This window comes from Gorilla gorilla, chromosome 3 (assembly GCF_029281585.2).
Source record: "Gorilla gorilla gorilla isolate KB3781 chromosome 3, NHGRI_mGorGor1-v2.1_pri, whole genome shotgun sequence".
Lineage (NCBI taxonomy): Eukaryota > Metazoa > Chordata > Mammalia > Primates > Hominidae > Gorilla > Gorilla gorilla.
The window spans coordinates 140,645,644-140,789,822 of NC_073227.2; the positions used below are offsets into that span (position 1 = coordinate 140,645,644).

At 36.4% G+C, this 144,179-nt stretch overlaps 1 long non-coding RNA gene across 1 annotated transcript; it reads right to left on the reverse strand.

The window, feature by feature from the left end:
• Positions 1-42,085: 42,085 nt before the first annotated feature.
• On the reverse strand, positions 42,086-116,363 carry LOC115934347 (uncharacterized). The gene is made up of 5 exons (XR_004070175.3): positions 116,064-116,363; positions 96,481-96,725; positions 92,789-92,975; positions 46,700-46,802; positions 42,086-42,364 (listed from the first exon to the last, which is right to left on the reverse strand). It is a non-coding gene; the product is annotated as an uncharacterized lncRNA (long non-coding RNA).
• Between the last annotated feature and the right edge of the window lie 27,816 nt (positions 116,364-144,179).

Here is a 144,179-nt window from a genome sequence, read left to right on the forward strand (position 1 = left end):
AGCAAACATTGCATGTTCTCACTTATTTGTGGGAACCAAAAATGAAAACAATTGAACTAATGTAGACAGAGAGTAGAAGGATGGTTACCAGAGGCTGGGAAGGGTAGTGGTGGCGGTGGGGTTGAGGAGAGTGTGGATGGTTCATGGATACAAAAATAAAAAGAATGAATAAGACCTAGTATTTGCTAGCACAACAGGTTGAGTGTACTAAAAATAATATGAATTAGTACATTTTAAAATAACTAAGAGAGTATAATTAGATTGTTTGAAACACAAAGGACTAATGCTTGAGGTAATAAATGCCCCATTTCTCCTGCTGTGATTATTTCATGTTGTATACCTATATCAAAATATCTCATGTAATGCATAAATACATACACCTACTATGTACACACAATAATTAAAAATTAAATAAAAAAATAAAATATCATTATGGTTTACAAAGCACTGAAAAAGGAAGAAAAGAAAAACTAAAATGGAAGGTAACAAACTTTTACAACATTGTAGGAAGAAGGAGACTGCATTGGAATTAATGAGCAATGGTGCAGAAATCTATTCCATAGAAGATCTATTTTTCAAAAGTAATTTTGAATATTCCAGAATTCCTATTTGTTGTCATTAGAAACTAACCTTCAGATAAAATGTGATTTCAATTCATACCATACATTATTTAACTTTGTGCTGGCTATTTTGATTGCTTCACATTTTCATCACTATAAAAATACTACAATTAACATCTCGGAAAGATATATTACCGATCATTTCCTTGAAGTAATTGGGTCAAATGATAAAAATATTTAAATATCTTAAACATATATGACCAAATATATTTGCAGAATGATTGTGTCAACTCGTGCTTCTATGAAAAATATATAAAATGCTCATCTCATCTTTGCTAGCATTAGGTATTATTATTATTATAGATTTAACTATTTCTGCATCCGATTATTTATTACCTTGATAGGTAAAGATAGCATCACATTGCACACACTGTGTGCTAGGAATGTGTCACACTAATTTTGTCTAATTCTTAATAACCTTGATAATGCAGCATTATAAACCAACCTTTAAATAGCAAACCTATAAATCAAATAATTCAGAATCTCTTCGGTATTTCAAACCTCTTATGAGAGATAAATTTCATACATAGTGACACAATGACAATAGAAAAACTGTATAGGCACAACTTATATAAAAATATTGACATTAAAGTAAACACAAACAACTAAACTTGCACACACATAAAAATCAAACATTAAAATCCCAATTGAATAAAAAAAGAACCCAGGATCCAAGAACCTCATCACTAACGTATTGCATTTTTTGTTTCTGGCCAGTAATTAAATACTGGGGAATTAGCTTGATCATTTCAAGACTTGATTTTAAGCTTTGTTAGGCCATATTTAAATGAGCTCTTAATCTGGGAATAGGGTAGCCCTCTTTCTGAGGCATGGCCTTTCAGATGTCTTGATTGAATGCTTGGGGTGCTCCTCAAGGTCACTTTGCTCTTCACTCTGGCTGTTCAGAACTCCTCAATCTCTCAACATTATGCAACCTCACAAATCAGCTCTCTAGAAGCTGCTCTCTGCAAGGCTTCCTGCGGACTTGCACTGTGTAATGCAAAACTGAGTATTAGCCAAAGACTTAAGGGGACCCCTATGCTAATTTTTAAAATTCCTTTTCTGAGCAGTTTCCTACTTAACAGCTCAGCTCAGGCTCCCACTTCATGAACCATGGTCCAGAAAGTGACTCCATACTGAAAGCTGGGGTGATTATAAGGTGACCATGCATATTTCTCATGAGGCCTGTTGTCCAATACCTGAAAACAGTTGCTTCTTTTATTTTGTCCAGATTTCTATTTGTGAACATCATGAGTTTGCTACCAGCTACTCCGTCATTCCTCCAAACAAGTTTCTAAATTTTGTCTTGCTTGTACTCTGAAGTTCTTGTTAGATGTATGCTAGACATTCTCATTGTATTCTTTGGGTCTTTTAACTTCTTTTCATACATTTCATCTCTTGCTCTCTGTGCTGGATTGTAGATAATGTCTTTTGACTTATAATTCATTAATTTTCTCTTCAACTGAGTTTAACATGCTGATAAACACATTTATTGTATTTTTATAATTTATTGTAATTTTAATATGGAGAAATTAATTTCACAACTACTGAATTACTTTTATGGCTTCCTGCTTCAAACACTTCTCAGTTCATGTTTTTTATTAAACATAGCAAATAAATATAATCTCTGTGATTATTTCAAACTGAAATCTTTGTTCTGCCATCTTTTGTTTCTGCTGTTTCCCACTAATGGTATTTTTGTGGGGTTTTTTTTAATGCTTGAGTATTTTTTCCACTGAGCTGTTTATTATTCTAGGAATATTACTGGTTTTCTTTTACGCACATTTATGCATAGTAAGCACTAAATAAAACAAATATTTTTTAGTGCTAACTATGTGGCAGGTAATTATTGGGATACAGTAAGTGAACCAAATAAACATAAATACCATTGCTCAGAGAGTTTATATTCCAGTGGGAGAAAAGTCAATAAACAAGTAAATTCTCTCTCTCTCTCGCTCTCACACGCACGTGCGCCCACACACACACAGAGAATTAATTTGTTAATTAAATTGTGATGTGTGTTAATGAATAAAATAATTAATTTGGGGAAAAAAGAAAAGTATTGCTTGAATGGGTAACAGGATGTCCAGGGAAGGCCTTGTTGAATGATATGAAGCAAATGGCCTTGTGTCATTTCTAGGGCAATAGCACTCCAGACATGTGAGCAGGGACAACAAATACAACAGCCTTGAGGCTGGAACATACCTGAAGTGTTAAAGAAACTGCAAGGAATAGTATAGTAAGTTGATTGGATGTTTATCTGAGATAAGCATTCAAGTTTATGTTGATCATTTGAGAGTAAAGAGATAAGGTAGGGAGATATGAAGTGAGGCATGGGAGAGAAGGGAGTAAGTAAAATGTGTGTTTTCAAGCCAACTAATACTGTGAGTGAGGGAACTTAATCCCAAGGAGAGAGACCTCTGGAACACAGAGTAAAACAGAGACTGTGAAGCTTACACAGACACACACACACACACACACACACACACATACATATGTACATACATATGTGTAAATATGTATAAATTCATATATATATATATGTATATATATACAAGCACATTCTTGTCAGTCATTGGGCATGGCATTTGAAATTGGCCCTGCATGCACTAAAAACATAAGCAAGAGAGGCAATGGGCAGGGCACTGACAGCATCTGCTATACTGAACACATAGGAGAGGAGCAGGAAATGAGGGCAGAAAAGCCAAAGGAGCAGAAGTCTTGGACTCTGGAGGTCATTACAAAGACTTCGGCTTTCCTCTGAATGAGGTAAGAATTATTTAAACTGTTTGCAGCATAAGAATTATGTAATTTACATTTGAACAGGCTCACTCTGACTGCTGCATTGAAAATGTTTCTAGGGAGACAAAAACTGAAGCAAGGAGACCATTTAGAGGACTACTGCAATATGACAACAGAGAAAAGATAATGAGCATTCTAAAGATGAATAGGTTTTGCTAACAGACTGGATAAGGTTTGAGAAACAGAGAACTGTCAAGGATGACACCAAGATATTTGATTTGAGTAACTGGAAGAATAGAAGTACCATTAACTGAGATGAAGGAGACTTCAGGAGAAGCTGAGATGTTAAATTCCTCCAAGGAGAATTTGTGATTGTTTCTGCCAGGGCCCTAGTTCAAGACCATTTAAACCAAGTTCCTGATTTGACAGTTTGGTACTTGATATGGTCTGGCTTTGTGTCCCCACCCAAATCTCATCTTGAATTATAATCTGAATTGTAATCTCCATGTGTTAGAGGAAGGTCCTCATGGGAGGTGCCTGGATTATGAGGGCAGTCCCCCATGCTGTTCCTGTGATAGTGAGTGAGTTCTCATGAGATCTGATGGTTTTATAAAGAGTTCTTCCCCTTTCACTCTGCACTTCTCTCTCCTGCCACCTTGTAAAGAAGGACGTGTTTGCTTCCCCTGTGCTATCATTGTAAGTTTCCTGAGGTCTCCTCAGTCATGCAGAACTGTGAGTCAATTAAACCTCTTTCCTTTATAAATTACCCAGTCTCAGGGAGTTCTTTATATCGGTGTGGAAATGGATTAATAGAGTACTACAGAGATGAATAAAATACATTTAACAAAGTTGATTTGAGCATCAAATAATTCATGGATCAGGCAGCACTCCAAACCAAAAGAGCTTTAGGGAGCTCTGTGTTAGCAGTGGAGCAAGGGGCTTTTATAGGCTGAACATGGAAGAAAAGTAGTTATTTGATTGGCTACAGATAAATATTTACATTATTTCAGTAATCTGGTAGAAAGTCCCTAGTTAAAGGATAGCTACAAGTTCTTGATTGGGTTAGCTTAAGTTTTGTTTTGCTGTTTACATTGGGCTTCAGTTTGTTTAAATAAAAACTCAAGGTACAAGTCGTCTTAAGTAGCTTAGGAAGTCAATCTTTAAAAGGTATTTCTGTCCGTTGCCATTCTGATAAAACAAAAAGTATTCATTAACTTAACCATATGTGTATTTTTCTTTTTGCTGTAACACTTAACACATGAACAGACATCTCATAATCCTAGATGCATGTTTCTAATTCATGTACCTGCACATGTGACCTTTGTGAACAGAAATTTGCATGTATAATTTGTGTTTGCTTGTAACTTTCTGGTTGTATACTGCTTATATCTGTGGATTCAAGTTACTGAAGTGAATACCAATAAAAAGAAAACCCTAGGCCATGTTCATTGGTTATACATGTTTGGAATGTTAACCAAAAAAAAAAAAAACCCAAGGTACTGCAGCCATCTCAACCTAATAGCATAGCTTTTCCATTAAATTACTTTTTAAAAAAATCTATGCCAGGGTCACCTTGGACTTGTAGTTTCAGCTTCTTAGAGAAGCTTTGTTTTCTACCTCCTACTCTTCCCAATGCCATAGCAACTTTTCCTTGTAATGCCCAGGGAGTTGGGAAGTACAGTGTTACTTCTGCTTCTCCCCAACCTTGAGGATATAGCACTTGGGGTCCCAGCTTTATGTGAGATATTAAATTGGGATAGGCAAGTCTGAGACTTTGAATTCTGTTTTCAGAACCCCACATGCTCTTACAAGGTCATCCAAGCCAAAGCTTAGGTTGTCCATCTTCATAAGAAATGCTCAAAATGAAGCAGGTTTGGTGTCCTAATTAAGTCTATAGATTCCACTTTTATTTATATATATTTAAGAAGATTTTTTAAACATTTTAATTCACTATTTCTAATTGTTTTCTGTGAGAAAACAACCTTCCAAATTTCTAGACCTATCTTTTCTTGCAATGGGTCATTGATCTTTCAGTACCTGACAGTTTTCCATTACTCTTTCACTTAATGAAAAAATAAATGTTTTCAAATCTACTCTGAATGAGGGCAAACCTAGGACAAAACAATATTGTATTTTTTTTTAAATTATTTTCAGAGAGAATTCAATTCAATAGGCATTAAGTCTCCAGGAAACACTCTTATTTACATATAACTCCTTTGCAAAGAGTTGACAGCCTAGGTAGCAGAGTAGTTAACAGTCAGACTCTGAAACAGACATTATGGATATAAATTGTTACTCTACCACTTCTTTCTGTGTAGTCTTGGGCAAGTTACCCAACCTCTCTAAATCTCAATTTCCTCATATGTAAAATAGGGTTGTAAGAAATAAATAAGGCATGTAAATGACTAAGCATTATGTCTGGTACATAGTAAGTACTCAAACAATGCTCGCCACTGTATTAGGTTTCTATTGCTGACATAACAAATTACCACAAATTTAGTGGATTAAAATAACACATATTTACTTTTTATAGTTCTGTAGGTTAGAAGTCTGACACAGGTATCAATGAGCTACAACCAAGGTGTCGGCAGGGATCTATTCCTTTCTGAAAGCTCTAGGGGGAAACCCATTTCCTTTCCTTTTCCAGCTTCCTGTGGCAAGCTGCATCCCTGAGCTCATAACCCCCTTCCCGTGTCCTTAGGGCCACCAATAGCAGTTGAGTCCATCTCACGCTGCCATCTCTGGTTCTCCTCAGATGGGGCGTGTTCTCCAAATTTTAAGGACTCATGTGATTACATTGTACCCACTTGGATAAGGTACAATACAAAGTTCTTAACCTTAATCTCCATACAAGGTCCTTAACCTTAATCTCCCCATCTCAAAGTCATTTTTGCATGTAACATAACTGGTGTCTGGTATTAAGGTACTGGTATTTTCACAGAGCCATTATTCTGCCTACCACAGCCAGGATTGTTACTAAGTTTACTCAGCAAAATGGCTGAAAACCAAGTGTAAGCCATCACTGTATCTAAAGGTCTAGCACACACACACAAAATCTAAAATGAGATCATTGTCTTAAAGAATAAAGAAGAAATGAATTTTAGTGGGGGGACACGGAGGTCTTAATTAAATTTTCTAATTGGCATACTCCATTTATTTTAAGGTAACTAACATTCTCAGAGATGGGGCTCACAGCTCTTTCCCTCTCATTTCCTTACTCTAGCTTGGACCTCAGTGTCCCTTAGTAATTCTTTATTGAGAAAATGTTTTACAATATTTGAATTTGATTTCAGTTATTAAATACATCTCCAACAGACTAATCACAAATAAAATGAAGTTCTCCATCAAAACATGAGTTAATTTGTTTGATCTGCAGTAGATTGATATCATCTACTTCCTTGTTTCTTTTTTATTAACTTGTACTTTTATTAACATATAGGCTTTGATCATTTAATATAATTGAAATGGAGTTTTGTGACATATGAAGAAATAATGAATATTATATAATTCTAGTGAGATTTTGTGCTGAACAGAAGCTGAATAAATCAGAGTGGTCCAGCAGAAATAACACATTCTCCTTGGACTTTTCTTTCCCAAATCACCCGTAATTTTCCAACACACCCATTCAGAAGTAAAATAACCTATGGAACATGGTGAGTCACACAGCATTTGTCATCATGTCTTCCTGCAAGTGAAGTCACTCAGAGACCAAATTCCTTTTCATACCAATAATGATAACTGTGTATGCCTAGGTCAAAGCCGGGGATGCCAGGGTAGTAGCCAGTAGTGCTACCTCTTAAAGGTGAGAAACCACAAAGTCGGTGATGCTAACAATCTCTGAAACTTCACACACTTAAATGTACTATTTTCAGAGTTAGAACATTCCCTTCTCTAGTATCTTCTCTTTGGAAGGAAACACATGTGGGTGTGTGTGCAAATACACAATCCTAAGGTGTAAATAAGTACATAATGAAGCCTTGTCCTCTATGTTTACTCTTTTTTTTTGGTAATGATGTTGAAACAGTTTGTCTTTTAAGTGCCTTATTAAATAATTAATAGATATATAGATGCATTTTTAAAATATGTATTAATCTGTTCCCCTTCTAGTGCCCTTCTCTCCCTGAAATTGACATTGAAACATCTTTTTTAAATATATACTTTAAGTTCTAGGGTACATGTGCACAACATATAGGTTTGTTACATATGTATACATGTGCCATGTTGCTGTGCTGCACTCATTAACTCGTCATTTACATTAGGTATATCTCCTAACGCTATCCCTGCCCCCTCCCCACACCCCACAAAAGGCCCCGGTGTGTGATGTTCCCCTATGTCCAAGCATTCCCATTGTTCAATTCCCACCTATGAGTGAGAACATGCAGTGTTTGGTTTTCAGTCCTCGCAATAGTTTGCTGAGAATGATGGTTTCCAGCTTCATCCATGTCCCTACAAAGGACATGAACTCATCATTTTTTATGGCTGCATAGTATTCCATGGTATATACGGGCCACATTTTCTTAATCCAGTCTATCATTGTTGGACATTTGGGTTGGTTCCAAGTCTTTGCTATTGTGAATAGTGTAGCAATAAACATACGTGTGCATGTGTCTTTATAGCAGCATGATTTATAATCCTTTGGGTATATACCCAGTAATGGGATGGCTGGGTCAAATGGTATTTCTAGTTCTAGATCCTCGAGGAATCGCCACACTGACTTCCACAATGGTTGAACTAGTTTACAGCCCCACCAACAGTGTAAAAGTGTTCCTATTTCTCCACATCCTCTCCAGCACCTGTTGTTTCCTGACTTTTTAATGATTGCCATTCTAACTGGGGTGAGATGATATCTCATTGGGGTTTTCATTTGCATTTCTCTGATGGCCAGTGATGATGAGCATTTTTTCATGTGTCTGTTGGCTGCATAAATGTCTTCTTTGGAGAAGTGTCTGTTCATATCCTTTGCCCATTTTTGATGGGGTTGTTTGATTTTTTCTTGTAAATTTGTTTAAGTTCCTTGTAGATTCTGGATATTAGCCCTTTGTCAGATGGGCAGATTGTAAAAATTTTCTCCTATTCTGTAGGTTGCCTGTTCACTCTGATGGTAGTTTCTTTTGCTGTGCAGAAGCTCTTTAGTTTAATTAGATCCCATTTGTCTATTTTGGCTTCTGTTGCCATTGCTTTTTGTGTTTTAGACATGAAGTCCTTGCCCATGCCTATGTCCTGAATGGTAATGCCTAGGTTTTCTTCTAGGGTTTTTATGGTTTTAGGTCTAACATTTAAGTCTTTAATCCATCTTAAATTAATTTTTGCTTAAGGTGTAAGGAAGGGATCCAGTTTCAGCTTTCTACATATGGCTAGCCAGTTTTCCCAGCACCATTTATTAAATAGGGAATCCTTTCCCCATTGCTTGTTTTTGTCAGGTTTGTCAAAGATCAGATGGTTGTAGATGTGTGATATTATTTCTGAGGGCTCTGTCTGTTCTGTTCCATTGATCTATATCTCTGTTTTGGTACCAGTATCATGCTGTTTTGGTTACTGTAGCCTTGTAGTATAGTTTGAAGTCAGGTAGCATGATGCCTCCAGCTTTGTTCTTTTGGCTTAGGATTGACTTGGCAATGTGGGCTCTTTTTTGGTTCCATATGAACTTTAAAGTAGTTTTTTCCATTTCTGTGAAGAAAGTCATTGGTAGCTTGATGAGGATGGCATTGAATCTAGAAATTACCTGGGGCAGTATGGCCATTTCCACGATATTGATTTTTCCTATGCGTGAGCATGGAATGTTCTTCCATTTTTTTGTGTCTTCTTTTATTTTGTTGAGCAATGGTTTGTAGTTCTCCTTGAAGAGGTCCTTCACATCCCTTGTAAGTTCGATTCCTAGGTATTTTATTCTCTTTGAAGTAATTGTGAATGGGAGTTCCCTCATGATGTGGCTCTCTGTCTGTTATTGGTGTATAGGAATGCTTATGATTTTTGTACATTGATTTTGTATCCTGAGACTTTGCTGAAGTTGCTTATTAGCTTAAGGAGATTTTGGGCTGAGATGATGGAGTTTTCTAAATATACAATCATGTCATCTGCAAACAGGGACAATTTGACTTCCTCTTTTCCTAATAGAATACCCTTTATTTCTTTCTCCTGCCTGATTGCCCTGGCCAGAACTTCCAACACTATGTTGAATAGTAGTGGTGAGAGAAGGCATCTCTGTCTTGTGCCAGTTTTCAAAGGAAATGCTTCCAGTTTTTGCCCATTCAGTATAACATTGGCTGTGGGTTTGTCATAAATAGCTCTTATTATTTTGAGATACGTCCCATCAAAACCTAGTTTGTTGAAAGTTTTTAGCATGAAGGGCTGTTGAATTTTGTTGAAGGCCTTTTCTGCATCTATTGAGATAATCATGTGGTTTTTGTCTTTGGTTCTATTTATATGATGGAATACGTTTATTGATTTGCGTATGTTGAACCAGCCTTGCATCCTGGGGATGAAGCCAACTTGATCGTGGTGGATAAGCTTTTTAATGTGTGCTGGATTCGGTTTGCCAGTATTTTACTGAGGATTTTTGCATCGATGTTCATGAGGGATATTGGTCTGAAATTCTCTTTTTTTGTTGTGCCTCTGCTAGGCTTTGGTATCAGGATGATGCTGGCCTCATAAAATGAGTTAGGTAGGACTCCTTCTTTTTGTATTGATTGGAATAGTTTAAGAAGGAATGGTACCAGCTCCTCTTTGTACCTCTGGTAGAATTCGGCTGTGAATCCGTCTGGTACTGGACTTTTTTTGGTTGGTAAGCTATTAATTATTGCCTCAATTTCAGAATCTGTTATTGGTCTATTCAGGGATTCAGCTTCTTCCTGGTTTAGTCTTGGGAGGGTGTATGTGTCCAGGAATGTATCCATGTCTTCTAGATTTTCTAGTTTATTTGTGTAGAGGTGTTATAGTATTTTCTGATGGTAGTTTGTGTTTCTGTGGGATCGGTGGTGATATCCCCTTTTTCATTTTTTATTGCGTCTATTTGATTCTTCTCTCTTTTCTTCTTTATTAGTCTTGCTAGCGATCTATCAATTTTGTTGATCTTTTCAAAAAACCAGCTCCTGGATTCACTGGTTTTTGAAGGGTTTTTTGTGTCTCTATCTCCTTCAGTTCAGCTCTGATCTTAGTTATTTCTTGCCTTCTGCTAGCTTTTGAATGTGTTTGCTCTTGCTTCTCTAGTTCTTTTAATTGTGATGTTAGGGTGTCAATTTTAGATCTTTCCTGCTTTCTCTTGTGGGCATTTAGTGCTATAAATTTCCCTCTACACACTGCTTTGAATGTGTCCCAGAGATTCTGGTATGTTGTGTCTTTGCTCTCGTTGGTTTCAAAGAACATCTTTATTTCTGCCTTCATTTAGTTATGTACCCAGTAGTCATTCAGGAGCAGGTTGTTCAGTTTCCTTGTAGTTGAGTGGTTTTGAGTGAGTTTCTTATCCTGAGTTCTAGTTTGATGGCACTGTGATCTGTGAGACAGTTTGTTATCATTTCTGTTCTTTTACATTTGCTGAGGAGTGCTTTACTTCCAACTATGTGGTCAATTTTGGAGTAAGTGCGATGTGGTGCTGAGAAGAATGTATGTTCTGTTGATTTGCGGTGGAGAGTTCTGTGGATGTCTATTAGGTCCACTTGGTGCAGAGCTGAGTTCAATTCCTGGATATCCTTGTTAACTTTCTGTCTTGTTGATCTGTCTAATGTTGACAGTGAGGTGTTAAAGTCTCCTTTATTATTGTGTGGAAGTCTGAGTCTCTTTCTAGGTCTGTAAGGAGTTGCTTTATGAATCTGGGTGCTCTGTATTGGGTGCATATATATTTAGGATAGTTAGCTCTTCTTGTTGAATTGATCCCTTTACCATTATGTAATGGCCTTCTTTGTCTCTTTTGATCTTTGTTGGTTTAAAGTCAACATCTTAAAAATATTCTGCAAATAAAAGGAAGAGCATTCTTATGTTTTATCACATGCTAAAACAAATATATGAATCCCTTGTTTGCTGAGCAGATTCATTTGTGCTCCTACCTGGATCAAGTGACCTTAATTATTTTCTGACATCTGATTCAGGTACAGAGATGTAGGCTGATGGTATGGAATCATTTTTAAACAGTAAAAATTTGGAGAGGTAGGCACAATGACATCAGTGTCAGCAGCACAGATTTTTAAAAATAGATGTGATGGTTACTTTTATGTGTCTAGATTAAAGGATACCCTGGGAAAGCATTATTTCCAGGTGTGTCTGTGAGGGTGCTTTAGGAAGACATTAGCATTTGAATCAATAGACTGAATAAAGATGTGAACAATCTGATGTGGACAGGAATCATCTAATCCACTGAGCGCCCGGATAGAACAGAAAGTGGAGGAAGAGTGAATTCACTCTCTCTTCTGAATCTGGGAGATTCATCTTCTTTGCCATTGGACACTGGAGTGCTCCAGATTCTCCAGCCTTCAGCCTTAAACTGAGAGTCACACCATTGGCTCTTCTGGTTCTCAAGGTCTTTGGACTAAGACTGAATTACACTGTGGGCTTTTGTTTTTTCTCCAGTTTGCATATGATACATCATGGGTCTCCATAATCACATAAGCCAATTTCCATAATAAATCCCCTCTTATATGTCTATATATATCCTATTGGTTCTTTTCCTGTGGAAAACCCTAATACAATGGACTTTATTTTTAAAAGTGGTTTTAGATTAACAGAAAAATTGAACAGAAGGTACAGGGATTTCACATCTACTTTCTTCCCTTACACATGCATAGCCTCTCCCATTATGAACATTTCCCACCAGAGTGGTACAGTTGTTACAACTGATGAACCTACGTTATTAATATATCATTATCATCCAGAGTCCATCATTTACATTAAGGTTCAGTCTTGGTGTTGTACATTCTAGGAGTCTGAATAAATGTGTAATGACAACGTATCCACTATTTTAGTGTCGTACAGAGTAATTTTACTGCTCTAAAAATCACCTGTACTTGTGCTATTTACCCCTAGCAACCACTGATATTTTTACTGTTTCTATAGTTTTGCGTTTTCCAGAATGTTATAGAATTGGAAATATAGTTAGTATATCTTTCAGTTTAGCTTCTTTCACTTAGCAATATACATTTAAGTTTCCTCCATGTTTCCTACAGCTTGATAGCTCACTTCTTTTTCAGCACTGAATAACATCCCATTGTCTGGAAGTACTGCAGTTTGTTTATCCATTCACTAACAAAATATATATCTTGATTGCTTTCGAGATTTGGCAATTATGAATTAAGCTGCTATAAACATCCATGTGCAGGTTTTTGTGTAAACTGCTAAATTTTGAACTCTTTTGAATAAATACCGATGAGTATGATTGCTGGATCATAAGGTAAGAGTATGTTTATTTTTGTAAGAAACTGCCGAACTGTCCTCTCAAGTAGGTGTAACATTTTCCATTCCCACCAGTGATGAATGAGATTTTCTGTTCCTCCCCATCCTTGCCGGCATATGTTGTTGGTGGTGTTCTAGGTTTTGGCCATTCTAGTAGGTGTGTGGTGGTATTTCATTGTTGTTTTGATTTGCGTTTCTCTTATGACATGTGATGTGAAGCATTTTTCAGTGGTGATTTGTCATCTTTGGTGAGTTGTCTGTTGAGGCCTCTAGCCCATTTTTTAATTGGGTTCATTATCTTCTTATTGATGAGTTTTAAGTATTCTTTGTATATTTTGGATAATAGTCCTTTAACTGATGTGTCTTTTGCACATATTTTCTCCCTGTCTATGGCTCATCTTCTCATTCTTTTGATAATTTCTTTCAGAAAACAGACACTTTTAATTTTAATGAAGTCCAGCTTATTCATTTTTTCAAAGTAGATTGTGCATTTGGTGTTGCATCTAAAAAGCCATCACCAAACTGAAGGTCATGTAGATTTTCTCCTGTGTTATATTCTAGGAGTTTTGTAATTTGCATCTTATATTTAGGTCTGTAATTCATTTTGATTAGGTTTTATGAAGAGTGTAAGGTCATTTGTCTAGACTTAATCTTTTTGTATGTAGATGTCCAGTTGTCACAGCATCATTTGTTGAAAAGACGACCTTTTCTCCATTGTATTGCTTTAGTATACATTTTTCAATCCCCAAAATAATAAAATAAAACAGAGAAATTAGGTTAACAAAAAAGAAAAATATATGTATATTAAAACATCTTCAGCCAAGTGAAGTGCTGAAGTATCCCACATATCAAAAAGTCTGGCTGGACCAAACCACCAAGCACAACAATAATCATATGGTATAAAATAAAGGAGTAGAATGGGAAATAGACAAAGTGCTTTCCAAAGGCCCTGAGAGCCAGCAATCTCAGAAATTGCTAACACGATTGCAAATTATAAAGAGCAAAAAAACATTCCTACAAACAAAGCTATGTCTTGATATGCCTACAACACAGATAAAGGCTATAATCCAGTATTTTAAATATAGCTAAAAGTAATTAAGACGACTAGGGGAACCAATAGAGCTATTAAAGAATAGTATGTTGCTGAATTACAGAAACACAGGAACAATTTGATAACCAAAAATATATAAAATAGTGCTAACAGATCTCAGGAAAGAATAAGAAGCAAAGGAAAAATCACTTCAGAAAAAAAATTAGAAGGAACAAAAGCCAATAGATATGATAACATCACAAAGAATATAGAAGAAGGAAAGGAAGAAAATGGGGAAGTTCCAGAAATGAAGAGATTAAAAGGATTCACCATAAAGTGATACATACAAAAGGCAGTCAAAGAAGATCCTATCTATGTATAAGAATATGCATTGCACCCCGCCCTTCTGCAAAAAAACAAAAACAAAACAAAACCCGTACTATCAACTGTCGTGCCCCATTTCCCCCATACCGCAGTCCCTGGCAACCACCAATCTACTTTCTCTATGGGTTTGCCTATTTTGAACCTTTTATGTAAATGAAATCATGCAACATTTGTCCTTTCGTGTTTGGCTTCTTTCACTTGGCATAATGTTTTCAAGGTTTATTTATGGTGTAGTGTAGCTTATTTGTAGTGTACTTTATTTGTAGTGTACTTTATTTATTTATCTTGTAGTGTAGCTCCTGTCAGATCAGCACGGCGTCAGATTCTCATAGGAGTGCAAGGCCTACTGTGCATGTGGGGAATATAGGCTGTGCACTCCTTATGAGAATCTAACTAATATCTCAGCACTTTATTCATTTTGAAAACCGAATAATATTCCATCATATGGAGATACCATATTTTGTTGGTCTATTCACCAATCGATGGACATTTAGGTTGTTTAAACTTTCTGACTATAATAATTAAACTTCTAGGAAAATCCATGTACAAATTGTTGTGTGAAAGTATGTTTTTAATTTTCTTGGGTATATAGCTAGGCCTGGAATCGTGTACCATACAGTAACTCTGGGTGTAATATAGAACCTAACGTCTCCTTAGGTTCTTCTTGGCTGTAAAAGTTTCTCAGACCCTCTTTTATTTTGATGGTCTTGACAGTTTCCAGAAATACTTGTCAGGCATTCTGAAGAATGTCCCTTGACTGGGATATGTCTCATGCTTTTTTCATTACGAGCTGAGATTATGTGTTTTTGGGAGGAGGACCACAAATACCAGTTTCACCACATAATTTCAAGTATCTATACTACCAATATGAGTTATCACTGCTGATGTTAAACTTGAATGCCTGGTTGAGATAGTGTTTTTCAGGTTTATCCATGATAAAGCTACATGAACTACATGTTTATTTCTCCTTTTCCATACTGTACACTTTGAAGAAAGTTACCATATGTAGCTCACACTTGAGTGAAGAATTATGTGTCACCTCTTTGAGAGTAGAATATCTAAATTATCTGGAATTCTACATGGAATATTTGTCTATTCTCTTGTTACTTATTGTTTTTATTTAATCATTTATTTATATCAGTATGGACTCATGGATATTTATTTTACACTTTGAGTTATAATCCAGTGCTACTTCATTTTATTCTAGGGATTGTTCACTGGGAGCTCTTTTAGTTGGCTCCTGTCTCTCTGACACATTCACATCATTATTGGAGCTTCTATTTTTTTTTGTTTTTGGAGAATTTACATATTTTCTGACACTATAAGATAATCTAGGAGTCCGGGTGTGGTGGCTCACACTTGTAATCCCAGCACTTTGGGAGGACAAGACGGGTGGATCACCTGAGGTCAGGAGTTTGAGACCAGCCTGACCAACATGGAGAAACCCCATCTCTACTAAAAATACAAAATTAGTTGGGTGTGGTGGTGCATGCCTGTAATCCCAGCTACTCGGAAGGCTGAGGCAGGAGAATCGCTTGAACCCAGGAGGCAGAGATTGCTGTGAGCCAAGATAGCACCATTGCACTCCAGCCTGAGCGAAACTCTGTCAAAAAAAAAAAAAAAATGCTCCAGGCTTATATTGTAGATTTCCTGCCCCAGTCCTAGAATGAAGCGTTTCTCCAAAGAGTTATGATTATTTTTCTTGGAGAATGCCATTAGAAAGCAAGATCCAGGCAGTAGGTGCACTTCTGGCTACTGAGGTGTCTTGTTTCTAGGCCTTCTGAGCTGACAGCGCAAGGAAATATGTGCATATTTACTAACCCCTGTGTGTACATATAGCTACAAATATTTCTGTATATTAATATCTATATCTATATTAAACTCAACATGACTTTATAACTTTACATCCATGTCTCCAAATCTAATTCATTACTATGGGAATCATCCTAATCTTTTTCTAATGTTTACTTAATTGGTCAGTCACAATACATATGCATAGCAGTATCAGTACTGTTAATTTGTGCCCCATGACAAACAATTTTATCAATTAGAACAGACGTTGGCAACCCCCAGGCTGCAGACCAGTACTGGTCTGTGGTCTGTGAGGAACTGGGCCACACAGCAGGAGGTGAGCAGCAAGTAAGCAAGCATTACCACCTGAGCTCTGCCTCCTGTCACATCAGCGCGGCATCAGATTCTCATAGGAGCGCAAACCCTATTGTGAACTGTGCATGTGGGGAATATAGGTTGTGCACTCTTATGAGAATCTAATGCATGATGACCTGAGGTGGAACAGTTTCATCCTGAAACCATCCCCATCTCCCCCCATCCATGGAAAAACTGTCTTCCCCAAAACTGGTTCCTGGTGCCAAAAAGGTTGAGGGCTGCTGAATTAAAATACAAAGCTCATGTGCAGTTTCTTATGCCTTTAGTCTTACAGAATCTGCTCATTTCCAGTTACTTGAGTCAACTTTTTTCCCTCTTCCTTCAGTGAAGTTGTTCTCTATATTCAACTGATCTCCTAAATGATTTTTAAAAATTTGCATATATTCAGTTTCATTTGTTCTGTAAAGTTCAATGTGTTTTGACAAACTCATAGCGTCATGTCATCATTACACTATCATACAAAATAGTTTCACTGAGCTAAAAAATAAAAATCCCTTGTGCTCTATCCATTGGCCTCTTTTCTCCTTCCCCTGAATCCCTAACAATGACGGATCCTTTTATTGTCTGTACAGTTGTGCCTTTTCCAGTATGTCATAGCATTGGAATCATACAATATTTAAATATCTTGCCTTTTGAGACTGGCTTTTTATTTAACAATGTGCATTTAAGATTTATCCCAGTATTTTCATAGGTTATTAGCTCATTTCTTTTTATTGCTCAATAACAGTCTATGGTATAGATGTACTACAGATTGTTTATCCATTCACTTATTGAAGGTCATCTTGCTTGCTTCTATTTTTTCGCTGTTTGAATAAAGATGGGATAAACACTCTTGTGCAGGTTTTTGTGTGGAAATATGTTTTCCAATCAGTTGAGTAAATGTCTAGAGACACGATTGCTAGATACTATGGTAAGATTAGTTTAGCTGTGCAAAAAAACTGCCAAACTGTTTTCCAACGTGACTATAAGCATTTTGGATTCCCTCCAGCAATAAAGGAGAGCTCCTGTTAAACCGCATCTTTAGTGGGTGCAGCACACCAGCATGGCACATGTATACATATGTAACTAAGCTGCACAATGTGCACATGTACCCTAAAACTTAAAGTATAATAAAAAAATAAAATAAAATAAAATAAAAAATTAAAATATTTTCTTTTAAAAAATGAAAAAAAAAAAAACGCATCTTCACCAGCAGTTGGCAAAGTCAGGTTTTTGGAGTGGGGGTTGTTGACTTTTAGTCAATCAATTAGATGAGTAGTGGTATCTCATTGCTGTTTAATTAGTAATTCTTTAAAGACAAATAGTGCTCAGCATCTTTTCATATGTTTATATGCAGTGTCTTCTTTGCTGAGGTATCTGTTCATACCTTTTGCCCATTTTTTTGGAATAAGTTTAACGGTTACTTATTACATACTTAGAATTCTTTGTATATTTTGGATCAAGCCTTTTATCAGATATGTGTTTTGCAATATTTTCTCCCAGTCCATGACTTTCTTTTTTTTTTAAATTGTTTTTAATTTTTGTCGGTACATAGTAGGTGTACATATTTATGGGACAGATGAAATATATTGATACAGTCACACAATGCTTAAGAATAACATCAGAGTAAATGGGGTGTTCACCACCTAGCATTTATCCTTTCTTTGTGTTACAATCTACTTATACTCTTTTAGTTATTTTAAAATGTCCAATAAATTGTTTTTGACTGTAGTCTCCCTGTGTTGTGCTATCAAATACCAGATCGTCATCGTTCTATCTAACTACATTTTTGTGTCCATTAGTCATCCCCATGTCTCCCCTCTTCCACCGCTAAACTTCCCAGGCTCTGATAACCATTAGTCTACTCTCTATCTCCATGAGTTCAATTTAAAAAAAATTTTTAGCTCCTACAACTAAGTGAAAACATGTGATGTTTGTTTTTCTGTGTCTCGCTCATTTCACTTAACATAATAACCTCCAACTCCATCCATGTTGTTGCAAATGACAGAATCTTATTCTTTTAATGGCTGAATAGTACTCTATTATGTATATGTGCCGCATTTTCTTTATCTGTTCATCTGCTGATGGACACTTAGGTTGCTCCCTAATCTTGACTATTGCGAATAGCACTGCAATAAACATGGAAGTGCAGATATCTCTTTAGCATACTAATTTCCTTTCTTTTGGATATACAACTAGCAGTGGGATTGCTGGATCATATGGTAGTTCTATTTCTTAGTTTTTTGAGGAAGCTCGAAACTCTGGTTGTACTAATTTACATTCGCACCAGCAGTGTATGAGGGTTCCATTTTCTCCATATCCTCGCCAGCATTTCTTATTTTCTATCTTTTGGATAAAAGCCGTTTAACTGGAATAAGATGTCTTATTGTAGTTTTGATTTGCATTTCTCTGATGATCAGTGATGTTGAGCATTTTTGTATATACCTATTTGCCATTTTTGGTTGTTGTTTTTAGATAGTTATTATTTATTCTATTAAGAGAGGACCCTTTGATTTGAAGACAATAAGAATATTTTATTGTCCTATCTCTTTTTTCCCAAGAATAAGTGTTGAATCTGACTTTTAGTTCACATTCTACTAATTGTATAATCTTGGAGAAATTTATTAATCATATTATCTCTGCTTCCTCCTCTGTAAAGTGGAGATCATAATAGTATGTATCATATCAGGTCATTTTAATTATTTAATGCAATAATGCTTGTAAAACATTTATGAAACACTCACTAAGTAAAATATTAACTATCATTAGAAGATTGCTTAAACAATAAATGGCATAATGTGGTCTTTAAAATCTTGATTCACTTTTGTGTTATTTCAATAATTTCTTCTTTTGTCCTGTTCCCTTATATTTTTTACTTCATCATCTCCTCGTCTTCTTATAGTTTGTTAATCTTAAGACCAGTTATCTAGTTTTCCTTGATCATTTTGTGGACATCAAGCAGAGATCTTCTATATTGCTTATTTATTTCTTTTAAAAATATCTTTTCAGAAATATATGCATTTTCTGACATTTTAGAATACAGCAAACCTCCTCACATTCACCTGCATGCTTGCTAAGAGTTGAAACCTGTGCTTTGGTGTTGAGCTGAAGACATAAATTGGTAACCACCGGAATTATCTGGCCTCACACTTCCGTCGTTTATTTCACTCATATGCTAATTTTCTCTGTACCAGCAAATGCCAATTTAATTATGCCCTACAGTACACAGTGAATAATGTAAATGTAGTGGAGTTATGAATAAACTAAAATCATATAAACTTCACAAATATATGTCAGAACATGATGGAAAAAGTTTATTTTCCCTGAGGAAACCTGACTTTAAATTACATGATCCTTTCCTTTAGTGTTAACTTCTTTAGTCTAAATTTGTCTCTTAGTTTTATGTATAATCCTGAAATGAAGAGAAAAGTTAAATCACCACATTTCATTTTCCAAAATGTGAGATTGTACACATTCTGGAGTGAGATTGAACATCTAAAACATCACACCACAAACATGCCTTGGTTCTAAGTGACATGTAGAATAAGACTGGCATGAGTCTTAAAATTTTACTTTCTTGTTTAAAATAGCTGCTGACTAAATATAAATCTAGAGATGGAGGCTGTTCTATAACTAGATTTCAGTATGATTTCTATGTCCACTATATATTTTTTAATATACATTTTTTCTTACTTGGCTGACTTTTGTTGGCTTAGGGATTTTTTTTTTTCCTTGTGATGTCAAGGGATTTTTCTCATGTCAAAATAAAAATCTTAACTTTTCACATATAAATACAATAACATGAGATCTGGAACACAGAGAGAGGCATAATGTTTTGTGGGGTTTAGACATAATCTTTCTTCCAGGAAAAATTCCTTTCAGATGTAACCAAAATCAGAAACATATTCCTATTTTGTCAGATAACAGTGGCGTACGTACTGGACCAATGAAAAATAGCCGTCAGGTTAACTCAGGAATAAGAAGCAAAGCAAACACAAGCCCATGGACTGCATGAACTCTGACTAGGGTTACTCCTTCCTGGGTGAATTTCAGAAACTCACTGACTAGTAGAGTTAGAAGTGCCCATAGCGATTAACCCCCATATTTTCCAGATGGGAAAACTGAGACCCAGAAAGGCTGAATGACTTATCCAAAGCTTTGGGGCCAGAATAAGATCTCTGGGATCTTATTCCAGTGTATCTTGCATGAAGCCATTCTACTTCCCATATTTCTAATTTATGCTTTTGTAAAAAAGTCTTTTTAAAAGGAAATAGAATTAAAATTAAGTCAGGAGGCTAGTGATGATAATATTCACATTTATTTATAAATGTAATATTCATATTTATTTCCCCACTTGACAATGCCATTTCAAGGCAATAGTGCTGCTTAAGTAAAACCAAATTATCCTTGGGATATAAAAAATGATACAACTATTTACAATTTGGTGTGGGATAACTGGGATCTTGTGATTAGGTATTAACTGTAAAATGAAAATCTTGCTATGAGTTTGGTCTCACTCACCTAGGCTGAAATGCAGCAATACAAGTGCAATTGCTTAAATATGGCCCATTACAGTTACTGTTGTTCTCATGTTTATAACTATATTATTTAAATATATGAATATTCACTTATGAATATCCTTTAGTATTGAAGTTTATTGAGAAGACCTATCCTATGTCACACTCTAGAGCATTCTGGTCAAAAATACGCATAGATTAAATAAATTCTTATTGTATATAGTACACCAGTAAAACCCAACCCACAAAAATGTTCTCAGGAAATTCTGGCCAAAAATAAATTAATAGCTATCCGTAAAAATTAGAATAATGTTTATGCACTGAAAATACGTGGTTATCACCTGTATTTCACAGAAAAAAAAATGCCCTAATTCAGTGAATTTAGCCTTCCACCCATAGACCCTCAGGAACATTCCTGAATTCCAATATTAGATAATATTTATCAATTTTTTCTTTCACTTGTGAAAGATCTTGAAACTGGAATACTGTCTTGTTTGTTTCCAGAGAGAGTTTGATACACAATCACAGGCTTTAACTCTAAGAACGTGTTCCTACAAAACCTTGAAAGTCAGTATCTGCCACTTGTTCATTAGGCACTTTCTCATTGGAAATACTTAGAAATTACTAATCGGAAATACTTAGAATTAAGCATGTGATTTTCACTAAAAATAATAACAACTAAGATAAGTGGTAGAAATAACAGGTTGTATAAGCAGATATGCTTGCAAAAACAAAATCATTCTTTACAGTACATGGAAAATCCCAGGCATGGAAAAATTTACATTTGTTTAGTATATATTTTTCAGTTTCTGGTCTATAGTATATTCATATGCATATAATAGAATTCATAAAGAACATCAAAATTGTTTTAATGATTTTTATGTATGATTTTATTTTGTCTACTAAAATGCAAACATTTCTGATAGTAAGGTGCTTCTGCCACCTTAATGGAATAATAGTAGTAAAGAACAATATTGCACCTAGTCAATAACTGATCTAGAGATTAAATTTAGATTTAATTTTATAAATCAATATGTCACTGGTAGAGGGTCGTGACTGCAAGTTGCCCAGGTTCTTGGCGTTTTGACCAAAGAATTGGACAAAAAGCCCAACAAAGCAAAGAAAGAATGAAGCAACAAAAGAACAAAAGCAGGGATTTATTGAAAATGAAAGTACACTCCAGTGTGGGAGGGGATCTGAGCAGCTGCTCAAGGGCCCAGATACAGAATCTGCCTGGATCCAAATACCCCCTAACAGTTTCCCATTCGCTATTTCATGATCACCTCATGTAAATAAAGTGGTAGCCCACAATCAGTCTGATTGGTTGCAGAAAGTAGCCAACCAGAGGCTGAAGTTACAAAGGTCACACTCCTGTGCAAACATCTGATTGGTTGCTTTTTGCTAGGGTGAAGTTACAAAGTTACACTTCTATGCAAACGAAGAATTGACCTGCTATCAGTCTGATTGGTTGTGGACAGCAACCATTCAGAGGCTAGAGTGAAGTCACAAAGTTGCAAAGGAAGACTCCACCAGCAGTCGGTCTGATTCATTGCAGACAGCCAATTTGCCATCTGCCAACAGAAAAGCTTAAAGGGAATAGTAGCCTCTGGTCCTTTTGTTACTTAGGCATGGAAATTTAAGGTTTTCCTTTCAATTTAGTCCTAGGAAGTCGGCGTGAAATGGCCTTAGGTTCCCTGCCTCCAGACCCTATTCTGCCTCAATTATTTTAGATAAATTTTGACTTCTTGTTTTTGAAGAAATTGTATTAAAGAATTGATTAATAGAAAAGCAGAACAAAGTGAAAATGATGTTAGTAAGATATATTGGCAGCAAATATTAATTCTCACTTGTTAAGTGCTTTGAGCTTCACAGCCAATAGCACCTATCTAAAATCTAACTAATTTTGAATAAACACCAACGGATTACTTAAGCACTAAAATCGTTTCCCCCCGAATGACTTTTATAATTATCTTTTCAGCATCTCATCAAGGCATCCTAGTTAGATGTCATGATTTGAAGTAGTTGCTATGAGTGAACTCTGCTCACCTCTGACTGATGAGTAAATAATTGCCTGGAAACATGATGCGAACCGTTACAAGATTGAAGTTATGGGCTTCTCCCATGACATCTCACTTTTTTTTTAATCCTCGCAAAACCAAATCCACACCTAATTTTTAATGCCTGCCAGAATTAATACTGGTGGTTGGATATCTCTGATGAGATAGAAGATCTTAGAATGGAAAAGTTGTTACTAATCTGTATCAGAAATAGAGATTACTCTTAATAAATTTAGGTCATGCAGTAGTTGTGAGCAAGATAATCATTTTCTGTACAAGACAGGATGCATGTGTCACTAGTACTGTATCTCTTTTTCACATATAATTATTAAAGATAATTCAGACCAGATGCAGTGGCTCATGCTTGTAATCTCAGCACTTTGGGAGGCTGAGGTATGTGGATCAACTGATGTCAAGAGTTTGAGACCAGTGTGGTCAATATCGTGAAACCCCATCTCTACTAAAAATATAAAAATTAGCCAGGCATGGTGATGCATGCCTGTAATTCCAGCTACTCAGGAGGCTGAGGCAGGAGAATCACTTGAAGCCGGGAGGCAGAGGCTTCAGTGAGCCGAGATCCCGCCACTGTACTCCAGCCTGGACAGCAGAGAGAGACTCCGTCTTAAAAAAAAAAAATATATATATATATATATATATGTATATATATATGTATATATATACACACACACACACACACACACACACACACACACAAAAGAGAATTCAGCCTGATGCACTATTTAATATTAACTTTTAACAAGTTGTTACTTAAGGTAAAATAAGTTCTCAGGAAAAATATTTCCTTAATGTGTACTCTGGAAATTTCAGAATAATCAGAAGAAAGAGTATCCAGCGAATACTGTTTTGATCCTTAATATTGTAAAAGCTACTCAAATCCAGTCATTTTCTTTCAATTTTTTATTCTTTATTTTAGGGGAAAAATATACTTCCATTGTGGTGATTTGAAGAAAGGAAAGAATGTTATAAAATATCACTCAGACCAAAAATGAATGCCAATGACTATTTCTTCCATTGTATATTTTCTCATTTTTGTCTGTTTTTTTTTTGTCTGCCAACTTTCCTATACTGCCAATGAAATTATCATAAGTTTTTTATGATATAGGCAACCATTTGGGACACTTCCAGTTATTCACTCAAAGCACAAACAAGAGCAGCTTTTGTATTTGAAGACAATGCTATTGATGACATAGCCTTTTCATTCTAGAGAAACTAGAGACTTGTTACATAAGAATTTCTTTACTTTAAAACTCAATTTTTACTCAATTGGTATTTATCTTTAATTCTTTTAGATTCATAATTTTTAGATATCACTTCTCTAAATTTCTATACTTCTATCATAACGCTTATGACACTAAAATACTTCTCAGATAAACGAACAAATCCCTCCACCAAACTACCACTTGGTTGAGGACAGTCTTCATCTTATATGACTTTGTCTGCCCATCCCAAGCAAAGACCTTGGAACCTAGTAGGCACTAGAGCAATAATTGTTGGACTAAGTATAACTACTTGAGATAATTTAATAGACGTCTACAAGTTTACATCAAAGAGCCCACCTGCAGTGATATTTCTGGTTACTATAGAATCTGTGAGGACAATGGAAAAGAGATTATATTATCTATGAGTAAGTATGGGGCTTTGAGAAAAAAACTGCCGTGTGCTTTGACTGTTTATCTTTTATACAGACAAAATCTTTTAAAAGTGTACCTTAATGTAACACTGAACAAAAGAAAAACAGAAAATTAAGACCAAGGGATCATTTAAATGTTTTACTAGTATTGATGAAGCCAGTAGCCAGCTTCAGATCAGCATATGTTGTTGAGGGATTTGGGTACTTTAGATCATTTTTCAGTGCTGGCTGGCGACAATAGACTTCTGCCTCTTTTCCTTCCTCATCCAATTCACTAATCCCATTCTAGCCCTAGGTATCTGGTCCTTTTAAGGGAATGGAGAATGGAGGCAAAAATCAAGAACTAGGGCAATCATTCCAATTTCTCTTCTTCTAAGCCCATCTGAGGGGCATTCCCATGGATGGAAAGAGGATGAATAAAAACTTTTTGTTTGTTTTTTTCCATTTGATTCAAATAGAGAGTTCTAAGATGCCTTAATCTCATACCAGCACATTCTATCACGTAACTAGAATTAAGTTAATCTCAACCCATTTTCTTTGGCTAGGATAGATGACAGTTTTCTTTTTTCTTTTTTTTTTTTTTTCTGAGACGGAGTCTCATTCTGTCTCCAGGCTGGAGTGCAGTAGCGCAATCTCGGCTCACTGCAACCTCCGCCTCCTGGGTTCAAGCCATTCTCCTGCCTCAGCCTCCTGAGTAGCTGGGATTACAGCTGCGCACCACCATGCCCAGCCATTTTTGTATTTTAGTAGAGACGAAGTTTCACCATATTGGCCAGCATGGTCTCGATCTTTTGACCTCATGATCCACCCGCCTCGGCCTTCCAAAGTGTTGGAATTACAGGCATGAGCCACTGCGCCCGGCGATCGATGACAGTTTTCTTACATTCCATTACTTAATTTTTCATTCAATGAAGTCTTGATAGTGTCCATAACGGAGAACACACATCTTTTTGCAAATCTTTCCTACAGAATCCCTAGAAACTCCTTTACCCTTTACAGAGAAACCTAGAACCCCTTGAATTTCAGCAACCTTTTTCCATTAAGGCAAGAAGAACCCAGGGAAGAATTCGGCCTGATCTTCCAGAAAACTATCAAAAGAATAAACAAAACATTTGAGGTCACAAACTCCTTGGTTCTATATCTCCTCTAATTAGCAACTGAGTGGCACCCCATATATACTAGGGGTATTTCTTATGATTCCTTTCTAGTTGAGAAAGATCCAGATTCGGTGAGGGGCATGATCCTTGAGCCCCCTTAAACTGTGCTGGTCAGAGAACTCATGAATATTCACAAGAATAATAAATACATTTCTCCATTCAGTCCCAGAAGATAGATCTCTAACACAATGCCTGCTACATGCTGATGTTTCCGTTTGTTCCTCAGTTGTTCAGCATAATAGCTTGTCATGGAACCTGTTAAATGAACTATTTCCATTTGAAATTTGGTTGATTTTCATGATTTTTGAAACATAGTAGAGACGTTGTCTGTTAAACATGTGAAAATCATACTTCACGTTTTGTAACTTTTAAAATGTACTTAAAGTTATGTCAGACAGTAAATCTCTCTCTCTCTCTCTCTCCCCACCATGTATCTTAAATTTCCAATCTTGTATGTGTGTGGGGAATTTAAGCCAGCAAGTTATTGAGTTTTGAGCAACTCCTTGTTGCAAAGCTTGGTCATAATTCTTACACCATTTTTTTTTCTTTTTTTTCCTCAGCATAGAGTCAGCACACACATTTACCCCTTTGTCATAATGCATTAACTATTCAGCCTCTCTCCATTAATGTGCATATGCCCACTTACATCCTAAGAAGAAGCCATGTCCTTTTCATGAATGAAACTCAGTGCCTACCTGTTACAGTAAAGTCTTATGTACTGATTTTTCCAAAAAAAATTGCTTGAGCAGCAAATGCCCTCATTTCTGCTACCAGTCAGGGCAGTACATCTCAGGCCTTGGTTCTTCCCACACAGTTAATCACAAAAGGCATTAGTAGAAGGGAAATGCTAACAGATGGACAAGCTTTTTGTTGATGGTGTATTTCTTTCTTTTTAAGTAGGAGTGCATTGTAATCTGTTGCAGAAAACAGAGGGAAAAAAGCAACTAAGCACCCTTTTCTCCCCCAGATGGGCTGCAAACATCTTCTTGCACGTGCATTTGGTTGCTAGTTCAGCTTTTCTTACAGAGGTCAGCAGCAGGTCATTCACAGAGTGTTGGCAATTTGTGCTAGGTGCTTTACAAAGACAGTCCTCCCTGTCTACTGGACTTCAAACACAAATAAAAATGGAAAATAGTGAAGCCAAAAGTAATGTGTGAAACTAAACAGCCAAACTTTTTTTAAAGCATCTTATGTTAAAAAAATTATTGTACAGATCAATTTTTACAATTCACTCCCTGCTTTTATTTCCCTTTCTTTCTGTACACAAATTCACCATTTATTTTATAAAGCATAATTTGAAATGAGCCGTCTTGTTTTGATGACAGTACATGAAATAGGTGGACCAAGGTTTATCACCTCACCAAAGATATTGGTGTACTGGTACAAGGCCAGACTTTGTTTTATTAAATCTCCACAGATATCGTAACTGAACTGCTGGGGATACCTAAAAGTATACAGTAATGACATATCTCTAGTGCCACTTGTTGCTGATTAAAAATCAATAGTTTCCGTTGTGTGAAATGATCCAGGTGAAAGGTTTCCCAGACATAAAGATTCTATGCACAGATGAAGCAAATAAATACGTGGATGCTGCTGAGGAGTTGTTTCCACAAATAATGAAAATTTTCACACAACTAGGGGCCTTGGTAGCAAATATGACAGTGTGTCCGGAATTGGTGGGTTCTTGGTCTCACTGACTTCAAGAATGAAGCAGCGGACCCTCGCGGTGAGTGTTACGGCTCTTAAGGTGGCGCGTCTGGAGTCTGTCCCTTCTGATGTTCAGATGTCTTAGGAGTTTCTTCCTTCTGGTGGGTTCGTGGTCTCGCTGGCTCAGGAGTGAAGCTGCAGACCTTCGCGGTGAGTGTTACAGCTCTTAAGGCAGCGCGTCTGGAGTTGTTCGTTCCTCCCGGTGGGCTCGTGGTCTCGCTGGGCTCAGGAGTGAAGCTGCAGATCTTCGCGGTGAGTGTTACAGCTCATAAAAGCAGCGTGGACCCAAAGAGTGAGCAGTAGCAACATTTATTGCAAAGAGCAAAAGAACAAAGCTTCCACAGTGTGGAAGGGGACCTGAGCGGGTTGCCAATGCTGGTTCGGGCAGTCTGCTTTTATTCTCTTATCTGGCCCCACCCACATCCTGCTGATTGGTAGAGCCCAGTGGCCTGTTTTGTCAGGGCGCTGATTGGTGCGTTTACAATCCCTGAGCTAGATGCAAAGGTTCTCCATGTCCCCATCAGATTAGTTAAGATACAGAGTTTCGACACACAGGTTCTCCAAGGCCCCACCAGAGCAGCTAGATACAGAGTGTCGACTGGTGCATTCACAAACCTTGAGCTAAACACAGGGTACTGATTGGTGTATTTACAATCCCTGAGCTAGATATAAAGACTCTCCACATCCCCACCAGACTCAGGAGCCCAGCTGGCTTCACCTAGTGGATCCCAAACCTGGGTTGCAGGTGGAGCTGCCTGCCAGTCCTGCGCCCTGTGCTCGCATTTCTCAGCCCTTGGGTGGTCGATGGGACTGGGCGCAGTGGAGCAGGGGATGGCACTCCTCGGGGAGGCTCGGGCCGCACAGGAGCCCATGGAGTCAGTGGGAGGCTCAGGCATGGCGGGCTGCAGGTCCCGAGCCCTGCCCCATGGGAAGGCAGCTAAGGCCCTGCGAGAAATCAAGCACAGCGCCGGAGGGCCAGCACTGCTGGGGGACTCAGTACACCCTCCGCAGCCACTGGCCCGGGTGCTAAGTCCCCCGTTGCCCAGGGCCAGCAGGGCTGGCTGGCTGCTTGGAGTGCGGGGCCCACCAAGCCCACGCCCACCCGAAACTCGAGCTGGCCCGCAAGCGCAGCACGCAGCCCCGGTTCCCGCTCGCGCCTCTCCCTCCACACCTCCCTGCAAGCTGAGGGAGTGGGCTCCAGCCTTGGCCAGCCAAGAAAGGGGCTCCCACAGTGCAGTGGGGGGGCCGAAGGGCTCCTCAAGTGCCGCCAAAGTGGGAGCCCAGGCAGAGGAGGCGCCGAGAGCGAGCGAGCGAGGGCTGTGAGGACTGCCAGCACGCTGTCACCTCTCACTCACATGATTTGGCATTAGTTTCAATACTGGCAAAAAGTAAAAAGACAAACTGTATACTCTAGATTTCAGTTTGTTACCTATTGATTTTAGCTACAATTTTAGATCATTCTTTGAAAAACTGTAACATGAAATGATTAGTGTAGTGAAAGTCCCAGATAGTTACTATACCTACATATTCATAATCTATCTTATTAGAGATTGAAGTTTTAGAGACTTTTATTTTAATCTACCAAGTTTTTTTTCCTTATTCATCAAGGGAAGCCAAGTAGATTATCGATCTTATTTAAATGTGGAAAGTGATCATTTCAGGTAAAATAGCAAAATCATCATATTAGCTAATATTTATTACTCACCATGTGACAGACACTGTGCTAAGTACCTAATTTAAATTTCCTTCCATCTTTCCTTCCTTCCTTCCTTTCTCTCTCTCTCTCTCCTTCCTTCCTTCTTTTTTCTCTTTCTTTCCTTCTCTTTCTTTCTTTCTTTTCTTCTGTTGTTGTTGTTGTTGTTGTTGTTGTTGTTGTTGTTGTTGTTGTTGAGATGGAATCTCACTCTGTCGCCCAGGCTGGAGTGCAGTGGCACGATCTCGGCTCACTGCAAGCTCGGCCTCCCGGGTTCACGCCATTCTTCTGCCTCAGCCTCCCAAGTAGCTGGGACTACAGGCACCTGCCACCATGCCCGGCTAATTTTTTGTATTTCTAGTAGAGACGGGGTTACACCGTGTTAGCCAAGATGGTCTCAATCTCCTGACCTCGTGATCCGCCCACCTCAGCCTCCCAAACTGCTGGGATTACAGGCATGAGCCACTGCATCCGGCCTTAAAGTTTCTTTTTCAAAGAATTACAGGTACTTTATGCTCCCATTATATTATCCCCATTTTACAAATATGAAGATCAGGACACCTATACAAGGTACAAAGCTGAACTCTAGAGGAACTGGGATTCCCTTCACCTTTACCACAAAATAAATAACAAGAGAAATTTTTTTACTCTTCCTTCAGTATGGAAAGAGAAAATGTTGTAACGTGTCCCTAGAACGTCTAAAGACTTAAAGAGGAAAATTAAAAATTGGTAAGAAAGAACTTTGAGCTTCATACAGAGCTGGCTGCCATGTCACTCACAACACCCCTTCTCTGAACCAAAGACTTCCAAACTTTTTATCATGATCCATCACATAAAATACAATTTATATTCTAACACAGTACACTCTCATGCACACATAACTTTCTACATAACTGAAAAGCCTATTTTGTAAAGGAATACTTGGCCTTATTCAGATTATGCTTTTTGATAATATTTTCTTCAGTTGTATTCCATTTAAAAATGTTTGCCAAGACTAACTTAAATCAAGTTTATGATTCTATGTCCATAACATTGAAAAAATGCTGATGTACTTCGAGGGTGTGATATCCATGTCTACTTTGAAAACAACATTAGCTATTTCTCTTTCCTGGTAATCATGCTTTTTCTTCCTGTTAGAAGTAAAACAATAAGGAGTGATGTGTATGGAGCTTTGTAAAATATATCTTTAGGCCGGGCACGGTGGCTCACGCCTGTAATCCCAGCACTTTGGGAAGCTAAGGTGGGCAGATCACAAGGTCAGGAGATCGAGACCATTTTGGCTAACACCGTGAAACCCTGTCTCTACTAAAAATACAAAAAATTAGCTGGGTGCAGTGGTGGGCACCTGTAGTCCCAGCTACTCTGGAGGCTGAGGCAGGAGAATGGCATGAACCCGGGAGGCAGAGCTTGCAGTGAGCCGAGATCGCACCACTGCACTCCAGCCTGGGCGACAGAGTGAGATTCCATCTCAAAAAAAAAAAAAAAAAAAAAAATATATATATATATATATATATATATATATATATAAATACATTATATATATTAAAGACATATATATATATATATAATCTTTTTAGGAAGTAAAATAAGATAATTGGCTGGACCAATTATACTTCATACCAAAGATATTTTGCTAAAGATCATCCAAGCAAAGCAAAGAGATAATCCAAACAAAGCAAATACACCCCAATCTAACACACAGGTATGATTGTATCTCTCCTCAGTTTAAAATTTGAAAAATTTGCTTTTTCATGATCTTTAGAATATATTAAACTCTGTTTGATGGACTACAAGGCCCTTGTGCTCTAATTTCTAACAACATGCTTACCTTTATCCTCCCCTAAAATTTTGCTTACCACCCACACTGAAAGACACTTGCTCCCACAAGGGTTCCTGCCAACCACCTCATGCAGGGGGCTTTGCACATGCGTGTGCCTCTCCCTAGAATGTCACCCTTCCAGCCTCAGCTCAAATGCCATCCACTCTGTGAACATTTCTTTGAATCCTCCTAATCTCACTCCCTATATACGTATCATACAATATGAATATGTTTCTGAATATATCACCTTTTTTACTGTAAATTTCAAAGGAAGAAAAGAATGGCAGATGATCTTTGGCCTACAATATTTTGCTTCTGATCTTTTTAGATTAAACACGATTCCCAAATTTAAATATCAACTAAACCTATATCTTTATAACAATAAAGAATTCATGATTGTATACCACATTTCTTCAGATTTTTACACTTTATTATGAAATTAGTCAATGGGATAAATAATATTCTGATTCAGATTATATTTTTTAAGTGATTAGATACCAGCAACACGTAAATAAATAGGTGTCACCACAATTCACAATTTTCCAGCCAGACTTCTACATTTGGATTTATTCATTTTGAACCTCACTTTGACATACTGATGAGTCATTTGAAACTCAAGAGATCATACTATCAAAACCCAAGATCTATAGCAAATTGTTCCTAAATAATTACAAAGATGTGATTTTAGAAAATGGGAGCTTGTAAAAATAATAGTTTTATAATAATTCTATTTTGTCCATGCTGCTGTAGACTCCCTTTGTGGCCTGACTATCACCTTACCAGCTGGGGCATAGCCTCCATGCCTGTGAGTGTCAGCTGTTCACTGACCATAGCTGCCCCCTTTTTGGTGGAATTTCCCTTGGCTAAACAGTAGCCACCTCACCAGGGACACTTCATTTCCCAAAATGCTGATGCAACCTGCAGCCAGCCAATGACCAATGGACATGGGTTATACAAGTTGGTTCCCACTTTTCTTGAGGTGGAATCAATTCTGGGATATAATTCATCCTCTAGAGGTCTGCAAGGGATTAAGCTGTTGCTAGACTCCAATTGAGACGACACCTTTACTTAGTTTCTTCCCTTGGCCTGCCCTGCATCCCTTGTTCCCTTTTTTTCTAAAACCATTTCCTCAATAAGTGGCATGTACCCAAATCCCTGTGTCAGGCTCTACTTCAAAGACGCCCAACAGAAGAAACATGCTCCCCATGTTTCTATTCCCAACAGTAACGAAATAAATAAGTTGCTATGTTTTTCATCATTCTTGAATGGACAATTGGCTTTCATTTACCATGTTATATATATATTGAAAGGTTTGTTGTGGTGGTTTTCTTGAATAAGATTTTCCTTTATATGTTCAATTTAACTCTTTTCCAGTGAAATTGTCTTTGGTCTACTATAAAGCTTTCCTATGGCATAGGGTGGTGGTCAGATTAAAGGGGGAACAACTGTCCTTCTTACAGGTCGTGTAACATCTTATAATCATCAAATAAATATGGCAGAGAAATAAATATACATCGACCAAATAAGTCTTTTTCTTCACGGTCATAATGGCAATGCTTATAATCTATAATTACCTACATACCTAGGCATAGCCCCATAAAGGAATATGTGATGTTCCTGTATTTTTTCTTGGTTCTCAAAGAACTTATGTAATTTTATCCCAATTTTTGTTTTTAAAGTGCTTGTTTGAAAATGATATTAATATGAATAATTGTCAACAGTTTTCTAAATCTTTTTTTGAGAGTGCCCTCTGTCCTTTGGCTAAAATGCAAAAACAGAGCACGCTTTTTCTATTTTTACCCCTGCTGTGACCCCTCACAAGGTGAAACAGCTGCAAAGAACTCCCAGGAATTATGTCAACACAACCCCTGGGTAGCTCAGGCTGCTTATGTTCTAGTATTAAATTCAACTCTTCAGTTTAAATGACAGTCAGAGGTAGACATATTCATCACACAACCAAATTTCTACGTGTTAATAATTTCTGTTTATTCTCCAAGTGCCTTCCACACTGAAAATGGCACAATACAGCTCAGAAGACAAGAATATAAAAAATAAGCCTATTTTAAATTAACACAAAATAATCAGACAATGCATGGAAATATTTACCCAAACACTAAGTGTAAGTTTTGCCTTCTGGATATTTATTTTATGAACTTGGATTCAAGAATCCCCACAGACACTGTACAATTCAAAAAGTGAGAAGTTGTTTTTAAAATAGTTGTGCTTTTGTACAAGAACACTCATCCGTATCCTGGTAATGACTGGAGGTGCACAGGTCTTTTCATTTGTCAAAATTCAGAAAATCAGACACTTTAGGTCTGTGAATTATCTTGCATTATATGCAATCTTTCCTTTCTAAAAATAGGTGCAAGCAAATACTGAACAAGATAGTTAATGCTAGATAAGTTGAAGTATTTAACCCTATATTAGCTCTGTGTACTTTGACATAGAAAGATGAATTGATTAGTGGATAGAAGGGTAGCTAGAGTGATAGATATGTAATAAAGCAGATATAACAAAATGTCAGTTACAGAATCTCAGAATCTAAGTGGTTGGAATATGGATGTTCATACAAACATTTTTATAATATATTGGGGAACCAATTTGTCTCAAGAAAATGAAGATATATTCTAGTGCAATGAGTTAGAATCTTCTTGTAAAACAAAAGATTTTTACCTGTGAAAATTAAGTTAATCATGTCAGAACACTGTCTAAGAATATTTGGAAAATAAGTATATTATTTTCTGATTAATATATTTATGTCAGCTTTGAACCAGAATTATACTAAGTGACTTTAAAATGCAATAATATGACTGTATGTCCATGATGGAACATAGCTTAAGAACAAAATGAGGTCCAAAAATAATCCTAGATTGCTTTATATTTTTCATAAGACTCTATTTTTATTCTGAGGCCATTGTTTGTCTTTCATCATAGGATAAAGAAAATGAGAACCATGTGTGACATTGAAAACTGGTATTTTTCTAATGAGAGAGAAGATATAGATGTAAGATGTCCGAGGTTAACTAAAATCCTATAATCCAGAATGTAAACTGTAAGATTTATTAAAAAGTTATGAATATTTATCCAAAATCCCACTTATCCTTTAGGTCTACCCACTGAAAAGTTAGAGAAGCATTAAACAAAACAAAACAGGAGGAGGAAGCACCTTGGGAGCATAACTTTGGTTTCTATGTGTCATCACTCACTGAAAAGAACCAGAGCTTTTCGGAGAAATGGCTGCTTTCTGGTTGCAGGCAGGCAACATGTGAAATCAATCTAGAGGATCTTGTCATACTGGAAAGCAAAGATGCCTTTATATCCCCCACAATGGTAATGTTCATAAGATCCAGGAGGCAACTTGAAGAAGCACCCACTATCCAAACATGAAATAATATAAGCATCAATGATAATGATGACTACAATGAATAGATGCACACTTATGTTTAAATCCTTGATTTTATAATGACACTAAAACTTACAGGCAATAGAACAAATACAACATGATCCAGATATTGGAATTGGCATAAAAAGACTATAGCAGGCTCTCTTATCTGTGGGCATACTTTTCAAGATCTCCAGTTGACGCCTGAAACCACAGATAATACCACACCCTATGTTAGCACTTTTCACACTATGGCTGTAACTTTTGCAGTTTGAGGTGCAGCAGCAAAATTAGCAAGAATTTCTTTTTCCTTCTTCACAGTTTCATGGATAAAAAATTCATTCTTACCATAGATCTTAGCAAGCTCAGCATACATTTTTTTTCTTTCCTTATTAAGTGAAGAACTTTCACATTTTCACGTAAAGGAAACACTTTAAGGTTTCTCCATTGCACATCTGAATTTTCACCATCTCTACTCTTATATATTGGAGCCAGTATTGAACAAACACTGTTCTACTGGGACAGTTGGTCTGATAGCTTCTTCACATCTGTTAGGCACTAGAGAGAATGGGGAATGGGATGTGACTACTAAAGGGTACTGAGTTTCCTTTTTGAGATCATGAAAATGTTCTGAAAACAGGTAATGATGATCATGGCACGACTCTGTAGTCAACTCAAGTAGTTCTGTTAGCTACTCAATGACCAACAGGCAGGCGACACAAACAGGGTGGATCTGCTGGACAAGGGAATGATTCACATTCTGGGGAAGACAGGACAGGGCAGCAGGAGATTGCATCACACTGCTCAGAACAGCACACAGCTTAAAACTTATAATTGGTCTATTTCTAGAGTTTTCCATTTAATATTTTTGGACTGAGGTTTAACACAGGTAACTGAAACTGGGGAAAGTGAAACCGCAAATAAGGGGCACTACTGAATTATAAATATGTTCAAGGACTTTTTAAAAATTGTCATAAACAGATGTGAAATCTCAGCAGAAATAAAAACTAAAAAAATTAAAATTAAAAATTCCAGGACATAACAATAAAATATCTGAAATGAAAAATTCACCAGATTGAGAAGAGACAGGAAATGATTTCCCAAAATTCAATAAAAAATAATCAGTCAATTTCTAGTTTCTCCGTGTGCATTCTAGGATCCTAGGAAACCAGCTCACAATTTAGAAAACTGGTAAATAAAAGAGTAACTGATAAATAGGAAATAGTAAGTAAAGGGAAAGAATCAAGTATCCTGCCTTTCTCCACAAATAATATCTCAGGGTAACCAAAGAGATAATGAGGAAAAAATCTTCTTAACAGAAGTTTTCTATTTAACGTATGAAAAGGAATAATAGAAGTAGAATTGCTTCACTTATTAACCTCTAATTAAATAATGAATCTCAGATTTTATCATCAGTGTTTACTCTTAGTTGGGTTCTGCCAAGAAAACAGCCAATTAAGTATCCCAGAAATAAGCAATTTAATATAGGAATTAATGCTTACATTCATGTGAATGTAATGTGAATGTAACCTGCAGCAGACTGCATTCAGAAAGTTAGAAAAACAACCACAGGCTAGCCACAATTGCTCAGGTCTGTAATCCTAGTGCTTTGGGAGGCTGAGACAGGAGAATCACTTGAAGCTAGGAGTTTGAGACCAGCTTGGGCAACATAGCAAGACCTTGTTCTCAAAAAAAAAATAATAATAATTAGCCATGCATAGTGCTGGGTGCCTGTAGTCTCAACTACTTGGGAGGCTGAGGCAGGAGAATTCCTTGAACCCAGGAGTTCAAGGCCACAGTGAGCTATGATCATGTCATTACATTTCGACCTTGGAGGCAGAGTGGGATTTTGTCTTTACAACAAGAAAAAGAAAAACAACCATAAATGGCATTAGCTTAAAACACCAGCTAGAGAAAGCAGCATCTCATGAAAGAGTCCAAGAAACTTCTGCATCCATTATGACTATGAAGTACCAGCTTATCAGAGATCTATGATGGTGCTATATCTGGATGCTAGTGCTGCTAAGAAGATCCTTATAAAGAGCCCTGCAAAGCTTCCATGACTGGCAGCCAAAATTGCTAAGAATGATTTATGTTTTACTTTTATCTTCCAAATTGTGTGTGAATTTTCCTTATTTGCAAATCCTATGAAGATTCATTCAGGGAATAGGATTCTAGAATACAGAGTTCCTAGCTTCAGAAAAGTGTAGTGATACTGCCAGGTTGACAAGAGAATTCAGCACAGCTGACAATATCGCAAAAAGAAAGACTACTGGAAATCATGTTTGTTTAGGTAGAAAAAACACAATGTTGTATATGAAATGTTTCTGAAAAATCTGAATAGTCCCTTAAATTTATATGTTTTGTAATGAAACTTAGGAATAAATATAACAAAATATTCTAAAACTCTTCACTTAAATTTACAAAACATTTTTGAGAGAACTCAAATGAGACACAAGTAAATAATGCCATATACCATGTTCATAGATTGGAAGGTCAATACTATTTGAATTCAATTTTATTCAAACTGATCTACATATTCAATGCAATTCCAATAAAAATTCCAGAAATTCTTATATAAAATGAACAGCTGATACTAAAATTTACATACAAATGCAAAGAAACTAGTATAGACAAAGAATTCTTGATAAAGGAAAACATTGTTGAAGATTCTATACTATCTTATTTTAAGATTTACCATAAAGCTACAGTAATTCAGACAATGGTATTGATACAGGAATAGACAAAATATCAATGGAACAGAAGAGAGAGCCCAGATATAGATCCAGTTCTAAGCAATCCATTCAACAAAGACAAAGGCAATACAATGGAGAAAGAAAAATCTTTGCAGAAAATTGTGCTGGAACAATTGGATAAATATATTTAACAAGTGAACATGGATCTCTACCTTATACCAGAATCAAAAAGCTAATTTGAGGTCATTGCAGATCTAAACATAAAAACTAAAATTATAGCATTTCTAGAAGAAAATATAGGAGAACATTTTTATAAATTTGAGGTAGTCAAAGATTTTTAAGGCAACCCTCAAGCAATAACTATAAAAGCAAAAATTAGATTTTTGGTTCAAAATTTTAAATTGAATTGAATCATCAAAGTCATATTGCGCTCATTAAAGTTACTGCTTTGTAAATGAAAAATAGAGTCATAAACTGGGATATAATCCTTATAGCACACACATTTGTTGAAAGGCTTGTACCTGAAACTAATAAAATGCATCTGTAAATCTAGAATGTAAAGACAATAACCTTTAAAATTATGGGCAAATATTTAAACAGAAACGTTACTATAAAAGATATACAAATGTCCAGCAACCACTTGAAAAGTAGCTGAACCTCATTAGTTATCGAGGATATACAACTAAAACCATAGCAGCTTACCACTTCACCACCCCAAAAATGGTGAAAATTGTAAAGACTGGTAAAACTAAATGTTAATGAGCATGTAAAGTAACTGGAACTCGAATACATTTCTGGTCAAAAGGTAAAATGACATAACCAGTTTAGAAAAACATTTGGCAATTTTTATGAAGATAAATATACACCTACCCTATAAACAATAAATTATCCTCTAGTTATTTGCCCAAGAAAAGTGAAAATGTCAGTCCATAAAAATTAACTTACACAAAAATGGACATAGAGGATATTTTCATGAGGATTCTAATCCAAAAGTCACCCAAATGTCCCCAGAGGAGAATTAATAAACAAATGGTGTTATAGGCATAGAACAGATCTTAGCAATAAAAGCAAATGAAAAATAGAAACAGCAATATATATGAATCTTTATAACCATTATGATATGTGATGGAAGCTAGGTATAAAATTATATACACCGTGTGGTTCCATTTACATGAAGTTAAAAGACAAACAAGATTCTTCCATGGTGATAGAAATCAAAACAGAGGTTAAGAATTGCCTGAAATGGGTCACGAAAGAACTTTCTGGGGTGACGGAAGAATAATCTAGGAAAATTTGCATTAACCACTATCAAAATATGTCAAACCTATAGTAATTAATATAGTGATTTGTTGGCATAGGAATAGACAAGCAAACCAATAGAAAAACTTGAGAGCGTTACATTTTTTTTAAACTACTGTGTGTGTGTATGCATGTGTGCATGTGTGTGCATGCTCATGTTTATGGCTTATAATATCTACAAACATTGGCTACAATCTCAAAAAAGGACCCCCAAACCCCTTTTAACCCAAGAGCATGCTTTTGCACTCTGACAATTAAGTAATTCCCAAAATGTCCAAGTTTCCCCCTAGTGAACGTATTTTTTTCTTAGTTCTAGAGTTTTCTTCAAAAGTAGTTCTTTGATTTTATTTGGCTAGTTTTGATACAACTCTTTCCAAACTTGTATCATATTTGGCACTTTTGGTAAGCATTCTTGTATATCTTGATTTTATTACCTTCTTATATTTTATAAAAGCTGCCTTTTTTCTCATGTTGGCATTTTTGCTCTCTCAATTGAATATATTTGGTTATTTTCCAGGTACCTTGGCCCTTTTGATCATTTTTCTTAGACTTTCTCTGAATCATTTTGGATTGATTTTAGACTTTCTCTCTATACTTTTATTTTTTCAGTTTTACTTCCTTTCCCCAACTATTGCCCACATTTTCTGTTAGTTTTCATTTTCAAAATTACGTAATCACAAACTAAATTCCTTTAGATTCCTTCTTGCATTAGTAGAATGTTAACATTGTTGTACACTAAACAGTATTCCTACTAGTTCACCTACAGTTACCTCTTGCAGCACTTCTGGGTCCCAATTTAGGATAAAAATTGTCAGATGCAAAAGAAGTTCCTCTCCAAAGGTTTAGCTTGTTCAGTATCCTTGTTCTTTGTTCCCCACTTCCAAGGCTAAACTGACTTCCTTATCCTTTGTGCCTCCCTGTCTTGGTTTAAGTAAACAACTTTCCCACCGGTCCTTGTTTACAGAGCCCACATCTGTTACCCACTCTATAAATTACCCCTCCTGTTGCAATGGCTCTTCCTGCAGAAACTGCCCTTCTTACCAGTGTAACCACATTCCTGCACCTTTTAAGTTAGCCAATCAGGTTCAGCTTAGATTGTGCAGTCCAACTCCGGCCAGTGGAAGCAGGACACAGTAGCAGGGGGAAGCTGCATTAAGAATAAAAACCCCTTCCCTCCTTTGTTTGGTGTGCTCTCCTGGCAACCAGGCTTGTGAGTAGTACCCTTCTGCAGAAGTAAATTTGCCTTGTTGAGAAATCCTTTGTTTCAGTGCTCATTTTCTTTGCAATTCTGAGCCTTACTTCCAACAAACACCAGGATTGTTTCCTCTCTTTTATATTAAAAATCCTAGCTCTAAAAAATTACTATTTTACCCAAAACCTTTGCTTCAATAATCACTTTTTTTGGATTATTGAGTTCCATCATAAACATTATACAGCATATCTTTTAATTTTCTCAAAACTCTTTTTCAGCTTAAATTCATTGACCTTAATCACATGCTTCATAGTGATAACTGTCATAGCTTTTTTTATTAGTTAAACTAGGAATATTTACACAATGAGTTTATAATAATTCTTTTACTTGGCATATTATGTTCTCATGGCATTCATATTTTCCTTTACAGGCAATTCTTTTTCTAGCTACTCACATTTACTATAGCATGCATGCATTTCTTAGAAATATCACCAGATTTTTGGTGCAGCAATCATAACACAGAATTATGGAACATTGGAAGTAAAGGTATATTTACAATTTATCAGTGCAATCTTTTGTTTTTAAAATAAAAGAACTAAGTGCAAAGTTCTAATACAGGCAACTTTCCACTGTCATACTTCAAGATCTTCTTCTCCCATTGACGTGTACGTATTGTGCTTTTCAAACATTTAATTCAGTGATACATAGTATATTCACAGAGCTGTGCCGTTATCATCACCTGTTTTCAGAATATTTTCATGGTTTCAAAGAAGAAAGCCAACACCCTTTAGTAGTTGCACCCCTCTCCCCTCTCTCTCTAGTGCCTGGCAACCACTAATCTACTTTCTGTGTCTATGAAATTACTTGGCCTGAGTATTTTATATAAATGGAATCATATAATATATGGCCTTTTGTGGCTAGGTTCTTTCACTTAGCATGTTTTCAAGTCTCATGTTTTAATCGATGCCGTAGCATGTACAAATACTTAATTCATCTTTATGGTTGAATAATACTCCATTGTATGAATATATATATATATATATATATATACATACCACATTTTGTTTTTCCATTCTTTATTTGATAGACATTTGAGATGTTTTTGCTTTTTGGCTATTATGAATAATGTTGCTATGAATATTAATGTACAGGTTTTTGTGGGTACTTATGTTCAATTATCTTGGGGGAATATACCCAAGAGTGAATTGTTGAATCATAACTGCCAAACTGTTCTTCAAAGTGTCTGCCCCATTTACAAGCCCACAAAATTGCTCCATTTTTAAGGGCCTCTGGTTTTCATACAGAAGCACTCAATCATGATATCATACAGCCTTTAGTAAAAGTAAATCAAACAATTGAGGATCATTTACTTATTCACCCCATTGACTATAAGCAAAGCCATTCTAGCACAGCCTTTGTAAATCTGAGCCTACTATGCTTTTATTTCTCTAACTTCCCCTATGTTTTTCAAATCCAAACTTTCACTGCCACTATTTCAATCTTTAGCATCATAACCTTGGTGCCACATTGATCTGCTTGGAGCCCTTCCTGTAGAGGTTTGCTTGTCCCTAAATCCCTGAGTTACATCAAAGTTGAAACATTCCTTCATGAATCACTGTGAGTGTTAAACATTGAAGCTCTGGCCCCCTGCCCTGTCCCACATGGCCTCTGCATTGCCAGCCATAAATATAGACATTAAAGTGATTTATAGATCTTGTTACCTTGTTTCAAATTCAAAGTGGAAAAAAAAGGAAAGTTATGGAATCAATGATGAAAATTATCAATCTCTTTTCTTAAATGTAGTTTGTTCTATGTAGGTAATTACTTAGAGTAGCAATTGAAGAGAAAGAATTACCTAGCACTGCAAAAGATATCTCTACACCTCTATTTTAGGAGACTAGTAATTTGAACACTTTTCAGTCTTTCTGATCTATTTTTTTTAACTGAAGTTCATGGCATCATATGAGATACAGAAGATGGAGCTAATAAACCTTTGGCCTGCTTTCTCACCCACATATACCCTATAATTCTTTTTTGGTTTTGAATGACTTGAAAAATAGGATCCTACTATATCCTGTTGGTAATAATTTTACAGTTTAGTGGTCCTAAAGGTTACACTTATTCATGCCTGATATTCAGTTGGAGTAGATATTAATAATGCTCAATTTCCTTTTGTTTCCTTAATTTTTTGTGCTAAAAATCACATACTTGCATGCTGTTTTATTCCTGCTTTTTAGTTAATATATGGTCACGGTTTTATTTCTTTTTTTCTTCCTTTCTTACATATCTCACAATTTCCTCAGATGTCAGTTTTAAGACTTGAGAAGTGAAAAACAAAGAGGGAAAAGATAAATACTGCTGAATTCCAGCTACATGGAAAGGTGACTGACAGAGTGGTTCCCCAAGGAAGGCATTAACTAGCACAGAAGTAGACACAGCATGTGCATGAAGCCAGAGTGCTCCAGACTTGCCACAAGGTTTAGAAGTGAATTTCAAATTCCAAGAGTTGTTTTCTTTGAGGTGCTTCGAGGGATTTGATGAGAGAGAAAACTTTCGACTACAGGTTTGTAAAAAACCCGAGGAGATTTTTAAAAGTATTCATAATTGCACAAGTTGTACATATTTCATGTTTATTTTGCTCTTTTGGCTTTACTTTATTTGTCCCCATGTGTACACTATGGTGCTGCCCAGGAATTTATAAATTTTGATGGGAACCTGGAATTTTTAAAATTAAAAAAAAGTATGTAAATGTTAACCTTTAGGGCCCTTTTTCTTGCATTTAGGATTTACACGTTGAAATCTCCTGCAGTGAAACTATATTAGATTCCACAAATCTCACAGGTCCGATTTCTGTGTTTCTCAGGTTGTCACTGAGTTGTTTCATTGCCAAAGCTGAAATAATGGAAAACAAAACAAAACAAAAATCAAAATTATCTGGTTAGGAAATATTATTTGGAAATAACAAAGAATATTAAATTAAATTATGAGACTCTCAAGATTATGGTGGGTTATATGAGACTAAAGAGTTTTAGGAAACTGGTTTCTAGACGAGAGGAGCATACTTTAAAAATTGTGCATTCCATATTTCTTTTTATAACATCATTTGAGATTAAATGTTTAATTTTATTCCTAATGCATTATGATTAGTATATTCAACACTTGAAATTTTGAGATTTAGTTATTTAATTCATAAGGATAGATATACAAAAATCTAATTATAAATTACCTATATACTATGTGTGTACATGTCATATTATATATGTATATATATGCTGTGAAAATACATGTGATTAATTTAGCAAAAATCAGAATAAAAGGTGTTTTCTCTTATTTAATTACCATCTCTATTTTCAGAAAAAGTACATTTATTTCTGATGTAATTACATTCTTTATCCATTATAATGTATCTTGTGGCTCTCTTAGCCATCTGCATATTTCACCGCATTTTAAAATGGTTGTTACAGAGTGAAAGAAAGGAAAGCATGCACGGGATAGTATGAATATGCTTATATCCGAAGATGTTCTGAACCTAAGAATGTTTGGATTTTTAGTAAATGTATATGTGTTCTTCATTTTGAAATGAATAAGTATGTCCAACCTGAGTCTGGTAATAAGCTTTAAATCATATTGCTCTACCATCAAATATCATTTACTCCATCATCTTTTTTATGGGAATGAGATATAATTTTGACAATACAGGTGCTCCTGGGAATCAGTCTGCCCAAAGGTGATGAGAATCTTCCAACCAAGTTTGTCAAGAGAAATACTATTTCAATATTACTATGAATCAATTAAAGTTCCTAATTTTTTTTAACAAGGAAACAAATATACTTGCCAGATTCTTTGAAAGGACCAATTATTGTCTTCGGTACCATAACAAAGATTGGCTTCTAAGCATTTCTAGATAACAATCACAATGTTACTACATTCAAAAGGATATTTAAGGCATGTACTTCAGAATAATCACATTGCTAAAGGAAAAAAATCCATAGTTTTGCATTCTGTCTATATATCATAAGTGAGTGTTACTCATAAAGGATTTGAACTCCCTAAGCATATGTGTCCACTTCCACCATTAAAGTGGATTCAGGTGCTTGGCATGACTGTCTCCAGACAGGCTTTCTTCAAATAATTGATGGCTATGGTCTTACTGCCCCATTGAACTATATCTGGATACACTCATGTTGCTTTTACAAGAGTTTCATACAATTCCATGGTCTGCAGAACACGTGGGAAGTATCTCATAGTTTCTTTTATTAACACAAACTATTTTCACTTTCTCCAATGACAAATTACCCAAAATTAGGTTTTTTACACCTATTATGACTGAACATGATTCATGTGTAGACCACAGGTGTGTATTGCAAGCATTATGAACTCTTCGGTGGCAAGGGAGGTGATTGTTAACAATGCAAGGACCAAGCAGAAAGAGGGAGTCATTTATTTTGGTGGCAGACAGAAATCCTAGTTTTCAAAATATTAAAAAATATAAAGTATTTGTTGTTGATATTCAAAATAGCCATTTTAAGTTCTACCCACAAGCATATTTTTTAAATATGTTATGAAAGGGTGTTTGAAAACATCCGTTGTGTCACTATATTCAAAAAGAAAAAAGGCCTACTCTTTTATTATTATTTCAATATCCATTGAATGCCAAAAATGTGGCAAGCATTGCATGCAGCAGAAGCAATACCCAGTGAATGCACCATTTACAGGAAACAGAGAAAATCAATCTTTGTGAGAGGACAGGAATGTAATTCATGCACACGCTGATACCACATGTCCAACATGTATTTGACACATTCATTTGTAATTACTCTCACCTGGCATTGTTAATATTGTTGGTAATTTTCCATAGATGACAACTGCTCTCCTACAAAATCTACCAAAGGAACATAAAATGGTCTGACAGGTGAAAAGATGTTGACAAGGAACAAAAACATATTTAAAAATTAAATTTATACCAACATCAAACAAGAGCTTTGCAGTAAAAATTGTTGGGAAAGCAAAAAAAGATTCATAAAACTGAAAGGGTCTTAAGTTTCTACTTTGGTTGGGTCATGAATGCATTTATTAAAGAGAATTCTGATCTGTTTACTCTTCTCTAGGAAAAAAAAACACATCACTGGTTATTGTTAATAAGTTTTGTTATCCAGTACAGGGTAAAGCCGGTCTCTAAACTGTATGAGTTGTCGGCACTATCTTTCCACATACCAAGAACACTATGAATATTCTAAGTATCTAAAGTATAATAAAATAAAAATAGACTAATACTCCATGAAATAATCATAATAATGCAGCAACATTGCATTTACTGAGTAACCATTTATCAGATCAATATCTTATTCTTTAATTATAGGTGTGGGAATATAACACTGTCCATTGAGATGCATTCCTATGAGAAATACACGATATAGAATAAAATATATTTGTAGAAATTCTAACATATTTTACTTTAATTATAGTCTACCAGTGTTAATCAAGATAGAACAGATTGCAGTAAGTAATTATTTAAATTTGTCAACACCAATATAAAAGGAAAACTAATTCTCATAATTTTCCTGTTTGTTTCATTTTATTTGAACATAAGACAACATTTGATATTAAGTGTGCCTTACATTCAAGTGTGCATTAAAGAAAATAATGATTTTCTCCAACTTTATTGAAAACTTTTAAAACTATTAAGTTATTAAATTGATTCACAGACTTTCTCCAAACAATTGCAATTCATTAAATTCATCTCATGACTCAAAATCCTTCCTTTAGAAATTAGCATAGCAAAAATATTTAAAATCCAGCTCAATACTATGTTTTACAAAATATGCAAACACAAAGTATTGAATAGTTGACCCTGTAATAAACCTAATAATGAATTAGTAAGTTATATGGGTTTTTTCCATCGTCATTTCAAAATGGATAATTTCAATGAAAATTGCAAGCTCTAAAATGAAATAATGTCTGTCAAAATATAATGGGGTCATGGAACTTGAAATTTCTAACTTAAAAAAATTGTCAAGATAAATTTTTTAGACTAAAATAAGAAATTTCTGTTTTAGTTGTAATTTTCTCAAAATCATGAAAAAACAGACCAAAAAATAGAAATCAATGCCCCAAGAATGTCAAATCTGTTTCAAATTATTTTTTAGAATAAAATATATATGAATAAACAAACAAAACACCATATTCTGCAAAGGAGGTTACACAGATTTTCTTCAGAATATACATAACAAGAAAGCAGGAATAATTTCCTATATATGTTCCAAATAATAAGTAATACCAAATGCTCAATAAATATTCCTTTGATAACAAGCCAGCACAAGTACCAGCTGTTAAACATAAGAACTGACCATAAAGTATTTCAATTAATCATCTTGTAATAAGTTTTAAATAACTATCTGTTTTGTTGGGGTGGTTCTTTGTGAGAGACGCATGATTAGGCATAAATGACCAAAGTAAAACATTCAGGACTGGAAAAATTTCTATTAAGGCAGAAAATTTTTCCCTCTTAAAGAGATGTAAATCAAACCCTCAGAATGTTTAAAAATCATACTGATGAAAAACCATAAGGCAAATTATTTAAAGGTTATTATATAATAATTCATGTTCTTCTGCCAATTGAACATTTATTAACATTTATTTACATAATACTTATTAAAATACTTTAAAATGTTGTGCATAGAAATGAAAGCCACCAGAGATGAACAGCCCTTTATTACATACAAAGGAATTTTACTAATAGATTTTAGCCAACATAGTTTTCTATTCAAAATAATCTCAGAAAAATAAAAGATATACCAATGCAAACATTGTGATGTTGTAGTCTAAACTGGCTGGGGGTGTTTCTTCTTGCCTGTTGGTGAGCCTATGAGTAGACTTTCTCATGGATGACACAGCTGTCTGCAAGTGCCTACTGTTTTGTCTCAAAACTTGTAGGGACAGGTGCGTCTTGTCGTTCTCTGGTATACATTACAGGCCTGCCTTGTTTATCATTCCAAGATGAGCTCCGATGTGAGTAGCACTGACAGTGCAGTGTATAATCAAATGCCCTTTGAACTGAGGGACCAGAATTTATTGGTGTTAACACATTTTGCAGTTTATAGGGTCATCAGCCCCTTAGCTTCTGAGACTTTTTTCAAGCTTAGCTTTGAATCTATAAATACAACTGATTTATATCACAAAATTGACCTGAAATATGATGCTTAGTGTTTCATTTCATAAATTCCTTACCTTATAAATGAAATATAATTTTAAAAGTTAATAAGATTATGTTTTTCCTTCCCTCATCCATCTCAGCAAGGAATAGTAGCATAATTCTTCAATAACGACTTTTCTGTATGGGAGAAAAAGATGTTTTAACATAAATATAGTTAATTTTTGGATAACTGCATTATAATTGTAAATGTGTCTTATAAGCTGAATTAACTTAGAGTTATCTCTGAAAAATATATAGTAGATAAATAATAAGAGATGCTATTTTCAAATACTGTAGAAATTTCATGTGTTCTTTTTTATTTTTAGTTATCACATTCTATAACTTTTTATTAATATGAAGAAACAAATTTAAAATACTGTAAGCCATGTTTCTGCTTAACTGAAGTCTGAAGTTAGAGGCCTAAAACAAGAACAAAGCACACATAAATGGGATCCAAATCTTAGAAGACATCAAAAAGGGAATGTTCAAGAGTCCTTTCTTGCATAACCTAGCTATTCGAGTTAGCTTACAATCATTTCAATCTTTCAAAATAAAACTGCTGTTTATAATAAAAATTTTTGAATAAAAGAAAATATTGAGTATTTGCACTTTAATGTGGGATCTTGGATTTAAATTAGTAATTGATGAGAAGACAAATACTTTTAAGCAAAAAAAACTTGAAAGTATTTTTTAAATTATAAGAAGAAAAAACAGTAATTATACCTGAAGTTACCTGATAATGAATTCAGTTGGAGTTGAATTCAATGATATATATAATTTAATCATACCATAGTTCTCATTTGCTCAGACTAAAGTTAGTTACCTTAAACTCAATTAGAAACAAAACCATATTATTTCCAGTAACATGGAATTTGTTCATTGTAATGGCTGTTTAACTTTAAAGGTCTAATTAAAGAATTTCCTGATTTATGCAATTGAATTATTTTCTTACTTTTTAATGTAGGATGAACTGAAAAGATATAAAATATCATGAAGTATGTGTACTTGACAAGTTTATTGCTTATACACAACAGAAACCAACTCTGGCTAACTGGAGCCAAACAGGACTTTCACTGGAAAGTTATTAAACAACTCAAGAATTTGGAGACATGTGGGCAAATAAAGCTAAGAGAATTGGAAGGAACCAAGGGAATCTAGGTCATCAAGAACCCAGACAAAATTCAAATGCAATCCCTGGAGCAGCCACAACTGTATCCTCCTCACTGAGCCCCTCAACTCTCAACCTCACTGCCTTCACTTCTATGGAACATTAGCAAAATAGCATCTGCCGTAGCAACTAACTCTCCTCCTTCACATTAGTAGATTCAGGCTAAAAGTCTCAGAGAGAAGGCACCTCATATTGGTTTTGGGATATCAATTCCATATTGGAAGCAAAGTCTCAAAGTCTTATGTGTTGAATTGTGTCTCCACAACATCTGTTTGTTGCAGTCCTAATCCTGAGTACTTTAGAACGTGACCTTATTTGGAAATAGGGTAATTGCAGACATATTTATATATAATAATAGTTTAGATGAGGTCGTGCTTGAGTAAGGTGGGCTCTTAATTCAGTATGACTCATGTCCTTATAAAAGGGGAAATTTGGAGACAGACAAGCACACAGGGAGAGTTCCATGTGAATATTAAGGCAGACATTGGGTGATTCAAAGTAATTACCTAAAAAACTATGACAGAATCAAAGCCTCACATATCAATATTACCTTTGAATGTATATAGTCTAAATGCTGCACTTAAAATATCTAGATTGGCAAACTGGATAAAAAGAAAAAAAAACAGAGAGACCCAATCATCTACTGCTACAAGAGACCCACCTAATCTGTAATGACACCCTCAAGCTCAATGTAAAGGGGTGAAGAAAGACACATCATGCAAATGGAAAACAACACAGAGCAGGGATTGCTATTCTTTTATCAGATAAAACAGATTTTAAACCAGTAGCAGTCAATAAAAAGACAGTTAAGGGCAGTGTATTGGTCCATTTTCACACTGCTGATAAAGACATACCTAAGACTGAGCAATTTATAAAAGAAAAAGGTTTAACTGGACTTACAGTTCTACGTGACTAGAGAAGCTGCACAATTATGGTGGAAAGCAAGGAGAAGCAAGTCACAGCTTATGTGGATGGCAGCAGGCAAAGACACCTTGTGCAGGGCAATTCCCATTTTTAAACCATCAGAATTGTGAGACCCATTCACTATCTTTTATTATTATTATTATTTATTTTTTTGAGACAGAGTCTCACTCTGTCATCTAGGCTGGAGTGCAGTGGCACAATCTCAGCTCACTGCAACCTCTGCCTCCCAGGTTCAAGGAATTCTCCTGCCTCAGCCTCCTGAGTAGCCAGGATTACAGGACCACACCACCACTCCCAGCTAATTTTTTTTTTTTTGTATTTTTAGTAGAGACATGGTTTCACTATGTTGGTCAGGCTGGTCTCGAACTCCTGACCTTGGGATCCACCCGCATTGGCCTCCCAAAGTGCTGGGATTACAGGCATGAGCCACTGCACCTGGCCTCAACCCATTCACTATCATGAGAATAGCACAGGAAAGACCTGCTCCCATAAATCAGTCATCTCTCATCAGGTCCCTCCCACAACACATGGGAATTATGGGAGCTACAAGATGAGATGTGGGTGAGGACACAGAACCAAACCATATCATTCTGCCCTGGCCCCTCCAGAATCTCATATCTTCCCATTTCAAAACCAATCATGCATTCCTAACAGTCCCCCAGAGTCTCAACTCATTTCAGCATTAACCCAAAAGTCCAAGTCCAAAGTCTCATCTGAGACAAAGCAAGTTCCTTCCGCCTATGAGCTGGTAAAATCAAAAGCAAGTTAGTTACTTCCTACATACAATGGGGGTACAGGTATGGTAAATACAGCCATTCCAAATGGGAGAAATTGGCCAAAACAAACGAGCTACAGGCCCCACGCAAGTCCAAAATCCAGCAGGGCAATCAAATCTTGAAGCTCCAAAATGATCTCCTTTGACTCCATGTCTCACATCCAGGTCATACTAAAGTAAGAGGTGGGTTTGCATGGTCTTGGGCAGCTCCACCCTTGTGGCTTTGCAGGGCATAGCCCCCCTTCTGACTGCTTTCGTGGGCTGGTGTTGAGTGTCTGTGGCTTTTCCAGATGCACAGTGCAAGCTGAATATGGGTCTATCTTCTGGGGTCTGGAGGACAGTGGCCCTCTTCTCACAGCTCCACTAGGTGGTGCCCAGTAGGGACTCTGTGTGGGGGCTCTGACCCCACATTTCCCTTCTGCACTGCCCCAACAGAGGTCCTCCATAAGGGCCCTGCTCCTGCAGCAAACTTGTTTCTGGGCATCCAGGCATTTCCATACATCTACTGAAATCTAGCCAGAGGTGCCCAAACCTCAATCCTTGACTTCTGTGCACCCACAGGCTCAATACCAGGTGGAAGCTGCCAAGGCTTGGGGCTTACACCCTCTGAAGCAACAACCCAACCTGTACCTTGGCCCCTTTTATTCATAGCTGGAGCAACTGGGATGCAGGGCATCAAGTCTCTAGGTTGCAGACAGCAGAGGGACCCTGGGCCTGGCCCACAAAGCTATTTTTTCCTCCGATACCTCCAGGCCTGTGATGGGAGGGGCTGCTGTGAAGGCCTCTGACAGGCCCTGGAGACATTTTCCCCATTGCCTTGGTGATTAACATTTGGTTCCTCTTTACTTATGCAAATTTCTGTAGCTGGCTTGAATTTCTCCTCAGAAAATGGGATTTTCTTTTCTATGAAATGGTCAGACTGCAAATTTTCCAAACTTTTATGCTCTGTTTCCCTTTTAAAACTGAATGCCTTTAATAGCACCAAAGTCACCTCTTGAATTCTTTGTTGCTTAGAAATTTCTTCTGGCAGATACCCTAAATCATCTCTCTCTAGTTCAAAGTTCCACAAATCTCTAGGGCAGGGGCAAAATACCACCAGTCCCTTTGCTAAAACATAACAAGAGTCACCTTTGCTCCAGTTCCCAACAAGTTCCTCATCTCCATCTGAAACCACCTCAGCCTAGATTTCATTGTCCATATCATTATCAGCATTTTGGTCAAAGCCATTCAACAAGTTTCTAGGGAGTTCCAAACCTTCCCACATTTTTCTTTCTTCTTCTGAGACCTCCAAACTGTTCCAACCTCTGCTTATTACCCAGTTCCAAAGTCACTTCCACATTTTCATGTATCTTTTCAGTAGCACTGCACTTCTGGTACCAATTTACTGTATCAGTCTGTATTCATGCTGCTGATAAAGTCATACCTGAGACTGGGCATTTAACACAAGAAAGAAGTTTAATTGGACTTACAGTTCCATGTGGGTGGGGAAGCCTCACATTCTTGGTGGAAGGCAAGGAGAAGTAAGTCACATCTGACATGGATGGTGGCAGGCAAAGAGAGCTTGTGCAGGGCAACTCCTGTTTTTAAAACCATCAGATATTATGAGACCCCTTCACTATCATGAGAACAGCATGGGAAAGACCCACCCCTATAATTCAGTCATCTCCCACCAGGTCCTTCCCACAACACACAGGAATTATGGGGGCTATAAAATGAGATGTGGGTGGGGACACAGAGCCAAACCATATCAGGTAGTATATAAGGATAGACAGTTCAATTCAACAAGAAGATTTATCTATATTAAATATATATGCACCCATCACTGAAACACCTACATTTATAACAAAAAGCATGACTAGACTTAAGAAAAGAGATAGACAGCCACATAATAGTCCCTAGTAATAGTTGGGGACTTCAACTCTCCAATGATAGCACTATACAGACCACTGATGCAGAAATAATGAAACAAAAGCCAAATGACCATATACAACATATACCATGGTCATACTCTTAAGATAAAAAAGAAACTCTGGACTTAAACTGAACTCTTAAACAAATTGACCTAATAGGTATCTACAGAACATGCTAACCAATTGCAGAATATACATTTTTTCTCATCTGTACAAAAAGCACTCTCTAAAACTGACCATATCCTTGGTCATAAAGAAAGTTTCAATAAACTCAAAAAAATCAAAATCATATCAAATGTCTTTTTGAACCAAAGTGTAATAAAATTAGAAATCAAAACAAACAGGAATTCTCAAAACCACACAAGTACATGGAAACTAAACAACTTGCCCCTGAGAAACTTTGGGGTAAACAAAGAAATTTACGCAGAAATAAAAAAAAAAATGAAATCAATGAAAATAGAGACATAACATACCAAAATCTCCAAAGCAGTGTAAAGAGAAAAATTTGTAGTGCTAAATTACTACATCAAAGACATAAAAAGATCTCAAATTAACCAGCTAATACTGCACTTCAAGGAACTACAAAAACAAGAAAAATCCAACTAAAAGCTAGCAGAAGAAAAGAATTTTAAAAGATCAGAACAGAACTAAACAAAATTAAGAGCAAAGAAATTATACAAATGATCAACAAAACAAAAAGTTGGTTCTTAATTAAAAACAACAACAAAAAAGACCAGAAGATTCAACTAAACACAATCAGAAATGATAAGGTGATACAACCGATACCACAAAAATACAAAAGATCATCTTAGTCTCTAGACGACTATAGAGTAGTCATAGACTACTATGAACACCTCTATGTGCATAAACTAGAAAACCTATAGGAAATGGATACATTACTGAAAACATACAACCTCCCAAGATTAAACCAGAAAAAAATTGAAATTGAATGAGTAACAAAAAATAATCTACCAACCATAAAAAGCCCAGGACCAGATGCATTCATACCCATAGTCTACCACACAAAAAGAAAATCTGGTACCAAACTACTAAAATTATTCAGAAAATCCAGGAAGAGTTATTCCTCCTTATCACATTCTATGAAATCAGTATCATCCTCATACCAAAATCTGGCCAGGACACAGCAACAAAAAAGGAAAACTACAGGCAAAATCACCTGATGAACATAGACATAAAAATCCTTAACAAACTACTAGCAAACCAAATTCTGCAGCACATCAAAAAGAATTCATCACAATCAAGTTAGTTTTATTCCAGGGATCTAAGGATGGTTCAATATATACGAATCTATAAATGTGAAGCAGAATTACAAACAAAAACTATATTATCATCTCAACAGTTGCAGGAAAAGCATTCAATAAAATTCAAGATCCCTTCATGATAAAAGCCCTCAACAAATGAGGCATCAAACATACCTCAAAATATAAAGATACATATAATTCTAATTCTGTGAAAAGTCATTTGGTAATTTGATAAGAGTTACATTGAATCTGTAGATTACTGTGGGCAGTATAGTTCCTAAGCCCACAGCCAACACTATGTTTAATGGGGAAAATTAAGAGCATTTTCCCCTAAGAACTCGAACAAGATGAGAATGTTTACTCTCACCACTCTTATTCAACATAGTACTGGAAGTCCTGGCCACAGCAATCAGGCCAAAGAAGGAAAGGTGTCCAAATTGGACAAGAGGTAGTCAAAGTATTTCTGTTCACTGATGACATGATCTTATACCTAGAAAACTCTAAAGATTTCTCCAAAAAAACTCCTAGACCCGATAAATGACCTCAGTAAAGTTTCAGGATACAAAATTAATGCTCAAAAATCAGTTGCATTTCAATACACCAACATTCAAGCTGAGAACCAAATCAGAAGCTCAATCCAATTTACAATAGCCACACACAAAAATAAAATACCTACAAATACATTCAACTAAGGATGTGAAAGATCTCTACAAGAAAAACTAAAAAACACTGATGAAAGAAATTGTAGATGACACAAACAAATGAAAAAATATTCCATGCTCATGGATAGGAAGAATCAATATCATTAAAATGACTACACTGCCCATAGTAATCTACAGACTGAATCCTGCTTCTATCAAATTACCAAAATCACTTTTCACAGAATTAGAATAAATAATTCAGAAATTCATGTGGAGCCAAAAAAGACCCTGAATAACCCAAACAAAGCTAGAGTCATCACATTATCTGACTTCAAACTATACTACAAGGCTACTGTAACCAAAACAGCATAGTACTGATATAAAAATAAACACACAGATCACTGGAACAGAATACGAACCCAGAAGCAAAGCCATTTACCTACAACCAACTGATATTCAACGAAATTGACACAAATAAACAATGTGAAAAGAACACCGTATTCAAAAAATAGTGCTGAGAAAACTGGCTACTCACATGCAGAAGAATGAAACTGGACATCTGTCCCACTCTCTATATAAATATTAACTCAAGATAGATTAAAGACTCAATTGTAAGACCTGAAATTATAAAAATCCTAAAAGAAGACCTAGGAAAAACTCTTCTGAACAGTGGCCTAGGGTAATAATTTATTACCAAGACCTCATAAGCAAATGCAACAAAAACAAAAGTAGACAAAAGGGACTTAAGAAAACAAAATCAACATTCTACACAGACAACTTACAGAATGAGAAAAAATTTTTTGCACACTATGCATCTGAGAAAGGACTGATATCCATAATCTCCAAGGAACTCAACAAACCAACAACAAAAAAATAACCCTATTAAAATGTGGGCAAAGAACATGGACAGACCCTTCTCAAAAGAAGACATACAAGTGGCCAACAAACATATGAAAACAATGCTCAACATTACTAATCATCAGTGAAATGCAAATTAAAATCATAATGGGAGACCAACTTATGCCAGTCAGAATGGCTATTATTAAAAAGTGAAAAGAAAAAAAAACAGATGTTGGGGAAGATGCAGAGAAAAGGAAATGTGTATACACTGTTGGTGGGAATGTAAATTAGTTCAATCCCTATGGAAAACAGTAAAGAGTTCTTACAGAACTAAAATTAGAACTGCCATTTGGTCCAGCAATCCCGCTACTAGGTATCCACCCAAAGGAAATGACATCATGTCATCAAGACACCTTCACTCACATGTTTATCACAATACTATTGTGATACTATTCCATGACTCACAATGGCAAAGTCATGGAATCAACCTAAGTGTCCACCAATGATTGAATAGCTAAAGAATATATGATATATACACCATGGAATACTATGCAGCCATAAAAATAATGAAATAATGTCCTTCACAACAATGTGGATGGAGCTGGAGGCCACTATCCTAAGGGAAATAATTCAGAAACAGAAAATCAAATAACTCATATTCTCATTTACAAGTGGGAGCTAAACAATGGGTACACATGGACATAAATATGGAAATAATAGACACTCGGGACTCAAAAGGGAGGAATATGGGGAGGGAGTGAGCACTGAAAAACTACCTATTGACCACAATGTTCACTATGTGGGTGATGGGTTCCCTAGAAGTCTAAACCTTAGCATTATGCAGTATACCCAAATAACAAACCGGCACATGCACCCAGAATCTAAAATTAAATGAAGTGTCCACAAAAAAGAAAAGAAAAGAAAAAAGTTATAATTATCTGATAAATTCTTTAATATAAATAATAAGCCTGTCAGTTTAAATCTACAAGTAGATTTTTCTTGTCCATATTATTTACCTGTGATACGTACCCTAGTATTTGTTCAACTACTTAGTGTAGAATTAAAACTTTCTATTGTTGCAGACTAGACCTGTTCTTATTATTTCTTTCATTTTCTCGAAGAACTTGGTAATATTTGAGATTTAAAGTCAAGTTATTTGTCACCCCAAAATATAAGACTATGTAAATTATGATAAATATCTGGAAAAAATACATTAAACTCACTCTTCTGCTTCATTTCTCAGCCTTTTCTTAAACAAAAGCAATCTAGCTTTCAACTCACCTTGCCTACTACAATTGCTCTGTTGAATCACAATAGCCTTTCTAGTAACTAAAGGCTAAATACTAAATTTGTATTATTTTTCTATATTTCTAATTCTCTGCAGCTTCTGCCACATTAATCAGTTGAAGCAAGTTTTCTGACACTGAATTTACTTTTTCTTTTGTCTTTTGTGGTGTTTTGCTGTAGTCACAAAACTTCTTCTTTTATAAACCCTTTAATATAAGCCCATGTCTTTTCTCACATTTTCTGAAGTGATTTCATCTACTTTCATAACTTAAACTTTATCTTTCTTTCCTCCAAATCTCTCACTCTACCAACTTCTCTGAATTCCAGATCCTCGTTGCTATTTCCTTTCTATTCAGTTTAGCAGTCACATTCAACATTTTTCATTTTATATTTATCATCTCACTTTATCTTTTTTTTCCCTTTTTTTCCCTCCCATAATGCACCTTGCTTAGAGGTACTTTCAGCCTCTTTGTCACTTAGGAACTAAGCATAAATGATTTTTGGCTTTCCCAACTCTCTGTCACATACAAGTTCAAATGGTAGCTACAACAGATACCAATGATTTCTTCTTTCGTTATTCTGGCAAGAGAATTGACTGTTTCTGAGGAAAGTTCCTCTTTGCCTGTCATCTTTTACTCTTCAGCTTTAATAGATAGGTCAGGCAAGCACTGACTCTCTGTCCAGAGTGATACATTGACGGTGACCAACCTCACATACCAAGACAATGGGATTCCTTCCCACAAGTTTTCAAAACGAAAGTACAGGAAGAAGGTTTTTTTCCTTTTTGATTGTGAAGCTGTGAAAATGTGAGACCAGAACATTCAGCAAACATGTTCCACTGCCCTATTCTCCCGCATCTGACTGTCTACTATAGGAAGACATAGAGCTCTTACATGAAGGGAGGAAGAGAAGGGAGGTGGCAGGAATTGAACACACTAGTGTCCCCAGGTCTAGCCGTCTTTGAGGTCAGATGTGCTTTCACATCCAAGGTTCAGTTATCTGACCTAGCATTTCCCCGTTTTTACTTAGCTGGAATGTCACTACTAGATGGACTTTCCTATACATAATTTGATTACGTTACTCTCTGCTTGAAAGCTTCCCGTGTTTCTCCATTACCTGCGGAGACATCTTAGTGTGACAACTTAGCAAGACACTCTGAGTCCTACACAATCTGGGCCTAAAATTTCCCCTCTCATTTCCTATAATAATTGTGTTAATTAGCCCCATCAGTAGTCATCCAAGAGCTTAAGAAATCGAAGCTTATTCTGTGTTTTCTTGTAAATGACTGTGGAAAGCAGAAGCAGCTGACATCTGGGGCTCTAGCTTAAATTTGGTCTCACTAGTGATATCCTGGAAACTTTGTCCATCCACCTAGAATCATGGAATTCCTTGGACTTGCTGGGTATATCCAAGCCTGGTTGTGTAATGAAGTCTACATTACTATGCACAACTGTCCCAAAATTGACAGGGAAAAAAAATTGATTGCTTCTTTCACAGCTCAGCCTTTTGAGGGTGTCTTCAATAACCTTACAATAACCAGGTGTCCTCTACCCCAGGGGAGAAAATTGACATATTCAAAATTTTTTATTTGAATCAAAATTAAAGCTTTTCATTGTAAATTTTATTGCTCTTATACCACAAATACTCTGCAGTGAAATAACCATCTTGGCCCAGTGGATTGAAGCAACTATTTCATTTCAATACTTTTTGCCTTTTGGAAAACTTTTACATAGTCTTAGGAAGAGTTGCCAAGTACACTGACAACAATTTTACCACCTCTTGTCTGAAGAAAATGTCTTGTCTATTAGAAAGAGCTATGTCAATTTTAACAACTTGTGAAGAGACAGGTTAATTTTTAAAACCAAATCATTTTTTTTAAAAAAGGTGTTCCCTCCTTTTTGGTGGCCTGATCAAAAGAAATAATTATTCAGAGTTAATGATTTAGGCAGAGGATCTCTGAGTCCTCTAGGTTTTTCTTCCATATGGTAGCAATTGTATTTTAATAATTAAACTGATGGGGTGTTTATAGTTCAAGACTAGGAATCAGAAATAACTGGGTCTACCTTGGCTTGGAATTGTCTATAAGACCTCGGGCAAGTCACTTTGCCAGTGTGCCTCAGCTTAATTATCATCAAAAGTGTGATTTGAGAATCATCACAGTGAATTCTTAAGTGTCATATAGTTTGATGCTGTTTGTCTTTCTGCCGCCTTTGCATCTCATGTTCCAGAAATTTAGCCCCAGGCTCACAAAAGCACAAGTACTGCCAGAAGTAAACATTTAGCAAAAGGTTTAGTAGTTTCAGAAGTCAGCTCTGGCAGTTTTTTTTATCAGAAATGCTTAAACCCTGTCTGTCAGCAAGACTGTGATATTTGAAATGACTTGTTGGGTAACTTAGATTCACCCCTAGACATCTGACCAAAAACTGAATCTCTAATACTTTAACAAAGTCAATAGGTGAAAAGATCTCTATTATTAGTATTACTATTTATGTAGTTTAACTCAACAGTCTTAATGTTGCAGTGATTAACAAGGACATTTTCTCTAATCTATTAAGAATTTTCTGGAAGGATTTGACTCTTACTCCTCTTCGAGAGTTTTTGTTTTTTTTTTTAAAGGAAGTGATATCGCCAATCATCTCTCCTTTTGCATGCTGGTCATACATAGCACTGAACATTCAAAAAATTCCTTAGTTCCCTTTTTTATACAACACGAGTTGTTTACAGGTCAGAAGAATATAATTAACACTAGTACTGAGTAGAGGTCTGGCTTTCTCTCACTTACATTTCTTTCTTACTGAACTAGTCACCTTTTTTGGATTCTGCATGACACTCTTCATGACTTTCTGCTTCTAAGAGTCCTTTGATGGCTCATCTACTGCCTGATATTGGAATTTTTGCTTTTTGTTCAGACCCACTTCTGTCAGGTCCTTATTTCTTGTATATCAAATTAGACAATTCATAAACTTCTCAATCTTAACATGGCCAAAACAGAACTCTCCTGTTCCATTCTCTACCTCCAACACAGTTGCTCTTCCTGACTTCTCTGCCTCAGTAAATGGTCTTACTGTCCATTCTGTAGCTCAAGCCAATCTCCCATTCCTATATCTCTCTCAGCAGCAACTATTGGCTGTTACCTCCAAGAGTATCTTGAATCCATTGGCTCTTCTGCATCTCCCTATCACACTTTTCTGTCCAATCCTTCATTTATGCCTGATCTCCTGCTTCCTTTCTTGCTCATCCCCCATGGAGTCAGAGTGATCTCTTTGAAACAAAAATTAAATATATTACTCCTCTGATTAAAACATTCCATTTCTTTTCATTGTACCTAAAATAAAACCTGTCTTCTTGCCATAATCTACCAGGTCCCGCATAACTGGCCCCTACACAACTCTCTAACTTCATCTGGTCCCGTCCTGCCCCTTGCTCATTATTCTCCAAGTACACTGGCCTGTGGCCATCACTAGAACATTACAGTCTTTCTCAATTTGAAGGCTCAGTCTGTGCTATGTCTAAGATATGAAAAACTTACCCTCACCAGGACAATTATCATGGCTGGTTTATTCAGGTATCAGTTTAAAAGTCAACTTCTCAGAGGTGCTCACTATAAAGTAAATTCTTTCCACTATATATCTAACATAGCAATTTTGTCTCATAAAATACTTTTTACAACCTTCAGTTATTGTGTTCATTTATTTGCTTGCTAGCTTATTGTCTATCTCCACCTTAGAACATAGCTCTGTGAAAGGAATGCCCATTCCTTCTTCAAACATTTCTTTTCCAACTCTATCATTGCCTGAATATAGTTGATACTCAATAAATATTGATTGATTGATGTTTTTAATGAATAGCTGAATAAACCCTAGTCTTGATTCTTGACTTTTTGTTTAGTTACTACCCGTAAACTCATTAAAACTATATTATATGGTTTGTGTCTTCTATTTTAGCAATACTTAGTATAAAATAGCCTTTCCTTTTTCCCAAGCAATATTTGTTTTGATTGAGCACCTTATATGTATGGTTTTACAATTGTGCATCTTAAATTTGATGAACTTTGGTAGATTAAATAGTCACAAGCTTTTTCTATCAATCACACATTTATTTCAATAATACATTTGAACCCTTATCAGTGGAGTGTGCTTTGTTTTCTATTTTTACTCTCTTACCAGAAAATGAGATTGAGAACAAGGGATAGGCTTGTTATTATTGGCCACCTGACTTTACAGACATCATGAAGGGATATTAATTTGGGTATAAGTGGTTTGTAGTATACATTCTTAATGCTCAATTGTGATACTAAGGTTTTCTATCACCTTTTAAATCTCTATTTCCTTCCCAACACACATAAAATAGTTGTTTTTTTTTTTTTTTTTTTTTTTTTTTTTTGAGATGGAGTCTCACTGTGTCACCCAGGATGGAGTGCAGTGGCACGATCTCGGCTCACTGCAGCCTCTGCCTCCTGGGTTCAAGCAATTTTCCTGCTCCAGCCTCCCAAGCAGCTCAGATTACAGTCTTGTGCCACCATCTCAGGCTAATTTTTGTATTTTTAGTAGAAACAGGGTTTCAACATGTTGGCCAGGCTCGTCTCAAACTCCTGCCTTCAAGTGATCCGCCTACCTTGGCCTCCAAAAGTGCTGGGATTACAGGTGTGAGCCACCGCACCCAACCATGAAATAATTTTTAATAAAACATTGAACTTTTCATGCATGTTTTTATAGGCACAAGGACATAATAATTAATATCTTAATGCACAAATTTGAGCAACAGATTATGATTTATTCATCCCATGCGCTTTGAATACCTACTCTATGTGGACGTTGCATGAGGTATTGGGTTTATGTAGATAAATACTAAATAATCCTGGCCTTGAAGGATGTTGTATTCCAGGAATGCAATTCAACATAACAAATATATAGGGATATACAAATTATCACAAAACAGAGGTGACAGGTAAAAGAAAGGGGAATCGAATTCCTATCATATTCTAGGCATTGTTTGAACATTTTCACCTAAAATCTCTTTTAATTTTGACAACCATCCTGGGAGTAATAGAAATTGAGATCTTAGAAATCTTGGACCTTGATGAAGATCACATAGCTAGATAATGGTGGGGTGGGTATTCCAAGCCAAATTTGTCTGACTTCAGATCCCTTGTTCTCTCCACTATAGCAAGTTGTCTAATTCTCCCTGGGAGACCAAGAAGGTGCAAACTGAAGAGTCAGAAAAAGACTTGAGATGACATGATATTTGGAATAAGAAGATAAACATCACATACAAGGGTCTTTTCACTAGAATTGTCTTTTGGGGAAAAGAAATCTACTCATAGTTAGAAAGCCTCCAGAACAATGGTGAATATGATATGCCCAATGAATAACAAGCATTTTGGATCAGTTGGAGGTTGGGGTGAGAATAGAGATTGGCAAGAGCTGATGATACGCATGTTGACTAGGAACAAGTCACAAATGGTCTTCAGTGCCAAGCCAAAGAGTGATGTTATTACAAAATTAAAAAAAATTGATGGCTTTGGGTGGTGGGATAATTACTGAGATATACATTTCTGCAGGGATCCTTCTGGTGGCAGTGGAGAGAGGACTAGGAATCAGGGAAAGAAAGTCTAAACTAATTTGCGGTGTTCCAAACAAGAAATGATGATAACTTAAATCAAATAGTGACAACAAAAATTAACAGAAAATAATGGGTTCCAAATATTTTAAGGATATAAACAGGCTTTGGATTTAGACATATAAAGTGAGGTGGATTTAAAAGTTACAGAGTGGAGACTCCAGGTGGTGTAAGATGGCAGAATAAAAGGCTCTACTAATCATCTCCCAACAAGGACACCAATTTAACAACTATCTACACACACACACAGACATGCACACACACACACACACACACACACACACACCTTCATATGAACCAAAAATGAGGAGAGCACTTACAGGACCTAGTTTTAACTTCATATCGCTGAAAGAGGCACTGAAGATATAGGAAAAATAGTCTTGAATCACTGACATCACCCCTCTCCCAACCCCCGGTAGCAGTGGCATGGTGTGGAGAGCGTTTCTGGGAGACAGGGAGAGGGAGAACTCAGCAAATTGTAGGCATTGGACTCAGTGCTACCCTCATTACATCAGAAAACAAAACTGGACCAAACTCAGCTGATGCTCACCCACAGAAGGGACTTGCCTTGTCTCAGATGAGACCTTACACTTCGTTTTTTGGGTTAATGTTGGAATGAGTTGAAATTTTGGGAGACTGTTGGAAAGGCATGATTATGTTTTGAAATGCAAGAACATGCAATTTGGGAAGGCCCAGGGGTGAGATGATGTGGTTTGGTTGTGTCCCCACCAAATCTCATCCTGAATTGTCGTTCCCATAATCCCCATGTGTCATGGGAGGGACCCATTGGGAGGTAATTGAATCATGGGGGTGATTTCCCCCATGCTATTTTCGTAATAGTGAGTAAGTTCTCATGAGATCTGATGGTTTTATAAGGGGCTTCCCCTTCACTCAGATCTCATTCTTCTTCCTACTATCATGTGAAGAATGACATGTTTGCTTCCCCTTCCACCAAGATTGTAAGTTTTCTCAGGCTTCCCCAGCCCTGCAGAACTGTGAGCCAATAAAACTTCTTTCCCTTATAAATTACCCAGTCTCGGGTATGTCTTTATAGCAGTGTGAGAACAGACTAATACAAAAGTAATCCCATTTACAATAGTCACAAATAAAACTAAATATCTAGGAATTAACATAACCAAAAAAAGTGAAAGATCTCTATAATGAAAACTATAAGACACTGATGAAATAAATAGAAGAGGGCACACAAAAAATGCAAAGATATTCCATGTTCATGGATTGGAAGGATCAATATTGTTAAGATGTCCATACTACCCAAAACAATCTACAAATTCAATGTAATTTCTATCAAAATACCAGTGGCTTTCTTCAGAGAAATAGAAAAAACAAACCTGAAATTTATATTGAACCACAAAAGACCTAGAATATGAAAGCCATCCTAAGCAAAGAGAATAAAACTGGAGCAATCACAGTACCTGACTTCAAATTATACTACAGAGCTACAGTAACCAAAACAACATGATACTGGCAAAACAAAAAAAAAACAAAAAACAAAAAATAAAAAACACACCTAGAGCAATGGAACAGAATAGAGAACCCAGAAGCAAATCCACACAACCACACACTTACAGGAAACTTATTTTTGACACAGGTGCCAAGGACATATATTGAGGAGAAATAGTCTCTTCAATAAATGGTGCTGGGAAAACTGAATATCCATATGCAGAAGAATGAAACTAGATGCCTATTTCTTGCTATATAAAAAAATCAATTAAAAATGGGTTAAAAACTTAAATATAAGACCTCAAACTATGAAATACTACAAGAAAACTTCAGGGAAACTCTCCAAGTCATCAGTCTGGGAAAAGATTTCTTGAGTAGTACCCAACAAGCACAAGCAATCTAGTTAAAAATGGACAAAAGGGATCACATCAAGTTAAAAAAGATTCTGCACAGCAAAGGAAACAATCAACAAAGTGAAGAGATAACCCACAGAATGGGAGGAAATATTTGCAAACTACCCATCTGATGAGGGATTAATAACCAGAATATATAAGGGGCTCAAACAACTCTATAGGAAAAATTCTAATAATCTGATCAAAAAATGGGCAAAAGATTTGAATATACAGGCTTCAAAAGAAGACACACAAATGGCAGACAGACATATGAAAAGGTGCTCAACAACACTGATTATCAGAGAAGTGCAAATCCAAACTACAATATCATCTCAACCCAGTTAAAATGGCTTATATCCAAATGGCAGACAATAACAAATGCTGGCGAGGATGTGCAGAAAAGGGAATCTTCTAGTGGGAATGTAAATTAATACAACCAATATGGAAAACAGTTTGGAGATTCCTCAAAAAACTAAAAATAGTGCTGCCATACAATCCAGCAATCCCACTGCTGGGGATATACCCAAAAGAAAGAAGATTAATACATTGAATAAATATCTGCACTCCCATGCTTGTTGCACCTCTGTTGGCAATAGCCAAGATTTGGAAGCAACCTCAGTGTCCATCAACAGATCAATCAATAAAGAAAATTGGATACCAACACACAATGGAGTACTATTCAGCCATAAAAAAGAATGAGATTCAGTCATTTGCAACAACATGGATGAAACTGGACATCATTATGCTAAGTGAAATAAGCCAGGCGCAGAAAAGCAAGCATTGAATGTTCTCACTTATTTGTGGAATCTAAAAATCAAAACAGTTGAAGCCATGGAGATAGAGAGTAGAAGGATAGTTACCAGAGCCTGGAGAGGGTAGTGGTGGGGGTGTGGGGATGATTAATGGGCACAAAAAATATAATATATATTTAAAAAATGAATGAATAAGGCCTAGTATTTGATAGCACTACAGGGTAACCATAGTCAATAATGATTTTATTGTACATTTTAAAACAACTAAAAGAGTATAATTGGGTTGTTTGTAACAAAACAGATAAATGCTTGAGGAGATAGATACCCCATTTTTCCACGATGTGATTATTATATGTTGCATGGCTGTATCAAACATCTAATAAATATATATACCTACTATGTACCCACAAAAACTAAAAATCATAACTAAAATACATAAATGTTACAGAATGACTCATCTCTTTTTTGTTTATTTCATTTTTGCTTTTGTTTTTCATATTTACTTCATAAATTTTGGTCTATGCTTTTCAATCAGTGATCTGAAGGGAAGATTTACATATGAAACTGGTCAAAAATTCAAGCTTATTTGTTGTTATTTTAGTATAAAAGGAAAATTCTAAATAACTGTAGCCAGATTACAGGCACATTCAATTTTAGCTCTAAGTCAAAGTGAACCAGAATATGTATCATGATATGTCCAGAAAGGGATACCTTGTAAGTTGCCTTTTGTTCCCTGTTGCAATCAAGTTCTGTATACGGGTACTATGAGCACACTATAAAAATGTGTCACACATGCACAAAAGTATGTAAAGAACCATAAGATCTACTTCTTATAGAAGAATACTATAATATTCCAACTCACTTCTTGCTTCACTCCTCCTTTAAAACCCAACTCCTTTGTTTCCATCTGGAGTATTTTATGAGGCAATTTCATAGCCTATACAGAAATTCATATCAGGTTTCCTGAATTCATAGGAAGTTTAGAGAATATTCCCAAGGAGTAAAGGCAACAAATCAAGTTCACAAATGGATTGAAGTTGATAGAAAATAAATAGAAAGTCCTACACCATATGTAGGATAGTGACACATATTGAGATGAGCAGCTAAGCTGTGAATAGATGCTCACTCATTTCTAAATAGATGGTTTGGATGTATGCTTTGTTTTCTATTGATCAAGTGTTGTGATAGTTGTGAAAACCACTTAAGTCCCAAGGCATTTTCAAAATGTAATCTGAGTAGGAAAGTTCAACTTAAATATAACCATTATTAGCCTGAGGATACAACCATTAGGCAGAATGGCATCACATCAGTAATATTCACTTGATGAGCACCAATGGATTAATTCTATAGATATAGCATTTTGCTCTCATCTCAACAGTATTTATATGAAATTTCCAAGCTCCAACCCCTTACAAGGTCACCATTAAGCTGAGGAACTTCAGTCTTCCAAAATATCTTCTGCAATCACACACCACAGAATGTTTTGACTGCATGGTACAGAGACTATCTTTGTAAATCACCAATGCCAACGTAGATTGCTGATATTTTCTCTGTTCTAACATTATAGGTTTGCCTTTGAACGACTATGAAAACACAGTTGAACACTTAGCGCATGATCTAGTCAAAATGTCTCTTACTTTTCTTCTTCATTTTTTTCCTAACTGGAAAGAGCTTCATCTACTTCAAAATGAATCCTAAGATATGTTCTTGAGTAAAATAATCCAGCATATTTTATTTTCTTCTCACATTTATGTTGATACATATCTTTTACAAGACAGAATTAAAGTAAGTCCGTCTAATTATTTTTTATCATTTGCACCTTTGTGTCAATGAACACATTTGTCACTTTCCCCTCTAGCAAAATGACATCATCCAACCCTGAACTCCTATGTGAGCTTATGCTGAAAAGCGAGTTCAAAAAGTAGTGCTGTGTTAAATATATATTGTATTTCACATGCTTATAAAAATCATAACCACTTCTAGAGACCACTTGGTTTCATTTTTCCTTCCATCTGATATTATCTCACATCTGTGGAAAAGGGAATGAAAAACACCTTGCTTGGCAATAGAAAATTGTAGAAACCTTTTTGGAATGGAGGATACAATATGAAAATAGAAAAATTGGTCTTAGGGGCAATTCCAACTAGAATTGGAGTTCTGGGAGGATGTGAGCTAATGTAACCATTTTAGAGCTATTGCACACATTTCTCTTTATGAAACTCAGTTGGTGCCTCATGAGAACAGTATCATCTATAGTTCTCCATAAAGATGTTTGAAATTTCACTTTTAAAATAACCTGTATTCTTACCTTTTGTGTCTCTCTTTTAAGCTTTAAAGTGTAGTCATGCTTTCTTGTGACTCACTGAAGCGAAGAAATCCCCCTCTCTCCCTGTAGGTTCTTTAAGCAGGTATGTAAAAAATGAGCGAATCAGCAGTCTTCCATGGGCAGTTGTACTCACTGTCATGCCAGTGCTAAGGCACCCACAGTTTATAGGGAAATGTACTTAAATACCAGATGAACAAGAGCTGGACAAGATATCTCTGTTCGAGTTCTCTGAGAAGGTGGGATGTATTCTACTGATTGCTTTTTACCAATATCTTCCTCTGATCTAAAATCTGTACTTGTGTTTATGATCAAAACTGCTATCCAATCAAAATATGTTCTATAGATTTTTCTCAGTAAGAATAAAGTTCTGTTTACCCTAAAGTTTCTGTGGAACACAAGTTCTAAAACCACATTAACATTTCCTTCTGTGCTTGTTACTTTTTCACTATGAGCACCAATACCAGGCAGAGAAAAAAAGAAAAACACATACGGAAGAAAAAATAAAAAAACTGCAAGGTAACTTGTAGAAAATATCTTCCATGTAAAAACGGCCTCCATTTCCATGATTTTTTTGAATTTTTTTTTCATCACCATCCCAGAAGATACTTGCAAGTAGAATCAAATTTGAGTTGGCTTGGAATGTATTTAAAATGTGTTGTATCCAAGCCTCATAAAATGCAAAGCTACTGTTACACAAAAGCATGGGAGTGGGGGAAGATGGGCAGTTGCTTCTTCTGAAAATATTTGCAGAACTTGTGCTGAGTCAACAAAATTTCGCAGTACTATGTGAAATGGTGATTGTTAAAATTAGGAGGAAAAGCATTAGAAGAAGCGTTGTGAGTCATATGTAGGGCACAGAGAGAAAAAAGGCAAAGTGGGATATTCCTTTCTTCCTGAGTGTCCTTTCCCACCAATTCATAGTGCAAGCTCCACCTCCCTACTTTCTCTACTGCTATTACAACATGGATACTAACTATTTTGTTTCTATAATAAGTAGACAAATATTTCATTTACACTATCACAGCAAGCAAGGTGACCTGCTTCAAAACATGTTTTGTCAAATCACAGATATTGCCTGGGTTTATTGCCTTTTAGCTTACTGTACATAAAAGCAATATTAATCTCAAAAGTATCAGCATTCTGAATTTTTTTTCCATTTCTTAATAGTGAATTGGTATGGAGTATTTCCAACATAGCTTTGGAGAATATATGGTCAGAGCTTTGGGTGTAGATTTGAGATCTCAGAATAGATATGACCAACCTCTGAGTTCAACACCACCTGCAGATGTGCTTCGGTTTTGCAGCCATGCTGCATGGAGTAGAATTTAAGCCCATTCATTCGTTCACAAAAGCAGATTCAAAACACCTTTCAAAGGAGACTCTTCGAGTTGTCTACAGGCATTCGCTTAGATTTTTTATTCACTTTCTCCTCAAAATAAAGCTCCTGCATAAATGTCTTTGAAGGCATATGACTGTATGTTTAGCTAGCAATAAGAAAAGGGTCACGTTCCAGGCTCCTGACATTGAATACAACTTAGAACAGATCGTTACTCAATGTTTATTAAAAGTACTAATATAGAACAAATACTCAGAAGGATTATTTCAAGAATTCACTTCCAAATACTGTAAACTATGCCTGGTCAAGCCCTCATGGCTAAAGTTTGGTCTTCACATTGTTCTCTCAGGAACCAACTTTCAAGAGTGGTTCTTTGGAGTGAGCTTGAAGACACATGTTGCATATACCACATCAGCTCTTTGGTTTTGCAGAAGAAACTAAGAGCTCTTTTCTCAGAAGAGCTAGTGGTTAAAAAAACAGGAGTCTGTGACTAGACTGCCTAGGTGAATCCTGGCCTGGCCCCTCACTAATTTGGTCACCTTGAGAAGGCTTCTTAAGTCCTATGGCTCTCTTTCCTGATCTAGTCCTTTGTAGACTATTATGAACCCCAGGTGGAGAAAGCCTAAGTAGTTTCACAATGATAATGGGGGAAATTGCGTTAGTCAAGGTCCTTTAGTTTTAAATAAGACAATCTGATTTGGGCCAATTTAGATCAAAAGGGAAGTTATGGGATTATCTCAGCGAATTGGAGGGAATGTTGAGCAACCTAACCTGAAGAGGAATAGGAAGCAGACCTTCCTGAGGGGTCTCAGCAGCAGGAAACTGACTTTCCTGAGCACACCATTGACACCATGCTGAACACAATGATCCCCAGTGGCTGGGTAGTTCTGTTCAAAATTCCAACTGCCAAGCCAAGAAAACCTACTGAGCATCACTACGTGAGAGGTGCTATGCTGAGAACTTGAGATGCATCTGTGAAACTGCTAGATATAAATCCAGGTTCACAGTTTAACTGGACACTCAGCATGTAGAATAGTGTCTGGCCCAATATATTTTTGTTGAATGAGTGAATGAGTGAGTGAGTGAATGAACGAATGGATACAGGCATTTACCACATAGCGTACTCTGGATCACAATGGATAAATTATAGGGTAATATGCAGGTATTTAGGAGAGACCCATACCACAAAACATTTTTATCTGCTCCTCTTCATAGCCCAACTTTTTAAAGTGTTGTCTTTATTTCTTTCTCTCTTGCTCACTCTTCAAACAACTTGTATTGTTTTCACCTCATCACTTCATAAAAAAGTGCATTTGTCAGGGTAACTAATGACCTCCTGTTACCAAAGTTAACAGGTAATTTTCCGCCTGTAGCTTACACAAATTTTCAGTTGTATGTGCCATAGTAAGCCACTCATTCTCTTTTGAAATGTCTACTTTTCTGTAAAACCATAGTCTCAAATTTTCACCTACTTCAGAAGACACTTTATGTCAAATAAGAACACTTGCTGGTTCTCCCTTCCCTCTCCAACCTCTAAATATTGGTTTTCCTCAGGGTTTAGCCTTAAGACATGCTTTTCTCTCCTTCTTCTCTTTTCTCTTCCTCCTCCTCCTTCTTCTTTCTCTCTCATACCTCCCCACCGCCCAACATCTTTCCTCCTCCATCCTTGTTCATATATATTTCCTTCATAAGTAATCTCACCTAATGCTATGGCCTTAAATACCACTTTTATTCTGAATCTTACATTTTTCACTTGCTTAGAATATTCTCCCTTTAACATTTTTAATTGCTTGCATTTTCTCATCCTTCTAGTCCTTCAAATCTTAGGTTATATTGCAACATCCTTATTGGCTGTTACAGGCAGCACTGATCACAGTCACTGAATATTCCCTCTATTTGGTTTACTCACTTTGTCACCTGATTCTACTACTAGCCTATAAGCTCTCCAAAGCAGGAGCCATTCCAGACTTCATCACTGTATCCTCAGCCTCTGTCATAGGCCTGACACTTAGTAGACCTTCAGTCAACATTTGTCTAAAGAATGACTGATATCTAACCAGACCTCAGTGGTATTCCACATAGGTATCTACAGGAAGAAGCTAATGTAAGCCTGGAAGAAAATTAAGAATATCTAGTTGCCCCATGGGGGGTGGAGAATAAAGAAAAGACTGTTCTATTACAGGTAGAAGATGCAACATGTGCAAAGGCTTTAGGCAGAGTGTTTACAGAAGAAACTAAGAGCTCTTTTCTCAGGGGTATATACAGGGATACTGTGGTTGGGTTGGCAGGTGTCTCATTTTAAACTAGTTGGTACATTATTTCAGTGTTTTAGCTTATATCGGTTTAAAATCTTTTCATGGACACACATCTGATTATTACTTCTCATAATTACATGCTTGCTTATTCTTAATTTCCAATTGATACTTAATCAGTAGTGTCTTACAATTCAGGTTCTAGGCCCTTCTATAAAGTACTTTATCATCTGTAAACAAACCTTTGAGGATATGTTGCTTTAAGGGGTCTTGTGATCACATTACAAAAGGAGGAAATCTTTATGAATGCAAAAAAAAATATCCTTTAAATGAGTGGATACAATTCCCAGATACTAATTTAGTTTGACATTGTAATTAATAAAGTGTAAAGCTTCTATGTGGAAGAATGATAGATATCTATATTTTTTCATCCTTTCAGCAAAAGGATAGAGAGAAACACAGGAGGAAAAATGATGGAGGCTGAAAGAGATGTGATACACTGAAAGTCATATTACAGATAAGGCTTTATATTTTTGTAACAACAGTAAGTAGTTATTAAATAATTTGAAGATTTTCAAATGTATTTTTAAAATAATTATTGATTTGACTACCGCATTAATTTCCTAGGGCTGCCATGACAAAATGCCATGGACTGAGTGGCTTAGACAACATAAATTCATGATCTCACAGTTCTGGAGCCCAGAAGTCTGAAATGAGGGTCTCAGCAGAGTTGGTTCCCTCTGAGGGCTGAAGGAAATGTGTTAATCTGTTCTCACATTGCTATAAATAACTACCTCAGACTGGGTAATTTATAAAGAGAAGAGGTTTAATTGGCTGACGTTCCCACAGGCTGTACAGGAAGCATGACTGGTAAGGCCTCAGGAAACTTACAATGATGGCAGAAGGCTAAAGGGAAGCTGGTGCATCTCACATGGCCAAAGCAAGAGGAAGAGAGAGCAGGGGCGGGTGCTACACACTTTTAAACAGCCAGATCTTCTGAGAACTCACTCACTAACATGAGAACAGCAAGGGGGAAATACACCCCCATGATCCAATCACCTCCCACCAGCCCTCCTCCAACATTGGGGATTACAATTCGACATGAGATTTGGGCACGGACACAAATCCAAACCATATCAGGAAGCATCTATTCTAGTCCTCTCTCCTTGCCTTGTAGATGGCTCTTTTCCCTAGGTCTCTTCATATCTTCTTCCCTCTACATTTTCTCTGTATCCAAATTTTCTCTTTTTATAAAGATATCAATCATATTGAATTGAAGTCTATGCTAATAACCTCATTTTAACTTGATTACCTCTATAAAGACCCTATCTCCAAATAAGGTTACATTCTGAGGTACTGGAATTTAGGACTTCAACATATATGACAGGGAATTTGAGGAGACAAATTCAGCCCATATCAACTACCGTGTGGAGAATGGATTGTGGGGAAGAGATGAGTTGGAGGCAAAAAGATCACTTAGGAAAGCAGTAAGCAAAACAGGTGAGAAATGCTGTGGGTAAACCTTGGATTTTGGACATGGAAGTATAAGAATACAGTCTGGGAAACACAGTGAGACTCTGTCGCTCCAAAAATAAAATTTAAAAATTAGCAGAGCATGGTGATGGGTGCTTATAATCCTAGCTACTCTCAGGAGGCTGACATGAGAGAATTGCTTGAGCCCAGGGGTTTGAAGCTGCAGTGAGCTATGACCGTGTCACTGTACTCCAACTTGAATGACAGAGTGAGAGACCCCTGTCTCCAAAAAAAAAAGAAAAAAAAAGTATTTCCATAGGTCTCCAGCACAGATAACTCTGTGGATATTGGCACCATTCACAATATGCAGAATACAGAAGGGTTTGAAGATAATAATTTTTTTTTAGCTATGTTGACTTTTAGGTGCCTAGAAAATAGTCATGCAAAGATGACCAGAAAATTAGGTCAGCATATGAGCTGGAAATCACTGAGTTACAACTTAGATTATTTATTTCCTGCCTTTTTTCTTCCCTACAATAAGCATTTAGGCCATAATTAGTTTGAGTATTGTTTTAGTGGCATCTCGCAAGTTGTGATATTCAGCAAACTTATACAGAACACCTACTATGTGCCAGGCATTATCTGACCCCTTAGGAATTTCTCAATGCATAAACCAATAAAAGATCTCTGCCCTCATTCCTATTGAGGGAGACACAGAATTACCTATAAATGTATGATAAATATGTCAAGTGTATGCTACAACAGCAGATGACAAAAGTTATTTTAAAAGATTAATTCAATCAGGTAGGTGGGATCAGGAGCGTCACAAGGCCTGGGAGTGTGGGGGGAGGTTACAAGATTAAATAGGTTTTTAATGGAGTCTCAAGAGAGAGAAATTTTAGAAAAGACTTGAAGACAGTGAGGTGATTTACCACAGGGGTTCTAGAGTTAAGAAAGTTCTAGGCAGAGGGTCAAGCTAAAGCACAATTCCTAAGACTACCATATGCCTGATGCATTCTAAGGACCAGCAAAGAGGCTGCAGTAGAGTAAGAAGCAAGTAGAGTAGTAGGATGGGAGAGTGCAAAGGTGATGGAGCAAAAGACCACGTAGAGCTGGATATGCCACTGTAAAGCTTTCCTTTTGAGAGAAAGGCATGGCAGGGTTACGACAAGCAGTGACATGATCCAACTTACCATGTAAGGGATTGTGTTGGCTGCAGTGTTGAGAATAGACTACAGTGGGCCAAGAGAAGACCTATTATAAGGCTAATGTAGAGAAGATAGTGGCTTACACTAGGGCAACTGCAGAGTAGGTGGTGAGAACTAGTTTTATCTGGGATGTACTTTTAAGGGTAGTATCCTCAGGATTTCCTCACGATTGGAGACAGGTTTAAGAGAAAGAGGAGAAAAAAATTATTTCAGGTCTTTTGGCCTAAAACCATAAAGATAGGGAAACAATGGGTAGAGCAAGTCTGCTGGTGGGAAGTCAGAAGTTCACTTTTAGCTATACTGTGTTTGAGATGTCTATGAATCAGTCAAATGGATATGCTGAGTGGGCAACTAAATAAACAAGCATATGGCATTTAGAGTAAAGATCTTTAATGTAAAATTGAGATTTGTAAAATTTACTTGTAATGTGACCACAGAATTTGATCTTTCATTTATTGAATATTTTAGATTGCTTGACACTCCCTTTATGACCTATTATATGATCATTTTATAAATATTTCATTCATACTTGAGAAGAATGCATACTCTCTATTGGTTGCTTACCTTGATATCGTTACAAATTTTTAATCTACATGACCTATCAACAATTACCCTTTCTTTCATTAAGACCTTGAGGATTTCGAGCAGGCAATTTATATATCAGATTATTATATTATATTTAGTTTGGGAAATGCAAATTTTCCTTATTTGTTCTATGGCTAAACTCCCTATTATGGTGGTTTGTTAGTCGTGGTTGTGAATTACTTTCAGCGAACTTGCATTCAGAAGATATTGTTTTCCTTGCAAATCCTATATGCCCTATGTAATATAAGAAGGTGTAGAAGCCATTTTTTTGCTTGAGTTTGACAGGATATTCTCAGTTTCACTACCCAAGAGTAATTAGTCCTTCTAAGATTTTTCTGTTTTCAAGTTTTGTCACATTCCTCTTGAATCCTCACCCTTCTGTTAGGCCCTTCTGTGAACTTTTAGATGCAGATAAGAAATACACTGTTAGGTAGACTAATAAAGGAAAAAGAGAAATCCAAGTAAACACATTCAGAAATGGCAAAGGGGATGTTACCAGTGAACCCACAGAAATACAAAAAAATCTTGAGACTACTATGAACAACTCTATGCACACAAGCTAGAAAATCTAGAAGAAAAGGATAAATTCCTGAACACATATAACAACCCAAGACTGAACCAAGAAGAAATTGAATCCCTGAACAACCCCACAATTAGTTACAAAATTGAATCAGTGATAAAAAGCCTGCCAACCTGGAAAATCTCAGGACAAGACATATTCACAGTCAAATTCAACCAAATATATAAAGAAGAGCTGGTACCATTTCTACTGAGACTTTTCCAAATAATTGAGGAGGAAAGATTCCACTCTAACTCATTTTGAGATCAGCATCATTCTGATACCAAAACCTGACAGAGACACAACAACAACAACAACAACAAAAGAAAGTCTCAGGCCAATATCCTTGATTAACACAGATGCAAAAGTCCTCCACAATATATTAGCAAACTGAACCCAGCAGCACTCAAAAAGCTTAGCTACCAGGATCAAGTAGGCTTTATACCTGAGACGCAAGGTTAGTTCAACAAATGCAAGTCAATACATGTAATTCATCCACATAAACAGAACTAAAAGCAAAAACCACATGATCACCTCAATAGATGCAGAAAAGGCTTTCAATAAAATTCAACATCCATTCATGTTAAAAAAAATCCTTAAAAGAACCTGGCATTGGAAAAACATACTTAAAATAACAACTACCTATGACAAACCCACAGCCAATATCATACTGACTGGGCAAAGGCTAGAAGCATTACCCTTGAAAAACGAAAAAAAAACAAGGATTCCTTCTCTCAACACTACCATTCAACATAATATTGGAAGCCCTGGTGAGAGCAATCGGGCAAGCGAAAGAAATAAAAGGCAGCCAAATAGGAAGAGAGAAAGTCAAACTATCCCTGTTTACAAACGCTATAATTCTATACCCAGAAAACCCTATAGTTTCTGCCCAAGAGCTTCTTGATCTGATAAAGAACTTCAGCAAAGTCTCAGGATATGAAATCAATGTACAATATTCAGCAGCACTCCTATAGACCAACAATATCCAAGCTAAGAGCCAAATTAAGAACACAGTCCAAAACAGAGATATAGACCAATGGAACAGCACAGAGCCCTCAGAACTAATACTACACATCTACAACTATCTGATCTTTGACAAACCTGACAAAAACAAGCAATGGGGAAAGGATTCCCTGTTTAACAAATGATGCTGGGAAAACTGGCTAGCCATATGTAGAAAGCTGAAACTGGATCCCTTCCTTACACCTTATACAAAAATTAATTCAAGATGGATTAAAGACTTAAATGTTAGACCTAAAACCATAAAAACCTTAGAAGAAAACTTAGGCAATACCATTCAGGACATAGGCATGGGCAAGGACTTCATGTCTAAAACACCAAAAGCAATGGCAACAAAGCCAAAATTGACAAATGGGATCTAATTAAACTAAAGAGCTTCTGCACAGCAAAAGAAACTACCATCAGCATGAACAGGCAACCTACAGAATGGGAGAAAATGTTTGCAAAGCTACTCATCTGACAAAGGGCTAATATCCAGAATCTACAAAGAACTCAAACAAATTTACAAGAAAAAAACAAACAACCCCATCAAAAAGTGGGCAAAGGATATGAACAGACACTTCTCAAAAGAAGACTCTTATGCAGCCAACAGACACACGAAAAAATGCTCATCATCACTGGCCATCAGAGAAATGCAAATCAAAACCGCAATGAGATACCATCTCACACCAGTTAGAATGGCGATCATTAAAAAGTCAGGAAACAACAGGTGCTGGAGAGGATGTGGAGAAATAGGAACATTTTTACACGGTTGGTGGGACTGTAAACTAGTTCAACCATTGTGGAAGACAGTGTGGCAATTCCTCAGGGATCTAGAACTAGAAATACCATTTGACCTAGCCATCCCATTACTGGGTCTCTACCCAAAGGATTATAATCATGCTGCTATAAAGACACATGCACACGTATGTTTATTGCGGCACTACTCACAATAGCAAAGACTTGGAACCAACCCAAATGTCCAACAATGATAGACTGGATTAAGAAAATGTGGCACATATACAACATGGAACACTATGCAGCCATAAAAAATAATGAGTTCATGTCCTCTGTAGGGACATGGATGAAGCTGGAAACCATCATTCTAAGCAAACTATCGCAAGGACAAAAAACCAAACACCGCATGTTCTCACTTATAGGTGGGAACTGAACAATGAGAACACTTGGACACAGGAAGGGGAACATCACACACCGGGGCCTGTTGTGGGGTGGGGAGGCGGGGGGGATAGCGTTGGGAGATATACCTAATGTAAATGACGAGTTGATGGGTGCAGCACACCAACATGGCACATGTATACATATGTAACAAACCTATATGTTGTGCACATGTACCCTAGAACTTAAAGTATAATTAAAAAAAAATATATATATATATACATATATATATATAAAGAGTCATCCTGAGGAATATATTAAAAAAAGAGAAGTCCACCCAGGGATCTACTGTTGGAGTTTATGATTATCAAGAAATTGATCAGAAATTTTTACTTACAAAAAGCATCCTAGGTAATTTCAGTGATCTGAATTTGGAAAATTCTGATCTTTTGTTGTTGTAATACATCTTTATTCTAGACCTAAAAAATACTGCATGAGATTTTAATACATGATGGCAAAGATTCAGATAAAAGAAAAAACATAGTCCTATTCACAATAGCCACAAAAAGAACAAAATACCTAGGAATACAGCTAACCAGGGAAGAGAAAGACCTCTACAAGGAGAATTACAAAACACTGCTCAAATAAATCAGAAATGAGACAAGCAAATGGAAAAACATTCCATGTTCATGGATAGAAAGAATCAATATTGTTGAAATGGCCATACTGCCCAAAGCAATTATAAATTCAATGCTCTTTCTATTGAACTACCAATGACATTTTTCACAGAATTAGAAAAAAAAACTGTTTCAAAATTCATATGGAACAAAAAAAGAGCTCAAATAGCCAAGGCAATCTTAAGTAAGAATAACAAAGCTGAAGGCATCACATTACCCAACTTCAAACCATACTACAAGGCTACAGTAATCAAAACAACATGGTACTGGTACAAAAATAGGCACATAGACCAATGGAAAGAATAGAGAGCTCAGAAATAATATCGCACACCTACAATCCTCCGATATTCAATGAAGTTGACAAAAACAAGCAATAGAAAAGGGATTCTCTATTCAATAAATAGTGTTGCGGTAACTGGCTAGCTATATGCAGAAGATTGAAACTGGACCCCTCCCTTACACCATATACAAAAATCAACTCAAGATCAGTGAAAGACTTAAATGTAAAACCTAAAACTTTAATGACCCTTGAAGCAAACCTAGGAAATACCATTCTGGACATAGGACTGGGCAAATACTTCATGACAAAGAGGACAAAAGCAATTGCAACAGAAACAAAATTTAACAAATGAGACCTAATTAAACTAAAGAGGTTCTCCACAGCAAAAGCAACTATCGACAAAGTAAACAGACACCGTAGAGAATTAGCGAAAATATTTGCAAACTATGCATTCAACAAAGGTCTAATATCCGAAATCTATAAGGAACTTAGAAGAATCAACAAGCAAAAAACAAACAACCCTACTCAAAAATGGGCAAAGGACATGAACAGACACTTCTCAAAAGAAGATGTATATGTGACCAGCCATCAAATGAAATGATGTTCAACATCACTAATCATTCAAAAAATGCAAATCAAGACCCCAATGAGATATCATCCCAGTCAGAATGGCTATTATTAAAAAGTAAAAAAAAAAACCCAGATGCTGGTGAGGTTGTGAAGAAAAGGGAACACTTATACACTGCTGGTGGGGATGTAAATTAGCTCAGCATTGTGGGTAACAGTTTGGCAATTTCTGAAAGAAGTTAAAACAGAATGACTACACAACCCAGCAATCCGATTATTGAGTATATATCCAAGGGGATATAAATCATTCTACCATAAAGACACATGCATGTGTATGTTCATTGCAGCACTGTTCACAATAGCAAACATATGAAATCAACCTAAATGCCTATCAACAGTAGACTGCATAAAGAATGTGTGGTATATTTACACCATGGAATACTATGCAGACATAAAAGAGAACAAGATCATATCATTTGCAGAAATAGGGGTGGAGCTGTAGGCCATGATCTTAAGCAAACTAACACAGGAACGGAAAACCAAATATTGCATGTTCTCACTTATAAATGGGAGCTAAACATCAAGTACACGTGGACACAAAGAAGGGAACAACAGACACAGGGACCTACTTAAGGATGGAGGGTGGGAGAAAGGTGAGGATTGCAAAACTACCTGTTGGATACTATGCTTATTACCTGTATGATGAATTAATCTGTACACCAAACCCCCACAACATGCAATTTACTTGTATAACAAACTGCACCTATATTCCTGCACCTAAAATAAAAGTTGAAAAAAAAAACCCATAGCATTGCATGTTAATAGTATAATCTTGGTGGTAGATACTCTAGTGTTTACTGTAATTTTTTTAAAATGTTGCTGTTTTGTTGAAAATTGTCATAATAAAAAGTGAAAAAAATAATACTTTGTTATAGTATTCTGACTTTGTAGAAAAAGAAAGATTAAAAGTATAAGAATTTATTCATGTGTATAGGGACTTTCTGGCTCTAGTTTTCTCAGCATACATTAGCAGTATGCGGAGCCCGTGGGAAATATGTCTCTATAACCGAAAAAGATGGCTCGCTTGGATATTCATACCTTTCTGAATTATTCTTAACAGTTATCTTATACTGTTTGTTCTGATTCTGTATTAATTGAATCATCATCTGATTTTAGTTTAATTCTCAAAGAATAGATGGTTCCTATTATTAAAATGTTCCTATTATAAAAATTTTCCCAGTTTAGCTCTGTTAACTATTAGAAAAAAACTTTACACATTCTGGAATATTGGGAATATGTTTCTTCATACTTAGTAATTCCTTATCAATTAAAATATATTTTTCACAATCTTGGAGACATGTTTTAGAGTACATATAACTTTCTCCAAAAAGAAAACTTGAAAGCAAATTGCTAATTTTAAATATGTTCTCTGAAATTCTGGAGGCGGCTATTGAGATTATGCAAAAACAACGGGTATCCTTATTACTTTCTTTATTACAATTATTACGATGCTCAACTGCAGTTAAACTGAATTAAATTGTTTTGAATTGTTTTTTAATGGAAAAGCCACAGGGTGGCCATGCAATTCCATTGCAAAATTATAGCTCTTTCCCTTTAGCAGAATTTAAGGATATAATGTACAACATATTCCCTCCTGAGCACTGGAAAAGAGAACACAGCTGAGTAACAGGCAGAGTGCTTTTAGCTGAAGAAAAATACTAATTCCTGTCAGGATCCATGTTTGTGCTTTCTAAGTTTTCTTGGCACTGTATTCATGGCCCGTAATGTAGATGAGTGCAAATTTCAAGTAAAGGTATAAACAAATAAATTAAGTATACAAATAAATCAAATAAGAGTTACAGAAAATAGGAAATGAATCTGCAAGAGACAGATAGGCAAAATGTCATCAGAGGATTTAGGATGTCACAGTAGAGAAGAAGAGCCCGGATCTCAGGGTCAGGATACTAAAGTTCTCCAGTTTTAGTAATTCAAAAGCCCTTGGACAAATTTCTTAAGATTCCTGAGCCTCCTTAACTAATCATAAAATAAAATAGAGAAAGTTCATTGTGAGGATTAAATGAGCTAAACAGAAACACTTGACAAATTGAATGATGCTGTGTAACTGACAATTCTTCTATATTTGAAGGCTTTTTCTCTGCCTCAACATGCCTTAAGATGTATATTCTGCCTGTGTCAGAGAGATTCTGACTGTGACACTGTTCCAGTTCGGGCTGTGATGTGCTTCATGCGCATCCTATGCACTAACAAAAGTACTAGTTATTTAAGAAGTATGATTTCAGAAGTGCTGCAAGGCCCCCTTTACCCTTGAAATGGCTCTGAAGTCATTCTTCCATTGATTAAAATTTCTACAATTAAGATTATTTATTTTGGTTATGATATTATCTCCAAAAGATAAAAACATGCATTTTCTTTCTTCTTTTTCTTCCTTTCCCTTTCTGAGCAATTATGTCCTCAAGCTGCTAGGTGTGACAGAACAACTAAGTATTAGTTTTCTATTGCTGCCATAACAAATTACTACAAATCTAGGTACTCACATATGTGAACAGAGCAGATTGGATGTCAGAGCCCAAGTGGAATGAAGAAGAGGGCCACACAGAAGGGGGACATGACATTGAGTATCAAAGCCTAAGAAACTTAAAATGACACAAATGTATTATCTGCGATTTCTGGAATTTAGAATTCCAAAATGGCACTTGCTGACCTAAAATCAAGGTGTTGACAAGGCTGCATTAGCCGTCTCTAAAGGAAAATCTATTTCTTTACCTTTTTCTGCTTCTAGAAGCTCCCTGCACTTCTTGATTCATGGCTTCCTTCCATCTTCAAACTCAGAAACATTGGGCCAAGTCTTTCTCAAGCTGACATCTCTTTAATTCTCCTTATTTTGCCTCCCTCTGCCACTCATAAGGATCTTGTCATTAGATTGGATCTGCCAGAATAATCTAGAATAATTTCTCCATATCAAGATTTCCTGATTAACAGCTTTAATTCTATGTGCAGCCTTAATTCGCCTGTGCCATATTCCCTAACACATTAAACACTTTCAAGGAATAGGGTGTGGACATCTTTGGAAAGCCATTATTCTACCTACCACAGTAGATCATTGTTCTGGCCATGTATAGGGCCGCAGTGGCTTGGAGCAGGGTGTCACTGCCTCAGCAGAAGCAATATAGTGGTCCCATGGACCAGCAGCATATGGAGTATTAGATCCCAAGCAGAGTAAGGCAAGCATCCCCATAGGAACACTGGTCATGCAGGGTGTCAAGTCCAAAGTATAGTGAAGGGAGCATTCATGTGTGGGAGCAGCCTGGCCCGGGGTGTTAGAACTCAAGCAGTGTGCAAAACAGAATCCACACCTAGGGCCAGCCTGACTTACGATGTTGGAGCCTAAGTGGGGTAAGAAGGCCTTTCATACAGGGGAGTGTTTCAATATTGGGTAACAGAAACCAAGGAAAGTGTGCACACTTGCAGAAAGAAGGAGTTTGGCACAGAGATTCAAAGCTCAAGCTGATTGAAGAAGCAACTATAGATGGCGTGTCCCAGTGCAGAATGTCAGGGCCATAAAAAGAAGTATTCTCTATGAGGAGAAGGCCTGGCAACAGAGCAAGACTCCATCTCAAAAAAAAAAAAAAAGTGAATTTATTACATACAAATAAATGCCTCAGGGCAAGGCTAAGCAAAATGCAACCTATAGGCCAAATCCAGCCTAGTATCTCTTTTTGTATATATCATAAGCTAAGTATGACATTATACATTTTAAGTCATTGGAAAAAATTTTAAAAAGAGGAATATTTTGTGACACATAAAATTATATGAAATTCAAATGTCAGTGTCCATAAATATTTATAGAAATACAGCCAGCACCACCATTTGCTTACATATTAGCTCTGGCCTTTTTGTGTGTGTGTTACAGTGGCCTACGGTATGTAATATCCTCTCATTTACAGATAAAGTTTGTTAAGCCCACCCCCAGAGTATTAGGCCTTAATTTTCTTATAGAACTCTTGGTTATGAAAAGCAAATCACCATTAATGAAACAAATTAAAATTATCAGACAACTCATTTTTGACAAAGGTGCCAAGAACATACTTTGGGGAAAGACAGTGTCTTTAATAAATGGTGCTGGGAAAACTGGATATTCATATGCAGAAGAATGAAACTAGATCCCCACATCTTTCACCATATACAAAAATAAAAATGATTAAAGACTTAAATGTAAGACCTGAAACTATGAAACTACTAAAAGAAAACACTGGGGAAATGCTACAGGGCAAAGATATTTTGGGTAAGACCTCAAAAACATAGGCAATACATTAAGCTAAAAAGCTTCTTCACAGCAAGGAAAAGAATTAACAAAGTGAAGAGACAACCTGCAGAATGGGAGAAAGTATTTTCAAGCTATCCATCTGACATGAGATTAATAACCATAATATATAAAGCACTCAAACAACTCATAGCAAAAAAAATCTTATTTAAAAATGGCCAAAAGATCTGAATAGACATTTCTCAAAAGAAGACAGGTATAAGAAAAAATGCTTACGATCACTAATCGTTAGGCAAATGCAAATCAGAACCACAAAGAGATAGCATCTTATCCCAGTTAGAATGGCTACTATCAAAAAGACAAAAAACAAATAACAAATGCTGGCAAAGGCAGAAAAAGGAGAATGCTTGTACACTGTTTGTGGGAATGTAAAGTAGTACACTTATTATGGAAAACAGTATGGAGGTTCCTTATAAAAGCAAAAATAGAGCTACCATATTATCTAGCAATCCCACTACTGGGTATATATCCAAAAAGAAAGTAAATCGGTACATTGAAAAGATATCTACAATCCTGTTTTTATTGCAGCACTATTCACAATAGCTAAGATGGGGAATCAACCGCAGTATCCATCAAAGGATGAATGGGTAAAGAAAATGTGAACACACACACACACACACACACACACACACACACACACACACACACACACACACACAATAGAATACTATTCAGCCATAAAAAAAGAATGAAATCCTGACATTTACAGCAATGTAGATGGAACTGGAGGTCCTTACATTAAGTGACATAAACCAAGAACAGAAAGACAAATATTGCATGTTCTAACTCATATGTTGGAGATAAAACAGTGCATCTCATGCAGGTACAGAGTACAATAGTGGTTGTCAAAGGCTGGGAAGGGAAGGGGAGAAGAAGGAATAAAGAAAAGTTGGTTTAGGGGTATAAAAGTACAATTAGATAGAAGGGATAGGTTCTGGTATTTGATAGTACAGTAGGGAAATTATGGTTAACAATAATTTTTGTATATTTCAAAATAGCTAGAAGAGAATTATAATATTCCCAGCACAAAGAAAAGATAAATGTTTGAGGTGATGGTTATCTCAATTACCCTGATTTGCTCAATACACATTTCATACAGGTCTCAAAATAACACAATATACTCCCAAAATATGTACAACTACTACATGTCAATAACAAGAAAAAATAAAATTGTGTTCCAACTATTAGAATGCAATGAAGAAAAAGTAACATCACTTCTGTGATATTACTGACAAACATGCATAACCTGAATCTAATTATGAATAAATATCAGACAAATCCACACTGAGGAACAGACTCCAAAATTACTGGCCTAGTAATCTTCAAAATATCATCAAAAGGAAAAAAAGACTGAAGAAGAGTTCCAAACTAAGAAGATTAGAGACATGATAACAAAGTCATGCCATAATTATGACCCAGATCTTTTTATTATAAGGTATTATTGAGACAACTGGCAATTCTAGAATGGGGAAATGCTGGAATGCTAATTTACTGATTTTGATGGTTTTATTTTGGATCTGTAGAAAAACACTGCTATATCAGGGTGGATGGAACATCAGTTGACAATTTATTTTCATATGTTTTGGGAGAAAATGTTTTTTGAACTGTACTTTCAACTACTCTGTAAGTTTTTGATTGGGAAAAATAACATGAACCTATCTGAGGTAGTATGGCAACAACATTCTCACGCCATTTAACACTAATAATGATTAGTTTGATATATTAGTGAGTTATCATCTTGAAATATGGAAAATAAGTTTTTAACATACATAAACACATAGAAGAATTCATGTGTCAGATAAATTTTGTTTAGAAGAAAGAATGCTTGAAACATGAGATGAATAACTTTATTATGGGTTATATGCAGTATATAAAAGAAGTTCAGGGACACTAAATATTAAAGAAAAAACACAGATAGATCAAATTAGAGATGATTTACATATTAAAATATTAAGTCTTCCAATTCATGAATCTAGTATAGGTCTTCATTCATTTTATTAGGTCTTCTTTAAGAAGACCTTCTCTCAGCAATGTTTTCCAGTTTTCTGCATTCAGAACATGCACATCTTTGTCAGATATAAACCTATTTATTTATATTTTTATATTTTGATGCTATTATAAATGGCATTTTTATATCAAATTCTGACTTTTTGTTTCTAGTAGGTTGAAATACAACTGATTGTTTTACATCAGTTTTGTATACTGCAACATTTTTTAATTCACTTATTAATTCTGGGAACATTTTTGTAGATGTCATTGGATTGTATAGAGAGGTGATCATGTCATGTGCAAATAAAGGTAGTGTTACTCTCCTTTGCCAATCTGAATGCCCTTTATTTCTTTTTCTTGCCTTATTGCAATAGTTAAACCTCAAGTACAATGTTAAATCAAAGTGGTAAAAGTAGACATTCTTGTTTTCTTAAAGAAGAAGCAAAATGTTAATTATGATGGTAGCCATAGAGTTTTTTGTATATGCCCTTCATAAGGAGGAGAATGCCCCCCTCTATTCCTAGTTTGCTAAAAGGATTTTTGCTGTTTTTTTAAAAAAATGATGAATGGATGTTCAAATATGTCAAATGCTTTTTCTTCATCTATAGAAATGATCTTTTAATTTTTTAATATGGTGAATTATAGTGACTGATTTTTAAATTAATCAACCTTGCTTTCCTGGGATAAACCCATGAGGTCATGATGTGTTATCCTTTTTTATGTACATTGAATAATCTTATCTTGCAAAGTATTCCAAGCAGAGAATCATCTAAACTCCGGGAATTACTCCACCTCTTCTTTCATGTAATTCTATTCCATCTCGGAAAGTTTCTTCCTACATAATCACCTCTGTACACATCAGCACTGGGTCAAAAAACTGAGCTCTGCAAATTTTTTGAACTCTCTGTGTCTAGCACCTTTCTTCCTGATATTTGCCACTGCTAGTCTAACTGACTTAGCCTCCCCAACTCTGTCTCCTCAAAGCATTGAGACTACTGAACTCTGTTTTGGTCCCCCACCCTTCACTGCGGCTTAGAAACTCTCTCTAGGCAGTAATCAAGGGGCAATTGTAGGGCTCACAGCGTTTGTTTCTCTTCTCTTGGGGATGAATATCCAAACTCTGAAAATTAGTTGTTCATGTAATCTACTTTTCTGGTTGATTTCAGGTAAAAAAAAGATCTAGTTTCTGTTACTCCTTCATGAACAAGAACAGAATTCATCTTTTAATTGACAAATAAAAATTACATATACTTATGGTATACAATGTGATGTTTTGATTTATGTATGCACAGCGGAATAGCTAGATCAAGTTAATTAACATACACATTACCTCATACGCTTACTTTTTGTGATAAGAACACTTAAAATCTACTCTCTCAGCAATTTTCAAACATACAGTGCATTGTTAATTAACTATAGTCACCATGTTGGAAAATGGATCTTTCAAACTTACTCTTTCTGTGTAACTGAAATTTTGTATGTTTTGACTAACACCTATACAGTCCTCCATTCTTTAAGCCATCTTTAAGTTTCTGGTAACCACCATTCAACTCTTTGTTTCTAAGAGTTTATCTTTTTTAAGATCCCAAACACAACCGAAATCACGGCTGTTTGTATTTTTGTGCCTGGCTTACTTCACTTAACATGATGTTCTACAGGTTCATTAATTGGTTTATACTGAATTATTTACTTTCTCCCAAAATACAACCAAGAGAACTTTTTTAAATTTGTCAACAAACATTTTAAAAATCGTATTGAACAAATACAAAAATATCTCATTTTTTAAGACTGGCAGTTCAAAAGTTTTCTTTCTTATTCTTTAGTAAAAGAATGGTAATTTTGGAATATCACACTCTGGGGACTGTTGTGGGGTGGGGGGAGGGGGGAGGGATAGCATTGGGAGATATACCTAATGCTAGATGACGAGTTAGTGGGTGCAGCGCACCAGCATGGCACATGTATACATATGTAACTAACCTGCACAATGTGCACATGTACCCTAAAACTTAAAGTATGATAAAAAAATTAAAAAAAAAAAAGAATGGTAATTTTAAGTTTAAAACATTTTGAGATTCCATGTAAAACCCAAAACTACAAAATGACTTACAATAAAAGAAATTCATTGACTTAACATTTTTGTTTTAATTTTTATGAAGAAATTTTCAAAGATATTATAAAACAGAAAATAACATTTTAACTCACCATCAATTTTGAAAGTTTATAGCTTATAATTTATACAGATTCAATGTCATAAGAGACTGGGCGGAGAGAAAGAATTGGTAGGTTGATTTCATTCTATAAATATAATTTCTAGATACTGATATACTTTATTACCTCTAAAAGAAGCAACATCCACTACCAAAGTAACAGACGTAATACAGCAATTCTCCTTTACCACAAAATCCTTCAATGATAAGAAGTAACTTTTGCATCTGAATGAATGCTTTCCCTCCTAACAGAAACACAATAAAACACTAAATTAACTTATATTGAAATCACAACTATCATCTCACAAACTGTTTGCTATCCAATGTATTAAATTAACAATTGTGTTCTCATTATATGATACTTAAGACACCTCCACAATCTATTGAAAGCTGTTTTATTATAATTATATTGCAGTATTAATCCAGGAACAACAGCTTCAGAACACCTAGTGAATTGTAGTTTCCATTCATGTAATTTTGCTACTGAACTTAATACAATAACTAAAGAGGTTAGTAATTTATAACATCTAATTTTTCATTTTAAAATTAGAGGAGTATTACTCATAATGTCATATTTACTAACTGTACTAAAAAGCTGAAAAAATTGAACTGCCTTGAAAAGGAGCTGTTGCTTTGTGAGTGTAATTGAGTAATATTCTATATTGGGAAGCAGGAGTAGTATTGATGTAAGGAAGTATTTTTCTAATAAATTTATATTAGGAAAAATATAGTTATGATGTGAATAGTAAAAAATAGAAAAATATATAAAAAATATTTTTTTATTTTGATAAATATTAACAATGAAAACTGTCACTAAGGAAAATATCAACTTGAAAATAAATAATGAAATGCAATCGGTACTTTAGATAAGGGAAGAAAAATATACTTTGCTATAAATATGATGATGCTAATGGATAATATTCTAGGACTTAGAAATACATATATTAAGTCACACGATAAATCACATTTCTTTCCTCTGTTATAGCATTCAATGACATTATAAATCTCTCCTCTTCAAAATATGCTATATTTTTCAAGTAAATCTGAGTGTTGTCCATCAGTCTGATTTAGGCACAAGCAAAAGAGGCTTCTTCCTTTGTCTTAATACTTTAGAGGACCCACATATCATTAAAAAAAAAAAAGACACTAGCATTAGGCAAAATACCTAATGTAGATGATGGGTTGATTGGTCCAGCAAACTACCATGGCACTTGTATACCTATGTAACAAACTTGCACTTTCTGCACATGTATCCCAGAAGTTAAAGTATAATTTAAAAAATAAAATAAATGAAGACACAAATACATTTACTAAAGATCATATGGGCATTTCTGCCACGGGATCCTGCTGCCAGTGCTGTCTGGATGGGAAGTGGAACTCCAAACATCCTCTCTCGTTCTTGAGACTGTTCAGGCCTGAGCAAACTGTTTGTCCACATCTTGAACCATGAGCCCTTGTAACAGAAGGTGACTGAATCTGAACACCATAAAGATGTGGGTTGTGGATTTGTTGAAATCAGAAATAAGGGCCGGGCGCGGTGGCTCACGCCTGTAATCCCAGCACTTTGGGAGGCCGAGGCGGGCGGATCACGAGGTCAGGAGATCGAGACCATCCTGGCTAACACAGTGAAACCCCGTCTCTACTAAAAAATACAAAAAATTAGCCGGGCGTGGTGGCGGGCGCCTGTAGTCCCAGCTACGCGGGAGGCTGAGGCAGGAGAATGGCGTGAACCCGGGAGGCGGAGCTTGCAGTGAGCCGAGATCACGCCACTGCACTCCAGCCTGGGCGACAGAGCGAGACTCCGTCTCAAAAAAAAAAAGAAATCAGAAATAAGAAATGTTTTAGTTAGTTTTATACTTTATTCAATTGAACTACAGGCAATAATTATTATACATTCTGAGTAACACATATTGTGATTTTTAAATTTATTTCTTTTTAGAGACAGGCTGGAGTGCAGTGGTGCAATCTTGGCTCACTGTAGCCTTGAATGCCTGGGCTCAAGCGATCCTCCCACCTCACCCTCCTGAGTATCTGAAACCACAGGTGCACACCATCATGTCCAGTTAATTTTTATTTTTTTTAGTAGAGACAGGGTCTCACTATGTACAGCCCAGAGTGGTCTTGAATGCCTGAGCTAAACAATTCTCCCACCTGGGCTTTCCAAAGTGCTGGGATTACAGGCATGAGCCATCATGCCAGATATTATTAAATAATTCTGTACATTAATTTCTCCAAACATTCAAAACACCCAGGATGGGAATTGCCATGAATGGTACCTGTCCAGTGGAGAGTAGAATGAGCTCACATCTCTTTTTTCAATCTAAATTCATATTGCTTTTAGTATTTTATCCCACATTTTAACCACCAATTGAAATAAAGTTCTCAGATGTGATGTCTCCTCTCCCTACCACCACAACTGTTGTCAAATGCGTCTTCCTCCACCACCGCAGTCATTGTCAGATAATTATTTCTTATTTAAAATGCTACAGGGAAATTATCTTGGAAATTTTAGACAAGAACTATGGACCAATAGGTTTGCACATAGCAAGTTGTAGGTTTAAATACAATATGTAAAGTACATGTCAGCTTTAAATATGCATGAAATAAGTATTCTTTATTTCTTATTGGTACAATCTTCACTCTACTTTACAAAAAAATAAGTGGCACTATGAGACCCTAGATTCCAGTTAAGGAATAAAAGGAGCTGGATTTTTCCTTAATGCAGAGGTTAGAATCAGATCCTCTAAGTGGCCCTTCCAGCTTCATTCTGCAAGAATCTACTGAAAAGAAGACATGAGGCATTGCTGAGACCACTGGAACAAGCTCTCTCATTCCACACGTGTTCCCAGTTGTGCTTGTCTCCCCAAATAAGAAGGTAATGATTGTGGTAGGAGACAGACAGCCAGGCACAGAGAATTCATAGCAGGTTCACTGTGCCAAGATGCAAAATGTTCTGAAATGCCTCAGATGCTCCCTGAAGCAGCCTTGGAAAACACTATCCACTTGCCCTCATCTGGAAACCACACTGTTTCTTATAGAATGTTCTGTGGCTGAAGCTGGCAGTGGTAAGTTTCCACACAGCAAACAGAGTAAATAAATGAAGTATTTGCTTTTTTAAATGTTAACTAACATACTGACTCTCAACTGCTAGTGCAAACACTCAATCGTCAAGATTTCCCTGGGAGAATTGTCATTCTTCTACTTCAGGAAATTGATGATATTAACAAAATTAAAATTCTTAATCACACATCCACAGCATCTGAGTCAGCATCAAAGTGAGGAATCTTTTTTGAAAATAAGTAAAACATTGTTGATGTATTGAGGCTCTTTTTCTATTCATTTCCATTCTCTGCAGTGTCATAGATGTCTAGAGTTGGAAGGAATCTTCGAGATTATTTAGGCCTCCTGTGGTCCTTTTCTGAGCAGGAAAAAGGAGGTCCAGAGTAGTAAAATAACTTTCTCAAATTCACAAGCTCGTGGTAAATCCAACACTGGGACTTGAGTCTCTTGATTCTCATGTCACCAAACCAGCATCAGGGCATAACCACATGCTGTTCTAACCATGCAGTGTCCTGCCCTCGGTTTAATTGAGGACTCCACCCTCCACCCACCATGGTTCCCATTACACTGAATTGCTGAGGGACACTTAAAATTGCACATTTTCTTCCATGACCCAAATACACTTCCCTGTTAAACTCAACTCCAGTACCCTGCTTCTGCTTTCTTAGTAGATCCCAAATTCATAATGATATGGAATTTTTAACTTTCCTAAACTCTGTCTTACCAAGAGCAACCACATCCCTTCTGATTCTGATGTAGTCAGCAACTCAAGCAACCCAGATAACCTTTTCAGAGTCTGCCAAGAACTCAAGATCCGTCAAAATCGTATCTCCGTTAGAGTGAGTTCTGAAAAAGTTCCAGTTTTCCTGAACAATTTTCTCATCTGTTTAATTCCCATAAAATAACAAACCTTCCAGATAATTTCTCTGCAGTTCTATTTCACTTTCAATCTTTCCGTGATTGCTTCAATGCCATTAGTTTGCCTTATGTGAACCCTTTTGTGTCTTCCTTTTATTATGAACTTATTATCTTCTTCTCTGAGAGATTCCCAGTAGGTTAATATGCTGATCTCCATCTTTTTTTCTTCTTTGAACTCCCTCCCTATTGGTCCCAGTGTGAGTTCTTAACATGAGGCTTCCAGAGACCTAAGAATTGCTAGAAATTTTACACAACAATTTTGTGTTTGTGTATATTTGCGTTTATTTAAAGGATTAGTCACAGTTTTAATCAGATACTCAAAGCCTGAAATCTATAAAAAGGTTCATATTGATCATGCAATAAAATCAGAATCACACAGCTCACTAACCCTTTGCCTTTGTGGCCTATTCCCTTTGCCTCTGTAGCTGTATTTGCCTCTCCTTCCACTTGCTGCAGCCTCTCCCTTTCCTTGCTGTCCACACAGCTGAAAGATTCCTCAGCCTATAGCATGGAAGACACATGGCCCTCATTTTTCTCTGGCATACATAGGCTTCCAAAAGGATTATTGCTAATTTAGCCTGAAATTGTATTTTGATAATTCAATATAGGACAATTATGACTTAAAGGGGCTAGCTCTGTAGAACAATACATTTGGTTGATTAGTAAAATCGGGTGACAAGACATCCAGTGAACACATTCTGGGAGGAAGCACAGTCTTTGTTATTATATGCATTACACAAAAGCCTACATAATATCCCCAAAATTAGAAATAAGAAATAGCTCTCAAGTACATATTCAGTAGATAACCACAATGCTCAATTCACAAACTTAAGATTAAATAAGGGTGGGGAGGCTGGGTTACTCAAGAAAGACTGAGTTGCCACTGTAGGAGAAGGCTACCAAATCTAGCCAGTGAAATAAACATTTTACTTTTTGATAAAGTGTCTCCACATTGTGTGCTATTCTTAGGAAATGGCATGCTGTATTTTACACAGTTCTAATAAACTTTCAAAGCAATTTTCAGAAAGTAACAAACTAAGAAAAGATTGTATATAAGATGGAAGTTTGCTTATTTATTATTTTGGTGAAAGCAAAGACAGCTACTATATTTCCCCAATAGACTTATCATCAGCACTGTATCATTACAATGTCATGACACCCCTGCCAAACTGCCTCTTTTTATTTACTTCATAGTGAAAGCAAGAAAATCGTGAATAACTTGTTAATATCTCAACGACTGATTAGCTACCTAGTATTCAGGAAAATAGTTATGAATATCAGCCTCTGCTGGAATAAAATGTTTGCTTCAAATTTATTTCTTCAATATAAAATCAATGTAATGAATTACATGTCTTACACAGACAAATGTCAGAGAATCAAAGTGGTTTCAACATGCTATTTTCACTAGAACAATGATTTGAGCAAACACTCCATATTTTGAATGTTTCTTCTAGGTAAGTAACCAAACTTTGAATGTCTGCAACTCTTTACATGAGGTTTAAGGACACCTTATGACAATAGAATACAATTGATGTCCTGGGCACTTCTAGCTCTCTGTGTTACTACACCATAATAACAGTCATAATAGCATTTCACTATACATTACCAACATGTCAGACATCGGACACTGCTATTAGAGGCCAGGTTGAGATCTCATTAAGCTTTTAGGAGGACCTTGGTATTCATTTTATGATACTTAGGGCAGAAATTTAATTTTTGATGTTTTTATCTGATTCTCTTTAATCAGCAAAATAAATATGCAGTTGATTTGTTAAAGAAAAAAATTTTTAATTGGCATTGCATGGTTTCTTTAAACAATAAATGGATTTGAATGCAGACTAAATATAGAGGTCATATTTTGCATCATTTCAATGGCTATCATTTCATGGTAGACATAGAAAAAAGATCTATTTTGCTACTACAGACAGTGTCTACCCTAAGGTATTGAGTTACGATGCATTGATGAATATTCCAAGACTTTCACCTTTACTAAACATCTGCTTTTCACAACCACATTTTAAAGGGAAAAATCTAAGAGACAGAAAAAACATACAAAATCCCCAGGACAGGAAAAAATTTCCTTCTCATCTCTTTCATAAACCAGCCCCAGATTCCAAATTGAAACCACTGATCACGTGAAAACATTTTAAATGTTGCTTTGTACCAGTCTCTTTTGTGAAGCATAACTCAGGGGTGAAGGTGAGTGTGGTTTTGAGAACATTCTGCAACAATCAGTGTTTCCAAAACAGAACAGAGGGTGGCCAAAGGGATCAGACAAACAAAACTCTTCTCCCTCTTTCAAGGATCAAGAAAATCTGCTTTTTGTCTCCAATGTACACATTGAGTTCTCAGGCTCCTGTGATGTATGGTGGTAGAGGAAGTGGAGTCACCCAGACAGAAAAGTCTGCAGACAAAACACTAGCTGTCAATGGAGTGAGAGATGCCACAGCCAGCCTACTCTTCCTCAGAGGAAACAAAAATTGCTCACTTAACTAAAGTCAAGACTCTTGCCCCCTCTCCTTTTCACATGTTATGAAAATTCTTTCCTGAAAAGTGGGGTACACTTCCTAATCCATGCTGTGAGTGATTCTTGTAGATGTCAGATCTTAACATAAGTCTCTTTCAGGAGGATGTAACAAGAACCCTGCCTGGTTTATCAGGTATATCTTTGTGAAAATATTTCCTTTGCATTCAAAGTTCTTGAGTAACCTATACTAAAAAGTCTATCATGTTTTATATGTACTAGAGATTTCATTGAACAATACAAAGTCTTATTTTTAGTGATTTGAGACAGATACATTCAATATAAAATCAGAGTAACATCCTATTATATGTTTACTTCATGTATGATTAGAAATATAATTATATTTAAATGTAATGTTACAACAGTTATATAATTATATCCATTGTAGGACAATAATCCCAAAACAAAAGAATAAAGAGTTATGGAACTACAGGATAATTTTTAACCTAAAAATAGTTTGGTGGCCTTCAATTTCAGATTCTGCAATTTACCAGAAGAGGGAAAAGATGTTTCCTAAAGGTCTCAGGGATTCCTTCTATGTCATCAACATCCCTTTTCTAAATGGACAATTCAATGAATATGCAAACATGTTCTAGAATCCTCCCACTATTTAAAAAATAATAACATCCTCAGCCCTTATATTTCCCATTAAGTACCACCATATTCGTATACTACCTTCACAGCAAAACCCATAGAGAGAGTTGTCTGCAGAGTTTGTCATTACTTTCTCATCTCAAAAATCCTTCCTCCAGCCACTGCACTCAGTCATCCATTTCCTACCATGCTGTGAAGGCTGCTGTTGCCATATTCTCCATATTCTCAATGATCTTCATGTTGCCATCACCTAGTTTTGATCTATGATCTATGTAAGGGAAAATTGGATATTCATTAAATATCAAAAAGATTGTAAATATCTTTTGCATTAATGTACTTAGACTGCTATTTATGTGATAAAACTAATTTAAGAATTTATAAGGGGTTTACTATGTATTGAACACTGTCAGACTCCAAAAGAATACTAAAAATCATTTTCCCAAATGAGTTTTCTTTCTACTTAAAAATAAAATATGGACAAAAGTGAATAATATATGCATGCTGAAGAGAATAAAGAACTAAAGGGAAGTACAGAGGAAGCCAAGTAGCTTAGGAAATCTTTCTCAAGTAGTTAAATTTTAAGCCAGGGTTAGAAGATAGTCAAAGGGGAATAAATAAGCTTCTTTACTAAACATCTGGCATTAAATTCCAAACACTATCCTATGATATTTTCATTCCATTAACTCCCATATTTTCTTCAAGATCCAGCTTATACAGAGACAATCTCTTTTATCAGTTCTTCCCTGCCCCATACCTGAAGCATTCTATATTGTTCCACTTTGTACAAGGCATTTTATTCATCAGATAATGAGTCTGTCTGTCCCATGGGACTGCGAGCACTTATTCCTCTTTCTACCTACAGTGACTATTTAGCGGAAACTGATGTTTAGCAGCTCTCCAACAATTTGTTTATGTATGACTCAGTGTGTACAACAACCCTGAGAAGAAAGTACTATCATTATTTATATTATGGAGGAGAAAACAGAGCATCCTAGAAGTTAGAGTATCCCTAACCATTAAGAAGCAAAACAACAACAAAACACACAGACACAAAAACAAAGATACAAAAAGCAACAACAAAATAGCTGGACATGGTGGTGCATGCCTATAATTCTAGCTACTCTAGAGGCTGAGGTGGGAGAATTGCTTGAGGCCAGGAGTTGGAGACTGCTGTGAGCTATAATCACACAAATGTACTCCAGTCTGGGTGACAGAGTGAGACCTCATCTCTAAAAATAAAAAATAAAAATATAAGCCGAGCTCAAACTCTCAAGACTGTATGAAATGAAGCCCATGCCTGTTATACTATCCTATGTTGTCTTCTCAGCAAGTACTGCTGGAAAATAGCAGGTAACTGATTCCAGGGATATAGGCAGGAATTTGTAAATGACGTGAGAAACAGAAATCAGATTGGCTTGTTTAAAGCACAGCAACCCTACTGAGAAATAATGGAAATTATTGATTCTTTTCAAGTTTTGCCATAAGTGTTCTCTTCTCTCTCTCTGCCTGCTTTCTGGGTGGCTTCAATTACCCCCTTAAATTTAATTGTCCTTTGTATACTGATGATTTCAAAATACGTATCTCTAGTCTAGATTGCCCTTGTGAAGCTCTGAACCATATATCCATCTGCCTACTAGACATCTCTCTGAATGTTCCTACAGGCCACACAACCTGACAGAAGCTTAAGGATCTCCATATATTTTTAAAACTGTCACATTTTAAGAATCAGACTATATCAGTGTATCACTGAGGAAATTACTGGGATGGATGATAGAAGTTACAGAAATCAGTTTTTCTTCTATTAATATACAATGAGACACTTAATATGGCAATAAAATCTCACCCTAATTATCCTCTCACTGAACTTTCAGGACATCTCATGCTCAGCTATGCTGTCTAATCACGTCCTATTACTTGCCTTCCCTGACCATGCCCCATACTTTTTTATCCTTTGATGTTCCTGCCATGTTGTCTACACAGATAATACACCTGCTCACCCTAATGCTGTCAAAGTCCAGCCAGGAAAACAGAAACTATAATGGGTATTGCAATACAAGGCTGTAATATAGAGATAATATAGAGATTGGCTCACACATGCTCTGAAGTCCTAAAAAAAAGCCAAAAGGTACTAAAACTCAAAAAAGATAACTGCAGGAAACAGTTCCACTAGGACTAAGGGAATAAAATGGTGGAGATTGAGAATATAGACCCTGGGAGTTTGAAGTAGGGGCTCATAGAGTTGATGATCAGGCCTTTGAAAAGAGGATGACACCTGGGGGCTGGGACCCCCAGGAGCTGAGATGGGGGACCCTGTGGAGCTGGAGGACAGATCTCAGAGGAGCAGGTATCACCCAGCCACTACAGTACCTCTGAAGGAGCATAATGTGATTGGAAATAAGAGGTTGCAATGCATGCTCACTTGGCTTGTGTTTCAAACACAGGTCTGTCTGAAACCAGTGCCTGATGCTCATACCTGCAAAGCACCACATTCCCAAGTCCTAGTTTTTCTTCTTTGCATTTTATTCTACACACTGTTGCCAAAATACCCTCCCTGATAACAAAACCCTAATTATGTCGTGCCCTTTCCTAAATCTTTATAATCATTTCCTGTTGACTAAAGTTTTAAATATGTACTCCTCTCCCTCATGTCAATGGCATTCTAGAATTTTCTCGCTTTTCTTCACTGCTTCCCTAAATGCCTTCTCTGCTCCCATTGGACCCCATTATTCCTTAGAAATGCAGCAAATTTTTTTTATCTTCAACATCTTATAGACCACAAATCTCAGCCTCATATTATCCCTGAATTTATTTTCAAAAAATAATGATACATATATGCAAAAACCACCTTGTCTTTCATTTCGTAGCAGCCACAACCAGCATGAATGAAGTAGCTGCTGCACAATTAAAATTACTGAGTTTTATTGAAAATTAAGAAGCCTAATTTTAGCCAATTAAAACTTAAGTGACAACTAAATGTGTAACTAAGACTGAAAGAATTTAATGCTGTCAATGTAAAACTTTTACACCTTTTCTGATTTTCACGTACATGGTAGACTGGTTAAAAAGGATGAGTTCTAAATTTTCAGCAATTCAACAACTAAGATTCTGATATGGGGCCATGTGCAGACACTCAGTGGAAGGAGAGTTTCCCGCATGTGAGTTGCAGCATTTCAGAAAATTCTAAAGCAACATTTTTACTTTTTTGCTCTTTGAGTTGCAAAACTAGCTTTCAACAGGAAAAGAAAATTTGCTACTTACTCTTGGAAGGTGTCTTTTCTATGTGTGAAAATACTAAGGTGAAAATGTCAAATATTTCACATTTGCTTGAGCCTGTGAAATCTAAAGAGATGTGAGATTTTCTTGTTATTCAGATGGTTCAGATTGGAGGTATAGGAGCTTCACCTGCCCATGTGGATCTCCTGGAGCTGCCCTATCATTTTATTTTTAAAAGGCAAATATTAAAAATTTTGCTCTTCTCTTTAAGATATAAAATTAATATTATTTCCCTTTATGTAGAAAAAAATAAAGGTCATCCTGGAACTATGAATTTGTGATAAAAACGGCAAATCGTATAAGACATTTAATTGCTTAGAACACTTTAAATCCAATTTCTTTATATCAGTTTCAGACCAACCTCTGCACAATGAGACTCTAAACACAAGTACTCTTTTCTGGGCTAGGAATTTGTCTACATATCCAAATTATGTCAACCTATAATTCATTCAACTTCCACATTCATTCCTTCACTCATTTAACCTATCGTGAGTGCCTACCTGCCACCTGCTCTATATTAATGCATAATCCCTTGTGTTATTTCTGGAACTCTTCCAACAGTTATGGGTCACAATGACAGTACACCACTCCAAACGTAGGCTGAGCACTTGTTCGCAGTGATGAGCTACATATGTTGGCCAATACCATCACAATTTAATGCTTCAGTTCCTCCTGTACTCTTGAGAAGATGGCATCTGGTCCAAATTTTCAGTCCCTTTGAAGATCCATGATAGGTAACTGTCATCTGGATAGCAAAGACACTTGACCAGTCAATTAAGTATTCCAAAATCTAGGAAGTTTATGTAGGTGAGGATAATTAGTTGTAAAAATAAACTCAGTATAATAAGCCTTATGAAGTGGAACCTAGCCAGGATCTCATCTAATAAAAATAAATCAAGTTGAATTTTAAATTTTTAGAGGTTCAAACAATCATTTACATAAAACTTTCCTCGAGTTTGGGATTATGTTTTAATAATGTCTATAAAAACAATGTTGACTTCCCATTGTATTGAAACTTTTTCACTTTGAAGAAATTGAGTATTTAAAACACTAAGTAAGTAGCTCTTAATTTTCTAAGCCAGCTTATGTCTTCCCCACAGCCATAGTCACAACGTATTCCCTCCCTGAGACAAGTGGAGCTTCCACCTTGGGAACATTCACCTTTCCTTCCCTGCAGTCACTTGTTTTACCATAAGATGTAGTAAACTTAACATTTTTTTTAGATCTTCATGGTAACAGCACTATTGTTTGTTCATTATTTACAAAGAGAGAAAGGCATATTTTACCTTCATTTTCCAAATTTATTCTTATTCTACATGTGATTACTTTAGACGTATGTTCAAAACACTTAAATAAAGCTAAATTACAAAAACAGAAAGGGGTATATACTTTCCTAACTTTCTAAACAAGATATTTTGTATATGAATAATAAGTCTGAGTAAAAGTTTCAAGATGTTTATGTGTCCTACCATTGAGAGATTGTATAACATACAAAATAAATACTGACAATGAGAACTGTCAATGCTTTTCTGGAGTTGGAATCAGATATTTTAGTCATGGTATACATGCTTGTTTTGTGTTATAAATTTATTCTAAAAGAACTTTTAATATGAGAACTAATTTGGACATATAGAACTTGACTTAAAAACATAATGCCTATGCACATATTAATAGTGCTACTTCGTAAATGACAAGTCTGGATTTTTGATTGAAAAATGTGTTATAAAATAAGCTCCTTGGCTGGATGTGGTGGCTCACGCCTGTAATCCCAGCACTTTGGGAGGCCAAGACGGGCGGATCACGAGGTCAGGAGATTGAGACCATCCTGGCTAACACGGTGAAACCCCGTCTCTAATAAAAGTACAAAAAAATTAGCCAGGCGTGTAGTCCCAGCTACTTGGGAGGCTGAGGCAGGAGAATGGCGTGAACCTGGGAGGTGGAGCTTGCAGTGAGCCGAGATGTGTGCATCTTAAATAGTCAAAATCAAATAATATAAAATATTTTAGATTAATTAAAGCAAATTATATTCCCAATTATAATTCCCAAATTATATACCATAGTATAAAATATTTACCATATAGAGTAAATAACATAAACCTGGGAAAAGAAATAGACTAAAAGATGGGACTATAAGAAGAAAACAGCTATTAGTCTAATTTGTAATATAAAATGCAAAAGCTTTATACCTGGAAATTACAATAACATCAAGTTAAGAATCAATTCCTTATCCAGCTGAACATACTGACAGGAAAAATGAAGTAAGCAATCAGTTGAATGTGAGAAACAGAAAGAATGAAAGTACTGTTTTAAGTAACTATCAGACAATGTCAAATTGAATATAGGACCTGCTGCTTCTCTTGTTTCAAAAAGCATATTAGGAGGAGAAGATCAAAAAAAAATTTTTCTCCTGTTATCAATATACATAAACATTTTATCACCTGGCCTTATCAAAGGATGGAAGAAGTGTACTTGATTTCATTGGTGTTAGATTAGATTACAACAGGAAAACAGTTCAAGTTTTGGCTGTTGGATTCAACAGCCATATTCCCACAGTTATTCACAAATGTTAAAAAGGTCATTTGAAAATGATCAATAATAATAACAAGAGCTGATTATTTATTATGCTAGGCATTAAGGTCATCATTTTGAATGTGCTATCACAGATTTAATATCAAAAGTAGAAGTAGGTAATATTATGCCTATTTTTCAGATAAAGAAACTGAGGTATCAACAGTTCCTCAAGTATGGATGTGACATATAATTAAGATGGCTTCCAAATTCACATGTGAATTAGAAGATCTTATTCTATTCTGACTTTAGAAATTTGGGTTTAGGCCGGATGCGATGGCTCATGCCTGTAATCCCAGCACTTTGGGAGGCGGAGGCGGGCGGATGACCTGAGGTCAGGAGTTCAAGACCAGCCTGGCCAACATGGCAAAACCCCATCTCTACTAAAAATACAAAAATTAGCCAGGCGTGGTGGCATGCACCTGTAATCCCAGCTACCCAGGAGGCTGAGGCAGGAGAATTGCTGGAACCTGGGGGACAGAGGCTGCAGTAAGCCAAGATTGTGCCACTGCACTCCAGCCTGAGCAACAGAGCAAGACTTCGACTCAAAAAAAAAAGAAAGAAAGAAATCTGGGTTTATACCTAATCACAGTAAGATAATATAGACCTTTCTGATAACTAATAAGGAAGACACACTTCTGCTGGTAATCATGCACAACAATTTTTTTTATCTCTCCTTTTGTCTACAAAACACATTAAAAAGTACAAGGAACTTAAACGTAAAATGCATCTGAGGAGCCACCATTTCTGTCTGTTTTTTTAGATGGAGTCTTGCTCTGTCGCCAGGCTGGAGTGCAGTGGTGCAATCTTGGCTCACTGCAACCTCCACCTCCCTGATTCAAGTAATCCTCCTGCCTCAGCCTCCCGAGTAGCTGGGACTAAAGGCACGCACGCCACCATGCCAAGCTAATTTTTGTATTTTTAGTAGAGACGGGGTTTCACCATGTTGGCCAAGATGGTCTCCATCTCTTGACCTTGTGATCCGCCTGTCTCGGTCTCCCAAAGTGCTGGGATTACAGGTGTGAGCCACCATGCCTGGCCTAGTTTCCAATGATGATATTAGCCAGCATTTATTAAGTGCTCACTCTGTACAAGCCACCCTTCCAAGTGCTTTACATATATTAACTCTTTTAATATATGACCACCTTGTAAGATAAGTCATTATTTCTCCATCATACTGATGGAGAAACAGAGAAAGAAAGCCACATGCTCATATGGCTCATCAGTGAGAGAGCCAAGATGCAAATCCAGGCATTCTGGTGCCAGAGTCTGCCTTCTTAACCATGACATAAGGCTCCTTTCCCCAGTCACATTAATTTAACCTAAAGAATATTTCCAGAGACCCTACTATTAATATTAAAAAGGACCTGTAGTTAACTGTGTTGAACACATGCCACAGAGAGAAATGAATGGAAATAGCACTTACTCTGTGCTCCAGGCCCAATGCAGGATTATATGGGCCTAAGTCAAAATTTGTAAGTCATAGAATAAGGCTATCTCTTCCAAATCAAATGATTTTAAGAGCCATCATAATCACAGGCTGTCACACAGCATGCTTTACATAAGTACAGTGCCTTGATCAAAGTCAACATCTGGCAAATGTGGATTGGATGCCAGATCTCTCCAGCTCCAATACTCAGGATTTTTTTCATTGTGCTTTGGAAGAAGTGTTAAGAGAGGTCCCTGCTTAAATTTATTTAGGGAACTAAAATGTAAAAATAAATGACAAAATATTTGTGTACAGATTCAAGACAACAATGAAAGCTATATCACATTTCCTGAAAGCAAAATGATTAATCCCCGCAAGTGTTCAAGAAAGTTAATTACATACATACATAAATATTTGTACTTAAAAGGGAAAACTTGCTATTTCTCTTTCTTCTAGATGAATTTTCTGCAGTTTTTTTCCCTCACTTCTTCTACTCATGCCATACCAAACTATTTACTATTTCCTAAATACCCTACATCCTTAAAAATTCTTTGGAATGCCCTTCCCATTGAAAAATCCTATTCATGCTTCAAGAGAGTTTATGTGCTACTTCCTCGTGAGGTGTCACCCAGATTTCTCTATCATATTAAGCTGGCAATTATCATATTGTGTAAGAATTATTACTCTGTATGTATGTCTCTTACTAGATAGATTGTTCCTTACTTCATAAACAATGTTCCTTTGCTTATTTTCTAATTTTTGTATGTTGATCATAATATCTCTGGCTCACCTTTTCCTGGAATTAAATTATCTATATTATATATTAAATTATTATAGGTATATCTTTAAGTGTAACAAAGATATTTCAACATATATTTTAAATAACTTTGTTCATTTGCCTATTTTTGTGTGTTTTTGTGATTTTGTTTATTTTATTTAATTTTATTTTTGAGACGGAGTCTCGCTCTGTCACCCAGGCTGCAGTGCAGTGGTGTTATCTCAGCTCATTGCAACCTCTACCTCCCAGGTTCAAGCGATTCTCTTGCCTCAGCCTCCTGAGTAGCTGGGACTACAGGTGCCCGCCACCATGCCCAGCTAATTTTTATATTTTTAGTAGAGATGGGGTTTCATCATATTGGCCAGGATGGTCTTGAACTCCTGAGCTTGTGATCTGCCCACCTTGGCCTCCCAAAGTGCTGGGATTACAGTTGTGAGCCCCCGTGCCTGGCCGATTTTGTTTATTTTTTTAAATTCAATATTATTCCAGTTCTTAGTCTTTTCCTACTGCAGATTTCATTTCTGTTATTTCTACATTTAGTTTCCCAGAAATATTTCTTTATCTCATCCAGCTATCTCCTTATCTTATTCATTCATTCATCAGTTTTTGTTAAGCAAGCCTATGGAAATAGAGCAGTAATGAAACAATTATTGCCCTCATAAAGCTTACATTTTTATATTTCAATTTCTTGCATGGCTTTCTGTTTCATACCTCGGTTATCCTACTAAGAATACCAAACAGCTCTGTAAGATTGTTTCCTGTTCTCATATTTCAATGTTTTTAGAAATATGACTTTGCTCTGAATGTTCAGAGAAACACTGTCTCCCTTCTGCAGGTTAATATGCATAGCTCCTAGCTAGACCACCAGCAACTCTCATCTGTTCAACTACTACAACTCTGCTGCCCTGAGTCAAAATCTGCTACTTCCCTTTACTGCCTCATTGTTGGACACAAAATAGAGACCAGTATCTAATAGCATAAAATGTCCAGATTATCATCCTAAAAGAACACTTCCTTGATCCAGTACCTAAAGGATGATCTCTTCTAGCCCCATCAGCCTCATTGCTCATCCCCCTCCCTGACTCCTAGTTGAGCCTCTTGTCCAGCAGTCTTACTGAATGTAGGAAGAAAGACACAAATGTGAAGCCCGGGGGTGGGATGAGGGAAGCAGCACTCTGGCAACCTCAAGAAAGCAGTGCCCACACCTTAAAAGGGTGTTTGTCATTTTTCTGATTGGTATAATTTTGGTATTTCTGAGCCAGGAGACGGACATTGAGACTATGATAGGGTTTTCAAAAACTATGTCAAATTCTCTGTTTTCTGGAAATATGGGCTCTGCATTACCCTGTGCAATCTACTTTAATTAAATTTGTTTTTAATGAACATTTTCAGATTCTTGCTATGGGCTAGTTATTAGTTCTAATGTTTATCATGAGTGTTTTCATTATTATCTGTGTCTTTATACTTCGTTCTTTATTTTATTTTATTTTATATTTTTTTGAGATGGAGTTGCGCTCTTGTTGCCCAGGCTGGAGTGCAATGGCACGATCTCAGCTCACCGCAACCTCCACCTTCTGGGTTCAAGCAATTCTCCTGCCTCAGCTTCCTGAGTAGCTGGGATTACAGGCATGCACCACCATACCCAGCTAATTTTGTATTTTTAGTAGAGATGGTGTTTCTCCATGTTGGTCATGCTGGTCTTGAACTCCCAACCTCGGGTGATCTGCCCACCTTGGCCTCCCAAAGTGCTGGGATTACAGGCATGAGCCACCACGCCCCGCCCGTCTTTGTATTTCTTTTAGAGGGAAGTTAGAAGAGACCACATAAGGGTCTGCAGGAAATATACCATTTTAAAACTGAAGATTAACTTTTAAATTTTAAATTTGAAGCATTCAAATTATCTGATTCCCATTATAACAGTTAAGCTTTAAGAGCAAACAATGAGGAGATGAAGCATCTGTACACTGAAACCTATAAAACATTAATGAAAAAAATGAAGAAGACACAAGTAAATGGAAAGGCACTTTGTGTTCATGGATCAAAAAATAATATTGTCAAAATATCCATACTATCTGAAGTGATCTATAAATTCGATGCAATCCCTATCAAAATTTCAATAGCATTTTTTGCCAGCATAGGAAAAAGCAATCCTAAAATTCATATGGAATGACAAAAGACCTTGAATAGTTAAAGCAGTCTTGAGCAAGAACAAATCTGGAGGCATCACACCTCCTAATTTCAAATTATATTACAAAGCTTCACTAGTAAACAGTATTGTACCAGCACAAAAACAAACACACAGAGCATTGGAATATAATGGAAAGTCCAGAAATTAATCTGTACATATATGGTCAACTAATATTCCACAAAGATGCCAAGAATATACAATGGGGAAAGGATAGTACCTTTAATTAATGGTGTTGGAAAACTGGATATCCAATTGCAAAAAATAAATAAATAAACTGGATCTTTATTTTATACCATACACAAAAATCAATCAAATTAAAGACTTAAATGTAAGACCTAAAACTATAAAACTCATAGAAGAAAACATAGGGGAGAAGCTCCTTGATGTTGGTCTTGGTGATAATTTTTGGGATATGACCCCAAAAGCACAGGCAATAAAGGCAAAAATAAACACATGAGGCTACATTACATTAAGACGTTTCTGTCCAGCAAAGAAAACAATTAGCAAAGTAAAAAGGCAACCTACAGAATGAGAGAAAATTTTTGCTAACTATATATCTTATAAGGGGTTAAATTCATATGGAATCACATTTTTTAAATATTTTAATTTAAAAAAAATTAAAAGCACCATGTGATCCTGCAGTCCCATTTCTGGGTATGTGTCCAAGGGAAACAAAAATACTCTCTAAAAATGATATCTGCACCCGCATGTTCACTGCAGCAATATTTACAAAAGCCAAAAAATGAAAAATCTAAATGTTCTCTTATGAGCGAATGAATAAAGAAAACGTGTGTGTGTGTGTATGTGGAGGCATATATGTTTATGTGTGTGTATATACATATATTTCAAAGAAGGACAATATGGGACAATATTATTGAACCTAGAGGACACTATGTTAAGTGAAATATGCCAAGAACAAAAAGACAAACACCACATGATCTTACTTATATGTGGAAACTTAAAAAGTAGAATTCATAGAAACAGAGAACAGAAGAGTGGTTATCAAGTGTCAAAGGGTGGAAGAAATGGGGAAATACTGGTTAAAGGGTACACACTTTCAGTTATAAGATGAAAAAGTTCTGGAAACTGAATGTATAGCATAATGACTGTAGTTATTATAATACACTGTATGCTTGAAATTTTCCAAGAATGTAGATCTTAAATATTCTCACCACACACAAATGTTAACTATGTAAGATGATGTATATGTTAATGACCTTGATGGCTGTAATCATTTCACAAGGTGTACATACATCAAGACCAAGTGGATTTATTGCTGGTATGTAAGATTGGTTTTACATATGCAAATACATCAATGTGATCCATTACATTAACAGAATGAAAGACAAAAACCACATGATCGTCTTAATTGATGCAGAAAAAGTGTTCAACAAAGTCCAACATTTTTTCTCGATAACAACACTCAATAGTTTAGGTATAGAAGGGAAATTCTTCTAAATAAAGCCATTTCTAAAAACAACAACAACAAAACAAAACAAAAAACAAACGAACAAACAAAACCACAGCAAACATCATCAACTGGGAGAAACTGAAAGCTTTCCTATTGAGATCCAGTACAAGGGAAGGATGCCTACTCTTGCAACTTCCATTCAGCATCGTACTGGAAATAATAGGAAGAGTATTTAAGTGAAGAAATAAAAGGCATCACAATAGAAAGGAAGAAATATAATTTTCTCTATGTGAAGACAACTTAACTCTATATGTAAAAAAACCGCAAAGACAGCTGAGATCGTGCACTGCACTCCAGCCTGGGTGACAGAGCAAGAAACCGTCAAAAAAAAAAAAAAAAAAAAAAAAAAAAGGAAAGATTCCACACACACCCCGAAAAAAACTGTTAGAACTAATAAATAAATTCAGAAAAGTTGCAGGATACAAAATCAACATACAAAAGTCGGAAGCATTTTTACACAAAAAATAATAACCTAACTAAAAAAGAAATCAAGAAAATCATTCCATTCACAATAGCTTCAAAAAAAATAAGACCCAAGAATAAATTTAACAAAGGAGATAAAAGATCTGTACACTGAAAACTATAAGACATTGATGAGAAAATTGAAGCAGACACAAATAAATGGAAAGATATTCAATGCTCACAGATTGGAAGAATTAATATTGTTAAAATAGCCATACCATCGAAAGCAATATACATATTCAACATAATTCTTATCAAAATCCCAATGGCATTCTTCGAAGAAATAGGAAAAGCAATCCTAACTTTCCTATGGAACCATAAAAGATCTCAATAGCCAAAACAATTCTAAGAAAGAAAGACAAAGTTGGGGGCATCATACTTCTTGACTTAAAGTTATATTACAAAGCTATAGTAATGAAAACAGTTTGGTGCTGGCCTCAAAACAGATATAGAGACCAGTGGAACTGAATAGAAAGTCCAGAAATGAATTCAAACATACATGGTCAACTAATTTTTGACAAAGGCACTAAGAGGACACAATAGAGAAGATACTCTCTTCAATAAAGAGTGCTGCGAAATATGGGTTCCATGAAAATAAATGAAATTAGACCCTTATCTTACACCATACACAAAAATTCCAACTAAACATGGATATAAGACTTAAATATAAGACCAGATACTATAAGACTCCTAAAAGAGATCATAGGGGAAAAGCTCCTGGATGCTGGCCTTGGCAATGAATTTTGGGATACCATACCAAAAGCTCATACCACAGTAGCAAAAATTAGATAAATGAGACTACATCAAACTAATAAGCTTCTGCACAGGAAAGAAAACAATTTAAAAATGACAGGCTGTGGATTGGGAAAAAATATTTGCAAAACATGTGTATGATAAGAGACAAAATTTATCCAAAATGTAAAAAGAACTCATACAACTCAATGGTGGAAAAAAAACAAATAGCCCCATTTAAAAGTGGGTCAATGTCTTCAGCTGACATTTCTCCGAAGGAGATATTAAAAATGTCAAACAGGTATATGCAAAGGTGCTTACCATTATTGATCATCAGAGAAATGCAAATCAAAGCCACAATGAGATACCACCTCACACCCATTAAGATAGTTATTATCAAAAGATAACAAATGTCGGCGAGGGTGTGGAGAAAAGGAAACTCTTGCACACTGTTAGTGAGAATATAGATTGGTATAGCCATTATGGAAAACAGTATGGAAGTTTCCAAAAAAATAGAACTACCAAATGCCCCAGCAACCCCTCTTCTGGACACTTACGCAAAGGAAATGAAATCATTGTCTCGTAAAGATATCTGCACTCCCATGTTCATTGCAACAGCCAAGATATAGAAAAAACCTAAGTGCCCTTGACAGAATGGATAAAGAAACTGGTACATATATACAATGGAATATTATTCAGCCCTAAAAAAAGAAAGACATCTTGCCATTTGCTACAATGTGGATAAGCCTAGAGGACATTATGCCAAGTGAAATACGCAGACATAGAAAGAAAAATATTGCATGATCTCACTTATATGTAAAATCTAAAAAAGAAAACTTCAAATATACAGAAACAGATAAAAAAAAATAGTGGTTATCAGAGGTGGGAGGGGGAGGAAATGGGGTGATGGGGGCCAGAAGATACAAAGTAGCAGACATTGAGGATGAAAAAGTTTATAGATCTAATGTAAAACATGAGGACTATAGGTTAAAAAAATTATACTGTATATGAGACTTATGCTAAATGAGTAGATCTTAGATGTTCTTGCCACAAAAAAATAATATGAATACTTATGTGAGATGATGAATGTGAAGAATATGTCAATTTGCATCACTATAGTAACTTTTTAACTCTATTTTTATCCCATCACGTCATGTTGTATACTTTAAATACCCACAATCAAATTTATTTTCAAAAAACAAAAAATCCTGTTTTATGCTTTAAATATACGCAATTTTTATTTGTTGATTACACCTCAATATGATGGAAGAAAACAAGTAAAATCGCTTAAATTATGAAGTTAAAATTTTGCTGTATATGACATTGAACCTATGTAGTAGAGAAGTGTAGATGTCAAGCGCTGTAAAGGGTCTGTCAAGAGATTTACCTTACTTGGAAGATAACCAATTAGCTTACCACAGCTACATGAATGCTGGAAGAAGACATGACAGTCGTGGGTCAGAGACAAAGGAGGGTTTATCACAATAATAGCAGTAGCCATAATTTTATGCATCAGTTTCCTGAGCTTCAATTCCCAAAAGGCAGCAGAATAAGAGCCAGATGACACCTGCTGGAATCTGAAGCTTAGGAAATGCTAATATTTTATGATGGGCTGCAAGCAAGCCTGCTCAACCTTGTCCCCTGAGGGAAAATAATTCTATCAGTTACACTAGACAGTGTGCATGACTGCCCTTTGCTCTGGAAGGAAATGCTATAACTTCCAATACTGAAAACTATACAAACATCCTTGAAAAGATAATCCGGAATAAGAGCTGTCATTGCCTGTGCTTACAAGGTGTGCAGAAATATGAGTGACCCATAGAGAAGTACCTCTCAACAGTAGAGAAGAGGGAAAAAACTAACATTTTTTAAGCAATTATTGTAGCCCAGGTGCAACAAGAGATACTTTACATACATTATCTAATTAAATCCTCACATCCTAAGAAGTGTGCATTATGAACCTCATTTGACAGAATCTCAGATACAGTAAGTCATCTTCCCAAGTCACCTATCTGCTAAATGATATTGTCAGAATTTCAACCCAGATTTATCTCACTGTGAATGCCTTCTACTTTAAGTTGAGATTCAATTTCACGAAGAAAATACTTTTAGAGAAAAAGATGTTATCACATTTTCAATGAAGAAAGGCCAACAATTGAAAGAAAATAATTATTATTAAAGGTAGAGTTTTTTAAAAGCTTAGAAATATAAAAGGTTTGCAAAAAATGTTTATCTGATATTTATGTAGACTTCCACTCCACACAGAGGATGAAGCTGAGTGACTTATGCAGTCTCAATGAGTGACAAGGAGCAACTGGAGGCTGCCCCTTATGGAATTGCCTTAAGCTCAGTACCTTGGACATCTCCCCGATATGTTGGGTGTAGCTTATGACAGTGTGCGCATTGGCATTGTTCTAGGGACTGAAAAGTTCTATTTCTTTTCATTCTTGCACTGAAAAACAGGATGCTACCATCACTATCTGAAATTATCCTTTATATATCCTAAATGATGCTTTTAAAATTATCCTTGAATAATTCTAAAATTTGGGTAAAGGATGGATGTCCGGAAACACACTTTACCCCATTTAAAATAAAAAGTTTTCCCTCCCCGCCTCCCCATCTGTACTTCTTGAAACATATCCCTTATTTTTTCATAGCATTTATCACCAATATATTATATATTTTATCTGATAATTTGTCTCCCATAATTAAAAGAGAAGCTAATAAGGATAATTTTTATCATTTTTTTCATGTATAGAATATCCTCCATGCCTAGAACAGAAAAACAACTGGAAACTCAATGAATATACAGTTTGAATTGAGTGATATGGATAATGGTTCTAGTGCAGTTGTTTATAAGATTTCTTAATTAATCTGCAATCATATTCCAAATGTTACCATTAATGTATATGTCTCCAAACTGTCTTTTGCTGGTTTAAGAATTAATTTTATATTTACAGGGAATTTATATTTGAGTGTTGTGAATTTCCTTTAATTATATATTTAATAAAGTGGTAAATGTATTATTTTAAAAATCTAATCTCATTAAAACGGGACACGATAAATGAGGTGGTTGTTATTCTTTTGTAAAATAATGGGTTTGGTTTCTTTTGTTCTTGAATATATTTTGGATTCTAAAAAACACAAATGAGATAGTTCCCAACTTGCAAAAAAAAAAAAATATGTGTAGCACAGAACTAGAAGCCATCAGGCTGTTTTAATATTGGTTATCTACATCCAGCTGCTTCTCTAGAGACCAACCTAGTTCTCTCAAGGTGTTACTCTGCTGGTGAAAGAGGACATGTCTCTCAGATCAGGCTCTTACATAGGGGAAATAATTGCCGACAGATGGTGATAATCTGTTACCAGTTTAATGGAGATCCCTGAAGATATGCTGGGAAATGAAGTTTTCACTGAAGAACACTTGCGCAAAGCGAATAAACAGAATATCCGGTACAGCTGGGAAGGGAAGCTGCTTCTGATTAGAGAGAAGGAATATACAGCCAGTTTAAGTTCCAGTGGCAGAAATCACTCTACATCAATTTCTGTATCTACTCTTTGACTTTTAGCCTTGTTGACTATTCAACCACTTACCCTGCTGTTTTCTGAGCATTGGATATACTTAGTGACAGCTGTTGGGTCAAAGGCACCTAACACATGTGGACACATACACCTTGGCCTGTCTCAGGGAATTCACACTCTTTACTTTCGGCTTTTAGACAGGGAGCAAAGGTCAAGACTGCTCAGGATTTATTTCTTTGCTCATCTCTTTGGTAAGATGTACAACCTGGATGTTATTAAAATATAAGACATTTTGAAAGAGGCTTTTTATTTGTGTGGTTTCTTCAAACTTCGTCAGCTACTGTCTGTTCTGAACAACAGTTAATGTCACTTTATTCAAAACATAATGAACTAATGTGCTTTATAAACTTGCTACTCAAAGTGTGGTCCACAGATCTGCAGTGTCACCATCATCTGGTAACTTATTAAAAATAGAGAATTTCACTCCACCACAGACTAACTAAATTTGAATCTGCATTTTGTCAAGAGCTCTAGCTCACACAGAGACACTAAAATTTGAGAAACACGGCTCTTACTCTATAATATTTTACATGGACATTCCAATTACAAAAATAATGCTAAAATATAAGGTCTGTATAGTAGAAGGATACATTGAAATATGCCACCATAATGTGATTTTGTTGCTATTGTGCAGAATTGTTCTTAGTAAATTCCTCGAGTCCATTTATCAGAGTGATATCATGTCAAGCAAGTTTTATGTTCAGTCAGCAGACTATCTCCCAAACTTCTTATACCCAAACACCTACTGTTATGCTCAACCTTAATGTATTAAAAACTGAACTTGTTACTATTTTTTCCCTTTTTTTCTCACTTATGTCCCCTATCTTGGTGAATAACTTTATCACTAGCAGCACCTGAGTAAGAAAACTTAACGTTTATTATGTGTTTTTTCTTCCCTTTTATCTTCTTTGTCTTACAATTCATAATTTCTTATTCACTTAAACTTCAAAATATCTTTTTAATGTCCCATTACTCTCATTGCTGCTGCTATTACTTTAGTTCAGACTCCCATTGTTTCTCATCTGACATTCCTAAAAAATACAACAAGTTGACTTATCTACCATCTTGCCTCCTTCTGGAGAACTTTCTAAAACACAAATTTGATTACATTATTTAATTAAGCCATTAAAAAGAAAGCCTTGAAATGGATTATTGCTTTTAGGATGAAAGCCCCCCAAAAATCAAGCTTAAACTCCTTTCCAAATTCTTTTTTGGCCCCTATGCTCATTCATTCATTTTGAACTCTTGACACAACCTATAGAACTCCTTGCCATTCCTTGAATATAAGTCCTTTCACAATTGGATGCCTTGGAAGTACTTTTCATTCAAATAATTTTTTCTGCAACAAATTCTTATTCATACTTCAAGACTCAATTCAAATTGCTTAATAAAATAAAAAACAAAATAGGAGAATTTTCCCTATTTCATTTGTCGGTAAATTAATTTCAGTCTACTCTATATCCTCGCTCTTTGCAATATGGTATTACAGATACTGTCATCAAGAAGTAGAGTCTATGTTCTCACCCCTTGAATCAGGGCTGGATTTGTGACTTGCTTTGTTGAGTAGAATGCAGTGAAAGTGACAATGTGCCAGTCTGAGCCCAGAACTCAAGAGGCTTTGCATGCTTCCACTCTTTCTTGGAGACACGCAGCTTCCCCATGAACAAGTTCAGGTTAGCTTGTAGGAGTCTGAGAACAAGTGTGTCACCTGAAGCCATTCAAAACAACCTAATATTAACTGACACCCAAACATTTGACAGACATCAACAAAACCAGCAAAATTGCATACTCAACCCACAGTAAAACCTCCTTTCTGATTTAGAGATTAATGGGAAACATAAATGCTTATTATTTTAGCTCACGGGTTTTTTAAATGTGATTTTTTGCAATGGCTGATACAAATATAAAAATTTTAAATAAAGCTTCAGTAGTGTTCATTAAACTATGGCTTCAGGCCAACTCTGGCCCACAGCTTGTTTCAGTTTATAGTATAGCCCTTGTGCTAGGAATATTTTTTACATTTTTTAAGAGTTGTTAAAGAAAAAGAAGACAGAGGTTTTATTTGGCTTGTAAAGTCCATCTAGCCTAACATATTTACTATCTAGTCCTTTACAGAAAAATGTTTGCCAACTCATGAATTATAGTGATGAGTAATCTGTGGTATTTGTAGAGGGATAGAAAAATAGACCAATTGAGTAAATGGAGATCCCAGAAATCCACATGTATATAGGCCTTTGTTATACAATAGAGTTGGTATTACAGATCTATGAGCAAAAGACATATTTTCCAATAAATGATACCCAATAATTGGTTATCTAGATGAAAAGAAAATGAAAAACATAAGACCACTTATAGGTAATTTCAAGCAAAATTATAAAGATTCAGAAGATAATATAGGGGAATATCCTTCCAACCTAGAAGAGAGAAAGATTTCTTAAACAAGGCACAAAGAAACATTAACCATAGAGAAAAACATGGATACAGTTAAGACATTAAAATTTGAATCTTCAAGTTATTGAAGTATATTATAAAGTGAATAAAAAGACTAACCACAGAGGGAGAGAATCTACTTGTAATAACTGTATATAAAAAAGACTAATATTCGAAATAAATAACTTCTTCCAAACGTTAAGGAAAAGACAGATAACACAATGATAAACAGGAAAAAAACTGAGCAGGCGTCTTACAAAATATAAATCGAAGTGACCAATAAATATACTAAAATGTGCTTAACCTCATTAACAGAAAAAAAATTAAAACCACAACAAAATACTATTACACACCCACCATATTAGCAAAAATAAGGCCGACAAATCAATGCAATGGGATTTCACATTTTCTGCTGATGGAACAGACACTGATCTAACTGCTTTGGGTAACTGTTTGGGATTATTTCATACGACTGAAGATACTCCTACCTTCTGACCTAGAAGTTCCATGCTTTATTATGAACCCTGGATCAGAGATTCTAATGTCGCCCCCAGGACTATCAACATCACCTGTGAACTTAGAAATGCAGATCCCCAGGCCCCTCCTCAGACCTACTGAATCAGAAACTATGGGGGAAAGTACCCAGCAATTTGTAGGGAAATGAGCTCTCCAAGTGATTCTGATGTTAAACTTTGAAAATGCTGACAAACACTTACATATATTCCTACAGATGCATGTTCACAGCATTATTATTCAAAAGAGCCCAGACTGGAAACAACTCAAATTTCACCAACAGTCAAATGGGTAATAGAATATGGCACAGTCCTATAATGGAATATAACTTAGCAATAAAAAATGATCATTAGCTTCATGTAATAACATGGATCGATCTTACAAATATAATGTTGAGAGAAGAGTAGATGCAAAATAAAACCTGCAGTATGATTCCATTAGTATAAAGTTTAAAAGTGGGCAAAATAAGCACTTGGGGAAAATGTTAAGCACAGATTTTTTAAAAAAGCAAAGGATTTATTTATCATCATTAAACTCTAGGTGGTGTTTATTAGTGAAGAAATATCAGTAAGGCAATGGCAGAAGTAATGTTTTATTTGGGCAATAGAAATGTTCTCTTTCTTGTTCTGGATAGTAATTATTTAGATGTTTGCTTCATAATTATTTTCAAAATGTAAACATATTTATGTACTCTTATAGATAGATAATTGATATATCTCCCAGTTAGAAAAAAGCAGACACATATACATATACAAGGTCTATTTATACACAGAATCTAAGGATGCGGCAATCTTCATCCCAGAGATAATACATGTATGTTCTCAATAACTTGATTATCCATATGAGGTGCTCTTTAAATTCTGTCTGTTGTTATCATTATTATATTACAAGCTTTAATTGAATGCATTGAAGTTTTACTGCATTGAGTGTAAATTTTAAGGTATTTTCCTCTGCCTAGAAATATTTTTAAATTGCTCTTTACATTAAGAAAAACCCCAAGAACTCATAGCAAAGAGGAAATTGAAGATGTCTGTGTTTACAAGATGGGTTTTTGCTGAACATCTTGTTAGCATTCCCCCTTTTTTAACTAACCATGAAAGCTGTTAAGAATGACTACAATATAGTTGCATGTCTCTAATAGAGAATGAGTTCAGTTTTTCTGCTTAGCTCTGATACTCAGTGGTAGATGATAATGAATCCATAGGTGGGGGTCCCATTGCAATGACTAGGAGTTAGACAAGTGGATAAAAGAGAGTAAAATTTTGATAGTGGATTGGAAACTTTGCTAACGAAGACCTGGTATTAAAAAATAATGCCAGACTCTAGAAACCTCCCAGCAACTCACTCTATCTAGCGTTACATGTTTAATCACCTTAGTGGAGTAGATTTACTAGAATCTTTAGATGAAGTCATGGAAACTTTGATAGACTTTTCCAACCACTCTGCCATTTCCTTCAGCAACAACATGACTCTAAAGACTGGTGACTCGTACACTGACCCAAAACTAACAAACAGGTTGTGTGTGAGTGTAGGGGGTTCTGGATGCCAGGACAGAGAGAGGCCAGATCTCAAGCTAACAAGTTTCCATCTTCAGCGGCATGTGAATAATTAGGTAATGATGCTTTCCTCTGTGTTCTCTGAAAACAGTAGAAGTACAGTGTTAATCTCCACTGTAGAAAAAAATTATGCAACCTTTGGTATTTAAAACTAGCCTGAAACCAGAAAACAAAAACTGAAATAAAACACACTCCCACCACTTCTTTGTCATCAAGGCTTTAATACGATAAAAATAACTTGCTTGCTCTCTAACGAGGAATGGGCTCTCACCGGATCCTAACCATATATCCCACCCTGATTTTGGATTTCCAGCCTCCAGAACTATGAGAAATAAACTTCTGTTCTTTAAACCACCCAGTTTGTGACATTTTGTTACATCAGCCTGAACTAAGACAGTAATATAAATCATAATATATGCATTTTTGTGTATATATATGTATATTAAGTAACCTGATATCTAATTCAATACACTCGCTTCGTAAATGGAAAGCCAGTTAACTATTCTTAGCCACTAAAAATCTTTTCATATATTATTTCTTAAGAATACACTTTTCTCTCATTCTCTAAAAAGGAGCATTATATTTAGCCAAGAGAAAATTTTGTTCAGAATGTTCAGACTTTTTCTATCCACCCATCTGTTCTCTAGTATTGGTGATCTCTCAGTACCTGCATTTTTTACAATGAAGACAACATTGTTTCATGTTTCTTCAGTGGTGGTTCATCTCTTTTCACAATTGATGAGTGAATTTGTGTAAAATATTACAGAAGTGTAATATGTTACAGTGGCTTAGGGATGATTTAAAAAAGTAAATATTTATGTACTTATAAAAATGCTGAAGCAATACTTATTTCTTTGCTGACATATAATATTTTTTAACTTATTTCTTGTCTTAGATTTTGTTACTCTTGCACCTATGCCCAATGTGGTTTTTAAACAAACAAAGAAAATTGTGAATAAAGCAATATTACATAAGAAACATAAGATCTGATTATCTTCATTAATATGAGGGAGCACATAAAAATGCATACATCTAGAATAATTAAATCACAAGAATAATAATGACAGCCTTAGCATATACTTTACAAATACATCCTCATTTTGTCCTATGATTTAATCCTGACAAGATTCATGTATTCAATACAACATATTATTGGTATCACCATTTGTTTTTTTCCTGAGGCTGAGAGAAGCTAATCACTGCAACAAATGGTATTATAAAATATAATATTTTAATATATTAATGTTTCTGATATCAAATTAACATTAATGTGTATTGTTTATAGAAAGTTTATGCCAAGCTTTTTGGAAATGTTTAGAAGTGGCCTGAGGTAACCCAAATAAGAAATCATCAAGAGTACACAAATAGTTTCTTATTTCTCCCTTCCAAAGCTCATAAGTAAACTTGGAAAAATTTCTTTCCACACTAACACGATACTAGGAGAAAAAGATTTTAGTATATGTGCCTCAAAAGAGAAAACACAATTTTAACATTGACACTCTTCTATCTCTAACAATTTTTAATTTTTTAAAAACTTCAATAGTGATGGTGATAAACAGCTGTTTGAGAAAAATGTGACTTTTGTCTGTCTGGAATGTAATAAGGAAAGGGAAACAAATAAATCGTGTGTTCTCAGTATGTTCAGATTGCCATAAATCTAGCTGATGTAATTGTTTTTGTACACATATAATGACCATAAAATATTAACTGCAAAGTGTTTACCTAAAGTTACAATTTTAACAATATTACCTGCAAAGTGTTTACCTACATCTACATTTTTTACAGCATCCAATATTTAATGCTGTAAGTATTCAATTCTACACCATTCAATGGGAAGATGAATGAGGCATTGTATTTACACAAATTTTCAACAATGTATTATTTCATTTCCCTGTGGTTTTGAATTATTCTGTTATGTGAATGGAAAAATAGTTGATTGAGAAAAAATAATCTGGTTTGACTTTCTGAGTTTCTTTCCTTTCTTTCTTTCTTTCTTTTTTTTTTTTTTTTTTTTGAGATGGAGTCTTGCTCTGTCACCCAGACTGGAGTGCAGTGGCGCGATCTCGGCTCCCTGCAACCTCCGCCTCCTGGGTTCAAGTGATTCTCCTGCCTCAGCCTCCCGAGTAGCTGGTATTACAGGCACCCACCACCATGCCCGGCTAATTTTTGTATTTTTAGTAGAGACGGGGTTTCACCATATTGGCCAGACTGATCTTGAACTCCTGACCTTGTGATCCACCTGCCTCTGCCTCCCAAAGTGCTGGGATTACAGGTGTGAGCCACTGTGCCTGGCCTCTGAGTTTATTTTCTATGAAATAATAAGTATTGCTTTGTACAAAGAAACAAACTACCCCAAACAGTGCAGTAAAATTACCATTTCATTGGTTACTAGATTCTGTGGGCAGCAGTTTAGACAGGATATATCAAAGTTGGCTTCTCTCTGCTCCACAACATCTGGGACACATTTGGTAAGATTAGAAGGGTGGGGAGACTCGATGGCTGGAATCATGTGGAAGAGTCCCCTCCCATTTCAGACTGATGCCACCTGTCAGATGAGACTCCATTTGGGCTGTCAGCTAAAGTACTTCACATGATTTATTTACGTGGTCTCTCCATGCAGGTTAGTCTGGGCGTCCTTGCACCATGGCAATAGAGCTCCAAGAGTGACAGCACTGCAAGAAGGAATACTCCAAGAAAAGAACATTCCAATTATCAGGTTAGAACTTAGTTAATCAGACTGAGATTTCCAAAGTGGGAGTTAGGACTGCCAGTGGTGCACGGAAAAGTCTGAGAAAATGCTGTCCTCTTACCTTAGATAAACATGTCTGTGACGTGTAATGGGATCCATCTTGATAATATGAAGGAGTATGGGCAGTTTATTCTAGAAATCAAGGTCTGGGCTTCCCAAATAGAGTGAGCAGTATGGAAGCTTCTGGAGGACTGTTCCTTCTATCACCATAAAGCAGCATAAAAGTGAGCCCAGATGAGAAACACTAGCACCGTTGGTTCCTTGCTCCTCCTTTGCTGTGTTCTCTCAGTTTCTAGTCTTTCTGAGACCCACTATCATTTTCCTCTCATTTCACCTCAGGCCCCAACTCCCATGGTCACACCCTAGACCATAACTTCACACTGCTTCATTTAAAAAATATTTCAGGCCAGGTGCGGTAGCTCATGCCTGTTATCCCAGTACCTTGGGAGGCCAAGGTAGGTGGATCACTTGAGGCCAGGAGATTGAGGCCAGCCTGGCCAACATGGCGAAACCCCATCTCTACTAAAAATACAAAAAAACTTAGCTGGACTTGGTGGGGCATGCCCATAATCCCAGCTACTCAGAGGCTGAGGAAGGAAAATCTCTTGAACCTAGGAGGCAGAGGCTGCAGTGAGCTGAGATCTTGCCACTGCACTCTAGCCTGGGTGACAGAGTGTGAGTCTGTCTCAGAAAAAAAAAAAAAAAATCAATCCATTTTCCCATTGTCTGGTCACAACCTGTTTCATGGTTAGCTGTTCAGATAACCTGATTATGAGCGTATTGATCTCTTCATTTTTTTTCCATTGTGTATCAACTGCCTCTTGTCTTCACTTCCATTGTTGTGAAGAATACTGTCTATGGTCACTTGCTGTAATCAATCCATCGTAAACACCTACTACTTTCCTGCCCATCTCTCCCTCCATAGCACTAGCTTGCCAATACACTAGCTCTGAAAATCGTCAACCATCAACACTTTCTATGTCAGTAGCTAAACATAGCTATAGAAAGGGCACAGTCAGTCAGACCCATTTTATTCCAAATCCATGATCACAAACTTCCAATTTATTCTTAGCACTATTTGGCAAACCTGCTATTCTCCCATCCTTTGAGGAAACTAGTTAAAATCTTTCTTGTCTTATTTCCATAAAAAGGCTTATCCATCCTTCTCTTACCTGTAATCTCAGAATATAATCTGAGAAAATGAATGCATCAGACCCTCATTTCCCATCTCCAAAACTATAGCCTGTGTTTATAAATGCACTTATCCTCTTTGCTCCATTTGAGAATAGGCCATTTCTTCTATAACACTCTTATAAGGTGTGCTGTAGAGCTCATCTCTACATTCATATACACATTGCCTTTTTGATCATCTGATATATTTCTTCCATCATCAATCTCTCCCTCTGTACTCAGTCATCTCCATCAATATACAGACATTCACTAATATTTGAGAATAACATGATGATTAGAGATTGATCTCTGGAGTCAGACTGCCCAGCTTCAGGTCCTAGGTTCACCATTTGCTAGGCTAAGCTCCCTCACTTATAAGTGTGGATATTATTACAGTATAACATAGCATCATTGTGGAGAATAAATGTTCTTATATGTGAAGTGTATAGTAGAAAATACATGGTTTTTAGCTATTATCAATGTAGTATTTCCACTCCTAAAAATTGCCTCACTTGACCACACAAATCATCTCAGTTACAACCCTTTTCTTCTGCCCCTCTCCACAACTAAATTTCCCTACAGAACTGTCAACATGACGCCCCCAGGCACACCTCCCATACACTCTTAAACCCACTGAAATCTCATTTCTATCCCACTACGTCACTGGAATTTCTCTTTAAAGGCCATCAAAAATCTCTTTGTTGCAAAAGTTAAGGCCCACTATTCTGTACTCATTATACTTAATGTAACAAGTCAACAGCATAACAGTGTTGAAAATTCCCCTTTTATCAAACAGTGTTTCTCACTTGGCTTGCATGACAACACATCCTTTTAGCTGTCTTCCTACATCTCTGGCTGCTCTATCTCAGACTTTTTTAAAACCTCCTTCTCCACCTAATTTCTAACTTTCACATAATGAAATTTCTCTGCTCTATATACACTTCTTACAAGGAGGTTGTTTCTACATACCATTTATATTACAATGACTTCCAAATTTATTTTTGTCTAGCTCCGGCATTTCTTCTAGAACTCTAGATCCATATATTAAGCTGCTCAACAATTCAAAAGTATATAAAACTTAACATGTTCCAAGACTAAGCTTTGACTTCTGTTCCATTCTGTATCTATTCTTCTAATCTTTGTCAGAGTAATAAAGTAACCACACAGCTGCCCAAACCAGAGCTCTTGGTATCATGCTTGATTTTCTCTCTCTAATCCAGATATGAATTAAAGCTCTAGATAAGTACTTCTGTACATATGATTTATTGAGATGATGCTCTCAAGCAAAAGGCAATGAGAGAAACAGGATAAGGCAGGGCAACAAAGTAAATAATACGTGTTCTCAGGTGGAATCTACCTGCAGTCTGATCCCATGCGGAGCTCTGGAGCATAACTTGCTCTCATATTTACCCCTACCTCAGTCAAAGTGGCTGACCTTAGTTACCACCATGTAAACTTCTTATTGGCTTCAGGCTTCCCTACAGTGGGGAGGGCGCATATAACTTCCCAGGGAAATCTGCTGCCTTTCTGCAGAGGACAATTCTCTGGCAAAGGAGAAAACCGTGATCTTTGCCTGCCAACACTGAATGCAATTGAGGGTGCATTCCTTGGCCCAATAAAGGGCAACTGACTGGGCAAGACAGCAAAAGTATGCAACACAGCTCACCCTTGCACCACTCAGATATGCTTGTGTCTATCCATATAGGTGTAGCTTCACAGGATTCTGGTTCATCACAAGTTCAAACTACAGTTTCTGCTGCGGCTGCTGCTACTGCTGCTGTGGCTGCTGCTGCTGCTGCTACTGCTCCTGCATTTGGTGTGGAAGTTATAACTGTTATTCATCATCTCCCTCTCCATCACCACGACTCACTCTCGTTTCCTCTGCCTTGTAACTAGCACCTCTTCTGGATTAGGTGGTTTATCTAGTGGAGTAAACCCAACCCTCACCTGTGTGGGGTCTGAGGGTTAGGCCACTGTGTCCTTACGAGGCCACTGTGTCCTTATTAGGCCATAATTGCCCTACTTGTGCCTTTTCAGTTTAAACTGCAAGGCAAAAACAAAAGATGACTCTGTAGAATACTTAAGTGACAAACACATTCCTCCTTGCCCTCATTATGCAGCAGCAGTCCTACCTAGTCAAAATGAAGGGGCAAAACTCTCTTGCTAACATTGGTAACTCCTTTCTTTGCCTGTTGGCCCACCAGTGTGAAGATCCTAGTGTGATCAGATGTAAATTGTAGCTTTGAGTTTAAAGGATGATCTCCATTATGTTCCCCATGTAAGTGTGACCCTTCAGGAAGCCAAGGTTTTTAGTTGTGGACATAAGAAGTGCAAGTCCCTCGAATTAGCCACTGAGAGAGGTGGTGAGGGGTCCACTTCTACCTTCACTTCTTGGTTCCTGCACTACTGTGTTATATCTTATGGAAACACAAGATCATATAATGGTCACGGTTTAAGGAGTATACTGCATCCTAAAGGAGAGAACCTAATTCCTGAAGGCTGTCATCTCAAAGTTTACCTCAGCTATACTTTCAAGAGGTTGTCCTCAAGCTCCTTCAAGCTGATAGCTTCTGATCAGTGCAGTGCATAGGGGACCCAATTGCCTGTACCCAACGCCTCACCTCCTTTGATTGAAGACAATGTTATATGGGATGCCATGTTAGTAGGCCAGACACTCTGTGAGCCCTTAATTGTTAGTTCCCAGATGAGGTGTGGTGGCTAGAAAAGGCAAACCCACATGTGGAATATGTATAAATCCAAGTTAGGGTGAATAATTGCCCATTCCAGAGTGGAAAGGGTCTTATATAATCAACTTCTCACCAAGTAGCTAATCTCCCTGAACAATGATACTATATCAGAGGCGCAATGTTGGTTTCTTTTTTTTTTCCTTTTTTTTATGATTATTATTTTTTCTTATTATTATATTTTAAGTTTTAGGGTACATGTGCACATTGTGCAGGTTAGTTACATATGTATACATGTGCCATGCTGGTGCGCTGCACCCACTAACTCATCATCTAGCATTAGGTATATCTCCCAATGCTATCCCTCCCCCCTTCCCCCACCCCACAACAGTCCCCAGAGTGTGATATTCCCCTTCCTGTGTCCATGTGATCTCATTGTTCAATTCCCACCTATGAGTGAGAATATGCGGTGTTTGGTTTTTTGTTCCTGCGATAGTTTACTGAGAATGATGATTTCCAATTTCATCCATGTCCCTACAAAGGACATGGACTCATCATTTTTTATGGCTGCATAATATTCCATGTTGTATATGTGCCACATTTTCTTAATTCAGTCTATTACTGTTGGACATTTGGGTTGGTTCCAAGTCTTTGCTATTGTGAATAATGCCACAATAAACACACGTGAGCATGTGTCTTTACAGCAGCATGATTTATAGTCCTTTGGGTATATACCCAGTAATGGGATGGCTGGGTCAAATGGTATTTCCAGTTCTAGATCCCTGAGGAATCGCCACACTGACTTCCACAATGGTTGAACTAGTTTACAGCCCCACCAACAGTGTAAAAGTGTTCCTATTTCTCCACATCCTCTCCAGCACCTGTTGTTTCCTGACTTTTTAATGATTGCCATTCTAATTGGTGTGAGATGGTATCTCATTGTGGTTTTGATTTGCATTTCTCTGATGGCCAGTGATGATGAACATTTTTTCATGTGTTTTTTGGCTGCATAAATGTCTTCTTTTGAGAAGTGTCTGTTCATGTCCTTTGCCCACTTTTTGATGGGGTTGTTTGTTTTTTTCTTGTAAATTTGTTTGAGTTCATTGTAGATTCTGGATATTAGCCCTTTGTCAGATGAGTAGGTTGCGAAAATTTTCTCCCATTTTGTAGGTTGCCTGTTCACTCTGATGGTAGTTTCTTTTGCTGTGCAGAAGCTCTTTAGTTTAGTTAGATCCCATTTGTCAATTTTGTCTTTTGTTGCCATTGCTTTTGGTGTTTTAGACATGAAGTCCTTGCCCATGCCTATGTCCTGAATGGTAATGCCTAGGTTTTCTTCTAGGGTTTTTATGGTTTTAGGTCTAATGTTTAAGTCTTTAATCCATCTTGAATTGATTTTTGTATAAGGTGTAAGGAAGGGATCCAGTTTCAGCTTTCTACATATGGCTAGCCAGTTTTCCCAGCACCATTTATTAAATAGGGAATCCTTTCCCCATTGCTTGTTTTTCTCAGGTTTGTCAAAGATCAGATAGTTGTAGATATGTGGCGTTATTTCTGAGGGCTCTGTTCTGTTCCATTGATCTATATCTCTATTTTGGTACCAGTACCATGCTGTTTTGGTTACTGTAGCCTTGTAGTATAGTTTGAAGTCAGGTAGTGTGATGCCTCCAGCTTTGTTCTTTTGGCTTAGGATTGACTTGGCGATGCGGGCTCTTTTTTGGTTCCATATGAACTTTAAAGTAGTTTTTTCCAATTCTGTGAAGAAAGGCATTGGTAGCTTGATGGGGATGGCATTGAATCTGTAAATTACCTTGGGCAGTATGGCCATTTTCACGACATTGATTCTTCCTACCCATGAGCATGGAATGTTCTTCCATTTGTTTGTATCCTCTTTTGTTTCATTGAGCAGTGGTTTGTAGTTCTCCTTGAAGAGGTCCTTCACATCCCTTGTAAGTTGGATTCCTAGGCATTTTATTCTCTTTGAAGCAATTGTGAATGGGAGTTCACTCATGATTTGGCTCTCTGTTTGTCTGTTGTTGGCGTATAAGAATGCTTGTGATTTTTCTACATTGATTTTGTATCCTGAGACTTTGCTGAAGTTGCTTATCAGCTTAAGGAGATTTTGGGCTGAGACAATGGGGTGTTCTAGATATACAATCATGTCGTCTACAAACAGGGACAATTTGACTTCCTCTTTTCCTAATTGAATACCCTTTATTTCCTTCTCCTGCCTAATTGCCCTGGCCAGAACTTCCAACACTATGTTGAATAGGAGTGGTGAGAGAGGGCATCCCTGTCTTGTGCCAGTTTTCAAAGGGAATGCTTCCAGTTTCTGCCCATTCAGTATGATATTGGCTGTGGGTTTGTCATAGATAGCTCTTACTATTTTGAAATACATCCCATCAATACGTAATTTATTGAGAGTTTTTAGCATGAAGGGTTGTTGAATTTTGTCAAAGGTTTTTTCTGCATCTGTTGAGATAATCATGTGGTTTTTGTCTTTGGCTCTGTTTATATGCTGGATTACATTTATTGATTTGTGTATATTGAACCAGCCTTGCATCCCAGGGATGAAGCCCACTTGATCACGGTGGATAAGCTTTTTGATGTGCTGCTGGATTCGTTTAGTGCTATAAATTTCCCTCTACACGCTGCTTTGAATGTGTCCCAGAGATTCTGGTATGTTGTGTCTTTGTTCTCATTGGTTTCAAAGAACATCTTTATTTCTGCCTTCATTTTGTTATGTACGCAGTAGTCATTCAGGAGCAGGTTGTTCAGTTTCCAGGTAGTTGAGCGGTTTTGAGTGAGATTCTTAATCCTGAGTTCTAGTTTGATTGGACTGTGGTCTGAGAGATAGTTTGTTATAATTTCTCTTCCTTTACATTTGCTGAGGAGAGCTTTACTTCCAACTATGTGGTCAATTTTGGAATAGGTGTGGTGTGGTGCTGAAAAAAATGTATATTCTGTTGATTTGGGGTGGAGAGTTCTGTAGATGTCTATTAGGTCCGCTTGGTGCAGAGCTGAGTTCAATTCCTGGGTATCCTTCTTGACTTTCTGTCTCGTTGATCTGTCTAATGTTGACAGTGGGGTGTTAAAGTCTCCCATTATTAATGTGTGGGAGTCTAAGTCTCTTTGTAGGTCACTCAGGACTTGCTTTATGAATCTTGGTGCTCCTGTATTGGGTGCATATATATTTAGGATAGTTAGCTCTTCTGGTTGAATTGATCCCTTCACCATTATGTAATGGCCTTCTTTGTCTCTTTTGGTCTTTGTTGGTTTAAAGACTGTTTTATCAGAGACTAGGATTGCAACCCCTGCCTTTTTTCGTTTTCCATTTGCTTGGTAGATCTTCCTCCATCCTTTTATTTTGAGCCTATGTGTGTCTCTGCACGTGAGATGGGTTTCCTGAATACAGCACACTGATGGGTCTTGACTCTCTATCCAATTTGCCAGTCTGTGTCTTTTAATTGGAGCATTTAGTCCATTTACATTTAAGGTTAATATTGTTATGTGTGAATTTGATCCTGTCATTATGATGTTAGCTGGTTATTTTGCTCGTTAGTTGATGCAGTTTCTTCCTAGTCTTGATGGTCTTTATATTTTGGCATGATTTTGCAGCAGCTGGTACCCGTTGTTCCTTTCCATGTTTAGTGCTTCCTTCAGGAGCTCTTGTAGGGCAGGCCTGGTGGTGACAAAATCTCTCAGCATTTGCTTGTCTGTAAAGTATTTTATTTCTCCTTTGCTTATGAAGCTTAGTTTGGCTGGATATGAAATTGTGGATTGAAAATTCTTTTCTTTAAGAATGTTGAATATTGGCCCCCACTCTCTTCTGGCTTGTAGGGTTTCTGCCAGGAGATCCGCTGTTAATCTGATGGGCTTCCCTTTGAGGGTAACCCAACCTTTCTCTCTGGCTGCCCTTAACATTTTTTCCTTCATTTCAACTTTGGTGAATCTGACAATTATGTGTCTTGGAGTTGCTCTTCTCGAGGATTATCTTTGTGGCATTCTCTGTATTTCGTGAATCTGAACATCGGCCTGCCTTGCTAGATTGGGGAAGTTCTCCTGGATAACATCTTGCAGCGTGTTTTCCAACTTGGTTCCATTCTCCCCGTCACTTTCAGGTACACCAATCAGATGTAGATTTGGTCTTTTCACATAGTCCCATATTTCTTGGAGGCTTTGCTCATTTCTTTTTATTCTTTTTTCTCTAAACTTCCCTTCTCGCTTCATTTCATTCATTTCATCTTCCATCGCTGATACTGTTTCTTCCAGTTGATCGCATCGGCTCCTGAGGCTTCTGCATTCTTCACGTAGTTCTCGAGCCTTGGTTTTCAGCTCCATCAGCTCCTTTAAGCACTTCTCTGTATTGGTTATTCTAGTTATACATTCTTCTAAATTTTTTTTCGAAGTTTTCAACTTCTTTGCCTTTGGTTTGAATGTCCTCCCTTAGTTCAGAGTAATTTGATCGTCTGAAGCCTTCTTCTCTCAGCTCGTCAAAGTCATTCTCCATCCAGCTTTGTTCCGTTGCTGGTGAGGAACTGCATTCCTTTGGAGGAGGAGAGGCGCTCTGCTTTTTAGAGTTTCCAGTTTTTCTGTTCTGTTTTTTCCCCATCTTTGTGGTTTTATCTACTTTTGGTCTTTGATGATGGTGATGTACAGATGGGTTTTTGGTGTGGGTGTCCTTTCTGTTTGTTAGTTTTCCTTCTCACAGACAGGACCCTCAGCTGCAGGTCTGTTGGAATACCCTGCCATGTGAGGTATCAGTGTGCCCCTGCTGGGGGGTGCCTCCCAGTTAGGCTGCTTGGGGGTCAGGGGTCAGGGACCCACTTGAGGAGGCAGTCTGCCCGTTCTCAGATCTCCAGCTGTGCGCTGGGAGAACCACTGCTCTCTTCAAAGCTGTCAGACAGGGACATTTAAGTCTGCAGAGGTTACTGCTGTCTTTTTGTTTGTCTGTGCCCTGCCCCCAGAGGTGGAGCCTACAGAGGCAGGCAGGCCTCCTTGAGCTGTGGTGGGCTCCACCCAGTTCGAGCTTCCCTGCTGCTTTGTTTACCTAAGCAAGCCTGGGCAATGGCGGGCGCCCCTCCCCCAGTCTCGCTGCCGCCTTGCAGTTTGATCTCAGACTGCTGTGCTAGCAATCAGCGAGACTCCGTGGGCGTAGGACCCTCCGAACCAGGTGTGGGATATAATCTCGTCGTGCACCGTTTTTTAAGCCCGTCGGAAAAGCGCAGTATTCGGGTGGGAGTGACCCGATTTTCCAGGTGCTGTCTGTCACCCCTTTCTTTGACTCGAAAGGGAACTCCCTGACCCCTTGCGCTTCCCAAGTGAGGCAATGCCTCGCCCTGCTTCAGCTCGCGCACAGTGCGTGCACCCACTGACCTGCGCCCACTGTCTGGCACTCCCTAGTGAGATGAACCCGGTACCTCAGATGGAAATGCAGAAATCACCGTCTTCTGCGTCGCTCACGCTGGGAGCTGTAGACCGGAGCTGTTCCTATTCGGCCATCTTGGCTCCTCCCCGCAATGTTGGTTTCTGCTGTTGGCAGGTTTTATGCTCAGCAGCAGCAGTAGCTAGATCAACCATGATGAAAGGGAGCCCCAGGCTGTTGGGCCTGTTGGTAAGTTCTGTCTCTTTCACCCTGACTACTCTGTTCATAAGTCCTCTGTGCAAGCATAAGTGTGCAAGCACCACCTCTCTCAGTGTTGGCTGACATCTGGTGACAGAATAATCCTGTCTCATTGATTATTAGTAGCTCTTCTGCAGTGGACACAAATATACAAAATAAACATCATTACACTTTGTGTCACACTTCCATAGATCCATGGGTCCACATGCCTCTCCCTCAGACCTCCTTATCTCTACTATTCCAATGTTGCCTCTTCCAGGCCTTTGACCAAACAAACCAGCTAAACCACTTGGAACTGTGTATGAGTTGGTATATATGTATATATCTAGCCACTTCTCTGACAAAACAAAGTGGTTTATCAGCCACACTGCCCAAAGCACTATCATTTAGGGGACCTCTCTTACCCCAGTCTTTTCTTGACTAGGGATATAAAGCAGTAGCACTGTATTTTTCACTTGCCTCCATATATCCAGCTGTCAACTAAGCTTGGGTTTTTCCCTCCTCCTTCAGTTGGTTGTAGGGGGACTACTGAAGTCACAGCAACGAGCCAAGGCAGAAAGCTTATATCTGTTTTCTGCACCTGATCCAGCTCAATTCTGGGTTTCCCACTCCCATTTAAAGTGGATCATGCTGGTCTAACCAGACCTTAAGAAATGTCCTCAATGCCTTGAATTCAATCAGTACTAATAATATGATTATAATGTACTTACACATATACATAATGATAAATAATCTCTTGTGTGCTAAAAAAAAAGCCTGAAATTCTGAAATTATTTCAGACATTCATAATTCAGCTATAGATTCTTCAGTAATATAAAAAGATTTCATAAAATTGATGCTACATTAATGTAGCAATGTATAATATTATAAATATTAAATATTATGGTGGGTATAAAATGATTTAAAAAATCATTAGAAATGGAAATGACATCTCCCTAAAAAAGTGTGTGCTATCTAGGATTGTGGTTATATCTTTTAATTTTCTTCAGGGTACAAATATAATGTTTCCTCATTTTAGGCTTTAGTTTAGCAGTGGGAGTTTTGCTATACGAATGTGTACTTTCTCCTTGTTTTGATGCAAAGTGAAATTCATAGAATAATCCGGGACTATTATCTAGTGAACTTGGTTCACTTATACAGCACCATTCAAATGGTGCTTTACGTAATGATTACAAAGTGCTGCCAACTTTGTAATCTGAAACTGTTAACTGGCCACTTTAAAGATACTGGTCTTGATTTTTATGACTTTTCAAAAATAAAGGAGAATCCTAGAGCTAACCATGCTTAGTTCAATTCACTAATATATTCATATGAAGAAATGCAAGTTCAGAGGCAGCAACTAACTGACTTAAGCAAGATGACGGTCACAAGTGGTGCCAGGGTTTGCAGGGCTACGGAAAAAAATTAAAAAACATTGAGAATTGAGAGGTTAAATACAAAGATAAAGAAGCTTTTCTACAGAGAGAAAAAGAAGTATTTTACCAAGTATATCAAGTTATAAAATGAATGTAGAATCATTACTATTACTACACTTATTTTCTACTGTATAAACCTGACAAAGGTTAGCACTTTTAAAAAGTTCCCCCTCGTATAAAGGAGAAAATGTGTTTTTCAAAATTTGAAGCCCAAAAAGAAAAAATTAAACAAAGTAGGGCAGATTCAACCTACATTTCTCAGCCAGGCAGATTGAAAGAAAGTGGCAAATATTTTCAGGGTAATTTTCCATCCATTGATTGTTAGTGCCCAGCATTACTATCTGGATCGCATAGTGTTATCTCATCTTAGTTCAGCTTCCTTGTCCCTACCAGTCAATTAGTCAAGTGATTTTTTTTACCTTCTAAAAATGACATGAAATATTTAACATAGCCATTCAGATTTTTCATTATCTTGAATTTTGTTGTTGTATTTTCAGCAGATCAAATTGGAGAACACTTGTATTTACAAAAAGCCAAGCCGTCAACATTAGACAGATCAACGAGACAGAAAGTTAACAAGGATACCCAGCAATTGAACTCAGCTCTGCAGCAAGTGGACCTAATAGACATCCACAGAACTCTCCACCCCAAATCAACAGAATATACACTTTTTTCAGCACCACACCACACCTACTCCAAAATTGACCACATAGTTGGAAGTAAAGCACTCCTCAGCAAATGTAAAAGAACAGAAATTATAACAAACTGTCTCTCAGACCACAGTGCAATCAAACTAGAACTCAGGATCAAGAAACTCACTTAAAACTGCTCAACTGCATGGAAACTGAACAACCTGCTCCTGAATGACTACTGGGTACATAACAAAATGAAGGCAGAAATAAAGATGTTCTTTGAAACCAATGAGAACAAAGACACAACATACCAGAATCTCTGCGACACATTCAAAGCAGTGTGTAGAGGGAAATTTATAGCACTAAATGCCCACAAGAGAAAGCAGGAAAGATCCAAAATTGACACTCTAACATCACAATTAAAAGAACTAGAAAAGCAAGAGCAAACACATTCAAAAGCTAGCAGAAGGCAGGAAATAACAAAAATCAGAGCAGAACTGAAGGAAACAGAGACACAAAAAACCCTTCAAAAATTAATGAATCCAGGAGCTGGTTTTTTGAAAATATCAACAAAATCGATAGACCGCTAGCAAGACTAATAAAGAAGAAAAGAGAGAAGAATCAAATAGACGCAATACAAAATGATAAAGGGAATATCACCACCGATCCCACAGAAATACAAACTACCATCAGAGAATACTACAAACACCTCTACACAAATAAACTAGAAAATCCAGAAGAAATGGATAAATTCCTCGACACATACACCCTCCCAAGACTAAACAAGGAAGAAGCTGAATCTCTGAATAGATCAATAACAGGCTCTGAAATTGTGGCAATAATCAATAGCTTACCTGAAATTGTGGCAATAATCAATAGCTTACCAACCAAAAAAAGTCCAGGACCAGATGGATTCACAGCCGACTTCTACCAGAGGTACAAGGAGGAGCTGGTACCATTCCTTCTGAAACTATTCCAATCAATAGAAAAAGAGGAAATTCTCCCTAACTCGTTTTATGAGGCCAGTATCATCCTGATACCAAAGCCTGGCAGAGACACAACCAAAAAAGAGAATTTTAGACCAATATCCTTGATGAACGTTGATGCAAAAATCCTCAATAAAATACTGGCAAACCGAATCCAGCAGCACATCAAAAAGCTTATCCACCATGATCAAGTGGGCTTCATCCCTGGGATGCAAGGCTGGTTTGACATATGCAAATCAATAAATGTAATCCAGCATATAAACAGAACCCAAGACAAAAACCACACGATTATCTCAATAGATGCAGAAAAGGCCTTTGACAAAATTCAACAACCCTTCATGCTAAAAACTCTCAATAAATTACGTATTGATAGGACGTATCTCAAAATAATAAGAGCTATCTATGATAAACCCACAGCCAATATCATACTGAATGGGCAAAAACTGGAAGCATTCCCTTTGAAAACTGGCACAAGACAGGGATGCCCTCTCTCACCACTCCTATTCAACATAGTGTTGGAAGTTCTGGCCAGGGCAATCAGGCAGGAGAAAAAAATAAAGGGTATTCAATTAGGAAAAAAGGAAGTCAAATTGTCCCTGTTTGCAGATGACATGATTGTATATCTAGAACACCCCATTGTCTCAGCCCAAAATCTCCTTAAGCTGATAAGCAACTTCAGCAAAGTCTCAGGATACAAAATCAATGTAGAAAAATCACAAGCATTCTTGTACACCAACAACAGACAAACAGAGAGCCAAATCATGAGTGAACTCCCATTCACAATTGCTTCAAAGAGAATAAAATACCTAGGAATCCAACTTACAAGGGATGTGAAGGACCTCTTCAAGGAGAACTACAAACCACTGCTCAATGAAATAAAAGAGGATACAAACAAATGGAAGAACATTCCATTATTTTCAAAATACCATTCGATGTGCATGGAATTTAGTTTGAGATGAGAAATAATGTTCCGTAACTTTCAACAGTGGAACAGAAGAGTAGATCTGTTTTTCGTTCCTTGATTGTCCGTTCACAGTTAAACATATTTACACATTGCTCTTGCTGCTTGAGATGCCTGATGGCAACATGTTAGTCATTTTCTCACTTAACTCATTATACCGTTTAAGCATCCTGAATCACACTACTCCATCAGCTTACATCATGTCAAGTAGCATGTCAGCTGGAACTTTATATCTAAAAGTTTACAACAGTTTCTAAACTAGCCCCAGTCTATGCATCAGAAAACAAACTACAAGTGAGAAGAAAGAGAATAGAAAATAGCTTGTTCTCAATATTGACACATTAATTAAAAATAAAATGTCTAACTTGTTAAGTTAGAATGTTTTCTTCTGCAAGACTTTTAACATATTAGCCATTTTTGTTTGTAATTATTTCAATAACTAAAATCACAATACATTTTGAGTGTTTATGGTGTGCCAGGTGCTGATACTTCATATATTATCTTATTTATTCCTCAGAGAAATCCCTTAAGAAGTCTGAACTTTCTAAGAGACCTGCACTGGTTCACACAGCTCATTGGCAAAGCCTGTATCACATCCTGGACTAAATTACTGCACAGTCTGAGCTATAAAGCACTAGGCTGTGTCCCCTGATGTCTCTGGATATAATTCCAAAAACATTTAAGTAGCCTCTTATTATTATATGGAAGCTTAGGTGACTACAAGGAGAGTGCTTATGTCTTAGTTATTCATTTTGGCTTGAAGTCCTTAAAATAAGGGTAATAAACCAACAGGTCACAGGCCATATCCAACTCATAGATGTACTTTGTTTGGCCCAAGAAATGCTGCAAAACTGTTAAATTTATGATGACTATTTTAAAATATAAGAATATTTATAAAATCTGGATTTCTGGCTTCTCTTGAAAAATCAGACCACCTATCTTAAATACAGGAAATTATCACTTAAAAGAATGTACTGATGTTTTACAACTACATTTATGAGAAAGATGAGAAAATATGTCAGGTACTTAATAATCTGTCTACTCTTCTGAGGTTAGCGGATACTCTTAGTTCTGCCACTTTGCATTCTTTTTTTTGCTAAATGTGCAGACTCAACATACATTGATCAGAAGGCTGGATATGTTATGCATTTTAGAAGTAACTCTGCACACTGGGATATCAGGACTTCAAATGATTAGTAACATTTGCTTTTAATTTTAAAAATTTATTCATTTAATAGTTGGGCCATTAAAAAGTACCTCTGTAAAATGAAGCACTGTGGCTTCACTTTCTATAAGTAAAAACAGTTCCATCAGGTGGCTGTCTGTTACACCAGAAATCAATGTGTTCTGTCTAATTTGTCTCTGTTATTTCCAGGGTCAGGGTCCTTCATCTTCAATTACTTAGTCTTACCGTGATATATAACAGAGTCAAGTGTTGTAGCTATTACTCAGAAAGTCTGTTTCTTAAGAAGTAATACAGGGTACATAATATCCTTAAATATGCCCAGCCTTCTCCAACTAAGACAAATTATTTAAAGCTTCTATAATATTTAAGATTCAGAACACTGGATTTCAACTTCCTCCCAAAAACAATTCATTAAATCTTAGAATGCATAGGTTAGTGCCATATGATGACTTTTCTGACAAATAATAAAATATTTCAAGAGCTTGATGGGAGAAGTTGGATTAAAATGGTAAATTTAAATATTTTAATGGATTACAAACTACCATTCTCAACAATCACTATGTATGCACATACATAAACACATTCAACTGCTCACCACATTATGTATGCATGTGTGACACATACACATAAATACATTCATACACAACTGGTTGTCTAAAACTCAGATTTAGAGAGCTCAGAAAAGTACCAAGAAAAAAGAGAAGGCACATCAGGAGATATCTCTGAGTCAGTAGAAGGGAAGATAGAAGTTCAGGGTGCTAAAATTGTATACTCAATGAATATAAACCAAATGATTTATATATTTTAATATATCCAATGGTATCATAACCAAATTCTACCTTATGCTCCAGCCCCCTCACATGAGCCTTCAGACCATAATCAAAACATATTGATTTCATAGTTTATACTTAATTCCATTGATACTGCAAATTTAATTTCTCACACCATAGCAAATTGGAAGTAGTGATCACAAGTCTATAGTTACCTTAAGTAGTCACACTGTCAACAGAGGATTGACCTTGGGAGGAGACAGAATTATTTTATATAAGAATATAATAAAAATCTGACAATGATTTTAGCATATAATGTTTAAGAGATAAAGAAAAACAAACCAAAAGAGTTACATTTTTAATTTTATTACTTCAAAACATACACATACTCACCCTGAAAAATTAACTTGTATGGTTTTCCCAAAAATGCTAAGTATATGAGACATTGCTTCATTTAATTTTCTTTATTTTTCTATGTAGTATATTTTAGTATTCAGCTGTTACTTGATTACTATTTTACGTTTTACAAATTATAAAGAGCTATTTGTAACCCATATTTTAAAGTATTCTCTTAAAGACTACATAGCCATCATGAATCTTTTTGAGAACAATGACTCACTAAGCAGTTGGTATTTTAACTTTCATGTTGCTCTATGGCAAATACAGATATATTTGAGTATCTTACTGTCATTCTGCATAAAAATTCCAATTTTCAGTTAAATTACTCCACATCACTTGAAAGTAAAGATAAATTAGGAACATTAATATCATTTTAAGAAATATTTAAGATATCATTTTAAGAAATATTCTAGATATCATTTTAAGAAATATTCTAGATATCATTTTAAGAAATATTCTGTCAGTAATAACAATATTATTAATTCAAGAAAGTAGTTAGAGCTCATGGTTAAAGAGGACACATACTTTGAACATCTAAAACCATTTGTGTTTTTTGCAAAGTCTTTTGTGGTAAAATCAGAACAAATACTTGTTAGGGAAGATGACATTAATGATGATTTATAGTGGTGTTCAGGAGCAATCAAAACTAGAAGATTTTAAGAAGTCAAAAAAAAAGAAAAAAGAAAGAAAAAAAAAAAGGAAGTAAGGAAACTTTACTCCTCAAATTGGAAGTAAGATCCTATTTGCTGAATGTGTATCTTAAACCCACTATCCTAAGACTTTTGTTCGCATAAATACAAACACAAAATAAAATGAATTGGTTTTGAACAACTGTTAGACCATAATCAGATTAAGCAATTAACACAATTCTTTTTTAAATGTGATGAGAATTAGTGAAAATAAATATGTGGAGGCAATTTGTAAGGAAATATAAAAGTTTTACTAAGCTATATTTATTTTATAAAGCATTATAAAATATTCATCTTAACTTTTATTGTGGTATTTATGTACACTTTCACTTAACATATTTTGTTAAATCAATGAGTGAATCACAAAATAAAGAAAATCTCTTTTTTTCTTAATGTTTTTATATTAAGCACATTGCCTGTGCTGATTATACGGTGCTATTGGCTGAATGTTTGTTCCCCTCCTGAATTCAGACATTGAAATTGAATACCCAATGTGATGGCATTTGAAGGTGGAGTATCTGGGAGGTGATTAGATAATAAGGGTGGAGCCACAACTGTTATCTCATGCTGTATAACAAATTACCCTATAATTTAGTAGCTTGGATAAATAATTGTATTATCTCTCATGGTTTCTGTGGGTCAGAAATTCGAGAGCAACTTGGCTGTATGGTTCTGGCTTAAGAACTCTCCTGAGTTTGCAATCAGATATCAGTCAGGGCTGAAGTCACTTGAAGGCTTAACTGGGTTGGAGTATGTCCTTTCAAGATGTCCCAGTCACATGTCTATTGGTAGAGGGTCTCAGTTCCTTTCCACCTAAACCCCTCCACAGGTCTGCTTGAGTGTCCTGACAATATAGTGGCTGAGTTTCCCTTAGCCCAAGACATCAAGATAGAAGTGGCAGTGCCCCTTTCTCTGGACTCCCTTATTGGCGCTGTGTTGGCCTGGGTGTGGTAGCTTCTCAATTGGTCACTGGAGTTCTCAGAAAGGTAGTCTGGTCCATAGAGTGTTGTTATCTCTGTGTCTCTGTGGGGGAATGCACGCCTGAAATTTCAGTCCACCACCTTGCTGCCAGTGTCACTTTTCTAACCTCTCTAGCTACAAAAATGTTTTTAGAAGTATTTACTGATTTGAAGGTCTCTTGCCTTAAGGACACTCATAACTATGTAAGAACAATCTATACCAGAATCAGAATATTGTCACCAAATGAACTACCTAAAGTTGTTTATGAAAGAAAATGTGAGGTTGGGCGCAGTGGCTGATGCCTATAATCCCAGCACTTTGGGAGGCCGAGGTGGGAGGATCACCTGAGGTCAGGAGTTTGAGACCAGCCTGACCAACATGGTGAAACCCCGTATTTACTAAAAATACAAAAATTAGCTGGGCGTGTTGGCGCACACCTGTAATCCCAGCTACTCAGGAGGCTAAGGCAGGAGAATCACTTGAACCCGGGAGGCGGAGGTAGCAGTGAGCCGAGATCCTGCCACCACACTCCAGCCTGGGCAACAAGTGAAGAAAGAGGGGACAACTTGCCATTCTTTATAGATGGTTCTAACTTGGTATTAGTACTGCTGAATATTCTACCTCATGGAGCTCAGGAATATGGGGAAGAGACTAGAGATAATGTTTATGCTTTTACTCAATAAAGATAAAATTACATTAATATTATTACCTAAGCAAGTCTGTTTCCATGTTCAGGAAATGGTTTGTCAAGTTCTGTCTTCAATAGGGTAAACATCATAGATAGTGTTCAACAATCATGTTAAATTGTAAAATTTAGGCCCAAGGATATTCCTTCATGACTTTAGGCCTTGTAGAGGTTCATATTTGGTTTCATATCAATGAGTTTTATTATTTATCAGATTCTCTACTGTCACACAAAAATTCAAATGCTTAACTTTTCAACCTGTTTTCTTTATTTGTCCTAAGCAAGATTTAAGTCCATATTTTGTTGAGGCGACTTTTTAATACTTAGGATAATGGGAATTAATAGACACATGGATAGTATAAAACCACAGATGATCAAAATTTGTAGTTTCTATCAGTAAAAAAATATGAGTTCTTTGACCCTCATCAACTATGTTCATTTGCCCTGAAAGAAGTCGTGAAAAAGTAAAGAGGAGAGATGAAAGAGGGCAGAAATGAGGAATGAAGACAGAGAAAGAGGGAGAAAGAAGAAAGTGAGAGAGAGGGAGTGACGCTAGGGAGTGAAGGGAGAATGAACAAAAAATAAGTAAATAAGGAAACAGGAGGAAAAGAAGAAGATGAGGCAGAATGCAGGGGTATCAAGAAGATTCAGTTATACTACCATCAACAAAAAATGCAAGAAGTTACAGAGAAATATCCCATACCATGATGTGTTATATGTAGCATAGTACAGTCGATAGAGTAGATAGTAGTAGAACATCAACCATTATTCTGGGTGATCATTCATTAGTTCATCTTTTGAACACAGACTTAGTGCAAGGCATTGTAACATGTATGGCTATAGAATTAAGAAAATAGAAAAAACATTTCTTATTTTGATTCAGCTATATCAGTTTTAGGGGAAGAATGGGCTAATAATTTGACAATAAACATTTTGAATATATCTTTACAGATGACTATTGAAGAAAATATTATAAAATTGAAGAAATATCAATATTGTATGATCATGATATTTATCAGTCATTTCTTCAAATATTTTAAATTCATAATATGGCATTTGAATCAAATGTCATAATATTCATTTGAATCAAATGTCAAAATATTCAGAATAAAAATGTAGAATACATTTTCATGCCACACAACAAATGTAGGGCATTATACTTATGTCAGTCAGAATCATGTTCCAACTAAGCCTTCACTGACACATTTAAATCACATTTGTCTTATTAACGCATCTTTAGAAAACATGTCCGGTAAGCTGCATTTAAACACATTTTTTTCCCCACATGGGGATTTAAAATATAATGCAAAGAATAGTAATTATGCAAACAAAGCCATTTTTTTATTTAAGTTGAAGGCTATATGGGACCATGTAAGAAGTGTCTACAAACTCTATTCACCCAGTGAAGAGCCAGAACAGGCTCTGGGCTTGCAAAAAAAAAGGCCTGTGCTGTTGAGATAAATTGCATTACCTAACACTGTGTGTACTGTAAATGTGGGCAGATAATGTGGCCTAGAAACATTATTTCATCCATGGAGCATATGGTAATTATATCCACATTAAAGCATTTTTGCTCATCAGACACATGCACACATATTTGCTGCTGATGGGGTCCATCTGACACCAAGAGATCCCTCACAGATCTGGGCTCATCAGTACATTTCTCTCTATGTGCATCTCCTACCTACGGGGCTGCTGTGGCTCTTCTTAAACGACTTCTCCTCCCCGCAACTCCGTGCACAGAAGATTACAACATAAACACGGCACCAGAACAGAAGTTTATAGTTTCAGGAGAGGAAGTGAGTCTGGTGGTTTTTATCAACTATTGTTTCCCCTGAGCGTAGTCTGAAGTGGCCACTTTTGAGTATTTATCTGGCACGGCCCATGACATAAAATCCTAGAGTGCCACAGAATTAGTGGCCCAAATTCAAACAAAAGACAGACTTCGGGTGTTGAGCCACCCCACAAGGCTATGGTAAATGTTTTCTATGTGCTGTACTCTACACTGAGTATATAAATGTGTTTTCTCTTTAAATCCTTATAACAGTCCTGCATGATATAAATAATTATCTGTACCAACAGATGAGAAGACTGAGGTTCAGAAAGGATAGGTAACTGGCCTAGAATCAGTATTCAAAGCCTGGACAGTCAGAATTTATGCTCTTTCCACTGGACTCCACAGAGGCCATAAGAATTGAAAAAATAATTATGCCTCCACCCAAATATGTAATTCAAAATAAAATAGTGCTTTTTAAAACATCACAAAATGACCATGTAAGCTGAAATTAAAAATACCTCTATTGTAGATCTCTGTTTATAAAGTCCTGGATAAATTCATTGAAGATGGGCTTTTAAAACTCTATTTCCATTTAGTTCCCCTGTTTGCTGGTGCCCTGAGTTGAATACATGGCAGCCTGATGGGAAGTCTGGCATTGAATTCTTCCATATTGCTGCCTTAGAGGAAGATATCTTAATACGCTGCTTATAAGACAAATAGTCCTGATCCTCATGTGCTCTCACTGGGGTTTTAGGCTTTTCCTGCCTAGGAGTCAACTAAAGTCGCATTTGGCGTGCTTATTTTGATGCTTGCCCAGATCCCTGTGGGGCTTAAACAGATTAAGCCCTCCTCATAGCCAGATTGTCGGTATTTAATGCTCCATTACTCAGCCTTCTGCAGGGGCCCAGAAGTCAGGTTGGCAGAACAGTGCCTAGGGAGCGAGTAACGTAGATACAAGTCCAGTCTCAATGCTCTCCAGAGCCAAATGTGTCAGGGTGACTCCTAAATAGGAAACATGTGCTTTCCAGGAAACGTGATGTGGAAAAGTCCATACATCAGACATTTCTTCATGTTTTGTTTGGCCATTAGGGGATCAAAGGCCAGATGATTTTCACAAGCACTGTGCCATGTGCCCCTTTTCAAGCTAAATGCTGACAATCAATGTATTTGGTGGTGTCGGAAGACAAAGCTTTTGCATTTCGGCACATCTTACAGAGGCACTGACTCCCTTTGTTCTGGAGTATCATTTCAAGAATGTTGGTTTAGCAAACAGTGTGGAAAGAAAGAAAGAATGTCTCCCTCCAGAGTAATGCACAGGTTTGATTACTATCCAGTATAATAAAAATAATGTCTCCCTGCAGAGCTAAGGCAGGCAGCCTTACTGCCCATTATAAAAGATTTGGGTTCTCTAGGGTCAGAATTCCTCTTTAATAAAACAACCTAGTTCTTGCATAGGTGCCACCTGGCCTTCTTCACTATGTCCCATATGCCTTGGGGCTCAGGCATTAGTACGAAAATGATGATATTCCGGCTATTGTTATTGCTGTGAGTAATAAACTTTTGTCTTGGACACAGGAGTCTCAGGTCTTCTACTCACATTTATGAAACTCGCAGGCTAACTTGGTACCTTGCAAGTAGGGTAAAATCTCAGACCTGTCAAAGTTTTTGACAGGTAGTTTTCAGCCCTTATCATTTTATAAGGGTGTATGTATATGTTATGTGTTTGAATGTGTGTGTGTGTGCTGTTTCTTAATCTACCTGTCAATCTATGTGTTTATGTATAATAATCTATATATACTGGTATGTACAAATATGTGTGCAAAAATCTTGTTTAATAATTTGTAATGTGACAGTTAAATCTTCATCACTTGAAAAAAAGTGCCTACTTCTGCATAACCTACTTATAAAAACGTAACTGAGAACTACATTTATTTCCTTTAAAATTTTATCTTTATACGTGCAATTATTACCAATTATCATAACAATAACTAGCCCTTGGACTTCAAAGAAAATAAAACAATTGGACTTTTTGTAAAATTACAGAGCACATAAATGCCCCTTCAAATTGTGCGTTAGCAAATCCTGTTATAATTTTGGCTTTTATTGCTTGTCTTAAAAAACAATTTCGTATAGTGTTATGAGTGGTAATAATAATAAACACAATCGTGGTATTTTAGAGTAAGAACAGTGAAAGGTACCTATTTTCAATCTCTATACAACACCTGAATCCCTCTGTATAATATCACCGAATAGTAATTTCCAAAATACTCAAGTACTATCTTCAGTATATTTGTTTCTCCGAATTTTACATCTGATTCTGCTTCCATTGGAATCAAATTTCTAATACAGATTCCAGTATCAGAACTGACATTTTTCAGCTTGGTGACTTGTGAAATCTACCTAACTCTTTCAACCTCAGTTTTCTCACCTGTATAACGGGCATAATAATGGTTGCTTCATTGTCTGATGTGGAAGTAAAATGAGCTTTAGCACATAGAAAGTGCTCAGGAGATAGAGGGTACAGCCATTCCTCACCTTCATTTTATATCATATTTGCAGGTGACAGTATTGCCATTTCCTAGTGTTAAGGCGATAGTTGGGCCCAATGTGCACCACTCTGCAATGTACCTTATTCCACCCAAATTCAAATTAACACAGCCTTGGTTTCAATACTCTGTGATTGTAGTTTTTGGTTCAATTTTGATTTGAAGACAGTATGACACTTCTGCATGGAAAATGGAGTCTTTAATCTTGGACAAGTTATTAAGTTAATGTTAAGATCCTCTACCTGATTGCCTTTGTTCAATATGACTGTAACTCTCACATGGCATCCTAGGTTTCTAAGATTGAAAAAAAAAGAAAAATCTCATAATTTATTAAAATTAGGTCTAAATTGTTACTAAAAAATACAATTCACATTGTAGAGCTTTCCACATAGCTTACAATGTGTATACTTAGAATCTTACCAATGCTTTCTACTTGACTATATTTTATGTATTTCAGATATGAAAAAGTCTATATTTGAGTGCATCCTGAATCTCTTACATTTTTGAACATGTATCCTCAATAAATATTCATGCACTCACTAGATACATATATACCCTACTATATTAATGTTACATATACTATAAAATATATAAAACTGAATTTTGAAAAAAGGAGTTAAATTTGAAGTACAATATTAAGGTTCTAATTTACTAAATATAGTTAATAATGCTGCCTATAAATCCTGCTTTCAAGTTGTCTTCTTGATCATTTCAAACTGCTGTGGCCATTTTCTCAAAAGATTTGATTATTGTTATCTTGCAATGTCATTGACAAAGAGATGGCAATAGGAATAAATTCAGCATTGTTCTTTCCTTTGTTGGTTGCTTTTGGTTGCATTACTGGTATTATTGTTAATCATGACTTTCCTGTCGAGGTTGATTTTTATTTTTTAACTTTTATTTTAAGTGTGGGGGAACATGTACAGGATGAGCTGGTTTGTTACATAGGTAAATATGGGTCAAGGGGTTTTGTTGTACAAACTATTTCATTAGTCAGGTATTATGCCTAGTACCTATTAGGTATTTTTCCTCCTCCTCCCATCCCCTGCCCCAGTGTGCATTGTTCCCCTCTATGTGTCCATGTGTTCTCATCATTTAGCTACAACTTATAAGTGAGAACATGCACTATTTGGTTTTCTGTTCCTGCGTTAGTTTGCTAAGGATGATGGCCTCCAGCTCCATCCAGGTCCCTGAAAAGGACATGATCTCGTTCTTTTTAATGGCTACATAGTATTCTATGGTGTATATGTACCACATTTTTTTATCCAGACTATCATTGATGGACATTTAGGTTGTTTCTACATCTTTGCTATTGTGAATAGTGCTGCAGTGAACATACACATGCTTGTGTCTTTATAACAGAGTGATTTACATTCCTTTGGGTATATACCCAATAATGGGATTGCTGGGTCAAATGATATTTCTGTCTCTAGGTCTTTGAGGAATTGCCAAACTGTTTTCCACAATTGTTGAACTAATTTACACTCCCACCAATGGTGTAATGCATGTGTTTATTTTATGAGGTATGGTAATCCAAACTAGATAATAATTCATCTATCAGCTTACCTACAATGCCTGGCAATATGCTCAAATCAACTGAGTGAGGATGCCACAGTCAATCTCTGCATGCTGTGGAACTCTGGAACTCTCACCTCAACTTAATGTGACACATGACCTTCTCATCACCTGAGTAAGGAGATTAGTGCCAATCACTGTATTGAAAATTAACAAGTCTCATTCTCTTTCACAGTTCAAAATGAACTATTGATAGAAATTATATTTTCTTCTTGGAATCCCAGTGGGTGAATCCTGTTTCTTAACTTTGTGCTTGTTTCTGAAAATACATGTTGTGTTGCATTACTCAGAGAGCTTCTTTAATCAGGTGTAGAACTTGGAATTGTGCTGCATATGTGTAGGATCACACTTTTATAAGAAGAGAAATGGCTGGACAGTGGTTATATCATCTTTTCAGAGGGAGGACAACGAACGCTAGGGTTACATGTGAAATAGTGGGAGCTGCGTGTCCTGCAGCCACAGAGCCAGTGAAGGGCATGCATACATCATTGCATTTCACCAAATCAGACAACTAGTTCGGACATCTCCGGCTAAAAAATAAACCTCCTAGGAATCTAGTTGAGTTATGGAGCCCATCTACATTGACAAAATGCACTGCAGATAAATTCGCACTCTCATCTTGTATCTAGGGGGACTGCACTTGTTACATTAGGTGACACAACACTGCATGGTGAGAAACCAGAAAATGAATGGTTTCTGGAATGTTTCATGGTACATGATTTGTCCCAGAAACCTTTTATGAAGCACCCCTCTGAGAAGCAATTTATAGCATGCATTAATTCAGTAGTAGCTGAGCAAAAATGAACAAGATTTCCCAGGGTGCTAAAGTTCCAGATTGTTTCTCAAAGAATCACATCAATTATTGTCACTTTTTTTTTGTCAGCTGTGAACCATGATTAATTGGATACATCCAAATTTCTGCATGTCTTATGTCACAAACTTCTTTGTTTCCCATCTGTTTTGTCCAATGTTCACCAACAAGTTCCACTTATATCCTGTCAAAGCTAGGAAAAATGTCTCACAATGGGTTGGAGGGAAACACTGAAGATGATGGAAATAATGATACATAAATGAATGGCAAAAACAATGATTTAGCAAAAAGGTGGCTTTGAAGTATTCAAAAGAGAGAGCTTATTAAGTTCTGTTTTCTTCAGTAATGTATAAAATACAAAGACCTTCTGCTAGCTAATGAATTTACACATTGAGTCCTGTACCCACTAGAATCAGAAGCATTCAGATTGCTTTAACTCCAGTAGAAATTGATAAATGATTGACCAAATAATGTAAAAACATTAGTGGGAGTGAAAAATTAATATGAAGCCTCTGAGCAGAATGAAACCTGTTTTATTTATTTATTTTTGAAACAAGAAAATAACCCCGCATTATCCAGCAGATTATACATGGAAAATAATTGTCTATCCCAGGCTTTTTGAGGTTTCCGGTCATTTAATACTCTTAACTAACCCCCATCAAACATGTTCACAAATAAAATCCTTTCTAATCCACCTAAATCCTTTTTGGAAAATGGAAGGTTTATTTAAAAAAAAAATAAAGATGCCATGCTTTGCAGCCCTATATCAATGTTTACTGTTGCTAACGTGTATCCAGGGCACTTGCATCCCAAGCCCTGAGCCTCCAGATGGATGACTTGATGCTATGCACAGGCTCTGAGTTTCGCTAGGTGCTTATGGTATTTCCAGAATTGGTGGTGCCCTCATAAGCTGCAACAAATGGACTATCCAAGGATAAGACATATTTCCCAGGATTTTTGTGCATTTTGTTTGTTGGAATTTGATATTTTTAGCAAAACATCAAAGAAATAGTGAAATTAGCTCTCAAAGATTTCTCAGGTCCTGGAATAAAGTAATCAAAATAATCATTGTTAATATGTGAGTTGATACAGTTGATATTCAAGGGAGATTTTATTTGAAACACACTGAGGTTTTTAAATGATTCTGACTAACTTTCTGCCTTAGGCAGCTGAGCAAATTGCAACTGATCATGGGCTTAGAGCAGGAAGAGACTGAGGCAAAACTCTGCACGACATATGAGTAAGTTAATTACAATAAAAACTAATAAATGAAATTTAATAAGGCTATATCTCTTAGTATTATGAGTATTAAGAAGTTTCCTGTTATTTTTAAATGTGCTACATTTAAGTGGAAGAGAAAAATAGTGTCTCCCTCCAGGGTAAAGGGCAGGTTTTCCAGCAGGGATTGATCTACCCAGAGCTATGGCTCAGGATCAGCAATCACTTACCCTACAACTTATAGATTACAGAAAAAAATAAGGCTGAGAGCTCTTGATATTTAGTTGAATTTCCCAGACTAACCTATATCACTGAATAAGTAAGTGAGATTTGAAACACTTTACTATTTCCTTTCATAGCCTTTGAAAAAGTTTTAAGTTAAAAGTGGAAGGCATGGTAAGAGGCTAAAGTCAGAAAACAATCCTTATTCAATTCATTCAAAAAAATCTTTATTGGATGTACATTATGTGCCAGCCACTATTCAATTATCCAAGCTTACAACCTAATTTTATCTCAATCATAAACATCAATAATTTTTCAGAATTTTAATATATACTGAATTTTTCAGAATCATAACTACCATTTTGAGAAATGATTGTTCTTTGTTTCGTTTTACGCTTGGTTTGGAAGTTTTCCAAGAGTTGCTCACCATTTCTCAAATCATTTTAAAGATGGCAATTGGCTGCTCATGGCCTGTCAGCTGCCAATACAGCACGCCTGGATCAGTCTGAATTTGAACTGTCCCATTCACATGATTCTACATGGATATCCAGCCGTTCCAGCACAATCTGGAGAAAAGGCAATCTTCTCCCCACTGAATTTCCTTTCTACCTTCAAAAAAAATCAATTGTCCCTATATACGCGGATCTATTCCTGGACTTTGTATTTTGTTCTGTTTTGATCTATTTGTATAATATGTCCGTACTACACAACCAGGTAGTGTTAGTCCTCCATTTATTCTTCTTCAGTATTGTTTTGGCTATTCTTGATGATTTGTGTTTCTATGTAAGTTTTAGAATTAACTTGTCAGTTTCTTAAAAAAAATTTTAAAGCCTGCTGACATTTTTGTCTGGATTGCATTGAATCTATAGATTAATTTTTTGAGAAGAATGGACATTTTAGCAATACTGTTTTCCAACCCATGAATGAGGCATATTTCTTCATTTATTTAGGTCTTTAAAATTTTTTCTCAGCAATGTTTTAAAATTTTCAGTTCTTGCATATCTTTTATTAAGTTTATCCCAAAGTATATTTTATCCTTTTGATGTTGTTTTAAGTAATTTTGTTTTATTTCAATTTCTGATTATTTTTATTGTATGGAGATACAATAGATTTTTGTATTATAATATCATGTCCTACAACCTTACTAAACTCAGTTACTGGCAAGTGGTTTTTTGTAGATTCCATCGGATTTTTCACAGACAATCATGCTGTCTGCATGACCAGAATCTCCAGTTGTTTATCATTTTATTTCTGATCTCAAGAAAAAAGCATGCTGTTTTTCACTGTGAACTATTAAGTTAGCTACAGATTCTTGCTAACAGTCTTTATTGGGTAGAGAAAATCCCCTTCTATTCCTGGCTTGACAAAATTTTTATCAGAAATTGATGTTGTATTCTTCAAGTGCTTTTTCTATGTCTATTGAGATTATCATATA